At 41.3% G+C, this 125,391-nt stretch overlaps 1 protein-coding gene and 1 long non-coding RNA gene across 2 annotated transcripts; one reads left to right on the top strand and one right to left on the bottom strand.

Annotated features, from left to right (window-relative positions):
- Positions 1-53,565: 53,565 nt before the first annotated feature.
- On the bottom strand, positions 53,566-104,781 carry LOC132709032 (uncharacterized). Its single transcript, XR_009620093.1, has 3 exons — positions 104,620-104,781; positions 94,799-94,890; positions 53,566-53,933 (listed from the first exon to the last, which is right to left on the bottom strand). It is a non-coding gene; the product is annotated as an uncharacterized LOC132709032 (long non-coding RNA).
- A 2,127-nt stretch (positions 104,782-106,908) lies between these two features.
- On the top strand, positions 106,909-109,669 carry TMEM74 (transmembrane protein 74). The gene is made up of 2 exons (XM_034422314.3): positions 106,909-107,091; positions 108,228-109,669. The coding sequence occupies exon 2, from the start codon at positions 108,471-108,473 to the stop codon at positions 109,410-109,412; it is 942 nt and encodes a 313-aa protein (XP_034278205.1). The 5' UTR covers positions 106,909-107,091; positions 108,228-108,470; the 3' UTR covers positions 109,413-109,669.
- Positions 109,670-125,391: the final 15,722 nt, after the last annotated feature.

Here is a 125,391-nt window from a genome sequence, read left to right as displayed (position 1 = left end):
CTCTATCATCAATCATCTATCAATCTCTTCTGTCTGTCAGTCTCTTGGTCTATTTATCTGTCACTGGAATGGGTAAAGACATGGCTTAATTCCATTGATGTTGAAAGCTGAATCTATTATGGTGTGCTGAAAAAGAAGTATATGCAGTTAATATGTCAGAGACTCTCAGATATGTTCCACAGATTACTGCAGCTTCTCCACCCTGCATAGAACAGAGCAGAGACACTATATCAGCCTGATTTCTACATGCACGAACAATATGTTGCTAAACTGGGGGACAGGTAGATGGATTGTTTCTGCAAATGCAGAATACATGTGACACAAATTACCTTATTGACTAACAATTTTTGTGTGTTGGAAACCCATTATGTTTCTTGAGACCTTCTGAGGTTGTCTGAAACCTTTTGATGTACGGTATATGAGTTCCACAATTTCTCACTGAATGTTGCTATTAAAGTTCTATTTTTGTAAAGCATTATGAGGTCTGTTATGGAAGCCCATAACTTGTATAATAAGGAACCTCAAAGGAAAAAAAGACTAATAGGAAATATGAACGTAAACATCTAAAAGGGGGTGTTTGGCTAAAGATCTATTTTCCTTAAAATTTTCTAACTCAAGAGATTTGTATGGAAAAAAATTCTTGCTTAACAAATTCGTTTCAATAGTTCCATTATGACTTGAGAAACATAAAATCAACCAAGTGGTAAATAAATCCTGACTTTTCAATTACTGTTTTTATGAATTTCATTGGAAATTGAATTCACAAAGGTTGGGGTTTTTTTCCTCACATATATCAGTTGCAGTGTGGACCTCATGAAAGTGCATTTCTACAACAATACAGGATAGTAGGTATTTTTATCACATGCTTTTCTGAAGCTCTTTAAATTTGATGAGACTATGTGCCTTCACGGGACTTCATGCAGAAGGATCCCCACTGGGAAATTTCATGGCAGTGTAAACTCCCAGGACTGAGGTTTGTTAGTAATACTGTATGTCCCAGATGAAAATAGCTGAACTTTCTCAGAGAAGTGCAGGTAGGTGTCATAGTTCCTGGCAAAGTGACATGCATCAGTCAAACAAACAGGTTTTGGCAGAAGCAGTTGGATTTTTGCAGGAGAGCCAGTAGAAGGAAGCTGATAGGTGAGGATCAAGTGGTTTTCAGCACTGAGCAACTGTTGAGCAGAGTTGGGAGAAAATAAATAATGCAGGTAGAGCAGGGGTGGGGAACAATGGCTCTTTTATGACTTGTGGACTTCAACTCCCAGAATTCCTGAGTGTCATTTTAATTTCAAATGAACACTATTTTATTTATTTATTTATTTTATTATATTTCTATACCGCCCTTCTCCTGCGGGACTCAGGGCGGTGTACAGCCAGGATAAAACATAGCGTATAAAATTTTAAAACATTTTAAAAAACAATTAAATAATTTTGGCCTGAATTTAAAACAACCCAATTAAAACCGAAATTCGATTAAAAAAACTGAGAGGATGGGATCAAGCCAGCCCAGCTAGATGGAACAAGTGTGTCTTCAGGGCCCGACGAAAAGTCTGGAGGTCTGATATCGTGCGTATCTCAGGGGGCAGGTCATTCCAGAGGGCAGGTGCTGCCACAGAGAAGGCTCTCCCCCTGGGGGTCGCCAGCCGGCACTGCCTGGCCGACGGCACCCTGAGGAGGCCCTCTCTGTGTGAGCGAATCGGTCGGTGGGAGGCTATTGGTGGCAGAAGGCAGTCTCGCAATTACCCCAGCCCTAAGCCATGGAGCGCTTTAAAGGTGGTCACCAACACCTTGAAGCGCACCCAGAAGACCACAGGAAGCCAGTGCAGCTCGCGCAGGAGAGGTGTTATATGTGAGCACCCCGTCGCTCCCATAATCCCCCGCGTAGCCGCGTTCTGGACCAACTGCAGCCTCTAAATGAATGATTGACAATCGAGGTTGATAATGTAAAGATGGCAGCTTTGATTGTGTAGGTACCATTTTGGTTCTCTTTTAACATCCTCTCCCTGGGATTTGCCATAAGTAGTTGAGAAATGGGATGCAAAGGAAGCTGTAGTACCCAGAGTTAGTCATGAGCAGGATGTAGGAAAGATGCTTCAAATGTGAAAGCAGGAGTGAAATAATGTGATTAGATCATAGACTGAGATGAGACACTTCTTAGTAGACAAAGGGGAACACAGAACCGGGGACCTTCCAAAGCGATCTGAGTGAGCACTGAATCTTGCAAAGAGGTGGAGAGAGAATGAAATATCAGACTTTGGAAAAGATACGTAAAAATATGGTGTTGTGGATGTTAAACCTCAAACTAGTGGACAAGGATCAAATTTAAGTAGTCTGCTTGATGCAAAGAGATTGATCGACTCTAAAATTAAAACCTTGAGTAGGAAAAAGAAAATGAGAAGAGTTGGTTAGGAGCTGCAGTGGCACCGTGGTTAGAGTGCAGTACTGCAGGCTACTTCTGCTGCCTGCCGGCTGCCTGCAATTTGGCAGTTCAAATCTCACCAGGCTCAAGGCTGACTCAGCCTTCCATCCTTCTAAGGTGGGTAAAATGAGGACCCAGATTGTTGGGGGCAATATGCTGACTCTGTAAACCACTTGGAGAGGGCTGTAAAGCACTGTAAAGCGGTATATAAGTGTTATTGCTATTAGCTTAGAAATGCAATTTAAGAAAATAAGTTCTAAGTCCCCTTATCCATAAATGATTTGTATTAAAAGGTTTTAGAGAGAAAAACTTGTCAGACAGAAAAAAAATAAATTTTCTTTTAATTGTTCCACGCATTCCTAATCAACCCTATTTGTGAAAGCAGGCAGCCCAAAAGTAGAGAATTAAAACATATGCAGAGCACGTTTCTCCAAGTATTCTTAATGCCGCTGAGGTTAAATCAAAATTCTGCAAAGGAGAATCCCCATACAAAATTGCTGATTGATAATTTGTTAAGAAGTTCAGTTCGATCACCTGGGCCTGAGAGCAAATGACATGTTTTTATTCCATGGCATTTGCTAATTAGATTAGAAATGCCAGGCTTTTGTATTATAATCAATAATGCTTTGTGACTGGTCATTGTAATTTTTTAAAAAGGCTTTAAGCCTGAATGGTATGGTTAGAGATATGCACCGCCTTGGATCTGATTTTCAAAAGGTGCTTTAGAGTAGTGTTGGCCTGCAGTTCTTTAAAACAGATGGATTTTATTTTTATTTTTAATATGACCTACCTTTATTATTTTTTTATGAACAACTCAAGGTGGTGAACATACCTAATTCATCTCCTTCCTCCTATTTTCCCCACAACAAGAATCCTACGAGGCGAGTTGGGCTAAGAGAGAGAGTGACTGACCCATCCAGTTGCTAAGGTGGGACTAGAACTCACAGGCTCCCAGTTTCAAACCTGGTGCCTTAACTTATAGATCAGTGATGGCTAATCGTTTTCTTGTTGTCTGCCGAAAGCGTGCACAACACCATGTGTGCGTGCCAGCATCCATAATGCAATGTGAGTGCCCCTGCGCATGCATGCATGACCCCCATGCTCCTCCTTGCCCCCCGTGCATGTGCACGCGATCTCTCCATGCCCCCCGCCCCCGACGCATGCACGTGTGATCCCCCCATCCCCCATTTTTAGCCTAGCAGGCCTCCCTGCAGCCTCCTGGGCCCAAAAATGGACCATGGGGGGCATGGGATGCACCCCCACACCCCATTTTGGACCTAGCAGCCTCCCTGCAGCCTCCTGGGTCCAAAAATGGGCTGTGGGGGGGCATGCCGCACCCCTCCACACCCCTCCTTGGCCTGTGCATGTGCGTGTGACCCCTTCCCCTGCACATGTGTGCAACTCCCCCTGTGCATGCGTGCATGTCTCCTGCATGTGCCCCACCCCCCACGCATCCCAAAAATCAGCTGGCCGGCAGAAGGCGCGTGCACGCATGCACGGTGGAGCTGAGCTGGGTGACGGCTTGCATGCCCACAGAAAAGGCTCTTCATGCCAGCTGTGGCACATGTGCCATAGGTTTGCCATCATGGTTCTAGACCAAAGGACGTCTTCGGACAGCACTGGCTCTTCGGCTTTGAAACGGAGATGAACACTGCCCCCTAGAGTCAGGAATGACTAGCACATATGTGCGAGGGGAACCTTTACTGTTATCTTTTATGAAACAGCTCCAGAGGCCAGAGTTGGATTCCTTATAAAACACCAAGACTTGGATTCCAAGTCTTGGTGTTTTATAAGGTTTTCAGACAGATGCTACATTAACTTCTGTATACTCTGAAGCAGGGGTTCCCAACCCATGGGCCACAAGCCCACTACTGGGCTGTGGCCCATTCAGAACGGGGCCGTGGAATTGATGGGTGAGTGCTTGTATGAGCATCTCCACTTGTGTGTGCAGCGAATATGCAATGTGCACATGCCCACCACTTGTGCAAATGGAGCTGCATGGGCACACGCACTTGTCCCCCACTCATGTGGAACCATCCCCTCTTTCCCCCACCTCGCTGGTCTGCAAAGCCAAAAAGGTTGGAGACTACTACTCTGAAGCATATTTTCCCGATTATTTTTGGAGTCCTTGTAATCAACATAGTTGGCTTTTATTTGTTTCATTTTAAAGGTTGCATTGGTTTACCCATCTACACTCATATACTGGAAATAGAATAGAATAGAATAGAATAGAATAGAATAGAATAGAATAGAATAGAATAGAATAGAATAGAATAGAATAGAATAGAATAGGAGTTGGAAGGGACCTTGGAGGTCTTCTAGTCCAACCCCCTGCCCAGGCAGGAAACCCAACACCACTTCAGACAAATGGTTATCCAACATCTTCTTAAAAATTTCCAGTGTTGGGGCATTCACAACTTCCACAGGCAAGTTGTTCCACTTATTAATTGTTCTAATTGTCAGGAAATTTCTCCTTAGTTCTAAATTGCTTCTCTCCTTGATTTGTTTCCACCCATTACTTCTTGTTCTACCCTCCGGTGCTTTGAAGAACAGTCTGACTCCTTCCTCTTTGTGGCAACACCTGAGATATTGGAAGACTCCTATCATGTCTCCCCTAGTCCTTCACCTCATCAAACTAGACATACCCAGTTCCTGCAACCGTTCTTCATATGATTTAGCCACCAGTCCCCTCCAGTCTCCATACATGCCAATTTAGGAGAATACCCATTAATCTGATAAATTGGATTCTAGTCCAAAGCAGCTTTTCTCATCATAAAGCCACCATTTTTTAAAAAACATGTTATTAAGTTTTTCTTTTCTTTTTTCTTTTACTCAGGATGATTGGGAAATAAATCCATTATGGAACCTGATTCCCCGAACAGTGACCCTATGTGGAAGGAATTAATGAGTGCATCTAAGTTCTGCATAATAATGGAAGCGATCATTTATCTACAGGTAGTCCTTGGGTTACAACCACAGTTGAGCCCAAAATTTATGTTGCTAAGTGAAACATTTGTTAAGTGAGCTTGTCCCATTTTATGACCTTTTTTGTCACAGTTATTAAGCGAATCGTTGCCTTTCTTAAGCGAATAACATGGTTGTTAAATGAGTCTGCCTTCCCCATTGAGTTTGCTTGCCAGAAGGTCACAAAAGCTGATCACATGACCCCGGGATGCTGCAATTGTCATAAATATGAGTCAGTTGCCAAACATTTGGATTTTGATCATGTGACCATGAAGTTGCTGCAATGGTCATCAGTGTACAAAATGGTCGTAAATCACTTTTTTCAGTGCCATTGTAACTTTGAATGGTCACTAAATGAATTAATGTAAACCGAGGACAATCTGTATTTATTTATTTAATTTCTATGCCAGCCATTTCACTCTAAAAAGCAATTCTGTGGCTCTTTTGATATCTGAGAAACATCCTTCTGGGTCCAGAAGCACAATATTCTGCAGTGTTAGGCTAAGAACAGCAAACTAGGAAAGACACGGCTACAAAGAACCATATCTAAAAGCACTGCACTCTAATTGGTATTACTCTCTGACCTATCCTGATCTCTTCTGTTTAAAAGCTGTTTCTGTTGCTATGGTTATAGTAAACCTGTTTTACTTCTTAACCCAGCACCCTTTTCCAGAAACTGAACTTATTACATTCGGCTATTTATTTAGAAGCTTTGCCAATAGTAGAGATTAGTCACCCCAATTTCTCTTCCGTCTTTTTTGAAATCGTATTTTGTTTTCTTTTTACGACCCTGTGTAATCTCTAAATTCCTAGAGTTGGGAGAGCCGAATGGGGATTGACATGGTCCTCCTAGGGCAAGGGTGTCAAACTCAGGGCCAGGAGTTGGATCCGGCCCATGGGATGTTTAGATCTGACCCGTGGGGTCACCCGGGAAACAGCCTGTAGTGCCTCAGGAGCCCATTTTCGCTGGCAGAGCCCTCAGGCCATCACAGGCGTCCCCAACACAAGTGACGTCGAGTTGGTCATGGCCACCCTGGCCACACCTACCCTGGCACCCAGAGGTCAAACACAACCCTAATGTGACCCTCAGTGAAATCGAGTTTGACACCCCAATCCTAGGGCGACCAAAGAAGAGAAGAAATACAATGGTGGTGATGATACAAAGCAGAACATATGCTTTCAATATGAAAAGCTGAAATTCAATTCACAACATCTGATGTTTGGGATAATAAAGTAGTGTCACGACCTGCTGTTATATAGTTCAGAAGGACAATGTTAGATCAATGACCGGACTTTATATAAAGCAGTTACAGATATATTGATTTTAAAATGCTATGAAAACATACACAAAACCTCTCGTGTTAGGTATCAAAGGGAGAAATTTATTTTCCATTTTGACTCAAGAAGCAATAGAACTGGCTGCTTAATTTTAGTCTTTTACCCAGACTTGAACACTGGGCCCTATCTAACAAAATTCAATGTAGGGAAAAGTAAAAGTCTTACATTTAGGCAAGAAAAACCAAAAGTTCACATATAGACTGGGCGAAACCAGGCTTAATAGCAGTAACTATTGTGAGAGGGATCTTGGAATCTTAGTGGACAACCAGTTGAATATGAGTCAGCAGTGTGCAGCGTCAGCCAAAAAAGCCAATGCAATCCTAAACTGCATTAACAGAGGGATACAATCAAGATCAAGTGAGGTACTAATACCACTCTATAAAGCCCTAGTAAGACCACACCTAGAATACTGAATCCAGTTTTGGTCACCACACTATAAAAAAGACGTTGAGACTCAAGAAAGAGTGGAGAGAAGACAGCCAGGATGATTAGGGGATTGGAGACTAAAACATATGAAGAACGGTTACAGGAACTGGGCATGGCTAGTCTAGTGAAGAGAAGGACCAGGGGAGACATGATAGCAGTGTTCCAATATTTGAGGGGCTGCCACAGAGAGGAGGGGGTCAAGCTGTTTTCCAAAGCACCCAAAGGCCAGACAAGGAATAATAGATGGAAACTGATCAAGGAGAGATTCAACCTAGAAATAAGGAGACATTTTCTGACAGTGAGAATAATCAACCATTGGAACAGTTGCCTTCGGAAGCTGTGGGAACTTCATCACTGGAGGCTTTCAAGAAGAGATTGGACTGCCATTTGTCAGAAATGGTGTAGGGTCTCCTGCTTGGGTGGAGGGTTGGACTAGATGACCTAGAAGGTCCCTTCCAACTCTGTTAATCTGTAATCTGTAAACCCAAACTGGGCAGACACTGCCAGTTCTCAGTTTATAGAACTGAGCACAAGCTAAACTGAAAGTCTCACAGAGAAACTTTGCAAAGGAAAACCAGGTGTAATCAAAAGGACATTTGGGGGGCGGCATTCTACTCTATGGCACTCTAAAATCAGAATGAGCCTTTTTAAGTTGAAATGAGAGTGAAGGTTAGTTGAGCAGATATACGGGTTACAAAAGGTTTCATTTTGTTTCATATATCAAATAATAATATAAGACGTTGCAATTGTTAATTGATGAGAAATTTGTAATCTATTTCCCATGTAAGCTGTATCTGCACATCCAAATCATTTCCCCCTCCCTTTCTCTCTTTCTCAACCCTGATTAAATCCTACATTGTTTACCCACCCTATATATCTGACAGTGAGCTGCGGCTCACAAAAGCTTGTTCTTTTTATTAAAATGTATCAGTAGGAAAACGGGCTACTAGGCTTCGACCAATATTTGGCTGCCTGAAAGAACAAAGTGTACTCTTGTAGAATGAAATTCATTCATGAAGCATCTATTTAAAAAAGAGATCCATGTAGCAGCTTATTAAATATCAGATTAAAACCCTATTTCTGTCTGATGATGTTTCTTTGGAGGACATACAAAATGTTCATTTCCAAAATTCAAGAAACATCAGCTCTATTCTAAACCAAGGGTCAAACTGATTCCACATTGAAAAATGGAAGGAAGGAAGGAAGGAAGGAAGGAAGGAAGGAAGGAAGGAAGGAAGGAAGGAAGGAAGGAAGGGGGGAAGAAGGGAGGAAGGGAGGGAAGGAAAGAAGGAAGGAAGGAAGGAAGGAAATATTGCAAATGATATGTACACCAGGCAAGAATAGACCACAAACAGCATTTTTGGTGGTGAGGGGTGGATCCCTTATTTTTCTTCAAAATGGAGATTGATAAAAATCCAATCCAGACAGATCCCAAATTTCCAAATTTGTGTTCCCCATTTAATTCCTCTGTTCTGAATATCCAAATACAGGAATGGAGTGGTAATCTATTGGATTCATCCATTCCACTTATTGATTTCAGAGTAGAAATCTTTAGTGTCAGTTCATGAAATGGTTTATTGACTAATCCATGTGTCCTTTTCTGTAATAATGCAACACAAGACTTTTTTATGTGGAGTAAAAAAAGTATTTTCTCTTAAAAAAAGAAAAATAACTTGAATTTTATGTTTAGAGATTTGCTTCTTTCTTGCCCTGTTGAGTATACGTAACTCATTTTTAGCACAAAGTAGGTGGTTTCTATCTTATAATTGCTGCAATCAAGCCGCACATATGTCCTATTTCTCAAAAATGGACTATTTTGTATAGAAGCATTAATATATTTTAGATTTTAAATGTATAAATATTAATACTCTATGAATTAAAAACACTGAGAGAGTTACTATAGGACTTAAATCATTCTGCTAGTATCTTTGGAAATCTAATGTTCCACTTTCATACACATCTCAATTTGGGTAGGATCAATATATCAGCTCAGACTCCATTATACATCATACTAATCAGGGGTGGGTTCTACTTACCTTTACTACCAGTTCACAACGGGGCCGCATGCACTCGCTGGCTTCGCTGATGACATCGGGGGCGGTGGGCGGAGCCTCCTGCAAATTTTACTACTGGTTCTATAGAACCGGCCGAACCGAGGGCAACCCACCACTGATACTAATTCTCTGTAACTAGCAATTGAACATAGAATAAAGCATAGAATGCAAGCAATAGCAACAGCAATAGCACTTGGACTTACCGGTATATACTGCTTCATGTTGCTATGCAGCTCTCTCTAAGTGGTTTACAGAGACAGCATATTGCCCCTAACAATCTAGATCAGTGATGGCTAATCTTTTTGCGGTTGTGTGCCAAAAGTGGGGGGAAGTGGGGGGGGTAACGTGTGTGCATGCCCACACCCATAATTCAATGCCTCCCTGCATTCCCCCTGCTTTTGGCACCCGACGCCAAATAGGTTACCAGTGGGCCCGGTAGGCCCATTTTTCGCCCTCCCCAGGCTCCAGAAGCTTTCTTGGAGCCTGGGGAGGGTGAAAACGGCCTTCCCCACCCCCTGGAGGCCCTCCGGAGGCTGGAAACGGCCCATTTCCTGACTTCTGGTGGGCCCAGAAAGTCCAAAAATCAGCTGGAGCTAAGCTAGGGCAACACTCGTGTGCCCACAGATATGGCTCTGCATGCCACCTGTAGCACGCATGCCATAGGTTCGCCATCACGGATCTAGGTTCTCATTTTATCGACCTTGGAAGAATGGAAGGCTGAGTCAACCTTGAGCCAGTCAGGATCGAACTTAATAGGGGGCAGAGTTAGCCTGCAATACTACATTCTAACTACCACAACGGCTCTTCATTTACCCAGTACAAGAATATAAGTGATGACCGGTTCACAAGTAGAAAACATCATTGGCACCTTACAGTTACCCACTTATCATCTTTGGACTATTCTAGGGGACTCTTAACTAAATATGTAAATAAGTCCAAAAAATATTAACTTGAATGCAGAATTTCACGTGGCAATCTTGTGCTGATGCTGGAATAAAGAATTTTAGAGACAAAGATTCTATTCTACTTTCCTATTTTTATCCCTATTCTTCTTTCCCTTTGTAGCCCACACCCAAAGTTTGGTGTGAAAGAATTTTCTAGAAAATCTTGGTTGAGGTGCTGGGCAATTCAATCATCACTTGGGGACAGATTCAGGTTGTCTCCAGAAGCTTTTTTTTTTTTTTTTTTTGCATTTCAGTCAAATCTAATTTATTGGCATTGATTGCACACTATATTATCAAAGGTTAAAAATGCATTTTGCGGTATTATGAGAACCCAATCATTATATTTGTATGCTGCCTGAATCAGACTATTACATTAAAGGATAATGCAGTTTAGTTGTTTTGGGAATTAAAGCATAACCTAGTAAATTTCTTTAAACCTTCTGTGTTGTGTAAATATGGCCACTGTATCTGAGGTAACTTCACTGACATGGTGATTCTATTATGTGCTGCTAGCCTGCTATGATTTAGGGGAATCCAAATTACAAATCCTATTCAGAATGTAATTATGCTAAATATCAAATGATGGGTGTGTTGTGTACAAAGCAATCTTTAGGAACTATCATGGAGCCGTGATGCTGCAGTCTGGAAGCTATATTAGGCCGGAAGCTTCAATGCTGCCACCTTCTCGTGTGTGTGTGGGAAAGTAGGAGGGGGGATTAAGTAGAGGGGTTGATAGTAGACATAATAGCATTCTTCCTGTCGGTCAAGGTCAGGGCAATCCAGCATCTGGAGAAGGAATGGTCAGGGGGCTGAGTCGAGATGGGATGGACGTTGATTGGAGCATGTGATTGACTGGGGAGTGGGGGGGGATTTGGGGGTTTTGACTTACTGAGGGAAAACCCGGGCTTTTCAGATTTGGGTTTTTCCAGATGTGCCAGTTTACCTATTCTAGTAAAGAGAACTTTGGAAAATGCTTGCTTCCGCATCTTTACTTGGAGTTGGGGTTTTCTGGAACGCTGACATAAAAATTAATTAAAATAAATTAAATTAAATTAAATTAAATTAAATTAAATTAAATTAAATTAAATTAAATTAAATTAAATTAAATTCTGCAAAGTAGGAAGACTGGCATTGAGGATGCGAGGAGGTACTATGGCCTATGGCCACTGGTATACTTCCCAATGTTGCAAAACAACAACAACAACAGACAAATGGGTAAACTATGTGGAACATTTGATGAATGTGAGAACATCTTTATTTCTTCTCTTCTATTGCACTTAGAGGGCTGGAAACGTAAACCACAGAAAAACCTACCTGCTTAGCTTTTTCTCTTCTGAACTATCGATGGAAGAATTTTGATGTTTGAGAAATCTTCTTTATATCTTTGGTTGTATGTGACCAGGGTAGCTCTATATGAATTTCAAGTTCAGAATAAGATCAATATATTTGGAAAAAAGCTGAAGATGCTGCCCGAGGCACATCTTTTACTACATCTAAACAGCAGAAAAAATGTAAAACAGTGTGGGTTTTTTTGCTATTACTTGGGCTGTCACACAGAGCCAAAAATATTATATTTTAACACGAATATCGTATTTAACTTTTAACTTGATTAAAGTCACCAGCAGCAGAAATAGTCTTGGTGTTAAAAGAAACTATAGTTTTGCGGGGGGTTATTAATAACCCAAGTGTCAAAACAGGGGAAATTATTATTTTCTGTAATGCTTTCTTTTAAAATACATAAAGCTAATTCTTAAAGTATTCTGCTAAATTTGTAGTTTGGTATTTGTGCAAATATAAGCATACATTAAAAACAATTGTTTGGAACTCTTTTAACATTCATTATCAAATATAGTATTCTTTCTATGAATTCTTAAAGATTTTTTTTTTGCACGTAACTGCACACTTTGTAAGGGGAGGGGAGGGACAAGTCCTGATTTTGTGGCCCACTGTGAAATATCATCATTGCATTAATCGGATTTGTGGTTAAGTTGCTGACCTAGAAACTAGGAGACCATAAGTTCTTGTCCTAGCAAAGGCATGAAAGCAGTGGTGGGATTCAAATTTTTTTACTACCAGTTCTGTGGGCATGGCTTGGTGGGCATGGCTTGGTGGGTATGGCAGGGGAAGGATACTGTAAAATCTCCATTCCCACCCTACTCCAGAGGAAGGATACTGCAAAATCCCCATTTCCTCCTAATCAGCTGGGATTCAGAAGGCAGAGAATAGATGGGGGTGGAGCCAGCCAGAGGTGGTATTTACCAGTTCTCCGAACTGCTCAAAATTTCCATCACCGGTTCTCCAGAACTGGTCAGAACCTGCTGAATACCACCTCTGCAAAGTGATGTGATGGCCAGTCATTCTCTCTCTGCCCAACTCACTTCACAGTGTTGTTGTTGTGAGGAAAACAGGAGGATGGAGTATTATGAATGAAGGAATGAAGGAATGAATGAGTAACAGAAGAAAGGGAAATGCCTAAGGGAGGAAACAGCAGTTTTTGTGAAATTATGAACATCTTTAGAAATTTGAGAACCTGTTATGAGCATTGTCACAGAACAACCAATAGTTACAAAATAGCCAATTTATCAAATGCCAGACTGACGTTATTGGGCCAGACCACTTCCAATAGCAAATAGGCATTTCTTTACCAAACTAGATAACATTACCAGTGCTAGTAGTGAGGAGTATTTGCTCTCATTTTATATACTAATGGCTTGCCCTGCCAGTGTCTCTGATAGTGGTTTTGGTGGTCCTTTGATTAGGCTATTGTTTACTATTAGTTTAGCTTGTTTGTTTGAGTTGGTAGTTCCTGAATTGGAGTATTGTTTGCTTCTTGATCTAATGGTATTCTCTGCTTATTTGGTTGTTGATTGCTGGTGTGGAAGTGTTTTGGTCTTTTTTGTTTCCTTTTTTAGCTTTTTCAGCTACCAACTCAGACAGAGGAGGAGGAGGAGGAGGAGGAGGAGGAGGAGGAGGAGGAGGAGAAAGATACTTAGGACTAGCATTTTGTTTTGCAGCATCATTTCAAAATATTAATTGAAAGAAAAATAAAATTATAAATGCCTAGAATATTGCAACAAGCAATAGGATATTTATTAGGCTCTAAATAAAAGAAGCCCTGCTTTTGGTTAAATTTTATGCCAAATGTCAGACAGGAAAAAGAAAGACTTTGGAAAATAGTTGCTTTAATTGGGACTTAAGTATGTACAGTACCTAAATAGGAACTCATCATTGTATAAGATACATTCTTTTTATTTGTTTCTTTAAAATAGTTGTGTAACCACATTCGCAAACAAATCTGGAGGGCTTACAACCAATACAACAATATAAAACAATATAAAACAATAGCAATAAAAAGCATCATTTAATATTGCAGAATGTAGCAAAGTTTGATAATATTCATTTATGTAATTCTGCTTGTGAACACTTTGTATATTTTAGTCAGCCTGGTATGGGCTACAAACTTACATAAAGGTCTTTAGACTGAGGGGGGTTGTTCTGTTGTGTTGTGTTGTGTTGTGTTGTGTTTTGTTTTGATATGTGAAAAGACAATGTATGCTGTTCTTGTCAAGAATGGGGACTGGTATGTTATTCTGTGGTTTCTTGTGTCCTCTTCAGCACTAATTAAGATTCAGATATTATTTAACAGCTTGGTGCTCACAGAAATAATTTGTTCTTTGTTGTTTATTTTTGGATATTATCTAAATGAAAATGTATATGTATACATAAATACCCATGCATGAATATTCCACACACAGCTCAAAGTACCTATTTTCTTTTAATACAATATGGAAATGCAAAGGCATACATAAGGTAAGCCATAATTGCTTGCAGTTAAAATTTAAAAATTTGGGTGACTATTCACTGATTTTCTTCTCCAGATCTGCTGCATTTCTATTTCTCTAATTGGCACCTATGTATCTTAAAATATTTCAAATTCTGCTATTCTCTAAATTTAAATTATTGGTCTTGGCTAAGAGGAGGGCAGGAAGACACACCCAACAATAGCAGAAAGAAATACAGCAATAACCTCTATTTGACATTGTCTGACATCTTGATGGTAATAAGTGTGATCAGTAGAAATATTGGTTCCCAAAACACAGCAGAACCCATCATACGGTCCAGGAATCAGATGGTGGATTGGCAAGTTCAGTTCAACTGTTGGTGACTTTAATTCAGAATGGAAATTCTTGATTTAGAAGAGAGATTTTATTTTCCAATACTACATAAAACTTCTGTTACAGGAAATCGCTGATGGTTCACTTTGACATACTGTGCATTGCTCCAAGGCACATATTTTATGTTTTTGAAGAGAGGTGACTTTGAAACACTGCTTATTTTTCTTGACTTCTTATTGATGGGTATCCAATACAGACGGGCCATAGCACACAATATATTCCCTGTTATTTACTTTATAGGCTTTCACTGTATTAATATGTAGTGTTTTGCCCCAGCTATGGACCCCAAAGAACACAGCACACACAAAGTCTGTACAAAACTTAAATTTACTAAAATAACTTAGTCTTTTCCAAACAAAGGCTGTTAAGAAACTTTCTTAACAGCCTACAAGAAACCAAAGATAAAATAATCACAATCTTACTAAGGTTGGCAGAAAGCCCAGAAGCAATTTGCAGAGAATCCAGACATGAAGGAGAATGAACTAAAGTTGTTCCCTACAAATTGCTTCAGTCGGCGGTCCTCCTTAAATAGGCTAAGGGAGTGGCCAATTAGCCCCAAGCCTTACTCTCGAGGAGACCTCCTCCTGAGGAGCCACTCCTGCCTTTTGGCCGCTCTGCGCACCCGTGCATCGAGAAGAGACTCCTCTTCTTCGTCCTCTTCACTTAAAGGAGCTTCTGGACGTTCTGAAGGCCCTGGCTGAATCCCTGCCTCTGGCACCACATCTTCTCCAGCCTCCTCTTTGTCTGACTTGAGTGCCAGCAGCACAGGCTGCTGGCGCAGCACCACACCAGCCTCTTCGCTGTCAGAATCAGCTGCAATTCGCACAGGCCACTGATGGGCCACAACATGTAGATGAACATGAAAATCATGAACCTGAGTTGGCAGATAGTCATCATCTCTAATGACTTCTTTTGGAGAAGTTCAAATATGGCAACCCACTTAGGAAAGGCATAGGTATTACTTTAATACAATGCACTCCCTTCAAGTGAGTACTGTATTACACAGACATTATATAGTACAGTACATACAGAGGCCTTTGAACTATAGTGCTGAAGAAGACATCTGCAAGTCCTTTGGACTGCAAGGCGATCAAACCGGTCAGTTCTAGAGGAGATCAACCCTGACTGCTCTTTAGAAGGCCAAATCCTGAAGATGAAACTCAAATACTTTGGCCACCTAACGAGAAGGAAGGACTCACTGGAGAAGAGCCTAATGCTGGGAACAATTGAAGGCAAAAGAAGAACGGGACGACAGAGAATGAGGTGGCTGGATGGAGTCACTGAAGCAGTAGGTGTGAGCTTAAATGGACTCCAGAGGATGGTAGAGGACAGGAAGGCCTGGAGGAATGTTGTCCATGGGCTTGCGATGGGTTGGACATGACTTTGCAACTAACAACAACAACAACAACACAGTATACAGAAGTGATATTTCTTAAATGGATACTCAACCAAATTTTTACCTACTGTTATCAACTCTGGTTTGCAAGCCGGGTATGCTGCTGTTTTACCAAAGGCATTTATTATTTGCATCAACATTGGAATAGCAAGTGAGGTTTTGAAATAAACATAAGAATGTTATCTACAAATAAAACCAGTTTATGATTAACTGAACTATGTACTACTCCATAAATTTTTCTATGTTCTCTCGTTCTCTAATCGCACAAGCCACACAAATGTTCCACACAAATATCAAAAAGCCAAGGGTGAAAATAGCAGTATGCTTGTCTCGTAATGGGAAAGTAGGAGAAAACATACCATTAAACTTTATTGCAGATGTGGACAACTCATATAATATCTTGATCCACTTTATGAATTTCAGAGGAAGGAAATTCAAACCTATTTCATACAGCAAAAATGTACAGTACTGAAAATATATTTTATTAAAGAGTTTTACACACTTAATTTGTAATCTTAATGATAAGATTACAAATTGCTCTTCATTTTTTGTTCAAGTCTATTAAATCTACAACTATCAAGGAATCAGGACTATACATATTGCTCAAGCCCAGAGGTGGGTTCTACTTACCTTTACTACCGGTTCGCAACGGGAGCGTGCACGCTCACTTCTGCGCATGTGCAGATCATCCATTATGATGTCTGGGTGGATGGGTGGAGCCCCTTACCGCTTTTACTACAGGTTCACAAGAACCGGACAGAACCAGGAGTCACCCACCACTGCTCAAGCCTAAATACAAGAATCTAGTCAACTAGAGATCAACATTAAATTGGCACTAAATAAGAGTCAACAGAATTCAAGGGGAGACTGGACTTGGAGTATTTGTGGACATGTAACGATTCTAGGCTGAATCCTTTCTTGATGCTGCCCTCAGGTTCTTTGTCCTCTTCAATTTTTTTCAATTTAATTCAATTTATATGCCGCCCTTCTCCGAAGACTCAGGGCAGCTCTTTACCTACAACAACTAATTTAATGTTGTTTATTGCTTGACTAGTTTTTATAAACCCTGCCTCATCACTTTTAATAACAAATGATGTCACTTACTGTAATCTATCTTGTTACAATCTTTGTATTATTATTAATCAATGAGGTTGGATGATAATTAGTATATTAGGTATGGTCTTTACCTGATTTTGGTAAATACCTCTGATGATATTTCTTTACCAATTATCTCATTATACAATTGACAAAATTTTGGCACCAAAAGATCTACAAATGTTTTATATTACTGTATTAAAAAATCTATCTGATCCTCGTGTTTTACCACTTACCATTTTCAAAAAATTTTGTTTAATCTCTACCTTAGATAGTGCGGCAAACAGAAATTGTTTTTGTGTATAATCTAAGTGTGGTAGGTTTACATAATATAGAAAGGCCTCTGTTGCTCCATTCAATATATTCTCTGTTTTGCTATCTAATTGTAAATAGAATTTTAAAAATGGATACTTTACATCCTTTGAAGTTTTATATATTTGATTGCTTTCCCCTCTGATAATTGATATTAACATTGTACATCATGATGTATGAGGGAAAGATAATTTAATTTTTGCTATGATAAATATCTGGATGGAATATGGTCCAGATTTCCAGGAAGGAGGAGGTATATTTTAGAGGAGCAAGAGACAACTCGGTTCAGGTAGATTATAATCAGAGGTGGGTTTCAGCAGGTTCTGACCAGTTCTGGAGAACCGGTAGAAGAAATTTTGAGTAGTTCTGGAGAACCGGTAGTAAAAATTCTGACTGGCCCCGCTCCCATCTATTTTCTGCCTCCCAAGTCCCAGCTGATTGGGAGGAAATGGAGATTTTGCTGTATTGGATTGGGGAGGGAATGGAGATTTTACAGTATCCTTCCCCTGGACTAGGGAGGGAATGGAGATTTTACAGTATCCTTCCCCTGGACTAGGGTGGGAATGGAGATTTTACAGTACGTTTCTCCTGCCACACCCACCAAACCACGCCCACCAAGCCACACTCACAGAACCGGTATTAAAAAAATTTGAAACCCACCACTGATTATAATACAGAAAAAGGGTGAAGACAGCTCCTCCATATAGTTCCCAGGCGATATACATTATGTTTGCTTTAGTTTTGCAAGATTCTGTCTATGGGGGAAGAACAATTTTTTAAAAAAAACCACTTGGAAGAATCACAATGTGTCTTCCTTGGTCTTAGAGATCCTGGCAATATCAGAACACCCCAAAACCTATTTTTACAATAGAGGACACTTGCAATTTATCACTACTTTCCTCGCTCTGGTATTAGATGGGAGCTAAAATTGAATATGGTTTTCCAGATTGTCAACAACTCATGCAGAAAGCAGACATTTAGAGAGTGGCTGAAATCCGTACCTGCCAGTCAGCCAAGATAATTCCTTAACTTCTAAATAAGTACTAATCATAGCACTACCTCCTGAAAACAACTATTATTTTTTTGTATCGGTTTTGATCAGTTATAATCATTTTAGTGAGAAAAGAGTGTAAAGGATGTGGGAAGATAAGGACTTTAGCATTAGTTAGCAGACTCACAGGCTGCACCCAAGGGAAACTGACAGCGAAGCACATAATTATTGCTTTTCCTATCATGAAATATACAGCCCAATTTTACCTCCGCCCACTTCTCTTTCTTCGAATTAGGAAGGAAAATAGCATTCTGCAATTTGCCCTTTATTAAATTAAAAGCCAACAACACATTATAGAAGTGCCACTTTATGTTGTGGCTTTGCATATTTGCAATCTTATTTACAGACTAGCAAAGGCAAATCACGCAGTCTAAAATCAAATCACATAAGACTGCTAAGTGAGTAATTCAAGTTATTTAATTACTCTCTTCTTTCTAGATCAAAGGATATTTCAACACTATGATGGATTGTCTCACATTGGAATTTGATGTCAAAAGCATTTTTTTAAAAAATATAAAAAACTTTTGAAAATCTTTTCTGTCACATTTAAGTTTTCCAGTTAATTAATGCTAGGTTTATTTGTTTCCTGATGTAAAAAACAATATGGACAGTTTTTCATGATGCTGTAAAGTCCTCTTACAGACAAAACATTCCAACTATTTTTTTGGGAAAAAAAACCATAGCTGTGTATCTGAGCTAAATTTCAGTATGTACCATATTTTCCGCAGTTTCAAATATCAAAGTATTTTTTGAAGGCAGCCTTAGGGGAAAACAACAATAACAAAAGTCAAGTTTTAGCTGTTTTGTAATTTACACAACATATTACACTGTTGTTTTATTTACCAGTATGAAAACTGGATTTTCACAATTAGATAATAAAGAATTGTAATGACCATTGGAGACTATGAAGTTTCTACTTCTATAATCTTGAAACAATTGGGTACTTTTGTAGGAAGAAATATCCTTCTGGGTTCAGCTTCAAGTGGGGAAAAAGACACTGGAAACATAGAGACTGCTTGGAAAGATGGTTTAATGGTGGACAGGATCACATGGTTTGAGTTCCTGAACAGAAAAGGGAGAGATGCAGCGAGTCCCGGGTTTTGAACTTCCTGGGGCCCCAAAAGAATATCCTGATTGGTTGACTCCCGGAGGGGGGCTTTAGCTAGCCTTGCTGGCTGATGTAATCTTCCCAGGTGCCATGTGATGAGTTTCTGTTGCTAGATGGATCCTATTGTGTTAGTTTCTGTTGCTAGATGGGTCCTATTGTGTTGTAGATGATGGTCCATTGACAAAGATGAGAGGGAATTGAGTTTCTGCCTCTGGCCCATTGACAAAGGATGGGGGGGAAGGAAGATGGGAGCTGCTTCATCTTTAAAACATGCTTCTCCATTTCTCATCCAGGGAAACATAATATTCTGCCTTTTTAATATTTCCTAATATATTTCATTCTTATAGGAAAGGGGTGGGTACTAACTTCCTACACTTTTAAGGTCACATACTTGGGAGCAATATTCACTTACTCTAACTTATTTTAAAGAAATACAACTGAAGGTTTTTGAGCAATCCTAAAGACATTTCTCCTTCTCCTCTTCTAGAGTCTTAATAGAAGGTTAATCTTCTATTTTTCAAAATCAATTGTAAATATTTTATTTTTTATTTTATTTTATTTTATTTTTCAATTTATATACCGTCCTTCTCCCTGAGGACTCAGGGCGGTGCACAGCCAGAATTAAAAACATGAAATACAAATATTAAAAACAATTAAAATCTATATAAATTTGGCCCAAAATTTAAAAAACCACAAACCAATTAAATATTTAAATTTTTTTAAAAATTTCTTCCTAAGCCAGCCCGGCTTGCTGGAAAAAGTGGGTTTTAAGGGAACGGCGGAAGGCACTGAGGTCTTGGATTCTCCTTATCTCTGGGGGCAGCTGATTCCAGAGGGTAGGTGCCCCCACAGAGAAGGCTCTCCCCCTGGGGGTCACCAGCCTACATTGTTTGGCTGATGGCACCCTGAGGAGGCCCTCTCTGTGGGAGCGCACGGGTCGCTGGGAGGTCGTCGGTAGCAGCAGGCGGTCTCGAAGATAGCTAGGCCCTATGCCATGGAGCGCTTTAAAGGTGATAACCAACACCTTGAAGTGCACCCGGAAGACCACCGGGAGCCAGTGCAGCTCGCGCAGGAGCGGTGTTACATGGGAGCGCCATGCTGCTCCCATCACTACCCGCGCTGCTGCGTTCTGGACCAGCTGGAGCCTCCGGGTGCCCCTCAAGGGGAGCCCCATGTAGAGAGCATTGCAGTAGTCAAGGTGACGAGGGCGTGAGTGACTGTGCACAGGGAATCCCGATCAAGAAAGGACCGCAACTGGCGAGTCAGGCGAACCTGATAAAAGGTCCCCCTGGTTACAGCCGTCAGATGTTCCTCCAAGGACAGCTGCATATCCAGGAGGACTCCCAGATTGCGAGCCCTTTCTGTGGGAGCCAAGGACTCGCCCCCAATAGTCAGTGATGGAGTCAACTGACTATATCGGGATGCCGGGAGCCACAGCCACTCAGTCTTGGAAGGGTTGAGCTTGAGCCTGTTCCTCCCCATCCAGATCCGCACAGCCTCCAGGCACTGAGACATCACTTCAAGGGCATCGTTGGGGTGGCCTGGGGTGGAGATGTACAGCTGGGTGTCATCAGCGTACTGATGGTATCTCACCCTGAAGCCACGGATGATCTCGCCCAGACATATGACATTTATTTCAGAATTTGTGGTTACAAGTATGGTCTAGCCACACAACAATGATGCACAATTTCTATATATCCCAAATTAATCTTCTCATTGTTCCTATCACCCATCTCCTCCCACTTATGACTGTGTGGCTGTAACCTTGTTGCTGGTATCCTTAAGACTTACTGTATTTTTCGGAGAATAAGACACACCTAAAAGAGGCTGAAAATTTGGGTGCATCTTATACTCTGAATGTAGCTTTTTCAAAGCTTTTTTTCAGCCCTAACGAGGCGCTAATGAGGCATTAGTGAGCGATCTTCCCAGCTTTGCCTGCTCCCTTGACTCTGCTGTGCTTTAACGAGGTGCTAGCAAGTGAAGCAATCTCCATGCTTTGCTCTGACTCTCAGCTGTTCTTTAGAAGCTTTTTTTCAGCCCTAATTAGGTGCTAACTGAGTGAAGTGATCTCCCCCATGCTTTGCCTGCTTTTCTCATTGCTGCTGTGCCTTAGAAGCTGTTTTTTTATCCCCAAGCAGGGGATAAAAAACCAGCAAACTAATGTGCTGAAGCTAACCAGACTAAGGACGCTAGCCAGATGAATACCTGATAGGCAGATTTTTCCCCCCTATTTTCCTCCCCAAAAACTAAACTGCGGTACATCTTATACTCTGGTGCGTTTTATATTCCAAAAAATACGGTATATTGACTGTTTCCCTATGACTATCATTAAGTGTTGTACCTTATGATTCTTGAATGTATCTTTTCTTTTAAGTACTCCGAGAGCGTATGCACCAAGACAAATTCCTTGTGTGTCCAATCAATATAAAGAATTCTATTCTATTCTATTCTATTCTATTCTATTCTATTCTATTCTATTCTATTCTATTCTATTCTATTCTATTCTATTCTATTCTATTCTATTCTATTCTATTCTATTCTATTCTATTCAAAGGGCTACCTAAAAAGATAATGGAAATGACCAAAGCACAAAAATAACATGATTTACGGTAACTCTAAATGATGCTCAGGAATTAAAGCAAGACTGGAGTATTTAGAATGAATGGAATGGAATGGAATGGAATGGAATGGAATGGAATGGAATGGAATGGAATAGAATAGAATAGAATAGAATAGAATAGAATAGAATAGAATAGAATAGAATAGAATAGAATAGAATAGAATAGAATAGAATAGAATTCTTTATTGGCTAAGTGTGATTGGACAAACAAGGAATTTGTGTAATTGTATGATTGGACACACAAGGAAATGCTTGGAAATACGGACCACATTGTTTTTAAATTTTTTATAAGGGAATGGAAAACTGTCAAGAAAGTTCTTCACAGTTACATTTGACTTCTCCAAAGAAAACTTAAAAAAAAAAGAAAGAAAAGAAAGGTGCATTCAAAAGAAAGTTGAAGAAGAAGGAAGAGATGGCTTAATATTCCTGCAGGATAGTTGAGCGTTGGGGAAAGTTACTCTATCAGGAGCTCATCTGATGCAAAAAAAAAATGCACGGAGGTCATCTATTTTTAGTGAATGTTGCATAATGTTCTTTAGAGTTCTTGTCACATATGTATTTTCCCTTTCTTTTAAGATACCATGGTCTGAGTCAGTGACCATGACTCAGCTGTGTCTTTTTGAAGAAGAGCAATGGTGAAATTAAAGGCAAGGAGAAAGGGTACACATCGCATCACTCTCTAGTCTCCAGAATCTTGGATGCCAGATATTTTAATCTAGACTGGGTAATGCCATTTTAATTATTGCATAATACTCAGGAATAAAATGATACATATCATGTTTTGTTTCAATTATGAAAAAAAATCTATTCTTTGTCTTCACATTATTTATTTAGCTATAGCAGCTCTCCAAACATATCCCCCATGACTCCTATTTACTTGGGAGTGAATCTCAATGAATTTCACAGGGCTTTCCTCTGAGTAAAATTGCACTGAAAATGAAATGTGGAAAAGAGCTGATATTTAAATAAAAGAGCAAGAAGCATGTGTTCTTTTCCAGGCTGTCCCTGAAAAGGAGTGGCTGCTATTTTAAGAAATCTATTCACTGAAGTTAATGTGACCCTAAAGTAGAAATAATTTACGAGGTAGCGAGACCCATCCTACTGGGTGATTTGGGGCAAGGCATTCTCTCTTGGGCCCAACCTTCTTGCAATGTTGTTTTTAAGAAAAAAATTTTTGGAGGAACAGTGAACAAGGTATCACCAACAAAGTTCTTAAATTGTATCTTTTCAGTAAAACACTGTCCCCTGGAGTTCCAAAATGATCCCATAAAATCCCCAGCTTTGTCTTCCTGTGGTACCGAAGGCTCAGAATCTTCACAACCACAACACAATCCTGAAAATACAGGTGAGGACAGACATAACTTCCTAATAGCAATAGCACTTAGACTTATATACCACTGTACAGTGCTTTACAACCTTTTCTAAGTGGTTTACAGGGTCAGCATTGTTCTGTCCCCATCTCACACACACGCACAAACAGACAGCCGGGGGTTAAATAAACTGGCAGACAACCAATTCTTTCGATAAGACGCTTGGCAGCAACCCAGTAGCTGCTTGCCAAGAACTTTTACTCAATAAACAAAATACCCACAGTCAAGAATTGTCCAGTTCGTAAAATAAATCCAAGGCCAATAATGTTGTTTCCAAAGATGCAATGTGACTCGATAGTAGTTAGTTTTGTCTGTCACAGAGTCTGAATGGCCACCTCACCCCCTTTTATACCCTGTGGGGTGTGGTCCAGTGACTCAGACTAATCTCTGGCATGCCTTTTCCTCAATTGCGCGCGCTTATCTCTGCGACGCTGCCGAGGATCCAGCCAAGACTCATTACCCTCATCACTGTCCACCTGTGGCTGTGTGGACGTGCTTGGCCCCGGCCCTATCTCTTGCCCTTCGGCGGTCACCGAAGGCATTGCCAGAGAGGAGAGTTCTGGAGAGGGAGGGCTTGCCAACTCCTCTCCTTCACTCTCGGAGTCCTCTCTTGCCGATGACACAGGCTCAGGTAATGGAGCCACAACATTTACAACCTTTTCTAAGTGATTTACAGGGTCAGCATGTCCATTTATGTCCAGGATGCGAGGGGGTCTTTAAATATTTTCACAGCCCTCTTTTTGGCTCGTGTAGTATACAGGTCTTCAGTGGAAGGCAGGTTAGTAGTAACTGTTTTTTTCTGCAGTTCTAATTATCCTCTGAAGTCTGTCTTGCTGGGTTGTAGAACCAAAACAAAAAGACAAATATTGTTGTCCTATGTGCAGGAGTAGACATCAAACCTTAGACATCAAACCAGTATCGGTCCATGGCTGCACAGTTGGAGGTGAGTGGCAGATAAGCAAGTGAAGCATGTACCCTAGTGAAAACTGTGTATGCATAGAACCTAGGTTTAGGTGCGAAATCATTCCTCTCCTCCATCAAACTGGTCCCTGGTTCCCAAAAGATTGAGCATCGCTGTTCTTTTGTGATTTTCTGACTGAAAATATCCAACCACAGTTCGTATCAATTTGCTAACTTTTAAGATGTCAATTTGCAATGGTTTCATTTCATCTTTCACTGTGAGGATCTATCCTGAGTAGCGTGATGAGGTTCATGCTACTCATGTCCCATGTTCTCATGCTTTATTGAACAAAAATAGTGAGTCTTAAACCAAATTTATGATACCTATTTGTTTCTAAACCTTAAAGGCTTACTGTACTTATACCGTAACTAGCCATGTGCCTATTTCTATACAGGTAATTCTCGACTTATAATCATAACTGGACCAGAATTTTCAATGCTAAGCAAAGTGTTATCTGAGTTGCTCCTAATTTTACAACCTTTTTTTGCTATGATTAAATGAATTGCTACAGTTGTTAAATGAATCACACAGCATCCTCCACCCACTTTACTTTACTGACTTTAACAATCATTTGATCCTGGAATCTATATATATAAAAGCGAAAACCACTCACGCATTAATCACGAAATCTCCAGAACCGTAAAGCCTACAAATTTGAAATTTACCATGTATGTTCCTCTTGGCTTCTAGGTGCTCACTAAGAAAGGATTTTTTGAAATGACCATTAGTATTTCCTATATTATTATTAACACGCTCTGATGCTAAGGAGTTGTACTCCCCCTCCCCACCTCAAAAGAAATCTGTTCCAAATGCAAAACACAAGCAGAGGAGTTTCACTTTCAGTTTTACTTTTACAGCAGCAAGCAGCTTTACTACAGAACTCTTGAGCTAAGCCACGCCCAGCCTCCTTCCTGTCTCCTTCTTGCTCACACAGCAAATACTGTGTGAGTTTCCAAACACCCCTCAACTCTCTCACACACTGACAGTATGCTAGCCAGATGAATACTAATGGATGCTGCAGGCTGGGACATTGTACTCCCCCTCTGTTCCAACTGCCAGTTGCATTATATTAACACACTCTGATGCTACGGAGTTACACATTCTACATTAAGTTTCAGGCTGCAAGTGTCAATTTATTAAGCTCGACCACATAGTTTCGTAGCGAAGCACAGGCGTCCAGCTAGTTCTGTCATAAATACATGCTGGTTGCCAAGCAACTGTATTTTGATCATGTGACTGTAGGCATGCTATGACAATTGTAAGCGTGAAGATTGATTGTAAGTCAGTTTCTAATTTTGAACAGTCACTAAATGAATGCTTTTAAGTTACCTCTGTGCTCTGTATCAATTTCTAATGATTTCTTATTAATTATTATGTATTTGCATACATTTTTTTCCTGTTTTCCCCCCTTCCTCCTTTACAGACAGGTTCAAATTCCCTACAATTATCTAGAGTAATAGGCTTAGTTATCCTGCTCTTCGGCTACTCTCTCACCTGGGAATTGTGGGGAAGGGTCTTAGTTGAGTTATAACACCTCTTAGCCAAGCTTTAGTTGCTTTAGGTTTAGCAGGCTTCATTGCTGGCTAGAATTTTAGCATTTTCAGCCAATTATTACAGATGCCATTCTGAACTGCTGGATGGCCTTTAGCATCTTTTCCTCTCTGATTGGGAGGGGAGAGATTTATTCCAGCTAGCAGCTGACCGCTAGTTGCCAGAATTTCTGGAGGAATTAGCATAGCTGCTATCCAATTCCACACTCCTGGGTGGTGTTTGTTTTTTTGTTTTTTACATAGGCATTAATGTGCCTATGTCATATTGTACCAAACCAACTTTGTCACTTCCTTCTCTTTTACTTGCAATCCCATCCTCCTCACCCTCACCCACTCTCAAGCCCTGCTGTGCTGCCTCCTCTGATGGGGAGGTGTTGCTAAGAGGGATGAGCAAAACATTTCGGCAATGTATGCGAGACATCTATACTCCCAGCATCTCAGCTGCCTGGCTAAAGCAAGCAGGCACCTATACTGGGGAACAGCGATATAGAAAGATGCTAGAGGCTGACGATCACTTTAGTGGCAAAGAGATCATTTCACACTGTGCTGGAGAAGGCAACAGGAATCCACTCCTGTAATTTTATCGAAAGAACCACGTACTGTAGATAGAAAATACAAAATGATTGATGATATAGTGCTAAATGATAGGCCTGTCAGGCTGGGTTGCACTCAACATGCTACTGAGGAAGCAGTGAAGCTTCTTTCAGAGTACTAAAAATTGTTCACGATGTGGGTGGATGAAAGCCTTCAGGATGTCTAGTTACTGATGTTGCCATACGGGAAATGAAAACCCTCCCGTAAAGACAGAATTACAGTAGGAACATGGAAGATGGAAGATTTGTTGGCTACGTTCAGTGCCTTAAGTTATTTGTAAAAATAACCAAGGCAGAATAATACACATAAATTAATAAAAATGAAATAAAGAACCCTACACATTTTCTCCGTGGTCTGAACCACACACAGTAATACCTGGATCTTCCTGATTTCCCATCTTAGTCTTACAATGTTGCCTTTATTCTCACCTTTATTCAGCCTTCCATCCTTCCTAAGGTAGTAAATTGAGGACCCAGTTTGTGGGGGCAATAAGATGACTTTGTATAAAATATACAAAAGTATGAAGGCTATTGCTTAACGCACTGTAAGCCGCCCTGAGTCTCCGGAGAAGGGCGGCATATAAATCAAATAAAAAAGAAAAGAAAAGAATGAAATAGTCTTAACCATTATTAGATTTGTCCATAGAAAGGCAGCATTTTCCCTGTTATTCAGATACCGATCTCAAAATATGAAATTACGCTTTGGTATCAATTCATTTAAATAATTTTTGCTACCTACTAACTCAGGTGACTGGCAGGTATGATCCGAGCTAAGTTTCAGAGTTGCTGAAAAGTGGGAAACTGGAGAATGTACAAGGAACTAAGCAGAGGACAGGAGATTTCCTTTTACAGCTTTTAAACTTGGGAGATGGCCAAATGAAGGATGGGGGAGGCAGACCAATCAGGATAGATAAATCACACCTGATGACATTATCTAGTTGGGTAAGGACACACCTGCAAGAAAACAACCCAGCTCAGAGAGCATCAAAGACTCCAAAGTTCTGAAGTCAGTCCCACCTTTTTTCTGATTAATAGATTCAATTTATCTAGCGGTAGATGATGTGCTGAAGAGCAATGATCAACAGCAAAGAAGCAACCAGCTCATAAATCAAGGCAACACCATCCAGCAGTGGCTCAGAAGAGATGCCACAGAGGCAAAATAGGAACTGGCAATGGGTAAAGAAAACAGCATGCCAGTATTTGTGTGTGTGAATGTGTGTGCCAGATAAAGGATAAGTAGCAGGGGTTGGCTGCTATGGGTTCGCCCAGGTTCGGGAGAACCTGTAGCTAATGTTATGGCAGGTTCAGAAAACCTCCAAATCCCACCCCTGGATGGCCCTGCCCACCACACCCCTCCCACCCGACCCGACCCTCCCCTCCTCTCCCAGGAGGCTCCACGTGGCCCGTTTTGGAAGCAAGGTAAGTGCAGGGCTCACATGGAGGCTCAGAGAGGGGGAAAAACGGGCATCCCGGAAGCTCCGGGGGGCCTCTGGAGCCCAGGGGAGGCAGTTTTCTCCCTCCCAGAGGCTTGAGGAAAGCCTTCGGAGTCTGGGGAAGGCGAAAAGCCCTCCCACACACCCACCATGATACAGGAAGCCAACTAGGCCACGCCCACCATGGCCACACCCACCCAGAAACCAGGCAGAAAACCCATTGCTGAAATTTTTGAAGCCGTCCCCTGATGAGTAGATATTATGTTACATCGGTAGTAGAGAAAACCCAGAGCTTTCTTGATCAGAGAAGAACAGAGAAACATTGTAAACATTGCCCGGAATCAGGTATTTCACGTCACTACTAAAATTACGCCTGTTTTCAAATTGGTAAGGCAAGAGATGAAATGTGATGTACACTCTTGCATCACAAATTAGGATGTACGTATGTATGGCTGGAGTTTGTATCATGACATTGCACATCATTTTGACATCATTTCAGTTTAGCTGTGGGTTGCCTAGGTCCCAAAAAAATCTAAAATATATCTGAGCATCATTTCATAAAAACTATTATTGACTTTGCTTTGTTTTGTTTGGCGTTATATTTCTCAAAAGATTTCAGCTTGCCTTGCCAGACGTTTTCCCTACAGCAAAGCAATGGAAGAGAATGACTGTGGCTCAGCTGAACTATTAAACCGGAGGTACTTTAAAAATGCCCTTGAGGTCAAATTCTCAATATATACACGTCAGTCAATGTTTTTTTTTCAATTCCACCAGGAAAGGGAACATTTCACTTTAAAAAGTTACAATGGTGGAATGAAGGGAGAACATTACTTTCCTGTTCTTTTCCTCTTAAAAACAGAAAACCTTCACCTCAAAGAAGTTTATTTATTTATTTTCTTAAATAGAATTATTACAGCCATCATGAAAATTCTAGAAATAAACATAAAATTAAAAGTGTAGTTTAACAGGCAAGGGGGAGAAATGCACTTGTGATTTAAATGAAATTTTCTCCATCCTTTTCCTTTCTACAAGGAGAAAGTATAGTTAGTTAGGGGATCTTGATATTACCTGAACTTGCTTACACTGATAATGTTACCTAACCTGGTAATGAAATGTCTGCAGGAAAACAAGCAAGTTCAGAGAATTCCAACAACCCAACAGTTCACCCCTGAATTACATATATTTTCAATTAATGAAAATATTATTAATATTTTAATTTAATGAAAATAAAAGTACCATTTCTAGGATATGTAATAATTGGGGTTACTGTCCTCTGCATGTGTATCTCAAAGTACCATAAGCTCCGTGGCATATTATAAATTTAAGCAAAGAGGTTGTCTTGCTTGGTTGATTTTGCTGTCTGTTGGATTATTTTAAGACAGCCAATTTGGTGTACAAGTTAAAGCAACAGGCTTGAAACTGGAAGACTGAGTTTTGGTCCTGCCTTAGGCACAAGGACATGATGGCTTAGTGGCTAAGACGCTGAGCTTGTCGATTGAAAGATGGGCAGTTCAGTGGTTCGAATCCCTAGTGCCGCGTAACAGTTACAGCTCATTACTTGTCCCAGCTTCTGCCAACCTAGCAGTTCGAAAGCACGTAAAAATGCAAGTAGAAAAATAGGAACCCACCTTTGGTGGGAAGGTAACAGCGTTCCATGCATCCATGCGCCTTTGGCGTTTAGTCATGCCAACCACATGACCATGGAGACGTCTTTGGACAGCTCTGGCTCCTCGGCTTTGAAACGGAGATGAGCACCCCCCCCCCTACAGTCAGGAACAACTAGTATATATGTGCAAGGGGAACCTTTACCTTTACCTTATCTTAGGCACAAAGCCAGCTGGATGCATTGGGCCAGTCACTTTCTCTCAGCCCTAGGAATGAGGCAATGATAAACCACTTCTGAAAAAAATGCCCAAGAAAACAGGCAGTATCTGAGAACTGAACACAACTGAATGAAAAAAGAGAGAGAGGGAGATTGTTTTAGTCTGGGCTGTTTGTTGATTTAATGCTTTTAGCTATTTTTTTAATGTTTTATTTCATTTTGTATGCCATTCAAGAGTCCACTGGGATTGTGTGGACAATAAATTAAAATTCATAGTAATAGCAATAGCACTTAGATTTATATACTACTTTAGTAGTATATAGTGCTTTAAAGTCCTCTCTAAGTGGTTGAAGAATAGACTGATCCCCTTTTCTTTGTGACAATCCTTAGCAATAGCAATAGCACTTAGACTTACCATGTTTCCCCAAAAATAAGACCCTGTCTTATATTTTTTTGAACCCTGAAATAAGCGCTTGGCCTCATTTTCAGGGAGGTTTATTATTTTGGGGCGCATGGCACAAGATGGGGTTCCTCTTGCCATCTTACCTGATTTCCAGCTCTGCACTTAAATATTTTCGGGGAGGGCTTATTTTCAGGGGGAGGCTTATTTTAGCGCATGCACTCAAAAGCCCGATTGGGCTTATTCTCAGGAGATGTCTTATTTTCAGGGAAACAAGGTATATACTGCTTTACAGTGCTTTACAGCCCTCTCTAAGCAGTTTACAAAGTCAACATATTGCCCCTAACAATTTGGGTCCTCATTTTAACCACCTCAGAAGGATGGAAGGCTGAGTCAACCTTGATCCTGGTGAGATTGGAACTGCCAAATTGCAGGCAGCCGGCAGTCAGCAGAATATCTCAGCGCCAAACATAAAGAGAAAATTCTGTTCTGCCTAAGATCCAGGAGACTCAGTGAGTCAAGCAGATATTACTTAATTAGATGCACTGATGACCTAACACAGTATAAGGCAGCTTCTAATGATTTTCACCATATGGGAGGCTGACAGATTGTTATGAGTTGTTCCAACATAAGTAGCCACATTCTCTTCTGTGCAGCTCTATAATTAGGTGGCCGGATAATATGACAATGTAATTGCTTTGCTTGATGTCTGTATTCCAAAGGCTCATCTAATTTCAGTATTCCAGGTCACCCAGTGGCCAGTTAAGACATTTTATAGGATCATGAGAGTCAGGGGTGGGTTCTAAATTTTTTTACTACCGGTTCTGTGGGAGTGGCTTATTTTGTCAGCGTGGTTTGATGGTCATGTGACAATTCTTTAGGATTTAGCAGAGGTACTGGTCTACCAGGCTTTTAACTGCTTGCAGAGCTGTACCGGTCTACCCATTTGTTCTTGGAGCATTCCGGTCTACCCATTTGTTTTTGGAGGCACCGGTCTACCCATTTGTTTTTGGAGGCACCGGTCTACCCATTTGTTTTTCAAGCGCACTGGTCTACCACCACACTGCCTTTTAACACTGATCAGCTTTAGGGCGACCCTTTGAAGCCCCATAGCAAGAGTTTAAACAGTTTTTTTCCTTCTAGCCGATCAGCTGGGACTCGGGAGGCAGTGAATAGATTGGGGGCGGGGCAAAATAAAAGGTAAGAATAATGCGGGGGGCGGGCGGGAGGGCCCAGCTCCTGAGCAAAGAGAACCCGTTCGGTGATGTCATATCGTCACCGCTAACGGCTCGGCCAAACCAGGCTGAACCGGGAGGAACCCATCACTGATGAGAGTGAACCAGGGATAAGTATTAGCCCAATTCCCCCATTACTACACAATAACTGCGAATTCAAATTATGCTCCTTGTGATTCTGTACGTACCTATCAGATTAGTAGCCATTAACAACCTAAGCCTCCATAAGCATATTTAACCTCTTTTTCAAACCAGCAAAATTGGGGGCCAGCTTTACTTCTGATGATATTGATGTCTGTCATTCAAAAATATACTGTATAAAGAATGGGCACCATTGTTGCAGCAGATGTGCAATAGATCTGCCCGACATGTGGGAGAACATTTTGTACCCATTTAGACCTTACCAGCCTTACCTGCGGACACATCGTGGACAGCCCACAACCTGTTAAATATCAAGGTCCACTTCGAACATGATGGACAAACATCAGCAGCAGCAGTGGTGGGTTGCTCCCGGTATGGCCCGGTTCGGATGAGCCGGTAGCGGTGACGATGTGACGTAACCGAACCAGTTCTTTTTGACTGGGAACTGAGCCCTCCTGCCTGCCCCCGCTTTATTCCTACCTTTATTTCTTGTTTTTTAGCCAAGCTGATAGGTGCGGCAGAGTGGATTGCTGCACCTCAGCTGGGCAGAAACTTAAGACGCTTGCACGGAGCGCAAGTTCGGCATGTGTGCGAAAAGAACCTGAGGTAACACTGGTTGGAACCCACCACTGATCATCAGGTATAGAGAATATTTGCTGTATTTCACCATTGCATATTCTGTAGCAGGGGTGTCAAACTCAAGGCACAAGAGCTGGATCCGGCACATGGGGTGCTTAGATCTGGCCCGCAGGGCTGCCCTGGAAATAGCCCACAGTGCCAGTAAAAACAGAGCTCGGAAGGGCCGCCCAGGCTCTGTTTTCACAGGCAGAAGGTTGCAGGAGGTGATTGCAGCCTCCCCGAGGTCAAACACAACTCTGATGCGGCCCTCAATGAAATCAAGTTTGTCACCCCTGTTCTACAATATATATCAACTATCACCCTGAAGAACTATTGCAATGACTTTAGACTGTGGCAGTGGTGAAATCCAATTTTTTTTACTACCGGTTCTGTGGGCATGGCTTGGTGGGCATGGTGTGGCTTGGTAGGCATGGCTTGGTGGGCATGGCATGGGAAGGATACTGCAAAATCCCCATTGCCACTCCACTCTGGGGCCAGCCAGAGGTGGTATTTGTGGGTTCTCTGAACTACTCGAAGTTTTCACTACTCGTTCTCCAGAACCTGTCAGAACCTGCTGGATTTCACCCCTGGACTGTGGCCCAGTTCATGCTAAAAAGAAACCGATCCATCATAAACAAAGTGATGATAAACTTGTAGTCGTTCATCTTCCGTCTCAGAATATTAATTAACAAGGTGTGTGAAAAAACCCCTTGACAAAGACCTTGGATTGCAGGGAAGATACAAAATAGATATAATTATAAAAGGCATTTAACATCAAACCATTATCGGGCATTTAAAGATATTAAAATGCATTGGCAGACTGGTAATATAGGGAACAATAAGACACATAGTGCGGGTAAAAGCAATCAGGCATTATAGAAACCAAAGAGAGTGAAAGCATGATGCACAGTACAGCAATCAGAGCAGATGACTAAGTAATTGCTAGTCAGGACACTTGAGTAGGTTGCTTATTGCCTTGAAAGTCAGAAGGGACAAGCTCATTTGTAACAGCTTTGCATTCTGAATATACAAATGAGCATTAATGAAGTCACTATTGAATATGATAATCACACACAATCACAGAATCAACGACGATGAGATTTTAGGAGCCACCAGTCCAAATCTCACCCTTGATGGAGGAAATCTAGAGGGGCGGCATCCTCAATAGATGGATGCCCAATCTTTGCTTAAAGGCATCTAGTGTGAGACAGGGAGAAAGTTCACCATCTAAGCTAATTATGTGATTTCTTTTCTTTTTCTTTTTTAAAGAATCATTCTTATAATCAGAAAGTTATTCAGCCCAAAGGGATCGTCCTGTAATTTAGTGCCATTAAAAACAGTTCCTTGTTTTCAGGCTGCAGAGTATATTTTCTATCTTTTATGAGACTTCAGGTGGAAATTATGGATCTTGAGACTGCAAAAGAATGATATACAGGTACTCCTTAACTTGAGCTTGTCGATCAGAAAGGTCGGCAGTTCAGCAGTTTGAACCCCTAGTACAGGTTTCCTGCGTGAGCAGGGGGTTGGACTATATAACCTCCAAGGTCCCTTCCAACTGTTTTACTGTTACTTACAACAGTTGATTTACTGATCATTCAAAGTTACCACAGCACTGAAAAAAGTGAGTTATGGCCATTTTTCACAGTTATGACTTTTGCCGCAACCCCATGGTGATGTGATCAGAATTGTGATGCTTGGCAACTGACCCATATTTATGACAGTGGCAGTGTCCCAGGGTCATCTGATCCCCTTTTGACCTTCTGACAAGCAAAGTCAATGGGGAAGCCAGATTCACTTAACAACTCGCTAATTAACTTATCAACTGCAGTAATTCACTTTTCAATGGTGGCAAGAAATGTCGTAACATGGGGCAGAACTCACTTAACAACTGCCTCCCTTAGCAACATAAATTTTGGGTTCAGTTGTGGTCGTAAGTCGAGGACTACCTGTAAGCATTGGGACTGTGGCTCGAGCAACTGCAAAAGGTGATTTGAGAAATGCGCACGTCCTTTTGGTGATGGAGCTTTCTATTTATTAGTGCATGCTTTGAAAATGATTTCAAGGGCTCCAAACTTTTGTAAGGGTCAACACAGCACTTTCCTGCAATTCTTTGCAGCGTGCCATTTTTCTTTCCAATGTCCAAATGAAAAAAATGATGTGGCTCTTTGAATGAGTTGACTCTTTGAATGAATGTAACTCTTAAAGCAGAGGTCTTCAAACTTGGCAGCTTTAAGACTTGTGGACTTCAACTCCTAGAATTCTCCAGTGAGCTATGCTGGCTGGAGAATTCTGGGAGTTGAAGTCCACAAGTCTTAAAGCTGCCAAGTTTGAAGACCTCTGCTTAAAGCAACCACATCTCTCTTTTTTAGGATTGCATGAATGAATTTTAGAAAGAGGTTTTACTTGTGTTCCTTCAAGGCCAAAAGATTTCTTTGAAATAAATATTGAAGCACGCACAGTAGGGTTGTGAAGTGTTCTGGGTTCAAAGGTCAAAAGAGGCTTAAAGCTTGTAGGCTTATAAATATAGTATTACCTGCGACTCCTTAAATCAAATCCATCTTTTCCTAGGTCCCAAAGGTGCTTTTTCAGGAAGCAATTGGACTTTCTTGTTTTTTCTTTTGAAGGCATTTCGCTTCTCATCCAAGAAAGCTCTTCAGCTCTAACAGGATAGTGGGAAATAAAAGGATTTATATTCCTTGCAGACAGCTGGTCATTTGCATCCTTTTAGAGGGTCCTTGAAGCACTTTATCTGTGTCCTCAGGGTCACCTGAGTAATGCTCCTGGTTCCTGTAGTCTGCAATTTTTCCTCTGGAAATACATTCCTACTCCCACCCCATTAAAGGCTGTTCATCCCAAATTGTATAGCTAAAAGTTTGAGGAGATTATCAGTCATCCAGGTCATGGTTGCCCCAAAGGTGCTATCCTGTCAGAGCTGAAGAATCTTCGTGGATGAGAAGCGAAACATCTTCAAAAGAAAAAGAGAAGAAAGTCCAGTTGCCTCCTGAAAAAGCACATTTGAAACAACCATGATGTCAGGTTTCGATGTCATCTCAAATAAATTGCACTCCCAAACAATTAATCTTTGCTGAAATATTGCATTTATTGAGTATGACAGATCTGGCCCTGACTTCGTCGTAGCCAATACTAACCCTCTGACCCCCAAACCCTTCCCTTTCCGTTCCCCAATTCTCATCTTCTCATTGGCCATCTTCCAAGTCAGTCTCCCCAGCTTCTGACCTCACCCCACAGGAATGTTCCCCCCACCATCCCATCTCCTAGGGGATATTATCTAGAGAGAAATAAGTAGGTGAAAAGTCAAGCCTCGTCTTTTTATGGCAGCATCAGAATGCTGACACATGACTTGGATGACTGAGAATCTCTACGGATTTTTTCCTAGGGTTGCCCTAAAAAGATGATCCTATGGTACTGAGAAAAGATTTGGCTGCAGAGCAGGGGTAAAATCCACTTACCTTTGCTACCAGTATACAAATGGGAGCGCGCGCTCAAGCGCGACACCTCTTGCATGTGAGAGCCTTCTGCACATGCGCAGAGCATCAAAAATGGGATGTGATGGCTCAGGGCCAGGCTATCTTCGAGACCGCCTTCTACCACATAGCTCCCAGCGACCAGTAAGATCCCACAGACTCGGTCTCCTCCGGGTCCCGTCAGCTAAACAATGTCGGCTGGTGGGCCTGCGGGGGAGGGCCTTCTCTGTGGCTGCCCTGGCTGCCCTGAGGTCCAGACCGCCCCCATCCTATTGGCCTTCCGCAAAGCGGTGAAGACCTGGCTCTTTCGGTAGGCCTGGGACCGTTGATCTCGTTATAATGATCTTGCGAGACCCGGCCACGAATTGCAGTGCATGTGTTTTAATGTTTTTAAAGTTTTTAATGTTTTAATGTTTTTCTTTTTAACATTTTTTATGGGATTGTTCGCATTGTTTTATTCTTTGCTGTAAGCTGCCCAGAGTCCCTTGGGAGTTGGGTGGCATAGAAATGCGACAAAATAAAATAAATAAATAAATAAATTCAGGCAGGTGGGCAGAGCCTTTCGCCGCCGGCGCTACCGGTTCGCCCGAGCCAGATAGAACTGGCTGCATTTCACCACTGCTGCAGAATGCAGACAGATGTTATGTTCATGTTTGCAGGTATCCTGAGGTGCAACTTTGTTTTCAAATTCAGAGTGCTACATAACCCAATTTCTCAGTGATGCCCTGTGCCTAGGTAAGAAGAAATACTGTCCAGGGATGGAGAGAGGTGTTCGGATGGCCTCATACAGGAAATCCTCCATTTACAACTGCAATTGATCCCAAGATTTCCATCACCAAGCCGGACAGTTGTTAAGTGAGCTTTGCCCCATTTTACAACTTTTCTTGCCTCAATTGTTAAGTTAGTAACATGGTTGTTAAGTGAATCTGGCTCCCCCATTGACTTTGCTTGTCAGAAAGTCACAAAAATAATCACATAATCCAGGGACGTTGCAACCGTCATAAATACAGGCCAATTGCTTAATGTCTGAATGTTGATCACATGACCAAGAAGATGCTACAATGGTTGTAAGTGTGATAAACAGTCATAAGTCATTGTTCTCAGTGCGGCTGTAACTTCAAACAGCCATTAAACGAATGGTTAAAAGGCAAGAACTACCAGTATGTGCACTCATTCTAGAACAGGTGTGTCAAACTCAAGGCCACATCTGGCCCACGGGGTGCTTAAATCTGGCCCGTGGGGCCATCCTGGAAACAGCAAAGGACCGGCCTGCAGTGCCTCTGCCAGCAGAAACAGAGTTTGGGAAGACTGTGTGTGGCCCTCCTGGACTCCGTTTTTGGCCACGATGGCCTCCTGCAAACCTCTGCCAGTGAAAATGGAGCTCAGGAGGGCCGAGCACAGCCCTGACAAGCTCCATTTTCGCTGGCAGAGGGCTGCAGGAGGATCCCCCCAGCCCCCCCAGGCCACCACAGGTGCCCTCAACACAAGTGACATTGAGCTGGCCACATCCACCCTGGGCCCGCCCCTCCGCCCCCTCAGGTCAAACACAACCCTGATGCAGGCCTCAATGAAATCGAGTTTGACACCCCTGTTCTAGAAGAAGGAAGAAAAGTGCCTTTTTTTGAAAGGATGTAACCTATCGCCATCATGGAAGAAGAAATACCTAGAATAAGTAACCGATAAGAGTAGACATTAGACATCTTCTTTCTTCAGATAAATATGATAACATGGTCTAAGGAAACTTATATTATAAGGAAAGAAATCAAGTAAACTAACACAACACCATTCTTTTCAAATGAAACTGAAATTTCATGGGCTATTTTTGGCTCCAGCATAGACCTGTGTCACATAGCTCGGAAAGTCTAAGCAATTACTTTCAAAACTAAGCAATAACTTTTGGGGAGAAAAAAATTCTCTGACTTGGCTAGACAATTCTTACCACAGAATGCTTGTTCTGGGAAATGTGGTCTGCTGGAAAATTGGAAAGCTGTTCAATTATTTGGCATAGCTCTCAGGAAAAAAGCAAATTTAACCATAGGAACTCCTGTCCATTCCTCTGTAGAATAATTATTGAGTTGCACAGGGAGCAGACATCAAGCACAATTGTCCATTTATTTATTAAAAGTTTTCTTTTTTTTTTTAGTGTTATAAAAATCAGGCATCAAATCATACACTGTACACCTCAATAATACAGTAAAGTTCCTTTATGTGAGTGGGGGTCTCTGTTGGCTTTCATTCAGAATGCTAGTGTCAAGTCACAAGGCATCCCTGGCCTGCTCTCGAGTTGCCATAGGCAAGGGGGATGGGAAACCAATGAAACAGCATGGCAGCCAAAGACAGATGCACATTCCAGACTTATCTCTCTCAAGGCTGTCTCCCAGGGTTACCCACAGCAGGCCGGAGGGGAGTGATCTCTACAACCTGCGAAATTGCTCCATTGGCGAATGTGATTGATGACACACCTGGGGGAGGGAGGGGGGAAACAGGGTCATGATTGGGGCGTAAATTATGTGGGGTCAGAGTTGGCTTCACTTGGGAACGTGCCGACATGAGGCTCCTAATAAATAACTGGATTTCTTTTGAAGCTTGGCTCGAGGCTCATGGTTTAATTAGGGCATCCATCAGAACCCTGACAGCTAGGCCTATAATGTTCACTGTTGGGGTGGTTTAATTTGGAGGAATTAAAAGAGTAGGCAATTGCTGGATGCAGACTGCAAAGAATGATATGAAAGCCCCACCATGCTCTACCTAGCACACACAGTTAAAGAATAAATCATTGGCACGAAAAGAATTTGTATCCATGCAAGTGCTGTGAATATTTTGGAGAAAGGTAAGCTTATCCAGAGCTGGCCAACGTCCACTTACTGTGAAGTAAATTAAGATAGATGTTATCTATACTATTATATTACCTAGCATTACCTAGTCTCTAACAAAGTTTTTCTTTTTTTTTTCATGTAAGAAGGGTTTTTTGGTGGGGGAGGTGAAGTATAACAGAATAACAAAGTTGGAAGGGACCTTGGAGGTCTTCTAGTCCAACCCCCACAACTGTTCCACTGATTAATTGTTCTCACTGTCAGGAAATTTCTCCTTACTTCTAAGTTGCTTCTCTCCTCGATTAGTTGCTATCTAAGTCTATCTATCATATCTAAGTATGGCTGATAGGCTTATAAATCTGAGACAGAAAGAGAAGTGATAGACTGTTACTATTGAAAATATTGCTGCAAAATATTGTCACAATTGATGAAGCTCTTTAGATGAGAAGCTTCCTCCTCCTCCTCTTCCTCCTCCTCCTCCTCCTCCTCTTCCTCTTCCTCTTCCTCTTCCTCTTCGTCTTCGTCTTTTCTTTTGAGATATTGCTGCAAAGGAACATTTTTGGCTAATATGAGACAGCAATCAAGTGCCAAGTTCAGAAGTTACCTGCTAGATGAGGCCAGTGTCAAGGTCCGTTAGCCCCAGCAGGCCCCTTTTTCTTTTTTTTCTTACCATGTCTGGCATTCAAATCCTAAGTGAAGTGCTGCTCAAGGCTGCATGCATCCATTAAAATTACATTTTAATATAATTAGCACATTAAAGATTTTTTGTTGTTTTTGCCCATAAGGAATTTTGTGTGACCATGTTTTTTTGTACAGTATAGTTTTAATTACTTTGGAAGGGAGATGGTGCCATTTGCAAACTCCATGGAATATTTCCAGATTTGCTAACTAAGAGTTTGCATTGCTCTTCCCTTGCAAGACTTACCTCTTTGGATTATTTGGAGGTGGGTTAAAAGTGACAAGAACCATTTTTTCTTCTAGCCACATGACTGGGGGAAAGAATACTAAAACCTTCTCCCTATCACCTGGGCTATTTTTGACTGAGGTTTACCAACCTTCCTGAAGGCTATGTTCAGAAAGGGCCTGAATAACATATTACTGGTGTAGAACATCTCCACCTCAATGTCCCAGCACTTAGGCAGAGGGGGAGCTCATGTCGCTGAAACAATGAGGTGGGCCGGTGAAGGAGTATGTCTGGAAATTCTGCCGAGTGGCTGGTAAGATGAGGTTGTGGCCAGAGCAATTTCTGGTCCACTATTTTAGGGTGGGGCTGGACTGTGATATCCGGCAAGCCTGTGTTTACCGGGGCCTTCCACACCGACTGCAAAACTGGTTCCAAGCAGTTGTTGAATTGGATGCTGGATGACAGGAGTTCTGTCCGAGGGGGGGGGATGTGCACCCGGGTCCCAGAAGTCCATGGAGAGGCCGATAGCGACAGGCAGAGTGAGACCCAGCTCTAAAACATCCCAGGACCAGGAACATGAAAGAGAACTAAAGCCTCCATTCCAGGTACAAAGCCAGCCTTGACATACTTCAGTGAGACCTATTGGGACGGGATAGGTGGGATAGAGAAACATATCAAAGAAATCTATCAATCACTGCCAATTCTCCTCCAGTAAACCTATATGGAATGAGAGCCATTTTGGCATAGTGCAGGCTTGTCCAACCCATGGCCCACAGGCAACTTGTGGCCCTAGACAGCTAGTAATGCATCCCCACACTATGATAAGAAATAAAGGAAGTATATGTGTTATTTATATACATTAACTATATTATATATTTTATACGTGGCCCAAGACAATTCCTCTTTACTCAATACAGCCCAGGCAAGCTTCAAGGTTGGACAACCATGGTGTAGTGCTTATGACACTAAATAGGAAAGCGGCAGACCATGAGTTCTAATCCAGTCTTAGGCATGAAGCCAGCTGGATCCAAAGCCATTCACTCTCTTTCACCCTAGGAAGAAGCCAGTTGCAAACTATTTTCCAAAACTGCAATGAAGAAAGTGGCATGGAGTTGTTGAGGTAGTTGCTAGGATACAAGACTGACCCAAAGGCACCCAAAAAAAAAATAGATGTATGATTTGGGGCATTTACAAGCATATTTTTCTGCTGACTCAAAGATAGGACCAATGCACATTAAGATGGTTATCCACCTTCAAGGTAGTCTTCCTGACACCTGGGCTATCAATCATACCAAATCAAAACTGTGAGTGCTAATACTACCTTTATTGCGTGGTGGTATTAACAGAATGGGGCGTGCTGGCTCAGTGGCTAAGACACTGAGCTTGTCGATTGAAAGGTCAGCAATTCAGCAGTTTGAATCCCTAGTGCTGCATAACAGGGTGAGCTCCCGTTACTTGTCCCAGCTTCTGCCAACCTAGCAGTTCGAAAGCACGTAAAAAATGCGAGTAGAAAAATAGGAACCACCTTTGGTGGGAAGGTAACAGCGTTCCGTGTGGCTTTGCGTTTAGTCATGCCGGCCACATGACCATGGAGACGTCTTTGGACAGCGTTGGCTCTTCGGCTTTGAAACGGGATGAGCACCGCCCCTTAGAATCGGGCACATATGTATGACGGGAACCTTTATCTTTACTTTATTAACAGAATAGTGCAAGTTTGAAAGTACTGCCCTCCTGTCCTGTCTTTACTTTCCAGAGAAATAAGGAGGATCCCTTCTAAGATCCTTTCTTTCTTACCACATCCTTCTTTTGACTCAGATTTCCTTTATCCGACCATTGTGTAGGTTGTGGTTCTTCCTCCTGTCTCCCAAGGTTATTCTCACAACCATTAGATTGGTTGAGAGGAAGAACTTTGTTACAGGTCTTAGGGAATTGGAGGATATTTGATGTTGTCCTTCCAGCTGCTTCAACATGAGCTCCCTGGGCAAGGTGGAACCTGTCCAGCACTAGAATAAAGTAATTATACCTGTTCTTCTGAGTGAATGGCTCTTCTGATGACAAAGATTCTCGGCAGATATCCAGTAATACTTATTCATGAGGCCAGGCAAGTTTTTCCATGCTGAAACTCTTAAGATACGATCTTTATAGCCTCAGTAAGTTGGTGGAAAAGGCAGAAGGAAAGATGGACAACTGAGTCATTCAGAATGGCAACTGGCAACTCCATTTTGCAGCAAAGGCTGAAACTCTGGAACACTAAATCATTCAGAGAGGCCACAGAAAGATTCATTTGTTAGATGTTTGATTTCCTATAATATTCACATATTTAATATATTTTGCAATGCATGGTAGCAGTGCATCAGAATACCTACTCACACATTTTGGCACTGCTGGCTTTAAAACAAATATATGGGTATGTCAGGTTTCTTAACACATTCAGTGGGGGGGGACCTATAGGATGTCCATTGTGAAGATAATTCAATTTGTTTTCTCAGAAGAAATGGTTTAAGGCAGTTTGGGATTCCTAAACACTTCTCATAGAGATAACAAACTATAAAGCAATACCCAATGAATGAGGCCTTTTTAAATTCCCCAAATATTGAACACAGTGAATGTAGCTGCTGACACCTTGTGGCATTTTTGCAAAACATCAACATTTGATTTCAAATCATATTTTAGAGACAGTGAATTTTCTCCTGCCGTGCACACAAAGCATAGCTGGATGACCCTGGGCCAGTCACTTTCTCTTAGGCCAAGGAAGGAGGCAATGGCAAACCATTTCTGAAAAACGTGCCAAGAAAACTGCAAGGACTTGTCCAGGTAATCTCCAAGAATTAATTGAATGAAATTTTAAAAAAGGTTTTAGTATTTCATGTTGAAGGAAGACACTATATTGCTTGAATGCATGGGTGGAATCCAGCAGGTTCAGAATCTGACAGGTTCTGGAGAACCGGTAGCAGAAATTTTGAGTAGTTCGGAGAACTGGCAAATACCACCTCTGTCTGGTCCCAGAGTAGGGTGGGAATGGAGACTTTGCAATATCCTTCCCCCAGGAATGGGGAGGGAATGGGGATTTTGTAGTGTCCTTCCCCTGGAGTGGGGTGGGAATGGAGATTTTGCAGTATCCTTCCCCTGCCATGCCCACCAAGCCACCCCACCAAGCCACGCCATGTCCACCAAGCTTCACCCACAGAACTGGTAGTAAAAAAATTTGGATTTCACCACTGTTTGAATCTATTGAAAATTAGATAAAGCCAAAAACTGTAATTGTTCCCGGATGGGTGACTATATCCCCATTATTCCTTAATAATTAGACCCTTTGTTTATAGTCTATTGGCAAAGAGTTATAAAACTCAGAACTCCATTTAGGAAACTTTTCAGGTGCCTCTAGGTAAACCTCAGGAATCTGTCTGGCAGAGAGAGATGATCCATGAGGAATCCTAAGAGCTGAAGTCCACATATCTTAAAGTTGCCAAGGTTGAGAAATTGTTTCAGTACTATCATACAATTCTGATCTGATAATTCACAGTTGTTTTCTTTTCAAAATTTGTGTTCAGTTTCTTAATCTATCATGCACTTTTTCAACCTATAAATTTGTAGTCCTGGTGATTTAACCAGAAGATTGGTAAGAAGGAATTGGATGGTACTGTCTATCTCTTTCTGTTAGTGCATGTTAAATAGAATTCTGTATTCTCATGTAATACTTGAATATGTAATAGCTCGGGGCAGGCCAGGAGGCTGTGCAGTGTGCAAATGCTGCCACTGTGAGGCATGGGGGGACTGGAGCTTCTTCACACCTGCTTACTTCAGGACCCAGACATCCATGCCCCGACACCTGCCTCACCTTGCAGCTGCAGCACCCGCATGCCACTCAGCCTCCTTCTCCATTGCAGCCGCGAGCAAGCAGAAGAAGTGGGACAGCAGCCACATGGGTGCCTGTGGCACATGGCTGCTGGTGTTGCCACCGTGAGGCAGATGTCGGGATGTGGAACGCCTGGCTGTGGGGGCTCTGAGGTAAGCCACTGCAGGCAGCATAGGGCAGCTCCACACCATCCTGCCTCGCCTCATCCTCATGACACCACGAGAAACCAAGCGGAATGGGCGGGTGGCTGGTTGCACAGTCTCTTACGTAGAGCATTTTTTGGGGGTAGGGGTCATATTAGGCACATACGTGAAAGTATGCTAGGGCTTATTTTCGGGATAGGTCTTATTTCCATGAAAACAGGGATAAAACGTAACTCAAACCTGCTGTGCTGGGACCAAGCAGTACAAAATTTTGAGATAAAAATGCGAAAATACCAAATTCATTTATTTCCATTTATTCCTGTCTATTCTTCTCCAAATGAACCTAATGTGATATACCATATTTTTCGGAGTATAAGACGCACCTTCCCCCCCCCAAAAGGGGGTGAAAATTTAGGTGCGTCTTATACACTGAATGTAGCCCCGCCCACACACTGGCCCCCACCCTTTGGTCTCTGCCTCCCAGCAGTTACCTCCTTGCAAGCAAACAGCAAGAAAAAATAGCTCCTTTCAGCTTCAGCACAGCCTAATTAGCACAGGTTGATTGGATCGGCCTCCCGACTCTCAGCTGTTTTGCTCTCAGCTGTTTTGCGCAGGGCTCTGCTGCTTGCTGCAAAGAGGTAAATTGCTGGAGCAGATTTTTTTTCCCCTTGTGCTAATCAAGCTATGCTGAAAATGAAAATGAAAGTAAAGCAGGCTATTTGCGGTTTGCTGCAACGAGGCAAAATTGCTCAGAGGCAGAGGGAGATTTCTTTTTCTTCTTTTCCTCACCAAAAAAGGTAGGTGCATTTTATACTCCGGTACATCTTATACTCCGAAAAATATGGTATATGACGTAGTGCCCCTTCTCTCTGACAGTAGGAAGAGAAAAAGAATATAATATTATTTTCTTCTACTTTAGCAAATCTGACCTCCTCCCAGGGTGATCTCAAATGGATTGTAATTAAATTATGCTATCCATCATTTAATACAATACGATAAATAAACTTTCACGGTAATTTTCTCATTTCTGGCAGCAAAGAACGATCATATCTGTCTCTGCATAGAATTTTCTCCGTATAAAGACAAGAGGGAATTCATCTATAATTAAAGAAATGGTGATGTAAATGCTTCAGCAGCATGGGAATCCCACTGATGTAGGAGGTGAATAACAGGCACAAATTAAGACATTAGTTGAAAATGTTAGGAACATATTATTAGGGAAAGATACCATTATGAAGGTGGTTGCAAATAAGGAATAAAACAGCCTTGCGGCTGGTGACATATAAAACAAAAACCCCATTTATCAATTATCAGCTATTGTTCAAGTTCCAAACCAAATATCCTTGCAGCTGATATTTAATATGATTTTTTTTTAGAATTTTAGGGCAAGTTTCATGGGAAGACAGGTGGGTTTTAAGTAGGCATGGAATTTTTCCTTGCTTGTATCTAACTATAGCATAAATATTCCCATGCTATCTCTTTTTTTTTCCTGCTGTGTTTTGAAAACAAGACCTACATATGATCTCCCATCCCTGGTTGAAGCTACCATGAATTGTCCTTAGCTGGATTGGCTTAAAATAGATTTTTCCTCCTTTACCCCAACACACATTTTACTATGGATACAATCTAGCATGCTTCACATAGGTTTCCATCAAGAGGATGATCTAAAGCACATCTTTAAAGCCCCATAAGGCATGTCCTCTTCCTTCCTGTCTCTGGAAATTGTCTTCCACAACCATTCCGGTTTAAGCAGCAGGAGAGTCTGTTCTTTCAATTGAGACTCTCCCTCCGTATTGCAATAACAGAATAACAGCGTTGGAAGGGACCTTGGAGGTCATCTAGTCCAACTGCCTGCTCAAGCAGGAGACCCTATGCCAGTTATGGTGAACATTTTTTTTTTTTAAATTTGATTTATATGCCGCCCTTCTCCGGAGACTCAGGGCGGCTTACAATGCATTAAGCAATAGCCTTCATACTTTTGTATATTTATACAAAGTCAGCTTATTGCCTCCACAAACTGGGTCCTCATTTCACCTACCTTAGAAAGGATGGAAGGCTGAGTCAACCTTGAGCCTTGGAGAGATTCGAACCAGCAGTAAATTGCAGGCAGCTGTGTTAATAACAGGGTGCGTAGACCACTGTACTATCAAGGCTCTTTTAGGCACAGAGTGCCCAAACCAAAAGGTGTTCACATCAGGGGTGGGTTCTACTTACCTTTACTACTGGTTCGCACACTTGCAGAGGGCTAGAAACCCAACAACCAGCTGATGGGACATATGCAGACCTCAGAAACCTGACAACCAGCTGGCTGGCACGCATATGCACCTTGGAAACCCGAAGACCAGGTGTCCGGAGCACATGCGTGCCTCAGAAACCCAACAGCCAGCTGGGTTACTTCTCTGCTTGATTAGTTTCCATCCATTGTTTCTCATCTTGCCTTCTGGTGCTTTGGAAAATAGGTTGATTCCCTTTTCTTTATGGCAGCCCCTCAGATATTGGAACACTGCTATCATGTCTATCATATGAAGAAATGGCTGGGAGGAGAGGCATCTGCAAAGGAAGCCCATCAGGGCTAGGATATAGCACATAGAAAAGCAGCCCTGGCCTGAGTAGCCGTGCTGGCCCAGTAGTTGGAATGCAGTACTGCAGGCTACTTCTGTTGACTGCCGGCTGCCAGCAGTTCAATTCTCACCAGGCTCAAGGTTGACTCAGCTTTCCATCCTTCTGAGGTTGATAAAATGAGGAGCGAAATTGTTGGGGGCAATATGCTGACTCTATAAACCGCTTAGAGTGGGCGGTATGTAAGTCTAAGTGCTATTGTTATTGCTATTGCAAACTAAAAAGAGTAGTTCAGGTGTTTCTTAAGGGGTTTTCATGGCAGTTTGGGTTAGAACAGAGGTGTGATTTTTTTTTTCTTTCTTCCCCACTCTACGTAGTGCCAGGTTTTCCTCCCTTGAAATAGAAAGCAAAGACGATTAAAGGAGAGAATTAGCATTCCAAGCCGGCCATGGGAGAAAGGAGGAAAAGATTGGGTGTGCTTACCGCTTAAGAAACTTTCAGAAGCAAGTTTGATAAACACGTGAAGGATATTTTTGTTAAGTATGCTTTGATTTTCTCACATAGAACAGAGACAGGTATTGTCAACTTATAACAGTTTGCTTAGGGACTGTTCAAAGTTACAACGGCACTGAAAAAAAGTGACTTATGACTGTTTTTCACCCTTACGACTGTTGCAGTATCCCCATGGTCACGTGATCAGAATTGACACCTGATTTCTATTTATGGGGGTTGCAGTGTCCCGGGATCATGTGATTTTGCAACCTTCTGACAAGCAAAGTCTTGATAACAGATAACAGTAACAGAGTTGGAAGGCACCTTGGAGATCATTTAGTCCAACCCCCTGCTCACGCAGGAGACCTGTACTAGAGATTCGAACCGCCGAACTGCCAACCTTTCTGATCGACAAGCTCAGTGTCTTAGCCACTGAGCCACCTAGTCAGTCAATGGGGAAGCCAGATTCACTTAACACGGGTCTCAATAACTTAACAATTGCAGTGATTCACTTAACAACTGTGGTAAGAAAAGTTGTAAAATGGGGCAGAAAAACTCACTTAACCAATGTCTCTCTTAGCCACAGAAATTTTGGGCTCAGTTGCAGTCTTAAGTCGAGGACTACCTGTATACACAAATTGGACCAATTTTTATTGTACTGTTGTGCAGCTTCGATGCTGGATATAAAAAATGTTTACAGCAGATGGCAGCCTTCTTTTTCAGAGCCTTCCTACTGCAACAATTTTTCTCTCACTTTAACTTCCTATTCGCTTGCCTGAAGGTTATTTTTCAACAGAAAACTGAATTTTCGAGGTTTGTGGAGGTTGTTTTGTACCCAGATAGTTATCATTTAATGAGCACAATTGGGACCAGCAATTCAGGCATTAAATGAAACTGTTGCTAAGGGAAAATTCACAATTTTTACAATCTTACTTCAGCTTATCTTTGCTTTACAAACCTGCAAATGTAGTAAATATGAAGATTGAGCATAACATTTTTCATCACTGTAACTGTAAGCAGTCATTAAATGAGACAGCTGTACTTTGTGTATATGTATAGATATGCCACTGATGTATCGATGTGCTTGGAGGTATAAATAGGTTAATTTCACACTACTGCAGTATAGTCCACACCTTTATACTTTGGTGACTTCAGTGAAAGAGAACCATTCATTTAATTACAAATTAATGGGTGTTTTGATGGACTCTCCCACATTAATATTTGTGGGTTGTAAACTTTTTTTTTAATTAACATTTTTATTGCGTTTTTACAAGTAAACAAATCTTACTCGTCTTATGCCGAACTGCAACCGTTTACATGCCATAACATTCCAATTCAAATATACTCTATACATTTTTACCATACATTTTAATTCTACTTCTATTTTGTCTATTTCTTTTCCTTTTTTCTGTTCTCAATCCAATTGTACCACTTGCGTAGTATTCCAAATCTATTTGTCCTTTCAGGTCAATTGTTAATTTATCCATTTCAGCACAGTCACTGTACTTTTTTAATTACTAAACCTTCGGAAGGTATGTTTGTATTTCTCCAACATTGTGCGAAAACTAACCTTGCTGTGGTTATTATATGTAAAATGATATATATTATTCTTTTATCGTATTTCCTTTTAGCTATCCCTAGGAGAAATAGTTCGGGGTATATTCTATCTGATGTCGTGTTACTTCCTGTAACCATCTATGTATTTTCTTCCAATACTTCTTCGTTTCAGGGCACAACCACCATGTATGATAAACATGTTTTTGATCACATTTCCAACAGTTTTTGATCACATTTCCAACAGTTCGGGCTTAAATTTGGACATATCTTCGCTAACCTAGAAGGTGCCAAGTGCCAGTGATAGAACATTTTATATTGGTTCTCTTTGTATTTTGCCAATTTAGTTATCTTATAATTTCTATTCCAAATTTTCTCCCAATCCTCCAATTCAATACTATGGCCAACATTTTTGGCCCACGCTATCATAACTCCCTTCACTCTATCTTCAGCTCTATCAAATTCTAATAAGTAGTTATAAATTTTTGTTATCAATTTTTCATCTGGGCCAATCAATAATTTGTCCAATTGTTGCAGCTGTGGGTTGTAAACTTGATTGGCTATGTGTTATCAAGAAAGTAACTCTTAGCAATCACATAGAGCAGGAGTGTCAAACTTAATTTCATTGAGGGCTCCATCAGGGTTGTGTTTGACCTTGGGGGGGGCGGTGTGTGTGTGTGTGGCCGGTACGTAGTCAGGGTGGGCATGGCCAGCTTGACATCACTCATCAAGGTTCCATTTTTGGCCGTGATGGCTTCCTACAGCCTTTTGCCAGTGAAAACAGGGCTCCGTTTTCGCTGGCAGAGGGCTGCAGGAGACTGTCATGGCTGAAAACAGAGCCCAAGCAGGTCATGTGCGGTCTCCCTGAGCTCCATTTTCATTGGCAGAGGGCTTCAGGAGGCCATTGCAGCTGAAAACGGAGCCCAGGCGGGCCACACATGGCCCTCCTGAGCTCAGTTTTCACTGGCAGAAGCACCACGGATCAGTCCTTCGCTGTTTCCAGTGCCAGCCCGCGGGCCAGTTCTAAGCACCCCATGGTCCAGATCCTGCCCCCAGGCCTTGAGTTTGGCACACCTGACATAGAGTTTATCCATGACAATTTGTTTATGGAGATTCTCAGTCATCCAGGTCATGGTTGTCTCAAAGGTGCTTTTTCAAAAGGCAATTGGACTATGTTTTTTTTTTCCTTGAGGAAGAAGACATATCTCTTCTCATCCTAAATGCTTCATCAGTTCTGACCACCCACCCACCCACCCATCATCCAGTCAGAACTAATGAAGCTTCTTGGATGGGAAGCAAAACATCTTCTTCCTCAAGGAAAAAAGAAACATAGTCCAGTTGCCTTTTGAAAAAGTACCTTTGAGACAACCATGATAATTTGTCCTTAGCCTGGTTATTCCAATGGTGCACTCTTCTTGTAATACATATTGTAAATGTACATGGTCTGAATTTGTATAATTGGTCATAATCTGTGTAGGTCTGACATAAATGTACATGCAGTACTTAAAATCCTGTGGGCTATGAATTTGGACCAGAATAAGTCTGCATCTTGGCATCAGATAGGATTTATGACTTATAATTGTTTAGTAACAACAATAAGCTTCCCTTATTTTAAGCCCCATTGTGAACATGAAGGAAGCCTGAATCAATAGAAGTAGCTTTTTTGTTAAAAGGACAAAGATCCTTTTGACGAAAGATCCAGGCATTCAAACAAAAAAGCCGCAGTATAAGAAGAATTTTATTCTAAGACACCCTTTTGGGGGTGTATTTGGAATTTAGAAAACATATTGCAGGTTCTAAAATGGAGACTGTCAAATGGTGATCATGGGAAGAAAAATGCCAAAAACTGCATGTGGTTTCAAGATTGGTATCTTTTATAAAAATAAAAGTTAAAATGAAATGTTTGATTTTATTAATATGATATTGAACACAAATTTTACAATTTCCCACATGTAGGGTAGACCAGGTGTCTCGAGATCAGGTGTCTCGATAGAAAAACACTTTATATATATATAAACATGTGCTTTGCATGGAAAAAGGACACTTAACAAGATAAATAGAACAGCGAGGAGGGTAACAGCTGTACCGCATGATTTAGATTTGCTAGAAAGTAGGATTTCCTGCTTTTTGTGAATATAAATCACGCGGTACAGTTGATCATTGGAAATACCGGTTCAGATGAACCAGTAGATTTTTTTTTACTACCGATTCGCCCAAACTGGTAGCTTTTATCACTACCAGTTTGCCTGAACTGGTGTGAACTGGTAGGATTTCACCACACACACACACACACACACACACACACACACACACACACACTGTTTAAAACAGCGGTTCTCAACCTGGGGGTCGCGACCCCTTTGGGGGTCGAATGGCCATTTCACAGGGATCGCCAAAGCCTTCTCTTGCCCCCCCCACCCCTTCACTCACCCTCACCCTCTGCCTCTGTTGGATCGCCCGGTCGCCGTTCGCTTACCCCACCCACTCACAATCTATTGCTGCCTCCGGAGTCTCAGCTGATGGCTAGAGGGGAAAAAAAACTTTACATTCTTGCCGTGGGGCTTCAAAGAACTAGCTGCAAAGAGGTAAATTCCTGGAGCAATTTTTTTTCCCCCTACTATGCTGAAAAGCGAAAGCGAAAGGAGGGTCTTTGCTGCAATGTGACAAAATGAGGCAGAGAGATTTCTTTTTCTTTTTCCTCACCAAAAAAGGTAGGTACAAAACTGCAAACAATGGGAAATTTAGGGCAAGAGGAGGTTCAAGATTTTAAAACACAAAAGAAAAAAAGCTCTATTTAACTAGGGAATTGTAATAATTGAGATACTATTAATTGTATATTGTGTTGAAAGCAGAAATGGTTAAGTTGTGGTTTGGAGGAATATATGGGGGAAATTATTTGGTTTATTATTATTGGTAAATATAATTAATTGATTTGTAAGAAATTGGATTGCATGGAAATAATTGGAATATTCATGTTCATATTGATTAATATACAAAAAAGATAGTTATATAACTAATTGATTTATATTAAAATATTGAATTTGTATTAAATAACTGTATTACATAATTAACCAATGTGAGGATGGATATAAAAATAGATGACAATGCGAAGGGGTATAATATAGACTAGAAGGGGAAAATTGAATTTGATTAAGATTAGAGATGAGGATGAAGGGTAATATTGGTTTTTTTAAAAAATAGATGAGGAATAAATATGGTAAAAAGGAAATATAGAAATTGTAAATTTAATTGAAATGACTAAATACTGTGTTGGAAGAAATATCCTTCTGGGTTCTGCTCCAAGTGGGGAAAAAGACACTGGAAACATGGAGACTGCTTGGAAAGATGGTTTAATGGTGGACAGGATCACATGGCTTGATGGGGCCCATTGTGTTAGTTTCTGTTGCTATTGTGTTGCAAATGTCCTTTGACAAAGGATTGACTTTCTGCCTCTGGCCCATTAACAAAGGGTGGGGGGCAGGAAGGTGGGAGCTGCTTTGTCTGTAAATATGCTTCTCCATTTCTCATCCAGGGAAATATAATATTCTGCCTTTTTAATATTTCCCAAAATATTTCATTCTTCTAGGAAAGGGGTGGGTGCTAACCTCCTACAACTGTTTAAATTTGTGGACCGGCCAAATACTCTGTTCAAAGAAAATACGTTGTATGTTTGTATGTGTGTTTCTAATTATTGCTATTTATTGCTATTTGTTCTCTTTTATTCTTTAAAGTTTAACAATTCATTCTTTATCTTAATATCTTTATATTTGTTTGGGGTTGGCTTTCTTCCCTTTCATCTTTTTTATTGTACAGCAATCTTTCTCCTCAAACCTACCACTTCTGTCTTTTCTTTCTTACTTACTTTCTCTTCCCCCCTCTTCTTCTTCTCCCTACTTCCTCTTTCTCCTTCTCCTCCTCTCTTCCTCCCTCTCTTACCTTCACTCCTATTCTAATTTCCCTTCCCTTCCTTCATCCTCTCTATTGCTGTATCCTTTTATGCATATGGACTACTCAGAGGGCTGAAAAAGTTATTTTTGACTGGTCCTCACACTTTTGACCAGTCCTCGAATTTACGACTGTCCTCACATTTTACGTTTTTTTGCCCTATCTTATCACCATGTTGAAGAGAAGCAGTTGTGAAATGAGTGACATGGTTGTTAAGAATGCTGCACAGGCATAAAAGTGAGGATGGTCATAAGTGTGAGGACCAATCAAAAGTGCGAGGACCTGTCAGAAATGACTTTTTTCAGCCCTCTGAGTAGTCCCTATACACATAGCCATGGCCACCCGGTCACGTGACCAGCTAGCCAGGCCCACCTAGTCACATGACCTCCAAGCCACGCCCATAAAATAAGCCATGCCCACAGAACCGGTAGTAAAAAAAAAATAGAACCCACCCCTGGTTGGGGGTCACCACAACATGAGGAACTGTATTAAAGGGTCGCGGCATTAGGAAGGTTGAGAACCACTGGTTTAAAATAAATAAAAAGAAAATAGATATGGTTGTTCCTGCACCGTTTTTTCCAATTTTCCCTTTTGTCTTTTTATAAATAAAGATGGACTCTTTTACCTTACCATTTTTATGTTTGCCTAATAGCTATACAATTGGTAGGGAATGTGATCCAGTGATTGTTCCTTTCCTTTTTGTGTTTCCAACGTTGTGTCACTTTTTTTTTTTTTCTTTTGGATCAGCAAACCAAAATCTGTCCATGTAGAGCAGTTTAGTTGGGAAAATGCAGAATACAGAAGAGAAAAAGTCAAGCATTTCACCCAGATTGCATGATGCGAGTAGACAGTCATGAACTAAGCACTGCCCAAAATAGGGTATTGTATGCTCTGGAGGCAGAAGAAAAAAAAAAAGAAAAGAAAAGTATCATTTGGAAAAGAATTGAAGCTCTGAAATCTATGTTTTAAAAAAGACAAGAAAAATATTAATAGAGTTTGCATCTAAATTGTATTTCTGAAATCCTTTGGGGAATAAGTATCCTTCAATACCAGCTTTTCTTGAATTAAGAAATAGAACTTTGCAAATGAAATAAAAATGTATATTTTAAGAAAAAGTGCACACAATAGTGTACTGTGCCAAAAGTGTGTGTAAAGCTATATATAATGGAAATGTACATTTATATATGTATGTGTATATATGGAGAATGAGAGAAAGAGAGAGAGGAGAAGGAGGGAGAGGGAGAGAGAGATAGAAACACTGTAGTATTCATAAACCATTGTGCTAACACCATTGTGCAAACATTCACAGATCCAGGAAGAAACAAGACAAAAGAAGCTTACACTTGGATAAATGAGAAATTGAGCAAAACTGAAATTGACAGATTTGTCCATCCCTAAAAATAGTCTAGCAGATTATATTTCTAACATCATATCACGTTAGCCATTTTAGAAGAACATTCATGGTCACAGAAAAGATGCATTAAAAGCAAAACATTTAAGAATCAATTAACTATTTAGAAGCTGCACGCTTGCTTCTACTTTCCTGCCAGCAAATCCTATCAAATACAATAAATACAAGGACATCTCTTGATGTTTAGAATTATATCTTTATATGACATTTATAGCATCACGTGTGTTTCGTTATTCTTTTACCAGAATTCGATTACTGAACATGTTGTTATTGCTATTAAATTAGGTTGTGTTTCAAAACCTATTATACATATGTGGAAGATTAGCTTCCAACCTTCAAATGCCTTACTTGTGAATCTTTCCTTTTTTTTTTTTTCCTAAATAAGATGGAGAAGGAAGCTGCTGAATCAGGATCATGTTCAATAGTTTGGACAAATCCCAGACTTTGATTAGTCTCTATGTAGTCACTGTCTTTATACTGGAGCTGGGCAACTGGGCCATCTGGTAAAGCATTGTAAGGATCGGCTGCCAGTTATTCTTCAATTCCAGTTCTTTTCATTCTCAAGCAATGTGATTTGACACAAATAGTCCACCCGAATTCTTGAAGTCAGTTTGGTCTAATGGTTAAGACAACAGGCGAGAAAGTGGAAGACTGTGAGTTCAATTCCTGCCTTAATCGTGAAAGCCAGTTAGGAGTCTATGGGCCAGTCGCTTTCTCTCAGCCCAATCCACCTCACAGAGTTGTTGCTGTGGGAAAATTAGATGGAGGAAAGTGTGTATGTGTTGTCGCCTTGTATTACTTATAGAAATAATAAGGGTGGGATACATATAAATCATTTAAAAGACCACAAGCTGTCCACTCTTGAAATGGAGAACTTCAAAAATACCTTCTAGGTTCAAGAAAGAAGAGTGTCTGATGAGACAAACATTCACTTCCTGAGGGGATTGAAACATGATAGATATTTTCACCAAAATGATTTGACAACAATCTGTACAAGTAGTCTTCATTTAGCAATCTGGAACCGGCAATTTGGTTGTTAAACAAAGAGTTTGCTAAAACTATGACTGAGTTTATTGTCTTACTCCATCTTTCTTTGCCTTATAGTTCTGAAAAGGTTGTAAATGTTGGTTATAAAGTTACTTCTTCATCATTACTGTAACTGTAGTGCTAAACAAGTCAGTTGCTAAACAGGTCGGTTGCTATATTTGCATTATATTGTATTGGGATTTTGCAATATGACAAGAGCCACCAGTCATTAGATCAAAAGCACATGGAGTCAAAGTCCAGCCACTTGAATCTCCAAGAAAGACATAACAGAAATAGAACAAGCTAAGAAATACTACGAAAATACTTTCTGGTCCCTAACAATGTGCTAAAGGAAAATAGAGAGGAGGGAGGGAGGGAGGGAGGGAAGGAACGAGGGAGGGAGGAAGAGAGGGAGGGAGGGAGAGAAAGAGAGATAAAACCATTTCCACGATCATGTGGCCAGCATGACATCATGCCACAGTGCAGAGCTTGCAGTGAAACAAGGTTCACTGTTACCTTCAAACTGAAGTAGCACCTATTTATCTATTTGCATTTTCATACTTTCAAACTACTAGGTGGGCAGGAGCTGGGGCGAGAACAGGAGCTCACCTCATCACATGGCACTTGGGTCTCAAACCTGGGCTGTCAGCATTCCAGCTGATAAGCTCAGCTTCTTAACCACTAAGTCATTATGCCCCGTATAAGACTCAATAACAGCATAGGATGTAATAAAAAATGATGTATTATGTAATACAATCATATGATGTAATAAAATATGTAAGCAGCAGTTTACTATCTTGTTATGGTTCCCCCAATGCCCTTTGCTTACAATGCCGAGAAAGCTGCATCACAGATTCTCTACTTCTGAAGCATAGTAGGAATTCTAGCTTTCTTGCCCAGATAAAAACTTTAAAAGGGTTTTTTTTTTTTTAACCTAGAACTATGGCTAATCCTTTTGAACCTCACAGCAGAAAGGAAGGTCCAGGTAAAGGGCACTTTGACCTCCTTGAACCTTGACAGGGGCAAGGCAGCTGTTAACGCTGAGTGACAGCCCACCTGCATGCAGCAACTCTCTATAAATGTATTTGAGAGAAAGAACTGATTGCCTCAGGAAGACAAATGCCCTTTCTATGCTTTTAAATATTTTATAACTTCATGAGGCAGCACATAATGAAGAGCAGCCAATAGGACAACGAGGCAACAAAAGATAAGGTTACTGCTCCCTTTAATAGCTATGCTGAAGAGGATGTTTCAAGCAATGGTGGGCGTTTTTTTCAGCTCTCTATGATGTCCTGCCAGACATTGCCCAAAACCCTGTTTCGTGAAGCAATAGCAAGAGGTCCTGAACCAAAGACTTCAGCTGAAATCTGCAGGCATGGTTGTTTCTGCAAGGTTCAGTGGAGGCTTTGGTCATTGTTTTGCAGCAACCAAATCTTTTTTTGCAGACAAAAACAAATATCCTGGTTAAAGTAAAGATTTATTGATACATTAGCTTTTGTGGATCACCGTTCTTAAGTGAAATGGACTATTATATTCAGGTAGATCTGCTATAATAAATTGGTTAATTTTAAAATGGTTATAAGGTTCTATTTATTCCTATCTCCGTGGGCCTTTTCTCACTTTTGAATGATAAGTTCTAGCTACTTTGCCTCGAGTTGGCTGGAAACCAGACTAGCATGAAATTTGCTGTCCTGATTATTAAGATGAACATTGCTTCTACTGCCTCTGTTTCAAGCACCTGAGTCATGTTGCTTCCTGCCAAAGGAAAGGCTAATAAACCCTAATGGATTCTTTGCATGTCGAGACTTGGACAGTCTTGAAACAAGAGGAGAGAGTTTATTTTAACACTGGGAGACCTAAGGACAAGAGTATCAGTTTGGTGTAGCAGGCTAGGAACTGGGAGACAAAATCTTAGGTTAAAAACCAGTTCACGCTCTCTCAACCCTAGATGAAGGCTATGGCAAATCACTTCCAAAAATCTTGCCAAGAAAATTGCAAGGCCAGGAGTCAACACTGAATCACACATACATGGAGAGTGGGGGAGAGAAGAGAGAGAGAGAGAAAGAGAAAGAGGAGAGGGGGAGGGGAGGAGAGAGAGAGAGGAAAGAAAGAGGGAGAGAGGAGGGAGAGAGAGTGGGGGTGAGAGAGAGGAGAGAGAGTGGGGGTGAGAGGGAGATGGGGAGAGAGAGGAGAGAGGAGAGAGGGAGGGAGAGGGGGAGGGAGAGAGAGGAAAGAGAGAGGATGGAGGGAAAGAGAGGAGAGACGGAGGAGAGAGAGTGGGGGGTGAGAGAGAGAGGCGAGGGAGAGGTGGAGAGAGGGAGGGAGGGAGAGAGGGAGCAGGAGAGAGAGAGAGAACTAAGCAGAACTTAAACTTAAGTTCTGCTTAGTTCTTAGTTATCTAATATCTTAGTTATTTCCTTGGACTGGAGATAAGATTGGAAGAAAGGAGAAAAAGACCTTAGCACATATTTCTATATTTCTAATTCCCATGACTATTATTTTTGTTTTGTGGAGGGATGTGATCAGTGTTCTGATCTGCAAGTTCTTGCTTACCTTCAAAAAAAACCTACAATGCTTGAGGATCCACATACTAGTCACTTACAACAAAGGAAGTGCTATTAGTTTTTCACTATTGGACCACTGTAGTTGGAAAGGAAGGGTAATGTTGAATAGATATTTATTTTTGTTGGATTAGAGGTTGAACCCAATGGCATGAAGTAGCACAGGCAACTACTGTAAGATCCCTCTAAAAGCTGCCCAACAATAACCTCTCTCTAGTGTCATACCCCTTATGTTTCTTTTTTATCTTCATACCTGAAATAGCATTACCATCTCTTGAACATGTATCCAGCAATCCCCAGTAATAATCATATCCAGAATGAAGATGCAGCACTGCCTGAAATGGCTTACATTGCAATGGGTGTGGTAGTACAGAATTATGCTTTGGAAGATATTGGTCTAAATTCCAGGTTGGGTGGGCCAATTTGAAGTTGCCTTCTTTCCTTTTTCTGGTTTTTCTGGAGAAATGATAGGATACTAAATGAAACCTCAACAACTGCCATCTGTCAGAAATGGTGTAGGGTCTCCTGCTTGGGCGAAGAGTTGGACTAGATGACCTACAAGGAGGGGAGAAATCCAGCAGGTTCTGACAGGTTCTGGAGAACCGGTAGCGAAATTATGAGCAGTTTAGAGAACCGGCAGTAGAAATGTTGAGTAATTCAGAGAAGCAGCAAATACCACCTCTGGCTGGCCCCAGAGTGGGGTGGGAATGGAGATTTTGCAGTATCCTTCTCCCAGGAGTGGGGAGGGAATGGGGATTTTGCAGTATCCTTCTCCTGCCACACCCACCAAGCCACACCCACAGAACCAGTAGTAAAAAAAATTGGATTTCACCACTGCATACAAGGTCCCCTCCAAGTCTGTTAATCTATTAACAACTATTAACCATTTGACAAGTGGAGATGCTGCTTCAGCAAAGACAGGTGCTCTGGCATTAAGGTGGCATCAATGCCACCTCTCCAGATAAAATGAGAGCATGAGATTACCCAGATGTGCTCTGAAAGGCTGATCTTCCCACGGAGACCTGCAAGATCTGAAGAAGTTCTGCTTCTTGTGAGTCTGAGCATCAGGGACCATGGAAGAGGCAGCCATGGCGGTGTCTCCAAAAGGACATTGGGTTTGCAAAAGTCCCCGCTTTCTTAAACACATTTTGAAGGCAATTATTTCAAGTTAAAAGAGATCTTCAATGTAGCAGAGCAATCAACCCAGCTGGTGGGTGATTCTTCATCCCACATTAAGGATTAGTGCACAGGAACAATTTAAAGGATTAAAAAATAATTAAAGACAAAAAGCTTGCCAAGAATTTAAATTAAAGACGTTTAAAATAAACTAGGGAGACAGTTGAATTTGAATTTACTCGTTGTAAAGTGTTTTTAAAACAAGTAAACAATTAATATATATGGTAACTTTGAGGGAAAGAGTTTTATTTGGATTAATTGGTACAATGAATGGACAGCTTTGGAAAATAAAAGTTAAGGGAAAGTTTTGTAAAAACCATCTGACTAGAGAACTATGATGTGCTGAATGGGACTAAATATTTAATTATTTAGAGAAAGCAAAGGGAAGTCCCTATTTTACTTTCATTTCCCTTTTCTGGATTGAAATGACTGCGGTTAGAAAAGTAGTGAAACTTACAGAAGTGACCGAAAAATGGCATTACAGTTGAAGCATTCCAAAGGAGCTTTGAGAAACTGGGAAAGAATGTTATAACCACTGGATCAGTGGTGGGTTTCAAAATTTTTTACTACTGGTTCTGTGGGCGTGGCTTGGTGAGTGTGGTGTGGCTTGTTGGGCGTGGCAGGGGTAGGATACTGTAAAATCTCCATTCCCTCCCCAATCCAGGGGAAGGTTACTGCAAAATCTCCATTTCCTCCTGATCAGCTGGGACTTGGGAGGCAGAGAATAGGTGGGGGTGGGGCCAGTCAGAATTTTTACTACCGGTTCTCCGAACTACTCAAAATTTCCGCTACCGGTTCTCCAGAACTGATCAGAACCTGCTAAAACCCACTTCCGCACTGGACCTTAAAAAAGCAAGACAGGAAGAAATTTGAATTGTATGAGCTGTATTTCTGGAGAAGGCTCCGGCATATTCCTTGGACAGCAAAGGTGACTAATAAGTAAGTACTGGAGCACATAACACAGGACATGTCACTAGAAGGCAAAATCATGAAACTGTGTCTCACTTCCTTTGGCCATGTCATGTGGGGGAATTCAGTGGAGAAAGCAATTATGTTTGGAAGAGTAGGCAGTAAAAGGAAACCAGGCAGGGGTGGGTTCTAAACATTTTTACTACCAGTTCTGTGGCCGTGGCTTATTTTGTGGGCGTGGCTTGGTGGTCATGTGACAATTCTTTAGGATTTAGCAGAGGTACTGGTCTACCAGGCTTTTAACTGCTTGCAGAGCTGTACCGGTCTACTCATTTATTTTTGCAGGCACTGGTCTACCCATTTATTTTTGCAGGCACCAGTCTACTCATGTATTTTTGCAGGTACTGGTCTACCCATTTATTTTTGCAGGCACTGGTCTACTCATTTGTTTTTGGAGGCACCAGTCTACCACCAAACTGCCTTTTACCACTTATCAGCTGTAGAGTGGCCCTTTGAAGCCCCACCAGCAAGAGTTTAAACAGTTTTTTTCCTTATAGCCCATCAGCTGGGACTCAGGAGGCAGCAGTAGATTGGGGGTGGGGCCAAATAAAAGGTAAGAATAACATGGGGGGCGGGGGGCAGAACCAGTTCGGTGACATCATATTGTCACTGCTATCGGCTAGGCAGAACTGGGCTGAACTGGAAGGAACCCACCACTGAAACCAGGCCATCAAAGAACACAGTGGCTGGACATGATCAAAGGTGACACCAGCCAGTACATAGAAAAACTTAATGAAATAGTGCAAGATCAGAAGATGTGGAGAGATCTGGCCCATAGAATCACCAAGAGTCAAATCTGACTGTGTGAATGCAACATTTAAGAAGATCTGAAAGAAGAAATAAAAGAAAACATGAGAAAAATCATGTAGAAGAACCTGAATGACAAATGAGTAGCTTGCAAATATAGATGAACATTTTGGTACATGTGAAAGTTTGGAAGCATGGATTTGATAAGTATACATTGAGACGTTAAGCAAATGTATTTTCCTACAAGCTGCAATTTGAAATAGTTTTTTTTTTAAAAAAAAAACAAGTATTCAAAAAATAAGCCCATTAAGCAAAGCTTATTCCTAAGTAAACAAAAATAAGATTGCAACTTCATATTAGAAAGCAAAGAATTCATTCCACCTCCTTCAAAAACAAACATAAAATAAACCTTCAACTAGAACACTGTATACTGGATCTGTCTTGCATGTGAGTAAGATACAAATGACTCAATATAATATACATAAAGAGGTTTCTTCAGTTATAAGATCTTCATAAAAGGAGGAGGAGGAGGAATGGGGTATTTCGAGCTACAGATATACTAGCTTTCAACCATGTCGATTTAAATGCAAATAGCCAAATAATATGTAAAATTCACTCTGAGAGCCTTTTTAGGCGAGCAACTCATAATTATTATCCAACTCCCCAAACCATCAGCATTAGTGTTATAACTATACTGTGTCTAAGCTAATATCAAAAAGGAGCCAGGGCAGCACATCGGTTAGAATCCAGTGAAAGGTAAAGGTCCCCCTCGCACATATGTGCTAGTCGTTCCTGACTCTAGGGGATAGTGCTCATCTCCCTTTCAAAGCCAAAGAACCAGCACTGTCCGAAGACATCTCCGTGGTCATGTGGCCGGCATGACTAAACGCCAAAGGCGCACAGAACCTTCCCACCAAAGGTGGTCCCTATTTTTCTACTTGCATTTTTTACGCACTTTCGAACTGCTAGGTTGGCAGAATCTGGGAGAAGTAATGGGAGCTCACCCCATTATGTGGCACTAGGGATTCGAACCGCTGAACTGCCAACCTTTCAATCGACAAGCTCAGTGTCTTAGCCACTGAGCCACCGTGTCCCTCTTAGAATGCAGTAGTGCAGGCTAATTCTGCTGACTGCCAGCAGTTTGGCAGTTCAATTCTTACCAATTCAAGGCTGACTCAGCCTTCCATCCTTCCAAGGTTGGTAAAATAAGGACCCAGGTTGTTGGGGGCAATACGCTGACTCTGTAAAAACCGCTTAGAAAGGGCTATAAAGCACTGTGAAGTGCTATATAAGTCTAAATGCTATTGCTATCAAATATGTTCCATCCACTTTAGAATGAAGGGATTTCAGAATACATTCTGACCAATCTTAAAGCATCATTCTGAGCTTTGTTTTTCTCTGCAGATTCTTCCATTGCATCTGAGCAGGTGTGTCCTGCAGCTGTTGAACTCTTTTCCCCAACAGACTTAAACAAAAAACAAAACAAAACAAAATGCTCATGGAGATTGTTAGTCATACAAGTCATGGGTATCCCAAAGATGCTTTTTTCAAAAGGCAACTGGACTTTGTTTTTCCCTGAATAGCAATACAACTTAATTTAATTTAATTTCGAATTTATATACCGCCCTTCTCCCTGAGGACTCAGGGCGGTGTACAGCCAAGATAAAAAACATAGAATACAAATATTAAAACATTTAAAAATATATATAAAATTTGGCCCCAAAAAATTAAAAATCGCAGACTAATTAAAAGGATTTAAAAATTTTAAAATTTCTTCTTAAGCCAACCCGGCTTGCTGAAAAAGATAGGTTTTCAGGGAACGACGGAAGGCATTGAGGTCCTGGATTCTTCTTATCTCCAGGGGCAACTGATTCCAGAGGGTGGGAGCCCCCACAGAGAAAGCCCTCCCCCTGGGGGCCACCAGCCTACATTGTTTGGCTGATGGCACCCTGAGGAGGCCCTCTCTGTGGGAGCGCACGGGTCGATGGGAGGTCATCGGTAGCAGCAGGCGGTCTCGGAGATAGCTAGGCCCTATGCCATGGAGCGCTTTAAAGGTAATAACCAACACCTTGAAGCGCACCCGGAAGACCACCGGGAGCCAGTGCAGCTCGCGCAGGAGTGGTGTTACATGGGAGCGCCATGTTGCTCCCATCACTACCCGCGCTGCTGCATTCTGGACCAGCTGGAGCCTCCGGGTGCTCTTCAAGGGGAGCCCCATGTAGAGAGCGTTACAGTAGTCAAGGCGAGAGGTGACGAGGGCATGAGTGACTGTGCACAGGGAATCCCGATCAAGAAAGGGCCGCAACTGGCGAATCAGGCGAACCTGATAAAAGGTCCCCCTGGTAACAGCCGTCAGATGTTCCTCCAAAGACAGCTGCCTATCCAGGAGGACTCCCAGATTGCGAGCCCTTTCAGTGGGGGCCAAAGACTCGCCCCCAATAGTCAGTGATGGAGTCAACTGACTATATCGGGATGCCGGGAGCCACAGCCACTCAGTCTTGGAAGGGTTGAGCCTGAGCCTGTTCCTCCCCATCCAGATCCGCACAGCCTCCAGGCACTGGGACATCACTTCAAGGGCATCGTTGGGGTGGCCTGGGGTGGAGATGTATAGCTGGGTGTCATCAGCGTACTGGTGGTATCTCACCCCAAAGCCACGGATGATCTCGCCCAGCGGCTTCACATAAATGTTGAACAGAAGGGGCGAGAGGACCGATCCCTGCGGCACTCCACAAATGAGAGGCCTTGAGGTCGACCTCTGCCCCCTGCCAACACAAACTGCGACCGGTCGGAGAGAAAGGAGGAGAACCACCGTAACACGGTGCCTCCCACCCCCAACTCTTCCAGCCGGTGCAGCATGATACCATGGTCGATGGTATCAAAAGCCGCTGAGAGATCTAATAGGACCAGAACAGAGGAATAACCCCTGTCCCGAGCCCTCCAGAGATCATCAACCAGCGCGACCAATGCCGTTTCCGTGCTGTGCCCAGACCTGAAACCTGACTGGAACGGATCCAGATAGGATGTTTCCTCCAGGAATTGTGGAAACTGTTGCGCGACCACACTCTCAACAACCTTCGCAATGAAGCGAAGGTTGGAGACAGGACGATAGTTAGCCAATATTGCTGGGTCCAGGGACGGCTTCTTGAGGAGAGGCCTCACCACCGCCTCTTTCAGGGCAGCGGGGAAGTGACCCTCGCTCAAGGAAGCATTAATAACGCCCTGGAGCCAGCCTCGTGTAACCTCCCGGGAAGCCAGTACCAACCAGGAGGGACACGGGTCCAGTAAACATGTGGCCGCACTAAGTCTCCCCAAAATCCTGTCCACATCATCGGGAGTCACAGCATCAAACTCCTCCCAGATAACATTCTCAAGACTGTTCCTCGTCACCCTGCCCTGATCTACCCAGTCAGAGTCCAAATCCCCCCGGATCTGAGCGATTTTGTCATACAGGTATTGTCCGAAATCCTCCGCCCTGCCTTCTAAGGGATCCTCCCGCACTCCCAGATGGAGCAGGGCGCGGGTCACCCTAAACAGGGCGGCCGGACGATTCCCTGATGACGCAATAGAGGCGGAAAAGTAGTTAGACTTTGCCGTCTTTATCGCCACTAGGTAGGCCTTAATATGCGACCTTACCAGTGTTCGATCAGATTCAGCGAGACTGGCCCTCCAACCGCTCTCCAGGCGTCTTTTCCGGCACTTCATTTCCCTCAGCTCCTCAGTAAACCAAGGAGCCACCCGGGATCGGCATCGGGTCAGAGGCCGCAAAGGCACAACTCGGTCCAAGGCCCCACCAGCCGCCCGATCCCAGGCGGCTACCAGGTCCTCGGCCGAGTCATGTGCTAGATCCTCAGGAAATGGCCCAAGCTCCGTCTGGAACCTATCAGGATCCATCAGGCGCCTGGGGCGGATCCATCTAATTGGGTCCGCCTCCCTGCGGCGAGGGGTCGCGGTTCGAAGATCTAGGCGAAGGAGTGAGTGGTCAGTCCATGACAAGGGTTCCATGTCTATATCCCCTATAACAAGACCACTCAACCACTGGCCAGAGACAAAAATCAGATCCAGAGTGTGACCTCCCCTGTGAGTAGGGCCATGAACTAACTGGGTCAGGTCCATGGCCGTCATGGAAGCCATGAACTCCCGAGCCACCTCAGACGTTTCACCGACAGATGGCAAGTTGAAATCACCCATGACTAAAAGCCTGGGTGTATCTACTGCCACCGTGGCTATCACGTCGAGTAGCTCAGGAAGGGCTGTTGCCACGCGGCAGGGAGCCAGGTACGTAAGCAACAAGCCCATCTGAACCCCACGGCCCCACCTCACAAGGAGGGACTCACATCCGGCTATCTGAGGCACAGTGGTCTCCCTCGGATCCAGATCCTCGTTAATAATAACCGCCACCCCCCCGCCCCTCCCCTGGGCCCTCGGCTGATGGAATGCTCTGAAGCCTGGTGGGCACATTTCAACCAGAGGGACGCCACCCTCCGGGCCCAACCAGGTCTCCGTAATACCCGCCAGGTCCGCTCCTCCCTCTTGTATAAGATCGTGAATGAGGGGGGCCTTATTAACCACGGACCTGGCATTGCATAACATCAGCCGAAGGCCCAGATCCTGAGTATCTAAGCCACCTAGTCTCCAAGAGGAGCCATGGGGACCGGGGCAAGCAATTGCTCTCAAACAGCGAGTGCGAGCCCCCAACACATGATATGGTCCCCTGCTCCCGCCATATCTGCCCCTCCCATCTACCGTGCTGATGGTACAAACCTCATAGGTATCGTCCCCCATCCCTTTCCCAGTCCCTCGACCAACACCTCCCAAATCGTTACCCTGTGCCGGGCTCGGCTCTGACCCTGGTGGATTTCCCCCCCCCATCCCCCAGAGTCTTCTTCCCAATTTCTCTAGAAAGATCATTACAAACCCCCCTCCCAGAACCCCTTAAAATCTTAAAAAATTTCCCTAAAAACCCCCACAAATTCTTCCTTGCTCCATGCCATCTCTCTGGACTCCAAAGTCCGTCATCGAGATAGGCCCTCGATAATGTGGAGGGCCAAACCTGCGAGTGGGGAGAATCTCGCAGGGCGAGGAGTTCCGACACCGAATACATTTGTTACTGGGAGTAGTTATGGCTTATAACCAGGGGATCAACCATGATGATTTAAGAGTCCAACGGAAAAGTATATAAGTCTTAGGTAGTATACATTGGAAAACGCCACTGCCTTCATGGTAGTGGGAGGAGTCCAAGAATAGTCCAGAAACGATGGAAATAATAGCCGAGGCTGACTCCCTCAATACTCATACCTAAGGTAAACTTCTCCTTTCGGTTAGGGAGGACAGATAGAGCAATGCCAATCCATAGGCCCAGAAGTATAAGTCGGTTTACAGAGTTAGTGCAGTGGGCATATCAGGAGATGATCCAATGGAGAGTAGATGGAAAATGATGGTGATATCCAGCTGAGACTGAAATGGCCTGGATAGCGTGGGACCATCATACGGGCGAAACCCGGCAGAAAAGGGGGGGGAGCAATACAAAGCGTTTAGGGGGGAAACACCCCCATAGTCCTCTTCCGGTCCTCCACATCGCCCCCTAGGTCTTTCCCGGTCACAACGCTCACCCGGTTCAGCCTCCATCAGTTCACTGTGGGGCCTCTGGGCGTTAGTGAGCTGGTCACAAACGGCCACACACCTCACAGCCGCCCAGGTCAGTCCAAGATGATCACGCCGGAATTAGTTCCTGCCATCTCCCTCGCAGCCTTCAGGCTGCCGCCGCCGCCTCCACCGCCAGCCCGCAGCCGCCATCACAGCCTCCTCCCTGGCTGACGCCACAACAGCTGCCAGCCTCTCCGCCATCCTCCTCGTCTTCCCCAAGCCCCGCCAACACCTCCTGGGCACCCAGGACTCCGACGAGGCTCCGATAAGGAGTCCGCCGAGAGCGCTGCGCTGCCGCCGTCTCCACCGCTGCTCAGGCGACCGCCAGCTGATCGCAAAGGCCGCCGCCACAGCCATCTGGGCCGACAACGCCCCCAAACGCCTCCTCTGCAACACCCGACTCCCTCTGGCCAGGAAGCGCTCCGGAGAGCTAAAAAGCTCTCAAAAGGTTGGCAATAGCCTCCGCTAGCCTGGTAGGGGCCATAGTTGTTTCGTCTGGCCCCCAAAGACCCCCTGTAGTCCAAATAACACCCCCTCGGTGGTAGCGGACTCAGCAGGAAGCCGCTATAACTTAGACTTATATGCTGCTTCACAGTACCTTACAGCCCTCTCTAAGTGGTTTACACGGTCAGCATATTGCCCCCAACAATCTGGGTCCTCATTTTACCCACCTCGGAAGGATGGAAGGCTGAGTCAACCTTGAGCCAGTGAGACACAAACTGCCAAACTACTGGCAGCCAGTAATCAGCAGAAGTAGCCTGCAGTACTGCATCCTAACCACTGCGCCACCCTGGCTCTTCCTTTAAGACATTTCACTTCTCATCCAAGAATCTTATTCAGTTCTGACTGAAGAAGTTTCTTGGATGAGAAGCGAAACAGCTTCAAGGAAAAATAAAGTCCAGTTGCTTTTTGAAAAAAGGGACAAAAAAACAAAAGAGCTGATTATACTTAAAAAAGGATTTGAACTCATGGGGTATGAATGTCACAAAATGGATGCCCTTTAGGAGGGAGGAAATATGGACTAATACCTACATAAATAAATGTTAACATGTTGCTGATGAAAAGAAAGAAGCTGGACTCCAAAACGCCAAATATACTAGAGTCCTGGTGGATGGAGTTAAGGTTACCAGGGCAACCAATAAATTTTGTATAAATTTGGCTAGCCTTGTGGCAAAGAATAATGTCAAGTGATCGAGGGCCGTCTCATGGATTCTCAACGAAGTTCTTCTAAAATGTGTACTGATTCCACTTTCTAACCCTGCCATGCCCCCGTCGAGCCTAAATCCACAGGGGAGGATGAGCCGGAGGTGTGGCTGACAGAGACTGAGGGGGTGGCTTCGTTGGTTTTGGAGGAATGGGAGGGAGGAGCAGGACGAAGCAGCCCGGGCCCCTCAGGCTTTAGACGGCTTGCCAGCAGGGAGGATCAGGGGCAGGACGACCGAGAAAGGTGTTGTGGCTCCGTTACCTGAGCCTGTGTCATCGGCAGGAGAGGACTCCGAGAGTGAAGGAGAGGAGTTGGCAAGGCCTCCCTCTCCAGGACCCTCCTCTCTGGCAATGCCTTCGGTGCCCGCCAAAGGGCAAGAGATAGGGCCAGGGCCAAGCACGTCCACGCAGCCACAGGTGGACAGTGATGAGGGTAATGAGTCTTGGCTGGATCCTCGGCAGCATCGCAGAGATAAGCGTGCACAATTGAGGAAAAGGCATGCCAGAGATTAGTCTGAGTCACTGGACCACACCCCACAGGGTATAAAAGGGGGTGAGGTGGCCATTCAGACTCTGTGACAGACAAAACTAACTACTATCGAGTCACATTGCATCTTTGGAAACAACATTATCGGCCTTGGATTTATTTTACGAACTGGACAATTCTTGACTGTGGGTATTTTGTTTATTGAGTAAAAGTTCTTGGCAAGCAGCTACTGGGTTGCTGCCAAACATCTTATCGGAAGAATTGGTTGTCTGCCAGTTTATTTAACCCCCGGCTGTCTGTTTGTGTGCATGTGGGAGACGGGGACAGAACAAGAGGGCAGGCAGTGGAGATGAAGAGCGATAGAGCTCAGATGATGAGCAAGGACCGCCCAGTGCTGATCCCCAAGTGCGGAGAATGGAGAGGAGGCAGGAACAGTGCTGGCTGACCCGACGACTTGGGAGGAGAGACCCCTGCCCCTCTTCTTCACAAGGCACACGTGGGAACTCAGACTTAAGGAAACACTGTGGGAAGGGGCGTTTGTCAGGAACAAATGCTGAATTCGTGGAGTTTTGTGTGCCGTGGCTGACATTTGGAGTTTCCTAGACTTCTTGCCAGGGGTGGTACTCACTTACCTTCACTACTGGTTCGCAAATGTGTAGGATCTGCGCAGGGCCTTCCGCGCATGTGCAGAGTGTCAAAAATAGGACATGATGATGTCTGGGTGGGTGGCCGGAGCCTCCTGCAGTTGCCGCTACTGGTTCGCCCAAGCCGGATAGAACTGGCTGAATATCACTACTGCTTCTTGCCTTATTCCTAGCTTCTTGGACTAATTTCATTGTTCCTTTGTTTCCTGAAACCATTGCCTTTTTCCTTTGCTTCCTGGACTCATTGACTTATTCCTCTGCCCCGCTGGATTTCTTGCTTTGAAGCTGTTGTGCCAACTGTATTTTGCTGGACTACTTACAGCCAAAGGCTGCTGGAGGTGTGGTGGTGGGGAGCACTTTGTTCTGGGACTTGCCATAAACATGGGAGGGTTTGGGGGAAAGCTGGAGCAATAAAGGGGCATTTTGAACCATCAGCTGACTGTGTTGCCTCCATGCCTTGCCCCGGATCATCACAAACCCCAAATCCAGTCTGTACATGTAGTTCTCAATTTATGACCACAACTGAGCCCAAAATTCATGTTGCTAAGCGAGACATTTGTTAAGTGAGTTTCGCCCCATTTTACGACCTTTCTTGCCGCCATTGTTAAATGAAACACTGCAATTGTTAAGTTAGTAACACGATTGTTAAGTGAATCTGGTTTCCCCACTGACTTTGCTTGTCGGATGGTCACAAAAGGGGATCACATGATCCCAGGGCACTGCAACCGTCATAAATATGAGTCAATTTACCAAGCATCTGAATTTTGATCATGCAACCATGGGGATGTTGCAACAGTCGTAAGTGTGAGAAATGGTCATAAGTCACTGATGCCAGTGATGTTTTTTTCAGTGATGTTGTGACTTTGAACAGTCACTAAACAAACTGTTGTAAGTCGAGGACTACCTATACAGTGAAAGCAAGAATGAAATACTCATTCCAAGAAGCAGAGAGTACTATCTGGCATTAAATGGGGTGGAAAACCATGTGCCGTTAGCAACCAGGCCTGCTAAATATATTCGTGAGTTGGGTTTGGCACTTCTGTTCCATAGCAACAGTTGTCAACTTGTATCGGTTTAGGATAGGAACAGGCATGCTGCCACCCTAACAGATGGGTAGGAATAAAAGCATGCCAGCATACTAGTCTTAGCACTGACTTGGGATAATGAGTTTAACAATATTTAAAGACATATTGCAATGTCTTTCTAGCTTTAATCTATTCCAGTTGAAAGCACAGGGATGAATGGATGGGTTGAGAATCATGATTTGTGATTTGTTTGCTTAACCAAAATAAAAAGTTTTGCTGGGTTCAAGTGAGATTATTCTTGGGGGAAATCTACTTACCCGTATTTTTCGGAGTATAAGATGCAACTTAGTTTTTGGGGAGGAAAATAGGGGGGAAAAATTCTGTCTACCAGGTATTCATCTGGCTAGCGTCCTTAGTCTGGTCAGCTTCAGCACATCAGTTTGCTGGTTTTTATCCCCTACTTGGGGATAAAAAAACAGCTTCTAAAGCACAACTGATCTTTGGAGAGAGAAGCAATGAGAAAAGCAGGCAAAGCATGGAGATCGCTTCACTCGCTAGCGCCTCATTAGGGCTGAAAAAAAGCTTCTAAAACACAGCTGAGAGTCAGAGGGAACAGGCAAAACCCAAAAGATCGCTTCACTCTGTAGTTAGGGCTGAAAAAAAGTTTTGAAAAACCTACATTCAGAGTATAAATCACACCCAAATTTTCAGCCTCTTTTAGGGGGGGGGGAAGTGTGTCTTATACTCTGAAAAATATGGTAGGCTTGCAACTTTAAAAACATACCAGGTCAAAAGAAAACAACATGGTGCCTGTAATTGCCATAAAAGCTCTAGACAGATTGTAAGGGATCCTAAAAACATAACAGTGGTTGTAATCTCACGACATTGCCAAACCTTATGAAATTTTGTGGGTGGTTTTTTTTAAGCTTTCAGCTTTTTTCTTTTCTAACATCTCCAACAATTGGCATCCCCTGCTAAAACCTATTAAGAAAGTACAAAGTCAAGAGCTGTAAAATTCCTTCTGAGTGCAATTCAGCTAATGTCCTTCTTCCCATGGTGCTTAGTCCTGCCATTGAAACCCAGGGAACTTAAAAGCAGTTGGTTCAGCAGGATTGTGCCCTTAATTAACATTTGCCTGCATGTATGCCCCATTGCTTCCATTTTAGACTTCGTTGGCCTGACTAAATAGATTTCCACAGCACCTTCTCTTGAGGCAGCAGGGAGAATGCCAGCTGAGATACCAATTAATGCTAATTTCTCTGTACTGAAGTTAATCTTATTGACTTCAGTGAGTTACTGAACTTGTGAAAAGTGCTTGCTGAAAATGGTGTCATCCAGTGGTGGGATTCAAATTTTTTTACTACTGGTTCTGTGGGCGTGGCATGGCTTGTGGGCGTGGCTTGGTGGGCATGGCATGGGTAGGATACTGTAAAATCTCCATTCCCACCCCACTCCAGGGGAAGAATAGTGTAAAATCTCCATTCCCTCCCCACTCCAGGGGAAGGTTATTGCAAAATCCCCATTTCCTCCCAATCAGCTAAGACTCGGGAGGCAGAGAATAGATGGGGGCAGGGCCAGTCAGAGGTGGTATTTACCGGTTCCCTGAACTACTCAAAATGTCCGCTACCGGTTCTCCAGAAGTGGTCAGAACCTGCTGAAACCCACCTTTGGTGTCATCTCCCAACAACAATCTTTATTACAGGTTGTTGTTGTTGTTGTTGTTGTTGTTGTTGTTTTGCTTTAATTTATATGCCGCCCTTCTCCGGAGACTCAGGGCGGCTTACAATGCGTTAAGCAATAGCCTTCATACTTTTGTATATATTTATACAAAGTCAGTTTATTGCCCCCGCAATCTGGGTCCTCATTTCACCTACCTTTGAAAGGATGGAAGGCTGAGTCAACCTTGAGCCTGGTGAGATTTGAACTTGCAGTAATTGCAAGCAGCAGATGTTAATAACAGTGCTTTAGTCCACTGTACTACAGGCTCTTAATTACAGTCACAGACCAACACTAAAGTGAAACATTAAAATAAAAATAATTAAAATAAAATATTAAACATGTCATGTCAGAATGTCTACGGAGATTTTAGGTCATCCTGGTTGTCCCAAAGATGCTTTTTTTCAAGAGGCAACTGGACTTTCTGATTTCTCTTTGAAATCATTGAGGCTACCTGGAGGTTTATCTGTGTCGTCAGTGTCATCTGAGTAGTGCAAATGGGTGTGGAGCCTTTTTGGAACTGTTGAACCTCCAGGTGGCCTCAATGACTCGCTAAAAGAATGCAAATGATCAGCTGTCTGCAAGAGGTATAAATCCTTCCATTCCCCACCATCCAGTCAGAGCTGAGGAAGCTTCTTGGATGGGAAGTGAAATGTCTTCAAAGAAAAACCAGAAAATCCAGTTGCCGCTTGAAAAAAGTACTTTGGGTCATCTCAGAATGTTTTAATGTATATAATCATCTGGAATCTCAAATAAAGGGGGAGGGGTATCTGCACCTTATGCATAAGGGGCTTATTTCTAGATAAAGGTAATGCTGAGCCTACAACCATTTGTTTAGTAACTGTTCAAAGTTTATTTAACAACTGTGGTGAAAAAGATTGTAAAAATCAGGCACAATTAATTTAACAACTTCTTTGTTTAACAACAGAAATTCTGGTCCCCAATGTGATCATAAGTTGAAGACTACCTCCAAATGTGTATCTTATTTGGGCTGTTTTAAGAAACAACCCAGTGTTAAACTGCCATTAAGACTGTATCTTCCTGTTCTGGGAGTGACTTTTGAGTAGAATTAGCTTGAATTAAAAAAAAAAAAAGGTTGATTAAAAAAAAATAGAAAAATACACAGTATATTTCCAAATATAGCCACGGTAATATGATTACTATTTAATGATCAAAGGTTACTTTTAATTTAACATAGCATAATTAGATTTTCTCTAACATGGCTCAAAGATTTGATACAATTAAAACATAAATGAATATTAATGATAGAAGGCCATGACCTCCAACTTGGTTGACATGGTTTCCTTTGGGAAGGGAAAAATATTTTCCCTTCCCAAAGGCACATGTTAAGAGATGCTCTGTTAAAAGTCTGAGAAAAGATTAAAAAGAATCATTTCAAGAAAATCCCAATTTGGTTATTAACAATGGAAGCAATGATACATCCAAATACTACAGATCTAAACAAAATGGTGAGATTTTCAGAACCATTAGATGTAAAAGGAGAATTAAAATCAGTGCAAGATCTGAAAGAACAAGGATTAAATCTGGAATGGTGGCCATACTTACAAATTGAAACTAGATTTTAAAAAGATAAGGAACAATACGGTATAAACAAGGAACAATTGGAATTGGATAAAATATTATTAGGATCGGGGAGAAAAATGATTACAAATATTTATAACTTTTTATTAAGATATAAAATGGAAGAAGAAACAGTGAAGGAAACGATGATAAGTTTGGCTAGGAATTTTGGACACACTATAGAATTGGAAAAATAATTAGATTTTCTCATGTCTCTATAAACTAAGCAAAACTGGGCCTGGATAGGGCTCAGATGCAAACTATCATGGTATTACATGACAGTAAGCTAGACTGAGAAGTCAAAACAAATCCTGGAAGAAGACAACAGCAAACCATTTCTCTTCTGTTACCAAGACAAATATACCGATGTGTTTTTGAAGTTACTATGAGCTTGACTAGAACATCTTACTTTTGTCAAAACGGAAAAAATTAGCATGCTGTTTTGATTGCTAAATCAAATTAAGTGTTGATACAACTTAAAGTTGCATATGTCTTTTTTGTGCTGCTGGCTCATATTCACTTGGTAATCAGTTACAGGTAGTCCTCAAGTTACAACCACAATTGAGCCCAAATGTTAGGTTGCTAAGTGAGACATTTGTTAAGTGAGTTGGCCCCATTTCACAACTTTTCTTGCCACAGTTGTTAAGTGAATCACTGTAAATGTTAAGTTAGTCACATGGTTGTTAAGGGAATCTGGCTTCCCTATTGACTTCGCTTGTCAGAAGGTCGCAAAAGCGAATAACATGACCCCAGGACATTGCAACCGTCATAAATATGAACCAGTTGTCAAGCATCTGAATTTTGATCATGTGACCATGGGGATGCTGCAATGGTTATAAATCACTTTTTTCAACACCACTGTAACTTTGAATGGTCCCTAAATGAACTATTGTAAGTCCAAGGTTTCTTCCACAATTACCATGACCAAACTATTATCATCTGGATGGGGAGTAACAGGCTTCGACTCAACCCTTCCAAGACCGAGTGGCTGTGGCTTCCGGCGTCCCGATATAGGCAGTTGGTGCCATCGCTGGCTATTGGGGGTGAGTTATTGGCCCCCATGGACAGGGCTCGCAACTTGGGCGTCCTCCTGGATGCACGGCTGTCTTTAGAAGAGCATATGACGGCCATGGCCAGGGGGGCTTTTTATCAGGTTCGCCTGATTCGCCAGTTGCGTCCCTTTCTGGATCGGGACTCCTTACGCATGGTCACTCAGGCACTCGTCACTTTCCACCTGGACTACTGCAATGCTCTCTACATGGGGCTCCCCTTGAGGAGCACCCGGAGGCTCCAACTGGTGCAGAATACGGCCACGCGGGGGATTATGGGAGCGAAGGGACGCTCCCATGTGACACCTCTCCTGCGTGAGCTGCATTGGCTTCCAGTGGTCTTCCAGGTGCACTTCAATGTGTTGGCTACCACCTTTAAAGCGCTCCATGGCATAGGACCTGGGTATTTGCGGGACCGCCTTCTGCCGCCGATAGCCTCCCACCGACCAGCACGCTCCCACAGAGAGGGACTCCTCAGGGTGCCATCAGCTAGGCAATGTCGGCTGGCGACCCCCAGGAGGAGGGCCTTCTCTGTGGCAGCTCCTGCCCTCTGGAACGATTTGCCCCCGGAGATACGAAGGATATCGGATCTCCGGGCCTTTCGCCGTGCCCTGAAAACTTTTCTTTTCCATCAAGCAGGTCTGGCGTGAAACCCCCCCCCCCTTAGTCTTTTTTAGTTTTTTAGCTTTTAAATTGTCAATGGTTTTTAATTTGAATTGTTTTAAATTTGGGCCAAAGTTATGTAATTCTTCTAATAATTTTAAATTTTGTATTGGTATGTGTTTTAGTTCTGGCTGTGCACTGCCCTGAGTCCACTAGGAGAAGGACGGTATACAAATTGAATAAAATAAATAAATAATAAAATCTCCCCTACTATACCCATCTATCTGATTTTTGTTCCTTCACTGAAAATATTCTACTTCTCTCTATTAATTTCCTTATATAACTATCAGCCCATTTCTGTTAACTATCAAGATAGTGTAAAAGAAGAAGACAAGGAGGAGATACAATGAAATTAACAATGACTGATGAATTAAACTAGGGGAAAATATATTAAGAGAGTTGAAAAGAGAATTGGAAATACAGGAAGATACTTTTGAAAGGGAGATAGGGCTTGGGCAGAAATTTTGGAAATTTGAGAGTGGAAGAGGGTAGAGATGGGAGAAATACCTAAGATTGAATAGCCAAGAAGCAGATGCAGAGAGAGATAAAGATCTAAGAGAGGAACATGGGAGGCAAGTCAAAAAAAAACCCATAACAATTGAAGTATTGAAGCGGGCAAGAGACGATGGATAGATGATTTCTCTTTTTTGTTGTTCTGATTTGCTTTTCTTTTTCTCTTCTCTTCCCTTCTCTTTTTCCCTTCTTTTTTAGGTAGGTGACATGACTAGAAGTTAGGTAGGATAGAAAGAAAAAGTCTTTTAATAAAGGGTGATATAATTAAAAGCTAGAATAAGAGATAGAAATAAGAGAAAGGGGGAACATTAGTGTATACACTTTTATATAATAAAATAAAAGCAATAACAAGAGAAAATATGGAATAATTGAATAATGACAGACTACAACTTAATATAAATGTGTATTATTATTAGAAATATATAAGTTGATTGAATGTAATAACTATGATTAATTCTACTAGTTGAATTTGTATTAGAATGTATGACGCCCAAGTGCCACACTGTTCATGCATTGATACATACATATATATATATAACAAAATAAAAAACTTGAAACAAAACAAAAAGAGGTTTAAAAGGTATTCCTGTCTTCTAAATTAACAATTATCCATCCCAATCTTATGATATCTGCATGTTTGCTAAGTATTCTCTCCATCTCTTTCTCCAAATACAGTCTTCCATGAGTGAAAAACCCAAGACTGAATTTTGCTGGTCAATTCAACTCTTCAGTTTGAAGAGGAACTATTGATTCACATAAGGCCTCTTAAGGAATGATTTTCTGAACCAGCTATACAGTACCTCCGCTTAATTCTCATGCTATCCAGCCCTTCCTAACTAGGTTAGTAAAGAGGATGTCCTAGAATACTTTGTCAAATGCTTCAGCCAAATCAATATGTATTATGTCTACACCTTCCTATACTCTGAGAGAGTTACTCAATCAAAAAATAAGGGTAAGCAAAATTTGATCTGAATATCCATGCTGCCTTCTGACAAATATGTCATTGTTTTGAATGACCAGTTATAGAATAACAGAATAACAGAGTTGGAAAGGATCTTATAGATCATCTAGTCCAGCCCCCCACCTACACCATTTCTGACAGGTGGCAGTCCAGTTTTTTCTTGAAAGCTTCCAGTGATGAAGCGCCCACAACATCTGAAGGCAAGCTGTTCCATTGGTTGATTGTTCTCACTGTCAGAAAATTTATCCTTATTTCTAGGTTGAATCTCTCCTTGATCAGTTTCCATCCATTATTCCTTGTCTGACCTTCATGTGCTTTGGAAAATAGCTTGAATCCCTCCTCTTTGGGACAGCCTTTCAATTATTGAAACACTGCTATCATGTCTCCCCTGGTCCTTCTCTTCACTAGACTAGCCATGTTTAGTTCCTGTAACCTTTCTTCATATGGTTTAGCCTCCAGTCCCCTAATCATCTTGGTTGCTCTTCTCTGCACTCTTTCTAGAGTTTCAACATCTGGTGTTATGATCAAAATTATTCTAGGTGTGGTCTTACTAAGGCTTTATAAAGTGGCACTAGTACCTCACATCCCTCTGTTAATGCAATTTAGGATAGCATTGGCTTTTTTGGCTGCTGCCACACACTATTAGTTCATATTTAATCAATTGTCCACTAAGACTCCAAGATCCCTGTTCAATACCTGATTTTTTTATGATCTGCTGTAGAATCTTCCAAGATATCAGTCTATAATTTTGTGGATCATCTTTTTTCCCCCTCAGAAGAAAAGAACAGCATTTGCCTTCCTGCAATTAACAGAACACTGGCGAGGCCTTTTGTAATGATAAACTTCATAGGACTTTAATTTGTTTTTGGAGAAATACGATCCATAGTATTTGCAATTAGACTGGAATAGTCAAGCAAGGACCTGGTTTACTGGTTATCCTAAAGTGTGAGCAGGGAAGCATAATGGAAAATGATTCTTTAATAAATCCATTTCCACCCCACCCCCACCCCAAAAATATGATTTAAGATGTAAAGCACTTTAAACTGAGTTCTGCAATGCTTGGCAACTAATGCAGCTGTTCCAAGGAAAATATTGTTGGGGGAGTATCTATATTACTTGCATAAATTTGATCTAGTTTTTTATTCAATGTAAATCAAATTAATTCATAGGTCATGTTCATCCTGGCCCTACCCAATTTATGGAACGCCATGCCAAAACCAAATTTGGCCCCAGGCCTAAAAAAATTTGTACCTCCCTAGCTTATCCATCGCTGTACTTTGGCAACAGCATCCTCCACCAAGTGAAAACTCTGAATAATATTTGAGGTAACATTGGCCTGAAATCTGAAGTTCCAATTCCGTGAAATTGGAAAGCCAACACCTCCTTTTCTACCTCATTCTCAGAATGTTTTAGAATTAATTTCAGATTTGCATTGGTTGTGTATTTGTAGGCGATGATTGCGAGACATATAGGGGGGTGGTGGCACTTTGAGTTGTTTTTCTTCACCCATCTCTATCTCACTCGGCAGCCCCCCTCCTGGTTTGAAAATGACAGATGGAAAAACTCCATCCACAATGTTTTCCTTTGCATTAAATGCTGGAAGGGTGGAAAGCTCAGTAGATTGCGTGGTTTGGCAGCCGAGCGAGAAAAATCTAACAAGTGCCTTTCTCAGAGAGAAAAAAATTAAATAATAAGAAATGGCATTACTGTAGCCTTTCCCCTTAGAATCTGTAAAACTCAGCTGCCTGAATCTGTTGCTACAATCTGGTTAATTAGAGAGCCAAATCGTGCTTGCTTATATTTTCCAAAACCCCTGGGGAAAGTAATAGGGGGCTTATTCATCCTACATTTTGATAAAACCTGGAAGAAGGCAGAAAAATGGAGAGGCCATGATTTTTACTATTAGCTCTATTATAATTGGCTTGAATTCCACAAAAGTGTGGAACAAAGAAAGTAAGGGGATTAAAACTTGGGGCAAACTAATGAGAGATTGTCAGCAGAAGTGAGGAAATTGAGAGCTAGAGGCCTTGTTGCATATATCTGTAATGGAAAGAAGTCACAAGCAGAAGAAATAAGGTCTTTGGGGAGGCTGAGGTAAACTGAGGCAAAGTTTAAAGGAAAGAGAGATGCAATTATGACTGAAAATGAGGAGACCTGTTGCATAATCATTAAACTTGCTTATCTTTCACAAAGATGTTGTAGGGGTCAGGATACATTTATGGCTGTCTTCACATAACTATTTTAACCATGGCAGGTGACAAATTTATCTAGCAAGCTTATTTGTTTTCTTGGTGTTAGGCTTGGTTGGGATCATTGTGGTGCAACATAAAGTAGCCAATTTGGATAATTTGGAGAATGGGTTTGGATTGTGGTGGATAAAAAGGCAATAAATCCGAACTAGACTGTGGTGTTTCTCCGTGTCATATAATATATGTGGGTATATGCATAATTTTGTATTTATTTATTTCTTTTGTCGAAGGTGATCCTTTGAGAGGTGTATGCAATGAAATTTCATTTTAACGTATGCCGATTAGTGTACGTTCAAAGTGACAATAAAGTTATTCTAAGTCTAAGTCTAAATAACCACCAAAAGTTTATTATAAAATTATTTATGTAATTATTACCATCAATAAATGGATATTCTGTGATTCAGTATGCAAAGCTATAAAACTGGTTGTCCTGGCAATCAGTTGGCAGGAAGAATTCCCTGGCTCAGTGACTTGCTAGAATTCAATACTTAAAGGATCACTGGTTCAAGCAATATTTTTAGAATAACTGGAGATTAAAGTACTATTTACTTTTTAAACTTACTTATTTATAAGTCACATTCTTCTTTTGTGCAGCTTTCCTATTCATTACAGGTAGTCCTTGACTTAGGATCAAAACTGAGCCCAAAATTTCAATTGCTAAGCAAGGCAGCCATTAAGTGAGTTTTGCCTCATTTTACGACATTTCTTGCCATAGTTGTTAAGTGAATCATTGCAGTTGTTAAGTTAATAACATGGTGGTTAAATGAATCTGGCTTCCCGATTGACTTTGCTCATCAGAAGTCTGCAAAAAGGGATCACATGACCTCGGGACATTGCAACTGTCATAAATATGTGCCAGTTGCCAAGCCTCTGAATTTTGGTCATATGACCATAGGGATGCTGCAAAAATTGTAAGTGTGAAAATCAAACACGTCACTTTTTTCAGTGAAATTGTAACTTCAAACAGTCACTAAAAAAGTGGTTTTAAGTTGAGGAAAACCTGTAAATGCATATCCTTAAAAAAGGAAGGGAAATATAACTGAAAGAATAGAATAGAATAGAATAGAATAGAATAGAATAGAATAGAATAGAATAGAATAGAATAGAATAGAATAGAATAGAATAGAATAGAATAGAATAATAAATTCTTTATTGGCCAATATGTGATTGGACATACAAGGAATTTGTCTTTGGTGCATATGCTCTCAGTGTACATAAAAGATACATTTGTCAAGAATCATAAGGTACAACACTTAATGATAGTCATAGGGTACAAATTCTTCTTCTTGTTGTGCCATATCCATCATCGGATATTGGTCATCATGTTGGCAATCCTATTTTTGTCAACAGCCGTATGAATAAAAATAGGGAACAAATAAGCAAGTGAATCGTACTAGGAAACAATCAATATAATTCGTAAGGATACAGCAACAAGTTACAGTCATACAGTCATAAGTGGGAGGAGATGGGTGATAGGAAGGATGAGAAGATTAATAGTAATAGTAATGCAGACTTAGTGAATAGTTTGAATTAGAAAAACATGTAAACATAAATACAAAAAAACCAGCAAACCACAAACTATTATCCTACATTTGCAAAAAACCCTCCATTCTTCCCTTTCCTTTGATCTTGTTATGCCTTCAGAAAATAAACATACTTTTGTCTTTTTGTTAGTAAGATTAAAATTATGACAAGTGACACTGAAGGGTTTTTGCCAAATTATATTGCCTGTACAAAGCAAACAAAACACATCTACTTTTCTGTTCTCGTTCTAAATTTCTTTTCTGTCACTTTTCTAGACCTTTGCCCATCCTGAAGCCGATAACTTCATCATGCTCTGACAGCACATAAATTCTATGATTTTCATTCTGATGTTATTTTATAGCATTACCTCACCGTGTGCAGAAACTCTGAGTTAATATACATTATTTTTTCAAAGGGGAGGAGAGATTACAAGGACACTGCAATTTTCACTGCAGTGTCCTTGCTCTCTTTCTCTCTTTCAATCTCTCTCTGTGGATTCTCATTCTTTTTTACAGAAAAGAAAATTAAGCGCACTTCTCCTGCTATTATATTACATACCACCATATTAATAGAAATTAGGGATCTGTTGTCAATGTTCTGACTGACAAGTCTTTAAAACTCTAAACTAGACTCTTCAGCTTAGTTTCTCTTTTCTACCTTGTTTGGGGGTTTTCTCTCTCCACACCCAATGTTGCTTTCTCTTTTCTCTCACCTTTTCTCCTCCTCCTTAATTTCTATATACATACACATACTTTGTTAATTTTTTACAAAACGTAAAAAATAAAAACAAACAAAACCTATTAAAAAGGAAAAAGTTATAGGAAGGAAATGTGCAAAGGAATAAAGAAGAATAGAAAGATACAGAATAGCTTCCAACTTTCTTTGATATGGTTACAAATATACATTAAATTTGGTCTAAATTCAATAACACTTAATTTAAGTAAAACTATTTAATATTTCTATAATCATAAACATTTCTAATCATCGAATCCTAAAATTAATATAGCATTTCTTTCAGTTTCTAGCAAAAACTCTATAAATCTTTTTCACATAGAGCAAAGTCTGACAACGTTTCATCTGTTTTCTGAAGACTGTTGAGTCTGATTTGCCATAGCAGGTAGAAGAATTTAACTGCCCGGTCTGATCTTGAAAAACCCAAGTAAGGTCAGACCTTGTTAATATTTGGAAAAGAGACCACCAGGAAATTTCTGAGATATCGGCTGTGTTGGAAAGCTTAAAAAGCATCTCAGAAAATAAGAATACAGAAAACTGTATGGATATGTCCATTGAGTCACCAGAGGCGGTAGAGTTTGACTTGATGAAATCTTTTTTAAAAACTCTAGAATTTAGAAACCTACTACTGTATAACAATACTTTTCTATTATTTATGCCTCAGAATTGGGAAACTGTGATCTGGGAAATGTAAAATAGTTCTCATGTATTTCAGATTCTAGGGCTGAATAATTTACAAATTCATATATGTTACTAAATATAGCAAAAAGAAACTGGAAAAACACAAATTGAAGAAACTATAGCTGATTTTATGGGATAAAAATCCATGGGTTTGAGAATATAGCATGAGGGGTTTTTTACCTGCAATTTTTTTTTTAAAAAAATGCAATCATCTACCTCATGTTGCAGCCACAAAATTGTGCCAATAGCAAAAAATCCACTTCTTTTTGTCTTTTTTTTTTTGCACCAGTTTGGTGCAGAAGAACTTCAGGTGTCCCAGATTTTGAATCAGTCAAATGTAATTCGTTTAAAATTCTGACATTGTGTAAGAAAGCCAATTTGGTGTTTTAACTACACACAAAGAGATGTAGCACACCTAACAAATGCCAGGAGTTTTCTTTAAGATAAGAAAGGCATCCAAATCAAAATGTAGCTAAAAAGATTCTACTGCAACTAACTGTTGCTTCAGGGAATGAAAATGTGTAACAAAATGGAAATACGGCAGTGGTAGATTCTTACATTACTCAGGTGGGTGGGTCAGGTTTTGGGGGTTTTGGGATCTTAAAGCAGAGCATGATATTTTGTACTATAAAAATACAGTAGGTATGAGTCTGACAGTTATTTCTTTCTTTCCACCCACTGTTTAGGTTAAAAACCATAAAGGCCAAGTTTTAACAGTACCCCTCAGAGGTCATAAAATAATCTGCATATACACAAATAATACTGCTTAAAAGATTCACAGTAATTTTATTTAATAGGTCAAATGTAGATGATTTCTCACAACATTCCTTGTTTTAGATTAAATCCATGGAATTTCCAGATATAATATAAAATCATCCTTTCAGCAACCATGAATCACAGAGGCTTAGATCATGGCCAGGACAGGGGTGGGTTCTACTTACTTTTACTACTGGTTCGCAACGAGATCACGGGTGCGCCTTGCTTCTGCGCATGCGCAGATCGCTTCTGATGACATCAGGGTCAGTGGGAGGAGCCTCCCACCGATTTTACTACCGGTTCTATAGAACCGGTCCGAACCAGGGGCAACCCACCACTGGGCCAGGGGGACAGAGGGAATGCCATGATGTTGGCCACATAGGCAGACAGGACTATTCCATAGGAGAGGGTTAGTATGGTGATCATGACCACATCAAACATGCTCGTTTTTTATCGGCTACCCAGAAGCTAGTGGGATTTTTTAAGCTTTCAGGGGGGAAGTAAGTGTTTCTACTGAGATATGTAAAGCTTTTTTGGTAACAATGCATGCTGGTCTTGTTCTCCACTGCAAATTGAAGATTAATCATATCTCTGGAAAAAAATAAATGAATACCTGAAGAAATAAAAAACATTAAGGATGAGCCACGATGGCTCAGTGGTTAGAATGCAGTAATGCAGGCTAATTCACTGCTCACTCCAAGAGTTCGATTCTGAGTGGCTCGAGGTTGACTCAGCCTTTCATCCTTCCACGTTCGGTAAAATGAGGACCCAGATTGTTGGGGGCAATACGTTGACTGTGAAAACCGCTTAGAGGGAGCTGTAAAGCACTATGAAGCAGTATATAAGTCTAAGCGCTATTGCAATTGCAGAAGAGCAGAGACAAATTATATGGACCTATACAAGTAAGACAAGTTTATGAAGCTAAAAAAAAGTATGGTACTTGGACCAGATGGATTATCAGGTTCTTATTATAAATTTTTTGAAGATGAACTTTTACGACCTTTATGAAAGGTTACGAACTCTATCTTACAGGGAGGAAAGATGCCAGAGGATAAGATAGCACTACTCTTCGATGAGAGATAAGGCTTTAACAATAAATTATAGGCATCATTATTGATTAATGATAAGTTATTTATGATTGTGGCTGATAGACTGAAAATGATTTTGCAAGAATTTATTCATGAGGATCGATGTGGTTTTTTACCCTAATAGACAATTAAAGGGCAATATTAGAAAGATCTTGGACATTTTGGAATATTTGCAGCAACATAATGGAAAACAAGCTGCATTGATTTTCCTGGATGCAGAGAGGCATTGACAATTTGAACTGGACTTTCTTGTTTACACTTTTGGAAGATAAGAACTTTGAGAGAAGTTTATAAAATGGTTAAAATCAATTTATACTTTACAGGAAGTAGATCAATTTATATAATAATTGTTAATGAAGATTTAACCTTGTGATATACAAAAAAGAACAAAACAGGGATGTCTACTATCTCCTCTCTTGTTTATTTTGGTTCTTCAAGTACTGAATAGAAATATAAAACAAGATTAGAAGACTATGGGAGTAAAGATTAAAAAAGAAACTTCTAAATTAAGGGCTTTTGTAGATGACTAGATGTTGGTTTCAAAACATCCTTTAATGGGAATTGAAACATTGATAGGAAAGCTAAAAGCAAATTTGGTGCATGAGCAAGTTTTAAGAACAACAAACAGAAGACAAAGATGTTAAAAAATATGACAATAGAAGATCAAACAGAACTGATACAGCAAATGAGTTTTAAGATTGAGAAGAACATAAAATATCTGAGTATCACTATGACAAATATGAATTATATGTTATTTCAAAATAACTATGTTAAGAAATGGAATAGAAAAATTAAAGACATGTCAAGTTGGGAGAAATTACAATTGTCATTGCTGGGAAGAATTTCTGTGACAAAAATGAATTTCTTGCCTTGAATGACGTTTTTGTTACAGACAATATCTATTTTGACAATTGGTACAGTGGCAAAATGTCATATCTAAATATGCAAAGGAAAGGATTGGATTTACCTGAATGGAAATTGTATTTTGCATCTTGAATAAAAGAGTAGGTGCTGCTGAGTTAAGGGTTTTTGCATTCCAGACTTCTTTTTAACTCAAAGCAAATACAAAATAAAATCAAGAGGAGAACAGGAGGTAGAGGGATATTAGTTGCCATTGGTTATATTATTTACAGGTATTAGAAAGATTTAAAGTAAAGAAAAAAAATTATGGTTTTGAATATTATAAGATGGAGGATCCAATCTGGATCAGTCACCCGAATCAAAGGTTTAGTCTTCAAAGCTTCTAGACTTATGCTGGAAGGGAGAAGGCAACTTCTCTTTCACCAGAAGGTGTGTGAGCTCCAGGATAGGTTCCAGCAAAAGTCTGAAAGCTCAGAAGACTAAACCTCTGATTCCAGTGACCGAACCCAGATTGGATCCTGCAACATTATCCTGGGACACGTATATTGGCCTTCATTCATTGTAAAACTGAGTGTCAACTCTGAAGCGAACCTGGATAAAGCCATCTTTTGCTTCCTCGTAGTTTTAACATTTAACAGATTAACAGATTGGAAGGGACCTTGCAGGTCATCTAGCCGAATCCCCTACCCAAGCAGGAGACCCTACATCTGTCTCTACCTAGGATCGAACTCACAATGTCCTGATTGTGAGGCAAGAGCTTGCCACGAACCCTGAGAGGGGGAAGGGAGGGGGGAAGTAGATAGACCAGCTAACCGTCAAAACAAAAAAAATGTCCTGTGGGAACCAAGGTTATCTTAATAGGTGGCTGTGGAAGGAGGAGTAGAGTGATCAGGCAGCCTGCCAACTACTTTCATTGGACAATGTGACTGATGACATCTGGGAACTTTTGCTCTTTTAATTAGGTGAAAACTGCGGGAACTTTTAGAGTTGGTTTTCACCAGCTGTGCCAATATGATGTATCCAATAAACATGTTCTTTGATGAATCTACCTGCCTCAGAGTTCCGCTTTCAATGGGTGCATTACTCGAAACGCTGACATTGAGCTTAAAATAGAATGGCACACAAATGATGAACCTGTAATTGCTAAAATGTGTAAATCTTATTGAAATTTGAACAGGGAGAAAGATCACAAGAACAATGGCATTTTGTGGCATTTTTGCCAGATTTGAAGTGCAGATTCCTCCTGCACATCAAAGGGTTTCCCCTCCGAAATCGCCTTCAGAGATATAATCTTCTCTGCCAGCTTGCCCATAACTTTCTGAGGAAGGCAGCAGAGAAAATTGCAAATAGCGACCACATGATTGCAGGGCTCTTGCCAACCATTTGTGAATGCAAAATAAGTTGCCAAGCTCCCAAACTGTGGTCATGTGATGGGGAGGGGGACAATGCAACATTTTACAATAGCCAGAAGTGCTTTACAGTTTATAAAGGCAACACAGTTCTAGGCTGCATTAACAGAGGGATAGAATCAAGATCATATAGAGTGTTAATACAACTTTATAATGTCTTGATAAGACCATACTTGGAATCCTGCATCCAGTTTTGGTCACCATGATGTAAAAAAGATGTTGAGACCCTAGAACATGCGTGTCAAACTTGATTGTATCACATGACGTATCGTGACCTATTGTGATGTTTTTTGCCTTTGCGGAGCCGAGGTGGGTGTGGCCTGCACGTGATGCATCCGGACCACGGGCCACTAGTTTGACACCCCTGCCCTAGAAAGAGTGCAGAGAAGAGCAACAAGACTGCATTTATTTACGTCTTTAAGGTTTTCCTGTGTTTACTGTTCACTGTGATAGCGCAAGAGAAGAGATAATGTTCAATTAAACATTATGGTAATGAGAAAGATACATTTTTCTCCCATAGCATGAGAAATTGGTTGTCTACCAGTGTGGTCTAGCAATGAATCTGCAGTGTTATTTTCCTTTCATAAAAATAAATTCAAGAAGGTTACAAGGACATTTTTAATTAAAAATATATATATATCCACAGAATATTCATTTAAAGTTTTCAGCAACCTTGACATGATTTCCAAAAGCCCATTCACTCAAATGACTTTGCTGTCTGCCCTTATAAATATGGATAATATTTCAAGAATGATGATATCAAATCAAGAAGCTTTGCATAGGAAGAAGAGGCAGAAAGAGGCCAACTGCAAGTTCCTTAAAGACAGAGGATAATTTCCAAAGCATTTTTACAGAAGCTGGTGAAAATGGGAGCAAATGGTGTGTAATTGAAACCTGCTTTAAAACTATGCTTGTACTATTGCATTATTACAACATTTTAACTTCAGTGGGTTTGTAAATGGCATTTAAAATTGACTTCTAAGACACTTTCAAGTTAGTGCTTCCTCTCTCTCTCTCTCCCTCTCTCTCTCCTCTCTCTCTCTCTCTCTCTCTCTCTCTCTCTCTCTCTCTCTCTCTCCTCAACTTATTTTAACTATAATCATGTTTGGTGTTGATTTAATTCTTGCAGTTAAATTCTGCTTCTTGTCAAGGAACTCAAGTTGATTTCAATAGGCCATTCTCTCATCAAAGTGGCTACTTTGAGAGAATACAGCTGGTCTAAAGCCTTCTAGAGAGCTCCATGATTGATGGGGGGCTTTTTATTTACTTAGGGTATGGCAAATACATACGCTAAAGCAGAGACATCACCCTGCCAACAAAAGTGCGTATAGTCAAGGCTATGATTTTCCCAGTTGCAATGTACTGTTGTGAAAGTTGGACCATAAGAAAGGCTGAGCACCAAAGAATTGAGGCCTTTGAACTATGGTGCTGGAGAAGACTCCTGCGAGTCCCTTGGACTGCAAGGCAATCAAATTGGTCAGTCCTAGAGGAGATCAACCCTGTCTGCTCTTTAGAAGGTCAGATACTGAAGATGAAACTGAAATACTTTGGCCACTTAATGAGAAGGAAGGACTCACTGGAGAAGAGTCTAATGCTGGGAAAGATTAAGGGAATAAGAAGAATGGGACGAAAGAGAATGAGGTGGCTGGATGGAGTCACTGAAGCAGTCGGCATGAGCTTAAATAGACTCCAGAGGATGGTAGAGGACAGGAAGGCCTAGAGGAACGTTGTCCATGGGGTTGCGATGGGTCGGACACGACTTCACAACTAACAACAACAAATACATGGACTTATTGTACTTCAAATTAATATACAGTCCACCCAGCCATTCAAGAATAGGATGGTCTGTGTTGAAAAAAATCAGACATTGGGCCGGTGTAAGCTCATGATGGACATTCAGACACAATGTGATGGATATTTTGTTGAGGAGCACCACAGTCACACTGAGGGGTAGAGACAAGACCTCACTTTAAACAATGAGTCCTGGCAGACCATGTTGGGTACAGAACCTGTTCAGAGTTGACCCAAGCTGGTGAGGAAGGTCAAAACCTGGCACCTTTTGTGTAGGGTCATCTCCGTAACTGCTTGTATCTGGGTATTCAGCAGCCCATTTGGCTTTCCACAGTGTGTTGGTGTCAAAGTTGTTAGGCAGCTGTTGAGTGAGTGCCAGAGAAAAGGGGGACTTGAATCTGGGTCTTTCCACAGTTAATACCACACCAGCATTCAAAATAGTTACTTGGAAAGTTTTAATGACTCAGTGGGTACTTTAACCCTGGATCCACAATTCCACTTCAATAGTCTATCCTCAATCCACTATATACTGGTACTCCTAAACTTACAATCATTTGTTTAGTGACCATTCAAAGTTACAACACCACTGAAAAAGTGAGTTATGTCCAGTTCGAACACTGATTCGAACTGATTCAGTAATCGTCTGGATTACTGCAATGCTCTCTACATGGGGCTCCCCTTGAGGTGCACTCGGAGGCTCCAACTGGCGCAGAGTGCGGCCGCGCGGGTGGTGATGGGAGCGACATGGAGTTCCCATGTGACACCTCTCCTGCGCGAGCTGCACTGGCTCCCGGTGGTCTTCCGAGTGCGCTTCAAGGTTCTGGTTATCACCTTTAAAGCGCTCCATGGCTCAGGACCTGGTTATTTACGGGACCGCCTGCTACCACCAATAGCCTCCCACCGGCCAGTACGCTCCCATAGAGAGGGGCTCCTCCGGGTGCCGTCGGCCAAACAATGTCGGCTGTCGGCCCCTAGGGGGAGAGCCTTCTCTGTGGGGGCACCTACGATTTGGAACGAGCTCCCCCCGGAGATACGTAGGATCCCGGATCTGCGCACCTTCCACCGCGCACTTAAGACTTTTCTATTTTATCAAGCTGGCCTGGCCTAAATCTTCCCCCTTTTTAAATGTGGAAATTTTAAATTTTTAAATTTTAAACTCGTCTTTTTATAGGGGTATGGGTAAGGCATTTTAAATTGGGGAGCCATTTTAGATTTAATTCTGTTTTAAACGTATTTTAATTGTTTATATTGTATGTTTTTAACTTTGGCTGTGCACCGCCCCGAGTCCTTCGGGAGAGGGGGCGGTATAAAAATCTAATAAATAATAATAATAAATAATAATAATAACTGATGACCATAGCAGCATCCCTATGCTCATGTGATCAAAAGCCAGGCACTTGGCAACTGGTATGTATTTATGACTATTGTACTGTTCCAGGCTCATGTGTTCACCATTTGCAACTATCCCAGCCAACTTCTGACAAGAGAAGTCAACGGGGAAACCATGTGGTCATTGCTTAATGACCACACAGTTCACTTAAAACTGCACTGATTTGCTTAACAACCACTGTAAAAAGATGGCTTACATAACAACTGCCTTGCTTAGCAACATAAATGTTGGGCCTAATTCTGGTTGCATGTTGAGGTCTATCTATATTACAGTTATTTTGTTCTTTACATATAAGGGGAAGGGGGTACTTGCTTAGAGTGTTAGGGAGACAGAATACCGAGTATTTCCTTATATATTTATAAAATGCACTATTAAGAGTTTGGGGCAATAGCATATCTTAATCCGTCTTGCATTTTACTCTACCATATCCTCTATCTGCTTATCTATTCATCCTAAATAGAATAACACTTATTGTTTTAAACAAAATTGATTCTAGTAAAGCCAATTTTCCTATTGAACAATGAGGATGCCAGTTACAAAATATAAATAAAGGAGAATATCTGTAGCTCAGGGTTGACATGAGGGGTCCTTGGTGCTCTCTGAGCTGGTTTGGTTCTGCAACCCAATAAGACAGACACAGACTTCAGAGGATAATTAGAACTGCAGAGAAAACAATTGGTACCAACCTGCCTTCCATTGAGGACCTGTATACTGCATGAGTCAAAAAGAGGGCTGCGAAAATATTTACAGACCCCTCGCATCCTGGACATAAACTGTTTCAACTCCTACCCTCGAAACGACGCTATAGAGGACTGCACACCAGAACAACTAGAGACAAAAACAGTTTTTTCCTGAATGCCATCACTCTGCTAAACAAATAATTCCCTCAACACTGTCAAACTATTTACTAAGTCTGCATTACTATTAATCTTCTCATCGTTCCTATCACCCATCTCCTCCCACTTATGACTGTATGACTCTAACATTGTTGCTTGTATCCTTACGGTTTATATTGACTGTTTCCTAATATGATTTGATTGCTTATTTGTACCCTATGACTATCATTAAGTGTTGTGCCTTATGATTCTTGACGAATGTATCTTTTCTTTTAGGTACACTGAGAGCATATGCACCAAAGACAAATTCCTTGTGTGTCCAATAACACTTGGTCAATAAAGAATTCTATTCTATTCTATTCTATTCTATTCTATTCTATTCTATTCTATTCTATTCTATTCTATTCTATTCTATTCTATTCCTTGTTTTATTGTAGATGTTTCATTACCCAAACTAGGTAACATCATCAGTGCTAGTAAGGAGTGAAGTTTGCTGTCAGTTTATATACTGCTGTCAATTTATAAGCAGAATATAAACTGCCAGCAAACAGCACTCCTTACTAGCACTGATGATATTGCCTCGCTTGGGTAATGAAATATGTCTGCAAGAAAACAGGCAAGCTCAGAGAGCACCAAGGACCTCTCACAAAATATAAAGAAACAAATCCCCTTTAAACAGACATGAATAAATACGATTCTCTCAACATCAAGATTTTCACATCACTTGGTCACTGCTGCAAATGAATGGGTTGTACCCATTGTTTTTCTTTCTTGGCAGAAGTGAAATGAAGTCATTCTTTTATCTAAGACACACTGTTTTCTTTTTGGGCAGAGATAAAAATGCTGTTCCTTTGTATGCATATAGTCACCGCAAGCCTTTATAAAAGCTGATTTGCACATGGTGCTCCCCGGCACAGGATACGACAAATGACATACATAATTAATAATGCACCAAAATAGCCTTTAACATTTTATTGTTTCCGTTGGGCATTGGGTAATCAGCAAAAGTCTGATGCTCTGAAGATAAATATTGCTAATTACGTCAGACCACTCTGGCATGAGCGCTGAGGCTCACTTACATTAAAGTCACAGAGCGATTTTTCATGATCCAATACTGAATATAAGCACCCCTTGTAATGGAGTCCATCCACAAAACAGAGATAACCAGCTCTGGCCTCAAAAGAAAAAGTTATAAATTAAGAGAATGATGAGATCCAATGCTTAACCAGGCCTTTACACTTTTTTTTTTTAATTTGATTTATATGCCGCTCTTCTCCGGAGACTCAGGGCAGCTTACAATGCGTTAAGCAATAGCCTTCATACTTTTGTATATATTTTTTTTATATACAAAGTCAGCTTATTGCCCCCACAAACTGGGTCCTCATTTAACCTACCTTAGAAAGGATGGAAGGCTGAGTCAACCTTGAGCCTGGTAAGATTCGAACCTGCAGTAATTGCAGGCAGCTGTGTTAATAACAGGGTGCTTTAAACCACTGTACTACCAAGGCTTGTTGGTAGCAATTGCATATAGCAGCACCATATTGAAAAATCCTCCTGCATTTTTTTTCTACCAGTTCTGATTCAATTTGATGAGAAAACATATATTTCCAACATTTCTTTTAAAGGAGAAAGGGAAATTGGGTTAGTTCTGATGCAAGGGTAAAATCCAGCAGGTTCTGACAGGTTCTGGAGAACCGGTAGCGGAAATTTTGAGTAGTTCGGAGAACCGGCAAATACCACCTCTGGCTGGCCCCAGAGTGGGGTGGGAAGAGATTTTACAATATCCTTCCCCCAAGAGTGGGGAGGGAATGGGGATTTTGCAGTATCCTTCCCCTGAAATGGGGTAGAATGGAGATTTTGCAGTATCCTTCCTCTGCCACACCCACCCTGCCACGCCCACAGAACTGGTAAAAAAAAATGAATTCCACCACTGTTCTGATGGGTAGAGCATGACAACCTCATTTAGTTGCAAAGGGACTAATGGGGATGTGTCAATGCCCTGTTTTTCATTGATAATGATCATTTTCTCTGGTTTCCTATGTTTGAATTACAATCCAAGGAAAGAAATTGCAAAGGAACTCTTCCAATCGAGGTCTTCCAAATTGGAAAGGATATATAGGATAAGGGCATTATCTTACAGAGGTCATAGTCTCCCAATATATAGATAGATAGATAGATAGATAGATAGATAGATAGATAGATAGATAGATATAGATATAGATATAGATATAGATATAGATATAGATATAGATATAGATATAAATATATAAATTCAGATTGCAAAAAATTGCAGACTGCCAATAGGTGCTTTACAGCAAATCAATAAAGTCAGTAAATTCATCCACCTTCATAAAACCAATGAATCTTTTTGACCTTATTCTATCTCAAACCAGTCAATCTGAAGTTTACAACCCAAAGAACAACAAATCAGAGTGTAGAGAATCCAGGAAATTGAAAAAGGTTTCAGCGGCAATCAAAAGAAAATCAAGAGATGCAAGAAACATATAGTTTCTATATGCAAGAAACATATAGTTCAGTGCCACTGTGTAATTTCACATTGATGACAACTATCTCCAAACTGGCAAATGATTCTTTCCAGCAGCTTCATAACATAAATATTAAATAACATAGCTTCTTCAAAGGTATCTTTGCTCAACCATAAAAAAAATAAAATTACAAGTTCTCAGTGGCAAGATGGAATCCTTAGAAGGAAGAGATCCAACATACAAGTAGTGACACAATTCTGGTTTGGTTCTGCAACCCACCAAGACAGACACAGACTTCAGAGGATAATTAAAACTGCAGAAAAAACAATTGCTACCAACCTGCCTTCCATTGAGGACCTGTATACTGCACAAGTCAAAAAGAGAGCTGGGAAAATATTTACAGACCCCTCACATCCTGGATATAAACTGTTTCAACTCCTACCCTCAAAACAAGGCTATAGGGCACTGCACACCAGAACAACTAGACACAAGAACAGTTTTTTCCCGAACGCCATCACTCTGCTAAACAAATAATTCCCTCAACACTGTCAAACTATCTACTAAATCTGCACTACTATTAATCTTCTCATCGTTCCTATCACCCATCTCCTCCCACTAATGACTGTGTGACTGTAACCTTGTTGCTGGTATCCTTACGATTTATATTGACTGTTTTCTAATATGATTTGATTGCTTATTTGTTCCCTATGACTATCATTAAGTGTTGTACCTTATGATTCTTGATGAACGTATCTTTTATTTTATGTACACTAAGAGTGTATGCACCAAGACAAATTCCTTGTTTCTATTCTATTCTATTCTATTCTATTCTATTCTATTCTATTCTATCCTATCCTATCCTATCCTTAAAATTAGATGCAAGATCTTTATTCACTTCTTCATGGGACAAACAAAAAACTGAGATGACGGCAAACCACTGAATTGTGGAGCTGCTCAAAATGAAATCAAACCTGGCAGGAATCCAAATAATCTTCTATGTATTATCCTTCACAATGGTACTCATATAATATCAGGCAGCAACTAAAATTACTTAAGAACAAAAGATGGATATATATATCGTATTTGTCCCATTTGGTCCCTACCACAAAAAGTCAAGGAAGTAGGTTGGATTGAGAGAGAGGCTAGCATGAAGACAATAAATAAATAAACAATACTCCAATCAAGGAACTATTAATGCAGACAAATAATCAAACAGTAAACACCACCCTAATCAAGGAATCACTAAGAACACTCTCACCAACACTGATGGGACAAGTCACCTATGTATAAACAGAGTGCAGATCCTTCTAGTACTGATAATGTTTCCTAGCTGGGTAATGAAATGTCTGCAAGAAAAAAACCAAGCTCAGAGAGCACCTAGAACCCCAGACTCAATAACAAGTTCTGGTTTGCTGTGATCTTGAATATGAGTCTCTCTGTGTTCTATAATATGATAAGCATTACCTCAAGAGTTTTTCATCTTTTCACAGCAAAAATAATTTAAGAACATTGCCTGACAAAGATGTACCATTAAATTTTATAGTCATCTCCCCCTACCGTCACGCAAATATCTCTCTCCCCTTGGTCTAAGGGAAAGCACTGCAAATCCAGGGACTAGTATAAAGCCCTATCAATAAACCAATGAAATTATCAATCGTATGCCTGGCATTTAAAATCCATGGAGATATAGTAGAAGATCCTCTGTAACAAATTTCCCTGCTTAATGACTGAATATTTAGCAGGCTGAATACCAAGCCTGTTAGGACTTAAGCCAAGGTTCTGGCAAAGCTGGAGAAAATTCATGGAGACCAGAGTAAACACGTGAAGATGCAAATGTTCCAAGGACACATAAAATATAGTTAATGGAACTTGTGGGAAGGAGATCAAGTCCTCCTACTATACAATCTTTCCAATAATCAGTCAGAGGGTTAAAAATTACAATGAGAATGACCTCCAGAGAAAGATTAAAATGCAACAGGAGAAATCTAATCAGGTGAACATTCCTCCCAGTCTTAACTGGAGGCCTCTTCGATCATATTAGGGAAAAAAAATTATTTTCCATATTATATTACAGTTTCAATCAACAAATGCTAAACAAGCAGCATACTGAAACTCAGCAGGGTGTCTGACTGGAAAAAGTGCATTTTCTTGGAATTCCTAAAAAGTACACTTGTGCATGCTTTTGAGGAACAAAGTTAAAGTTTTCCTATATTTTCCCACCTAGGAGCCTGGTGGTGCAGCAGACTAAACTGCTGCTGTTAAAGTAGCACTTAGCTGCCAGCTGCCTGCAATTACTGCGAGTTCAATTCTCACCAGGCTCAAGGTTGACTCAGCCTTCCATCCTTTTGAGGTAGGTAAAATGAGGACATTAAGCTATTGCTTAATGCATTGTAAGATGCCCTGAGTCTCCGGAGAAGGGCGGCATATAAATTGAACTAATAAATAAATAATAAATAAATATAAGGGGTTTTAGGAAAGACTTAACAGTAACAGAGTTGGAAGGGACCTTGGAGGTCATCCAGTCCAACCCCCTGCTCACGCAGGAGACCTGTACTAGGGATTCGAACTGGCAACCTTTCTGATTGACAAACTCAGTGTCTTAGCCACTGAGCCACCTAGTCAGACTTAGTAAGTCCACCTTCAACCGCTGACTCTGCGTTGCACTGGCAGAAATCAACTTCATCTCCAGTTCAAGCAATTGCCTCTGTACCAATAAAGGAGAATATTTGTAGCTCGGGATTGAAATGAGACACTTATTCGGCAGGCTGAGGCAAAGAGGCAGTCCCAGAACCAGCGAAATCTGGGGGCTGGGCAGGGGACAGAATGTATCTGCCCTCAGCGTGGAAGGGATTGCCACTCTCGAATTGGCCCTTTTAGTCACACTAAATGCTGTTTTAGGACCTCTTTCCAGAGCACGATACCATAGTCTCTTGAGACTGAAGGATGCCAATGAATGGATTGAAATTATTATTATTATTATTATTATTTATTCAATTTATATACCGCCCTTCTCCTAGTGGACTCAGGGCGGTGCACAGCCAAAACTAAAATACATAACAATACAAGATTTAAAATTAATTAAAAGAATTATATACTTTGGCCCGAATTAAAACAGTGTGAATTAAAACCCATTAACAAATTAAAACTAAACAATTAATAACCATTAAAAACTAAAAAAGGGGGGCGGGGTTCATGATGGATCCTTGGTGCTCTTTGAGCTTGGTTGCTTTCTTGCAGAAGTTTCATTACCAAACTAGTTAACATCATCAGTGCTAGTCATCATCACCTAACACTGATGATGTTGGATATCGAAACATCTGCAAGAAAACCATCAAGTTAAGAGAGCACTAAGGACCCCTCAAACTGCCTCTGTAATTTTATTTCTGGCTCAGAAACAAACCTGATAAAAATTTCTTTCCAACAAGCCGAATGTGTTAAACAAAACAATAAAATTCCTTGACACATATTAAAGATTCTCTGCAGTGCAGAGTTGCCAGGGATCCAGCTAATGTAGAACTAAATTTAGAACCAGGAGTAGTGAAGATTCGACTTATAAAACTACTTAGCTAATGATTCTCTGAGGTTATCCAGCCATAAAGCACTAAGGCAATATCATAATAAGCTAAACAGAAAGCCCAAGGACTCTGAATCATTTCCAGTGAATAGGCTATGACCTAAAATAAAGATACTTACACGGATACATTACTGGCATTTGTTACTCACAAGCATTGCTTGTTCTATCTCCCTCAACACTGGCTTTATGATATTATATTTTTATTTTGCAATTCCTTCATAATATACAACTGTCGAGAAGTGTATATGCAGTAAGACGTATATTACTCACTTTGTTGGTGATCCATATCATTTGTCAGAAGATTCCTGATACTTTTCAAACATCTTTTGCAATTGTTTGCAAACATTAATGATCCCGTAAGCCTGCAAGACATTAACAGAGTTGAAAACATAATGATGTACTGTGATAAAATTGCATATCCAGAGTAGAAGAAGAAGATTGAAGCAAATGATAAGTGCAATAGGAAATGAGGCAAATGGATTAGAAAACGTGAAGGCTATAACAATCAGTTGCAGATTTTGCTCAGAGTTATTGCCCGCCAGCTCTATATATTTAACTACTCATAAACCAGGTAGGAAAGATTCCATAATGTTTAAAACTATAACTTCCACTTATTTAACAATTTTTTAAATTTTACAATACTGTATTGAAAAACTCTGCCTTGATTGCTATCAGCCAGCAGGATTTTTGCTGGTCCTAAAAAAACAGGGAATTTGTGGGCCAGCCTCCAAATACACTTGAAAGTCTACCAGCCTAGGGAGGATCACCAGCCTGGTTGAGTATAATGGAACATGTAGTCCAACACACAGGAGAGCCACAAATTAGAGGAGGCAAGAGTAGTATGGTCTTGGCTAGCCAGCATTTATTTATTTATTGTTTTATTTATTGGTTCGATTTATATGCCGCCCTTCTCCAGAGACTCAGGGAGGCTTACAATGAGTTAAGCAATAGCCTTCATACTTTTGTATATTTATACAAAGTCAGCTTATTGCCCCCACAATCCAGGTCCTCATTTTACCTACCTCAAAAGGATGGAAGGCTGAGTCAACCTTGAGCCTGGTGAGATTTGAACTTGCAATAATTGCAGGCAGCTGGTGTTACTTTAATAGCACTTAGTGAGCTGCGCCACTAAAGGCATGATCATTTTAAAGGAGACTATGCTCATTAACATTTCAGTTCCCAAATCCACATCTTTCCTTTTAAGTCTTTGAAGTGATACAGTAATCCCTTTTAAAGTAATATTAAAACCCATTGAGATATCTGAGTTAGCCACACCAACACACATACACAAAGACAGACAGAAAGACAGGGACTAATGGCTGTTCCTTGACATGTCCTAAACTTAAAGCTTCATTTTTCTTTCTCTCAGAATCTTTAATTTGCAGAACTTGAGATACTGAACCAACCATAAACAGTTTCTATTTCTTTTTCAGAGACCAGGTGAGAGAACATTAGTAATTTTGAAAAGTATACTTGTGTAACAGAGGAAACACTCTATTTCTGAAATAGTCCTTAATGTTTGTGCTACATGTGGTTTCAAAAAGCCACAGGGTGCTTGAATCAAACAAAATAATTCAGGTTTGGCTACGAACACATATTTTCTTCTTGGCTAGGTGTCTCTGTGTGTGCATGTATATATATGTATGCAGTGGTGGAATTCAATTCTTTTTACTACCAGTTCTGTGGGCGTGGCTTGGTGGGCGTGGCAGGGGAAGGATATTGCAAAATCTCCATTCCCAACCCACTCCAGGGGAAGGATACTGTAAAATCTCCATTCCCTCCCCCATTCCAGGGGAAGGATACAGCAAAATCCCCATTCCCACCCCACTCTGGGGCCATCCAGAGGTGGTATTTGCTGGTTCTCCAAACTACTCAAAATTTCTGCTACTGGTTCTCCAGAACCTGTCAGAACCTGCTGAATAGCACCCCTGTATGTATGTATGAATATACACACACATACATGTACATATACACATCTATTAACAGATAAAATTATGATGCGAAGCTATTTTCTTTTGTTCCCTTTTTTAAACAGTAATCTCCCCTCAACAACATCATAAATATCAATACCCTCTCCTTTCCCCACTCCCTCCTTCCTGGCCTTTATTCCCCATAGTTCTGAAAACGTGCTTTGAAGTCTTCTTTGTAATACTGAGTAAGATCTATAAGAAAATGGATGTGTTCTCCCTTGGGAGGGAACCTTCTAAGGAATGTGATCATTTAAAAAACAGAGAGTCTCATCAGTCAGAAGAGAATTGGTGAAAACTAAGCAACATATTTGTTAAAGATACTTAATGCTCACCACCAAATCCTGCTATGCTGCCTCATTGTAGCTGGGAGTGTGTGTGGGTGTCTCTGTGTTACAAAAATATGCCAGCAGTGCATGCCAAGAGTATAGGCTCCCAGCAAGGTCACCCAAGTCATGAAGATAATCCCAGCTGCCAGCTGAAGCAAGCAGGCACTTATGCTGGACCACAGGGATGCCGGAGGAAGAGTCATCAATTTAGTGACGATGGCAGAGTCCTCATTTCAAACAGTGTGGGAGCAAGCAGTAATAAAAGCAGTGCTGTATTTTATCAAGAAAACTACACGGATATAAAATATAAAATGGTTATTGATGATATATGGGATGATGGGCCCCTCGGGTCAAATGTCCTTTAACATGCTTCTGAGGATGAGCAGAGGATCTTTATTAATAATTAATATTAATGGTATTAATGATGCCGCTAGATTAAAGACTTGTTCTTAGTGAAATGGCTAAGAAAAAGACAATCCGAAGCTGCAAAAGACATGGGAAGGCTCAACACAGTAAAACATGAAGACATAGCAATAGCAATAGCATTTACACTTATATACCGCTTCATAGTGCTTTTACAGCCCTCTCTAAGTGGTTTACAGAGTCAGCATATTGCCCCCAACAATCTGGGTCCTCATTTTACCCACCTTGGAAGGATGGAAGGCTGAGTCAACTTTGAGCCGGTGAGATTTGAACTGCTGAATTGCAGTTAGCAGTCAGGTGAACTGCACTCTAACCACTGCGCCACCTCGGCTCTATGTAGCAACTCCACATATACATGTTATCCAACAGCCAGTTTGAAACAGGCTGGACACTAAGTAGTTCACACTGTTTATACCTCAACAGGTGTAAAACAAAGAAGGAATGGTGTTGCTTTCCTAGTCAGGAAGGAGTATAGTAAGGATAGTATTTGGATACAGTAGATTTTATTTATTTATTTATTTATTTCATCAAGCATGTATTAGATAAAAGTATAAGTATAAACATGATTATGAATACATGAAATGGATACAAATAAAAAGGGACATTAGGACAAGGACCGTAGGCACATTGGTGCACTTATGTACACCCCTTACAGACCTCTTAGGAATGGGGTGAGGTTGACAATAAACAGTCTAAGGTTAAAATTTTGGGGGTTTGGGGAAGAAACCACAGAGTCAGGTAGTACATTCCAGGCATTGACCAATCTGTTGCTGAAGTTGTATTTTCTGCAATCGAGTTTGGTCAATGACCAATGGCCAATAGATTCAGTCAATGACCAAATAGCATCAATAAGATATTGCATAAACTCTTTAAGATGTGTGGACTTAGTTTCCCAGTTTCCTAGTTCCTTGTCTTACCAATGTGTGAAACTTGTTTTACAAACCTTACCAACTGAACTAAACTGACATTGAGATGGTAAGTACCACTAGAGATAAAGAGACATACTTTCCCCAGCCTGAAAACCCTCCAGCTATGCAGACTTCAACTACTCAATGTTTCATCAATGGCTCTGTTAGAAATTCTGAGAAACTAAGCCCACATACCTGGAGAGCACCCAGATTGTGGGAATATATATTGAAGATTGATAGGCAGATCTATTAGCTTTGATCCATTCTTTGTTTGGGACACATGAGATAAGGAACTGATAAGAAAAACATCATGGCATTAATTTTTTTTTGTTTCTCTTTTTTGAGGATCCTGCTGTGGTAGGAAAGAAATTTTAGAATAAAAATGACGGCAGTTTATAAAGAGAGGAATATCTCCTCTATAATAAAAGAACATAACTTTTGGTTATTAGTCAACACCATCTCTATTTCATCTTTCTGAAAAGATGCAGGAGCAGATGCCAAGATAAAACATGGTTGCAAACTGTACCCATATAGTTGCTAGGTAATTGCCGCATATATCCTATTTCTCTTGCTCATGTTTTGCAAAACAACAAACTGAAGTTGCTATGAATATGCAGCAGGGATTCAAGGAAAGACTGTCAGATCGTAGAAATACAAAGCAGAAAGAACAGTCTTGAATCTCTTTGAACTTATAGAACAAAGGTAAGTTTCTTTTGGAAATCATTTAGAGTTAGAGATCAAACATTTATTATTTATTTACTTTTGAGACATACCTTCTGAAACTAATTTTGGAGCCTACATACCGTATTTTTCAGAGTATTAGACGCACCGGAGTATAAGATACACCTTAGTTTTTGGGGAGGAAAATAAGAAAAAAGCTGATTGGCAGGTGGATCAGCCTCCCGGAATACCCCCAATCAGCTGTTCCCAGAGGTGAATTTTAGCAACAGGTTCTTTGGTTGTGAGCTCTGTGCCTTGCTTTTTTTTTGCTTTTTTTTCTGCCTCTAAAACTTCTGAAACTCCATTTCAGAAAAAACTTTGTTTTCTGCCTCTGAAAGCCTCCGAAACAGAACTTCAGAAAAAAAGCCTCTGAAACTGTTTGGGGGCTTCTTTCCTGAAGCTCTTTTTGGGGGCTTCTTTTCTGAAGCTTCGTTTCTGATGCTGTTTTCAGCCACTGAAACCTCTGTTGGAGAAGCTGGGTGGGGCTACATTCAGAGTATAAGATGCCCCCAGGTTTTCACCCTCTTTTTTGGAGAAAAAAGGTGCATCTTATACTCCGAAAAATATGGTAGTTGGATACAGGGATTATCAAGAATGCAATCAGGACCATGGACAGCTCAAATAGAAAGTACATACAAAATCCATATTGATTCATCAATTTGTACTGAGGGATTAAGGTAAATTCTACCTGATGATGTTGAGCTTGATATCTCATGTCTACATGAACCATGCTTTGGAATTTTCTGGAAGAACTACAGGCAATCCTCAACTTACAACCATTCGTTTAGTGACTGATCGAAGTTACAATGAAGTTACAATGAAGAGCATATGACGGCCGTGGCCAGGGGGGCTTTTTATCAGGTTCGCCTGATACGTCAGTTGCATCCTTTTCTGGATCGGGACTCCCTACGCACGGTCACTCAAGCACTCGTCACTTCCCGCCTGGACTACTGCAATGCTCTCTACATGGGGCTCCCCTTGGGGTGCACCCGGAGGCTGCAGTTGGTCCAGAATGCGGCCGCGCAGGGGATTATGGGAGCAATGGGGTGCTCACATATAACACCTCTCCTGCGCGAGCTGCACTGGCTTCCTGTGGTCTTCAAGGTGTTGGTGACCACCTTTAAAGCGCTCCATGGCTTAGGGCCAGGGTATTTGCGAGACCGCCTTCTGCCACCAATAGCCTCCCACCGACTGGTTCGCTCGCACAGAGAGGGCCTCCTCAGGGTGCCGTTGGCCAGACAGTTACTGCTGGCGACCCCCAGGGGGAGAGCCTTCTCTGTGGCAGCACCTGCCCTCTGGAATGACCTGCCCCCTGAGATACGCACGATATCAGAGCTCCGGACTTTTTGTCGGGCCCTGAAAACACACTTATTCCATCTAGCTGGGCTGGCTTGATCCCATCCTCTCAGTTTTTAATTTGAATTCGGTTTTAATTGGGTTGTTTTAAACTTGGGCCAAAATTATTTAATTGTTTTTTAAAATGTTTTTAAATTTTATATGCTATGTTTTATCTTGGCTGTACACCGCCCTGAATCCCGCAGGAGAAGGGTGGTATAGAAATAAAATAAAATAAAATAAATAAATAAATAAATAAATACAATGGCACTGAAAAAGGTGACTTATGACCATTTCCCACACTTTTGACTTTGATCACATGATCAAAATTCATACACTTGGCAACTGGCATGTATTTATGGCTGCTGTGTCCCAGGGTCATGTGATCAGCTTTTGTGACCTTTTGACAAGCAAAGTCAACAGGAAATCCAGATTTACTTAACATTGTGTTGTTAACTTTAAAACTGCAGTGATTCACCTAACAACTGTGGTCAGAAAGATCATAAAATGGGGCAAAACAATTAACAATTGTCTTACTTAGCAATGGAAATTTTGGGCTGGATTGTAGTCATATATTACCTGTATATGCACTGATATTCTTAAAGCAAGAGAAAGGCATTACATATTTCATGACTTTTACTAAGTCCTATATATCACATTTCGTTAACAGAGCACTTAACTTTGCTCATAAACAACATAACTTTAACCACCAATAGGATCAGGTAGAAGAATTATATTTCTGAGACTGTATTAAATTACTAGCCAGTCAGAATAGACAATCATGTAGACATTTCTCTCTTTAACACTCTATTTGTCATTAACAATTGCACCGATTATGCTAGTCAGCAATTTCCTTATTCACTATTTCTTATAAAGGTGAAAGCAATATATGTCTCCCATGACTGGAAGTTCTCCCATGATGCAAGTTTAACAATACCCAAAATATGCAAAATATTCAACTAGTACAGTCAATAAGAGCAATGTACATCAGGAAGCAGTGTAGCTTTTAAACATGATTACTGATCATGATTATGATTACTTACTGGTTAAATAATTTATGGTTCTACACAAATGTATTTCCACTACAGGTGGTCCTCACTTAGCAACCACTCATGTGGTCACTGTTTGAACTGATGACAGTGCATGATGAGTGGTACACAGGACCAGTCCTTGAAGTAGCAGCCATCAAAGCATCCCCATGGCCATGTGATTGTGATCATGGGACTGCAGTGGTTAGAGTGCAGTACTGCAGGCTACTTCTGCTGACTGCCGGTTGCCTGCAATTTGGCAGTACAAATCTCACCAGGCTCAAGGTTGACTCAGCCTTCCATCCTTCTGAGATGGGTAACATGAGGACCCAGATTGTTGGAGGCAATATGCTGACTCTGTAAACCACTTAGAGAGGGCTGTAAAGCACTCTGAAGCAGTATATAAGTCTAAGTGCTATTGCTATCTAGGCACCCTGCTCACAATTATGACATTGCAGTGTCCGTGGTCATGTGAATGCCATTTGCCAGGCAATAAGGCAGTTGATCCTCATTTAATGATCCATGTGACATCCTTATTTAATGATTACAACTGGAAATGCCAGAATTTCCATAACTAAATAGTGCAGTCGTGTAAGATATGCTTTATCTCTTAAGATGTCCCTTAACGATAGAAATTCTAGTCTCATGTACCATTGTTAATCTATACTCATTTCATATGGGAACTGGTATTTGCTTTTTCTGTGACCTGTACTTAGACTTTGGTGAATTAAAAATGACAGGTGAGAGGTAGTGAAACAACAGAACAAGAGGTAGTCTCATTGACAGCAGATTTACAGGATTACTAGTATTAACAGTAAACAGTAAAACAGTAAAAGAGCCGAGGTGGCACAGTGGTTAGAGTGCAGTACTCCAGCTACTTCAGCTGACTGCTAGTTCAGCAGATCAGCGAATCAAATCTCACTGGCTCAAGGTTGACTCAGCCTTCCATCCTTCCGAGGTGGGTAAAATGAGGACCCAGATTGTTGGGGGCAATATGCTGTTTAGTATACTGTCTTTGGTGTAAGATGCCCAGAATCCTCGGAGGGTGGGCGGCATAGAAATATGACTAATAAAATAAATAAATAAATAAATAAAACAGCAAGATCAAATGGGACAATTTTGCCATTGACTCCAGTATTGTTCTACCTCAAAACTGTCCTTTTATTTTCTTCTATGATCTAGAATTTATCAAGTTATTTGTAGGACTGGTAATATCCCTAATATTTTTAGCCATGGAACCACTGCGCACATTTAGAGGTTTCAACACATACTGAGAAAGCTCAAGTGAGATCTCATTGGGCACTTTTAACCAACACACGTCATACTGAAGACGAAGTTTGGTGCCTAGAAACTGGGAAACGGTGAGTTCTAGTCCTGCCTTAGCCATGAAAGCTAGCTGGGTGACCTTGGGCCTATTGCTCACTCTCTCTCAGTCCAACTCACTTCACAGGGTTGTTGTTGTTGTGGGGAAAATAGTAGGAGAAAGGAGAATTGGTATATTCACCGCCTTGTGTTGTATATGAAAAAAAGTGAGATATTTTTTTTTTAAAAAAAATCCTAGCCTGGAAAGAATGTATCCCCAGGTGTTTAGAGACCTATTCTTCTTCCTACCTGCCAACCTTCTTCTCCTTTTTCTAACTGAACCTGGAATTTTCTTAAGACAGAACTCCTGCTCTGTCTCTGTAATTTAGCAACCCTACAAAAAAAAAAAATCTCCACCTTCTCAATTAATGACTGTCAGCTGAACTTGTAACCTGCCTCTTCTGCAGCTATTTTGCATTTGTGATGCTGTGAACTGTCAAAAAAAATCTGTTGCTTTTCGGGTTGATGTACAGGGAGCCATTTCACACCATGAAATGCTGTGAATGGGGAATGTGCCCCTGTGAAGGCCACCCCTCCCCCAACATTGTGAGAAAGCAAATGAGGGAAATTTGGCTCTTTCTCAAACTTTTCTTCCTTCTCCCATTGCCTGATTCATCTTTTAACCAGCTTTATTTGTGGCAACACAAAGCTCTGTGTTGCTATGCTTTTTTTTTTTCTCACCACCTCCACACCTGACATCTTCGGCAGAACAAAAGAATGTTATTATAACAGAGCATAAAATGGGCCCGAGTATTTTACTACTGACATTTCGAAAACAAAGTGAGAAGGGAGAGAAAGACTGGCACATTTTATCAGGTTGTGCAGGTGGCCAAAAGTTCCTAAAGTGATGAATATCTCCAATTCATCTCTCTTTTTCTTTTAATCTCCCCTCTTTCTGTGATATAAGCTCCTGTGCCAATGAGCGAACTATGTAGTTTCTCTTGAAGTTTCCATTTCAGCCTCACGGGAATAGAATAAGCTGAAAGAGGCAATTAGCCCACTTCTGCATCTTAAACATGCTTGGTTCTCTGTGTGTAGCTTTAATTTGTGGTTTCTACCTACCACTCTTTGACTGAACACTGATGCAAAGAAATCTGTATGGAATTGCCATCCTACCTGATGCTCAAGGAATTTTATTCTAAATCTGGTTGTTTTCTACAAGCTCTTGTATCCAGTGGTGGGTTTCAAATTTTTTTACTACCGGTTCTGTGGGCGTGGCTTGGTGGGCGTGGCATGACTTGGTGGGCGTGGCTTGGTGGGCATTGCAGGGGAAGGATACTGTAAAATCTCCATTCCCTCCCCAATCCAGGGGAAGGCTACAGTAAAATCCCTATTCCCTCCCCACTCCAGGGGAAGGATGCTGCAAAATCCCCATTTCCGCCCGATCAGCTAGGATTTGGGAGGCAGAGAATAGATGGGGGCAGAGCCAGTCAGAATTTTTACTACCAGTTCTCCAAACTACTCAAAATTTCCGCTACCAGTTCTCCAGAACTGGTCAAAACCTGCTGAAACCCACCTCTGCTTGTATCTTAATAAAATTCCTCTCAATAAAAATCTTCAGGTTGCTGTTAATTTTCCATAATTTTTCCCATTTGTTTAGTTCTATAGGATATCAGTACGGTACAAAGAAAATATCTACAAGATGTTTTATAGAAGGCATCTCCCACCAGCACGGATCTCCAAAATGTTCCCCAATACATCTTCACTCTGCTGGAAATGCAAAGCACAAAAAGGGACATACTACCACATGTGGTGGTCGTGTCCCAAAGCCAAACAATTCTGGAATAATATCAAAACCATCTTGGAACAAATAACAGCTCAAAAAGTACCACTAAAACCGGAAACATATTTATTAGGCATATTTACATGTAATTATGAAAGAGAAATAACATATTTCATCACACATATTTTGACTGCCTCAAGGATCACTTATGCACAAAATTGGAAGTTGGAAGAAGTCCCAACACAAGATAGAATAATATTTAAAATCATGGAATGTGCTGAGATGGACAGACTCACCAAGGAAATTCAAGGAAAGGAAGAATCTGACTACTACCTGGTTTGGCAAAGGTGGTATCAATGGTTAGAGGGAAAAACCAAAACCAAAAGAGAATCCTAAAAGAGTAAAACAAAATTCTGTACCAAATAAGATATAACAACACATAATTAAATATTAAAAAGTAATATTGTTATATAAGGCGAGAGGAAGGAATGCATATCGAGGAATTTAGGTTATTGATGTCGGAGGAAATCAGACATTACATTTAGATGTTATTTATGTTATTAATGTCGTATTTGTCGCATTTGTATGTTTATGTGTATGTGTATTTTGTGTGTTTATATATGTAATAAAAATTTATAAAAAAAAAATCTTCAGGTTTTTAAACAAAATTAAATGCTCCTCAAATCCAGATTTTTTTTTTCACCATGTAACTCTCCAGAGCAAAATGCTATGGAGTTTTAATGAAAAGCCAATGAAAGGATCTTCCCCCTCCAACCTGGTGCTCTTCACCTCTGTCTAATATTTCAGACCCTGTAATTCCAATGTCAATGCTGCATTGGCATCATGAGAACTGAACTCCAGCAGATCTGGAAACCTTTAAGGTCAAGAAGGTAGCCTTCGTGTCTCATTAAAGAGAGATCCAACTGGAGTTATGGAGAAATTTGCCAACAGTGAGAACAATTAATCAGTGGAACAGCTCATCTCCTGAAGCTGTGGGTGGTTGGTTTTCAATAAGAGTTTGAAAACCCGCAATGGTATAAGGTCTCCTGCTCGAGCAGGGTCCCTGCCAGCCCTATGATTCTACATTAACATTGGTTAAGTGAGTTTTTATGACTTTTCTTGCCATGGTTCCTAAGCGAGTCACTGCAATTGAGAGGTTCATCATATGGTTGTGAAGTGAATCTGGCTTCCCCGTTGACTTTTGTTTGAGAGAAAGTTGCAAAAGGTGATTGCAACTTTCATAAATAGGACTCAATCGCCAAGCCTCTGAATTTTGATCCCATGACGATGGGGGATGCCCCAAAGGTCGCAAATGTGAAAAAACTGACATCACATGTCCCTTTCTTCAGTACCATAGTAACTTTGAACGGTCACTAAATGCACTGTTATAAGTCAAGGACTACTTGTGGAAACGCCATTCTCCTCTGCTTGAAAAATTCCTTGGCAAGATTCCAAATACTCCCTTCCCTGGCTAGGTGGCTCACTGGCTAAGACACTGAGTTTGTCGATCAGAAAGGTTGGCAGTTCAGTGGTTTGAATCCCTAGGACAGATCTCCTGTGTGAGCAGGGGGTTGGACTAGATGACCTCCAAGGTCCTTTCCAACTCTGTTACTGTTACTGGTTCTTCCTTTCCTCCAGATCCAGGGGTGAAATCCAGGAAGTTCTGGAGAACCGGTAGCGGAAATTTTGAGTAGTTCAGAGAACTGGTAGCGGACATTTTGAGTAGTTTGGAGAATTGGCAAATACCTCCTCTGGCTGGTCCCAGAGCGGGGTGGGAATGGAGATTTTGCAATATCCTTCCCCCAGGAGTGAGGAGGGAATGGGGATTTTGCAGTGTCCTTCCCCTGGAGTGGGGTGGGAATGGAGATTTTGCAGTATCCTTCCCCCGCCACGCCCACCAAGCCACACCCACAGAGCCGGTAGTAAAAAAACAATTGAATTTCACCACTGTCCAGATCAAGCAACTTCTCTAAAGATATCTCAAAGGTGCTTTTTTTTTTTTTTTCCTTCAAGAGGCAACTGGACTTTCTGGTGTCCAGTTGCCTCTTGGGGGGGGGCACCTTTGGGACAACCATGACCACCTGGATGACTGAGCATCTCCATAGACTTTCTTTCTTTCTTTCTTTCTTTCTTTCTTTCTTTATTTATTTATTTATTTATTTATTTATTTATTTATTTATTCAATTTATATGCCGCCCCTCTCCGAAGACCCAGGAAGGCCCACAATACACTCAAAAAAATCACTATAAAAACACTTAAAAATTAAAAACATTAAAACCCATTCACACCATTCATGGCCGGATCTCCTCAGATCGCAAAGCGAGACTTCTCTAAAGACATGGGAAACTTGGTGCAGGAGGGAGGGGGGGAAAAAGAGCAGGATACCGAAGCCCTTGAGAGCCGTTCTGGGGCTCAACCCAAAGCAACCTCGTCAGAGTCCGCGCTTGAACCCCAAGGCCCTGACCTCACATTCTTGTTCGCCTTGCCTCCCTCAGCGGGGCGGGACTACATCTCCCAGAATGCCCCAACCAAGCGCTCCGCCCCGCCGGCTCATCCCAGTCCCCCGCTTCTCCACCCGCTTCTCGCCTCGAGGGAGGCAGGAGGACGGAGGCGCGTGGAGAAGGGACCGCGACAACAACAACAACAACAACAACAAGTGCCCGTTCGGGGCGGCCCCGATGGAGCCAGCGGGGGACGGACAGCGGCGCTTTTTTTCTTCTTCTTTTTTCTTTTTGCTCCCGATGGAGTCAAACCTCTGGGAAAAAAAGGTCCGTGAAGAGGGCAGGGAAGGGGGCTGAGCGGGCGCTGCCCGGAGATGAAAAGGGACGGGAGTTTTAGCTCTACTTTCCTAAGGGTCTTTTTTTCCCACCCCTCCACCCCACCCCCTCGATCCGGACGTCTTCATGTCACCCGGTTAATGGGGTTTTAGTCCATTTGCTAGGTGTTGACAGTAAAAAAAAAAAAATGCACTAAAATAGCTAAATAGCTATTTTTGCTAAAAGAGCAAAAAAAAAAAAAGCGGACGGGATTGATATACCCCGCGCTCTAAAACGGGGTTGGGGGAGTCGGACACACCTCGGATGTGTGTGTGTGGGGGGGGGGGACTTGCGAAGCTTTGCAAATCGCCCTCTGGATCGGCTTCCCACGCGTCGCGGGGAATGTGGACAAGGCTCTTGGATGGAGCGGCATAAATCGCAAGGCGATTCCCCTGCCCCCTTTCCCCTTTTCCTTCCCCACCCCCCACCCCACCCCATCCCAACAGGCGCACACTTTCTGTTTCAGGCGAGCCTTGCTTCCTTTCTCTGATCGCGCTTGGAGGAAAGCGGAGAGCTGCCCCCTTTGAACCCTCATCTTCTAGAGATGATTTCATGGGCAGCTTTTGGGATCAGAGAGGATGGGAGATGGGATTCCCCCTCTGACACCCCCCCCCCCCTTCTCCTGGGATGCTCAGATTTCCCCTGGAGAACCACAGATCCTGGGTGACTTGAGCTCAGGGAGGGATTGGCTGGCTCCTTTCTGATTAGATTTTTTTTTTTTTAACATTTGGGTCTGGGTGAATGTGAGATGCCAAGTTTGCCTTTGCCCTTTCGGATGGCATTTTGCAGGGGGTTGATGGGCTTTGCCCTTGAGTGCTGGAAGGGATGAAGGATCTGTGTTGGCTGAGCTTTCTTTTCTTTTCTTTTCTTTTTTTTTTTTTCCAAAATTTGCAAAGAGTTATTTCTAAAAGCCGATTAGAGTTCCTAAATTGGTTTAAGATAAGCAGAGTTTTGCTTTCAGTGACTGGTTAAAGCCTTTGCATTGGCTGTTTCCCCGTCCGCTTGCAGAGACACTGGGATAAAAATCAGGGTAATGACTCTATAATCTCTCTTGCAGTTCTGCTACGTTTCCCTTTGTTTCACAACAGATCTACTGACGAAGCTGCTTCTCCTCTTCCTGTGACAACGGCAGGCTCAAAAAGGAGGCATCGCCAAGTCAATTTATTTAATTGAGTGGTGGTGGTGGCTGAATCGGAAACCAGCAAAATGGGAGCCAAAGGTCAGAAGTTGCGGGCGAAGACGCCTCACAACCACTGAAATGGCAACCGGCTTGCATTTGCCAAAACTGCAGAGATGTAAATGGTCAATTGGACTTGTGCTCTGAAGCACCCATGGCATGTATGGAGATCTTGCAAGTCACCAGAGAGGGAGTTCCATCCGCTGAGTGCCACGGTGTAGGTTGGAGTTTGCATGCTACATCATCATGCCAGGGCCGGCCTGATGAAAATGGGACGAAGAATAGATTCCTAGTTATGACTGCCGAATGCTGCGAGCAGCATTGTAAAGCTGCTGAACAGGAAGCCAAGGAAGAACTTGCTCAGCCTTCTCTCGCCCTCCTTGCGGTATCATCGTTGTCCCCAGAAATTACGGCAGCTGGTCATCTCATCTGCTCCAACTTTTCAAAGGAAGAGAAGGAGACCGCCTGCAAAAATGCCTGTTGCTGTGAATCGGAGACATCCTTCACCTGCGTGGATGAAAACACCAACCACCTCAATCACCCAGGGAGTCTTGCATATGGTAGCTGTTGCCAAGACCAAGAGTTCCTTCCCCATCCTGACCCTGACACAGAAATGCCTTCAGAATGGCCCTACGATCCACCTTCCTTAATGTCCGAGGAAGAGGATGATGCTGGCTCCGAAACTGCTGGTGGAAAATCTATTGATTATAGCTTCATCAGTGCCATCTTGTTCTTGGTCACTGGGATTTTGTTGGTGATCGTTTCCTATGTGGTGCCCAGAGATGTAACTGTGGATCCCAGCACAGTGGCAGCACGGGAGATGGAGCGCCTAGAGAAGAAGAGTGCCCGGATTGGGGCTCACCTAGATCGGTGTGTAATTGCTGGGCTCTGTCTGTTGACCCTGGGAGGTGTTGTGTTGTCCAGTTTACTGATGATGCAAATGTGGAAAGGAGAACTCTACAGGAGGAACCGATTTGCAGCTTCCAAGGAGTCAGCCAAACTGTATGGATCTTTCAATTTCCGAGTGAAATCCTCTACAAGTGATAATATGGAGTTATCACTCGTGGAAGAGGAAGCTCTTGCTGTAACAAGTTAGCCTGGCCTTGATATAATGAAGCAGCAAAAATGGGTGTAGGGGATAACTTGCATTAAATGGAAGCAAAGGATCCTTAAAACAGCTAGCGCTACTGACAAAAGCGCCTTTGCCAACACATCAAAAGGAAATTTTGCATTATAAAGATGTATCATATTAAACAGGGAAAAAGAAAAGAGATCGCGTTCAAAGTAGGTTCTACAGGTAGTCATTGGCTTCCAACCATGCATTTAGTCACCCTTCAAAGTTACCCAAAAAAATTGATTTATGACTAAGTTTTTCACACAACTGTTGCCATATTCCCACGGTCACATGATCAAAATTCAGGCACTTGGCAACTGGCATGTATTTATGACTGTTGCACTGTCCTGTTTTCTTGTGATCATCATTTGTAACCTTCCCAACCAGCTTTTGACAAGCAAAGTCAATACTTAACAACTCTGGCAAAAAAAAAAAGGTTGTAAAACAGGGTGCAACTCACTTAACAATTGCCTTGTTTGCCAACAGAAATATTGGGCTTACTTGTGGTCATAAGGCGAGGACTACCTGTACTGTCTGTAGCAGGGGTCTCCAACCTTGGCAACTTTAAGACTTGTGGACTTTAATTCCCAGAATTTCTCAGCCAGCAAAGCTAGCTGATGAATTCTGGGAGTTTAAGTCCACTGGTCTACAGAAAGTGTATAGCTGTCTTGGTGTTCATAGAAACCAGCTATGGTGAATTTCCAAGCACGTGGACTTTGAAGGAAGCTTTATTCAGAATTTGTGATAGTCAGCAGGGTGGTACCACATTAAACTGTCTACATTATCAGACTGCAACAGCTATTTCATTTATTTAGTTACTTATTCATAAGATTGATATTCCAACTCTTATCCAGGACTCCAGCTTCCAATTGTACCCCACATCATCAGTTCCATGAGGCTTACATCAAATTCAGCTACAGAGTTTTCCATGATTGAGAATGGACTTGAACCTTGGGTCTCCTAACCCTAGTTTAGCCCCTTAGCCATTACACCATGATGGCTACTCTTGTAACCATCAAACAAGGCCATGTGGGAATTGCATTTATTATGAGCTGCAAATTCAGTTTTGTGGAACTATTTTGGGGCATTAGGGAAACAAAAATGCTGCTCTTGAATCTCTATCTAGACCTACTATTTCAGTTTTCCACACAATGATGCTATGCTGAAGATATTGGAGGAAACGGAAGTGGCAACGTGAAGAGTTAGGCAAGATATTGTGAGTCTTGTTGGGTTGTTAGGATTCTAGCAATTACTCTTGGGTGCTGGATTCTGTCAGTGGCCCTGATGTGTTATATGGGCCCTCTGTTCACTTGCATACTGTCTTAAATATATGAAGAGGCCATCCCTGATTGACATCATATCATTGCAGAGCAAGCTGGATTGTGTAGAAAGTCAAGAGTGGTTCTCTATTGTTCAGAAGACTGGGCATGAGAAAATTCAAGTTTCAGGAACTCAAATTCTGATTGAATATTAGAAAACTAAACACCTAAGTATTAAAACAGTTGGAAATTAGAATCAGTTAGCCAGAGAAGTTCACTTTATTCCAAATTAATGTTGGAGGGTGGTGGTAATAATTCTATATTACCATATTTTTTGGAGTATAAGATGCATCGGAGTATAAAGCGCACCCTAGTTTTTGGGGAGGAAAATAAGAAAAAAGCTGATTGGTGGGTAGATTGGCTTCCTGGAATACCCCTAATCAGCTGTTCCCAGAAGTGAATTTTAGCAACAGGTTCTTTGGTTGTGAGCTCTGTGCCTTGCTTTTTCTTCTACCTATGAAATTTCTGAAACTGTTTCAGAAAAAACTTTTTTTCTACCCCTGAAAGCCTCCGAAACAGAGCTTCAGAAAAAAAGCCTTTTTTTCTGAAGCTCTGTTTGGAGGCTTTTTTTCTGAAGCTTCTTTCAGAGGCTTTTATTCTGAAGGACTATCTTTTCTTTGATATTGGTATATAGATTAACCTCTTCCAATCTGTTGGTTATTGTGTCATTCTCCAGATTTGTTAGCATAATTTGGTTAGAACGTTTACTGATTCTTCTTTTGTTGCTTGCCATATTATTTTAGATAAAAGCCTTTCAGAGTCTTTTTTTTCCCTGAAGTTCTGTTTGGAGGCTTTTTTTCTGAAGCTTTGTTTCTGAATCTTTTTTTCTGAAGCTTCTTCAGAAAGGTGCATCTTATACTCCAAAAAATATGGTAGGTGCCCAGATTTGACTTAGCATCTTGGGCAAATACAGTTGCTGGTTCTTTAATTGACTTTGATTGGGTTGTCAGCCAAGTCTAGGTAGACAAGATCAGAAAAGGCTACAGGAAGATTAGAACTACACTTTATTAAGAGAAGGTGCAATAACATGATTTTGTAAGCCTGATTGTACTATTCCCTCCCCTTCCTTCCTATATTCCTGTGGATCAGAGAAGTGTTTGCTTGAGGCACTTCCAATCATTATCTTACTTCCCAGGATTTAAAGAAAGTCTCTGCCTCCTCCTAGATAGTAGTTCTCACATATTTCTATCAAGGTGGTTTCCCTTACTACATAGGTGAATGTATCCAATTTATATTGTATGTTCTTTAAAATAAGCATGAAATGGAAAGCATGTTTTGTTTTGAACCTGGAGCAAACAAGATTGTTTCTTGGAAGTTCTGCCAGGTTTCTGGGTGGGATATTGTTTGGCAGAAAACCTGAAACAAATTAGAAATTCCAAATTTCAGCTGAAACAAAATCCAGACAAAACCTATAGGGCAAGTAGAGCAAAGTTAGACCACTTTTCCCCTCTTCTACATTGCCTGTGCATTGATCCACCCACCAATCTCCTTGCTAACTTCCTTTTTCTACCTCTCCTTACGCTGAGCTTTAAGCCAAGGGCATTGGTGATGGCAATAAGGGGAGGTAAGGAAAAGAGGGCAGGCAGACTAATTGAATAGTTGATTTGAAGTCAAAAGACAGCTGTGCAACTATCCATCCACTTTCCCATAATTCTGTCAGTGCCTTCTGTTGTGGCTGCTGCCATCCATTGCTTTGGCTCTATCCCACTCTAACACCCAAATCATTTCAGCCTAGAATACACATGTTTTGTTCTGCATACAAAGGAAACTAGCTGATTGATGCACATAGTAATTTATATACAGAATAAAAAGCCAGTGGTTAGAATGCAGTATTGCTGGCTAACTCTGCCCATAGCCAGGAGTTTGATCCTGACCGACTCAAGGTTGACTCAACCTTCCATCCTTCTGAGCTTGGTAAAATATGGACTCAAATTGTTGGGGATAATATGCTGACTCTGTAAACTGCTTAGAGAGGGCTGTAAAGAACTATGAAGTGGTTAATAGATATAGAATAACAGAGTGGAAGGGACTTTGGAGGTCTTCTAGTCCAACCTCCTGCTTAGGCAGGAAACCCTACACCATTTCAGACAAATGGTTATTCAATCTCTTCTTAAAAACTTCCAGTGTTGGAGCATTAAGTCTAAATAAATCAGTGTTATTGCTATTACTATTTTGAATTGCTAGATTTAAGACATGATGTGTCGAAGGACAGGCTATCTGTTCATATCTAAACCAGACTTGATATATGCTGGCATAATTCAAAATAAACAAGTCTGAACAACTATAATTTCTGTGGGTCCTGAGAAAGTTTTTGATATGTTTTATTGGAAGGTTTTTGAGGTTAGCTTTGTATAATTTTGAATTTTGGAGTGATGTATTTTACTTAATTCTGAAATAATAGATGGTTATTTGTGGTGCCAGAGATAGTCTCACTAAAAAGGAGTAATGAATAATCTGGAGTTTTGAATGTGGGATATCTTATTCCCACATATGTTCCATCATTTGATATTGCAGTCATCATGTGAAGTGCCAAGTTTATTGAATTAGTCCCAGTGGTGGGTTGCCCCCAGTTCGCACTGGTTCTATAGAACTGGTAGTAAAACCGGCGGGAGGCTCCGCCCACCAACCCGACGTCATCAAAATGCTTCTGTGCATACGCAGAAGAGCGTGCGCATGCGTGAGCAAAGCACGCGTGCGGGTGCGGCCCCGCTGCGAACCGGTAGTAAAGGTAAGTTGAACCCACCCCTGATTAGTCCCATGTCATTAAACCTGAGATGCTATCTTGACTTTTGCATTTTAGTAGACCATATGCTCATGATAGGGTAGCACTTCCTATTTTTCTTCTACGTCAGTACTTTTTAAACCTGGCTACAGTTCTGACTGGAGAATACTGACAGATGAAGTCCATCCATCTTAAAATTGCCAAGTTTGAAAAACATTGTCTGGGTTATGTCGGTATTCTTTTCCAAAAAAGTCCTATGATTCTCCATGTCTTAATAGGACAAGAGATTTGGAGGGTAATATTTGGGGAAAATATTATTAATTTTGTCGCTCAGAAAATGGTGCTACTTTCTGTAGATTTTTTTTTTGTCTCAATAACTCCATAGTTCTCTCTCCACCCCACTCACTTCTCTAAAACATGAATAGTTCTCATTCTAAACCAGGGGTCTCCAACCTTGGCAACTTTAAGACTTGTGGACTTCAACTCAGCTTGCTGGCTGAGTGATTCTGGGAGTTGAAGTCCACAAGTCTTAAAATTGCCAAGGTTGGAGACCCCTGTTCTAAACCACCTACATCACAATAGCATCCATGAAATAGTTTTGTAGTACTGCTTCAATTACTGCAAATATAGGAACTTGTCAGAATGAATCCTTTCCAGAATGGTTGCCCATTTACAGCAGATTTGTACAAAAAGCTTTAGGAAGATGGAGATAATTACTTCAGATGTGGATGGAGATGCTTCAAATAACAATAGTCATATTTATCAGGACATTTCTCATAATCAAAATGGGATGGATACTAGTTTCTCATGGTGCTGTTCTCTTCTAAGTGAGATAAGCAATGTTATGCAAAGTACAGAAAAGAGTAAGAAATAACACACTAAGCCAATAGAATTAAGGTGCAAGATGAAAAAAGTATAACTAACCAAGTGAACAGAAGCTTCTACCCGGCCATTTTCAACACAGAGATTTTACATCTGATCACATATTAATCCGAACCTTTCTACCACCATTTGCCCATCTTAATATTTCCATGTTTACATCTTTAATAAACTTTCTACCAATTTTTCAGTTTTATCTATTTGAGATTTTCATCATTTTCTGCATCAATTGCTTCTGTTAAACCAATTACCTTAGACATGGATGTTAAATTTTCAGTTTTACACTCCTTGTAATTTGGATTTACAATCCAACCCATCATTCAGTGCAATTTTTTCTGGGTTCTCAGCCTATGTAGCATCTATTTTACAGAGCATATGCATAATTATATTCCTACCCAGCATATTTCTGTCATCACTTCAAGCATTCCTTATACATTTGTCCATCGATGCTTTTAGTATCCAAGATGGTACCAAATATTTGCAGTGGCTTGAGACAATAAAAAGGGCCCTCAGTGGAAGGGATGTTATAGGCTACAAAATTGTTCTGACCCAGCTCCCCAAACACGACAAATCCTCTGAAGTTAACTCAAAGATTCCTTTATTACGAGCGCCAGCAGCCCCGGCAACAAGTTTCTCTCTCACCACGGACTAACAAGTCCATCTGGCCAGAAAATGAATAGTTGTCTGCCACATCTATTCATCTACACCACCTGCCTTTTATCCCCAGAGCTAGGGTGGGGCTTTGTTAGCAGCAGTGGCTCTTCCTTCCCAAGGATCGGCCCAAGGATTTCCACTGCTCTCCTCTCCTTCTGTGCATCTGCGCATCAGGCACTGGACCCAGCTGTTCCTCCTTATCATCATCAGCCACCTCCAGACCTGGGGGCTGTTAACTCTCCATCTGAGGGCTGACGGACAGCCCAGGCTCCGCTTCTCTCTCTCTCTCTCTCTCTCTCTCTCTCTCTCTCTCTCTCTCTCTCTCTCTCTCTCTCTGTCTCTGTCTCTGTCTCTGTCTCTGTCTCTGTCTCTGATTCAGCTGCTGGAGGGGCCGGCGGCTGACAGGCCTCAACAAAAACCAAGAGTACAAAGGGCTCCAGAGTGCCAGCTAATGTAGATCAGGACCCAGGGCTCAGGGGGACGAAGGAAATCTCTTGAAGCTTTCTAAGTCCAGCTAGTTGACTTAGATCAGGCTATTTAACTGAACCGTGCAAATGTCATGCTATGAAAGTGTGCTGGTATTTAAAACAAAAGGCATAAGCAGGCTGCCCAGATGGTGGTATAATTAGTTTCATAATTCTAAAACACTTCAGACTGGACCATTTTCCAGGTACCCCTGTGAGTTGGCTGGACAGTGATTTGGCAGTCAATGGATATTTGCATATTTCCAAAATTAAGTGTACCAACTCCCTTTAATTTAATAGAGGATACAGACGGAAAAGTGGGCTTTGATCCCTCTGTAACCCTCTGGGGCCTTCTTCTTGATCCTGGCAGCCTCTGAGCTTTTGGCTATGATTCCTTTCCCAAAGCAAAATGGATTCTTGACATGAGATGTCAGGATGATGCAAGTGGAAAAAAACAAGAGGGCTGAATTGGAATGTCTTCTGCTCTATTTATCACAACCACACTTTTATTTCTTTATTTCTGTTGGAGCAGTATAGTAGCGCATCCTTCTCAAAGGATAGCAGTCCTGGTCTGCGAAAGGATAGGTGACTAGAGGGCTGTGAAGAGTTTGGATTTTATGTATCATTTTAAATCAGTGTTTCTCAACTTTTAAGATATTTGGACTTCAACGCCCAGAATTCTCCAAATGGCATTAATATGTCCAGACATGTTAAAGTTGCCAAGGTTGAAAATGCTGCTTTAAAATATTCTTTACTCACTTTACCCACTTAAAAAGTGATTTAAAATACACAGTTTATATATTAGCAATAGCAACAGCACTTAGACTTATATACCGCTTCATAATGTTTTATAGCCCTCTCTAAATGACTCTAAAACAGAGTCAGCATATTGCCCTCTACAATCATTTTACCGACCTTGGAAGGATGGAAGGCTGAGCCAACCTTGAGCCTGGTGAGATTCAAACTGCCAAATTGCAGTCAGCCAGCAGTCAGCAGAAGTAGCCTGCAGTACTGCATTCTAACCACTGCATCACCTCGGCTCTTAATTAATTAATTTCTCAAGCTATGAGGTAAGCAAAACCCTGTAAGGTTCGGTTTTTGTGCTGTACTGTTTCTACTTTCCAGAATCCGTCACCAGTAGACCGAGACTCAGCACTGTTGTAAGAGGGTGCCATAGTGGTTAAAATACCAGAATGATTGTAAGCATATTGGCTTTTAATTCTCTGTTAGTGGGCTATGTTAGCGATGCTTTCTTGCAGGCTTGTTTTAAGGATCTGGAAATGCACTCCACACAACCAAATCAAGTAATATACTCTTCACACAACAAAGTAGACCACAGTTTGGTTCACTGTGTTGGTCAAACTCAGTGAAGATAATTATGTCTCTTCTGCAATTGAAGCTTTTCCATCAGGATAAATCCAAGTTGCGTTACACAAGTCTATTGATAACAACAATTTATTGTGTTACTAAATTGTTACTCTGCATTCATAAATGTCTCTGGCCACATGTTCCCCAATGCTATTGCCTGGTTTTATAACAGTGAGTTTTATTTCAGTCCGTTTATTCTGAAAGAGAATCGTATTTTAGTTTTTCCTTTTTTTCCAAAATTAATTGCAGGCTATGTGATACAGCATGATACAGGGTTGCACAGTCTGGGAGAAGGAAGCTGTAGACAATGTTAGTGCTATCTGGATAGAAGTAAAATTTTAAAGTTTTCTTTCCTGCTATTTAGGGATATGGTAGCCTTAAATACTGCTGCACACGTAGCCATATACCACATTCTTAAACATATTGTTGCTCTTTGATGTGCTTAGTTTAAAACAGAAAGAACAAGGAAATATATATTTATGGGACTGTGGGATTACCTGTATAATGTCAGAACATACCCAGAAGTTCACATAAACTGGATAAATAAAGAGAGGTAGCAGAGTCTTATGTGTTTAGGTCAGGGGTCTACAACCTTAAACACTCAAAAAGCTATTTGAACCCATTTCCCACAGAAAAGAAAAGACCAGGAGCCACAAAACCTTTCCCGTGCCTGACTATTTCTTGAGCGGCCACAAAACTAGCATATGTAGTTGAATTAAATGTTCTGCTTTCTTCTGAAACTTTTCTTTTCTTGGATTTATCCATGGTTGGCCTACCAGGGGTTGAAAAGCTCAATAAATCTTGTGCCAGCGGGTGTTGCACATTGGTGGTTGTGACGCATATTTTGAGTGACAGGGAGCCGCAGCAGAGGGGTGAAAGAGCCACATGCGGCTCCAGAGCCACAGGTTGCTGATCCCTGGTTTAAGTGAATAAGAATTGTGAGCAAATTCAGCTTACATACCTGTTGATCAAGTTGGCCATAACAAAACTAGCTTTGAAAGATGTTTGTTCAATCAAATCATGGTGATTATTAGTGCTTCTTTAATGAGGTCTTCATGTGGGTCAGAAGAAATGGAGAAGAAGACATCTAGTGCTGCTTTTTGTTATGGTCATATAAAAATATTTTCTGATGCAGTCAACTCTTCCCAAGCAAGGCAATAAAAGATGGTCGTGTATTATGGCTGTAAAGCCATCATTGAGTTTCTTGGACAAGATAAATCCCAGGATTACGTAAAATCGAACTGCCTTGTTTCCTTGCCACAAATGCCTGAAGAAACAGAAGTGTCAGAAATGTCATAATTTTTAAACGGCAACATTCAAGAACAATATCTTACTGACTCACTAAGATTACTATACCGGCTGTGTCTGTACATTTCATGGCAAATGACTAAACAGGAGTTTGTTCCTGGAATTTCTAATGGGTCTGCTCTGAAGATAGTTAGCTAGGCTACAAAGATAGAATATTTCTTAAGAGGTCAGAATTAAATTTATTGATTTATTTTAAAGCATCTTTATGCCCTTTCCTCTTAAAAGAGGGTTAATATACTATAAAACATATAAAATGACACTCAGATTATTTGGCAGTTGTAGCCTGGTTTCAAAATGTATTCTATTTTAAAGCTTGAGGAAATTCAAGCTTTTGGGCAAGGTTTATATATTTGGGGCAATTTTTATATATTTCAATGTTTCTATTCCATGGATTCTTGGTGGCTTACAATCACCATACATAATGCATGTGTAGAAATACCATAAAACCAACATCCTGATGGCCAACTCATTAGCCAGCGACAAAACTATCAAGCTTATCTAGAACTCTGTTTTTCAAAGAGTCTTCTACATTACCAGGTTTAAGATTCATGTTTTATCTAGAAGCTGTTCATGAATTCTGAATGTCTTTAACTTTATCTATCCTGTGAGTTACAACCCAGCAGCCAGATATTCAGTGGTTGACACCAGTGGTGGGTTTCAACTGGGTTACTACCAATTCTGTGGGTGTGGCTTGGTGGGCGTGGCATAGCTTGGTGGGCGTGGCAGGGGAGGGATACTGTAAAATCTCCATTCCTCCCCAATCCAGGGGAAGGTTACTGCAAAATCCCCATTTCCTCCCAATCAGCTGGGATTTGGGAGGCAGAGAATAGATGGGGGCGGAACCAGTCAGCATTTTTACTACCGGTTCTCCAAACTACTCAAAATTTCCGCTACAGGTTCTTCAGAACTGGTCAGAACCTGCTGAAACCCACCTCTGGTTGACACGTTTGGAAAGCCCAATAAGATTTTCCATAAACAGCACAATCCAAAAGGAAGAAGAAGTGGATTAAGGGAAGGATTTGAGATTTCATGGGGGGGGGTGGGGTCGTAATCATCTGAAAAAAGTTGCAGTAAGAGAAGAAAATAGTACACAGATATTTAGAGAAAGAACTTCTTGAACACAAAACAGTTGCTGAGCATGTTATTGGGCTACATTGCACACTGTGTGAGCAGTGAAATTTTTTGATATCAAGCTATCTGGGTAATCAAAGTTTTTATTAACTTTGAAATGTGTTTGAGATACTCCCAAAGACTCTTTTTTCAAAAGGCAAGTACACTTTCTTTGTTTTTGCTTGAAGATGTTTTGCTTCTCATCCAAGAATGCTTCTCATTCATTCAGTTCTGAATGAATGGTGGAGAATGGAAGGATTTATATTCCTTGCAGTCATCTGGTTGTTAGCACTCTTTCTGAGAGTCAATGAAAAATATTTTCAGAAAAATAATTGACTCTCAGAAAGATACTGCATAATTTACTGTAATGTTACGGACATTGTGGATGTTCTCTATTATGAAGATACTGGATAATTTACTCTAAATTTGTGGACATTTGTATGCTCTCTATTTCTAATCTCCAGGGTAAATTTATCCATACTAATCTGTTCTCTCAACTTTGCCTCAGGGTAAGATAATAACTTTCAACCCTATTTATTATAATGACCACTAATAATTTCCTAAGCATTTTTCATCTTTCTCTTTTGGGAAGTGTCTGTGGTAACCCATGCAATTTTGTTTAGTAAAGTCTACGTTCTGTTTTAAAAGCAAAAACATGTTTTATTGTTAACTCTTTTGTGATGCCTTATAAAAGGATGAATCGTGATCTGTGGATAGTAAAATAAATGTTTTAAAAATTAGCTTGTTGTCAGCACATCTTCTTTTTTAACTTATAGTAGAACAACATAATTTAAATTATACACACTATTTTTCACTTGTGTGGTAACTTTGAATTATTTATATGCTGGGAATTGAAATCAGTTGGAAAAAGCAGGTACATAAGCTTCTGTTTTACAAACCTTATCTTCCTTTTTTTAATTTTTGTGTGATCATATGATTGGAATTATAAGAACACAGGGGGAAAAAATTCACTCTTACCTCCGAATCTAGCTAAACAAAGTCACAAGTATGCTCACATACTGGACCTAAAACAAATTAACCAGAGTGTGGCTTAATATGATGACCTGGTTAAACCATGCTAAGACTACCTCTGTGTTTCTACAAGATGCGAAAATCCAAACTATCAACTCCATTTTTGCATAGTCTACTGTGCTATGTGCACATAGCTTTTTATTTGATGTATTTGCCATTACAAGTTACAAGTACCGTATTTTTTGGAGTATAAGATGCACCGGAGTAGCTTAGTTTGGGGGGAGGAAAATTGGAGGGAAAAAAATCTGCCTACTGGGTATTCATCTGGCTAGCGTCCTTAGTCTGGTCAGCTTTAGCACATTAGTTTCCTGGTTTTTTATCCCCTGCTTGGGGATAAAAAAAACAGCTTCTAAGGCACAGCTGAGATGAAGCAGCAATGAGAAAAGCAGGCAAAGCACGCGGGGGGGGGAATCGCTTCACTCGGCTAGCGCCTAGTTAGGGCTGAAAAAAAACTTCTAAAGAACAGCTGAGAGTCAGTGCAAAGGATGGAGATCGTTTCACTCACTAGCGCCTCGTTAAAGCACAGCGGCCGAGAGTCGAGGGAACAGGCAAAGCTGGGAAGATTGCTCGCTAGTGCCTCGTTAGCGCCTCGTTAGGCTGAAAAAAGCTTCGAAAAAGCTACATTTGGAGTACAAGACGGATCCAAATTTTCAGCCTCTTTTAGGGAGGAAAAAAGTACATCTTATACTCTGAAAAATACGGTATATAGAATCCATTTGCAGCCTGGAATTAATAGAACAATTATGCTTTATTTTAATTTGCTGCTCTCGTTCTGTTTTCAAGATTTGGTGGTATGATTGTTGTTGTTTTTCCTCTTGCTTTATGGAAAAAATGACATTATTGTAAGCTGCCCCAAAAAGAAGTGGGATCTCAATTTTTATAGCGAACATCTGGTAAGATTCAGTTCCATGTTCTTCAAAATATCTTGTCTCCCAAACCTCAGCCAAAACAAAAAAAAAAATCTTTTCTCAGTGCATGTTTAAGAGCGCCAGGAGAAACTGAGTCAGAGTTGGTGTCTTAAGACAGATTTGTTCAGAAACATTTAAATCTTTTGTTGTTGTTGTTGTTCCTGTTCTGATAGATATAAGTAGAAAGAGACAAACTCAAGAATTTGTGAATAAAGCAGTTCTAGCAGCAGGACAACTTCACAAAGAAGGGTGGAATGGTAGTACATTTATGACATTTGCTGAACGTCACTTTGGGGCAGTGGTAGTATTCAGCCGGTTCTATCTGGTTCGGGCAAACTGGTAGCAGCGGCTACGGGAGGCTCCGCCCACCCGGCCAGGTGTAATCACGTCCCATTTTTGACACTGTGCATGTGTGGAAGGCCCTGCGCGCACGCGCGCTCACATTTGCAAACCAGTAGCGAAGGTAAGTGAATTTTTCAGCGGAAAAAAGCAATTCCCCCCCCCCAAAAGTGGGTGGAAATGTCTGGGCAACTTATACAGCGAATGTTGCTGAAGCCCCGCCCGCTCACCTGCCCCCACCCTTTGGCCATTTTCAGCCTCCGCATGTCACGTTTTTGGCCACCGCACGCTCCATTTTAGACCCATTCCAGGCTGCGGGGTTTGCCACACACATTGCCACTGATCGCCTCCACTACGCATCGTGTTTTCAGCCTCCGCGCATTTTCAGCCGGTTCCAAGCGGCAGCAATCCCCACCACCTGGAACAGGCCGAAAACGTGATGTGCAGATGCAGATGCCAAAAATGGGGTGTGCAGAGGCCAAAAACAATGCACAGGCTATGGCGATCCCTGCAGCCTGGAACAGCTGATTGGCAGTATTCCAGGAGGCTGATCCAACCGCCAATCAACTGCTCATGCTGAATCAGGCTATGATAACGTGCTGAAGCTGACCAGGCTGTTGCTGTTTGCTGCAAGGACGCTAGCCAGATGAATACCGAAGGGTGCTGGTAAGCAGAGGCAGATTTTTTTTTTCTTGCTTTCTTCCCCCAAAACTAATGTGCGTCTTATACTCCGGAGCATCCTATACTCCAAAAAATACGGTAAGTGAATCACTGCAGTTAAGTTAGTAATGCAATTATTAAGTGAATCTGGGTTTTTTATTAACTTTGTTCACAAAGTCGCATGACCCCAGGACCTTGCAGTGGTCATAAATATGAACTAGTTGCCAAGTGTCTGAATTTTGATCAAGTGACCATGGGGATGGTGCTGCAGTTGTGTGAAAGTCATAAGTCACTTTTTTCAGCACCATCGTAACTTTGAATGGTCACAAACCAAATGGTTTTAAGTCAAGGGCTACCTATACTACTTGGAGTTTTCAAAGGGCATCAATGTCCTGCAGAAGATCTCATAGTCTCTTAGGAATCTGGGGATGAACAGCCATCTAGGAGAGAAGAAAATCATCCCGAATCATGTGCAAATCCACCCATTAGTTTTTTCCACTGTTCAAGATGTGAAATGGTTATTTTAGCCTCTGACTGAAGGGAGGGAGGGGGGAGGGAGGGAGGGGGGGAGGGAGGGAGGGAGGGAGGGAGGGAGGAAGGAAGGAAGGAAGGAAGGAAGGAAGGAAGGAAGGAAGGAAGGAAGGAAGGAAGGAAGGAAGGAAATAAATGTCAACATCACCCTGTCTTGAGATATTGTTATCAGCACAACTCCTTTAGTCAGGAGAAATTAAGAACAGGACAAGGAGAAAAAAAAGATCAATCAAATAAAAACAATCAAATTTCATTCAGTTCAAGCTTTACTCCTGATAACTTGATGAGCAAACATATGTTTTTCCTTGACAACAGTATGGAACTGGGATTTCTTTCTTTCTTTCTTTCTTTCTTTCTTTCTTTCTTTCTTTCTTTCTTTCTTTCTTTCTTTCTTTCTTTCTTTTTGCTTTAATTTATATGCCGCCCTTCTCCTGAGACTCAGGGCGGCTTACAATGCGTTAAGCAATAGCCTTCATACTTTTGTATACTTATACAAAGTCAGCTTATTGCCCCCACAATCTGGGTCCTCATTTCACCTACCTTTGAAAGGATGGAAGGCTGAGTCAACCTTGAGCCTGGTGAGATTTGAACTTGCAGCAATTGTTAATAACAGTGCTTTAGTCCACTGTACTACAGGCTCATTTTCATCTTCCTGGGCCAGTGTTTTTCTAAGTTTGCAACTTTTAAGATGCATAGATTTCATGCAACTCCCAGAAGTCCTCAACCAAGTAATGGGGAATGTGGACTGAGGAATTCTGGGAACTGAAATCCACACATCTTAAATTTGTTAAGGATGAGAAATATCATCCTGGGCTTTAGTCCTTTTATTTATTTGTAATGTTCCATCCAATCACTAACAAATCCAACCTTCCTTACTTTGTTGTGATTAATCATGGTCAGTTAAGTGGTATTACCTACATGGGCCTCAATGAGACACTTAAATGAAAAAAAAATAGCCTAAACTCCAGCATGGATAGATTTTCCTGTGATTAACTTCTGTTTTTTGCTTAGGCATGGGCATGCATTCCAAGTTTGCATCTTACTGCCTTTTACAAGGAAAGGCAGAACATTGTTTTCTCAATTTGTTTTCCTCTAAAGACAATAAGAAGTCAATCGTCAGGTAAGAATCGGTATTGCACTGTATAAATAGCTGCCGTGAATAATTTATCAGGTATCAGAAGTAGACATTTTGTGCTGAATTGAATGGAATTCAGTCCATTTGCTTTCAACTGGGACAGCCACTTAAATGCTGGAGCCTTGTGCATCTCAACCAAGAATGAAGAAAATAAAGATTCAGCATCCTACAGTTACTTGATAGGTTTTTCAACTATCTGATTTCTTTCAGAGTCCCAATGAAATGGGAACATCATTTCTTCTTTCTAATCTAAAGGCATCCTTTTTGAGTAGAGCACAATTCTGGCTGGTGTATGAAGTATTGTAAAAGGGATTAGAGATTTGGTTATGGGTTCTCCCTTCCCTAATATTTTTGTTTTTTATTTATTCTTTCTCTAAAGAATTCTAAGAGATTGGAATTAGCTCAAGCATCCTCCGGGGCAAGTTATTCTGAAGGCAAAAATCTGCTTTTTTATTGGAAATAAATTTTTATCACACTTTTTATAATAACGATAATCAGAGTGGGTTGCTCCTGCTGGTGTGAGTTACAAGGTGTACGTTGCTGCAACGTTTGAATCTAAATCAGCAACATCTTTCCACTGAAGGAGATTTTTCAGACAGAACAAAAACACTGAAATACTTGAAAATTCTTAGTTCCCTCCTTCCTGCCTTGGCAATTTACAGTCTGCACAGACGTACATTTTGTAAAGAATGCTAAACACGTTATTACAAGGTTGGAAGAAGAAGTTACATAAAGGATAAGAGGCGTTTTAGGACCTATTGATGGTTAGTTTTAATTAAGTTAACAATTCAAAAAGAGGGAAATGTTCTCATTTAACAGAAGAACAGAGTCGAAAGGGACCTTGGAGGTCTTCTAGTCCCTCCCCAACTCCCTGCTCAAGCAGGAAACACTATACCATTTCAGACAAATGATTGTCCAATCTCTTCTTTAAAATATCCAGTATTGGAGCATCCACTACTTCTGGAGGCAAGTTGTTCCATTGATGAATTGTTCTAACTGTCAAGAAATTTCTCCTTAGTTCTAAATTGGTCCTCTCCTTAATTAGTTTCCATTCATTGCTTCTTGTCCTGCCTTTAGATGATTTGTAGAATAAATTGACCCCCCTCTTCTTTGTAGCAGCCCCTTAGATATCGGAACACTGCTATCATGTCACCCCTAGTGGTTCTTTTCATTAAAGTGGACATACCCAGTTCCTGCACCTGTTCTTGGGAGGTGAACCAATTCTATTCAGGTGAGATTTCTATGTAGATTCTCAGTCATCCAGATCATGGTTGTCCCCAAGGTGCATTTTCAAGAGGCAACTGGGCTTTTTGGTTTTTCTTTGAAGATGTTTCGTTTCTCATCCAAGAAGCTTCTTCAGCTCTGAACAGAGCTGAGGAAGCTTCTTGGATGAGAAGCGAAAGGTCTTCAATGAAAAACCAGAAAGTTGCCTCTTGAAAAAGCACCTTGGGGATTCAGATGAGATGGTGCTTCAGATAGTCTGGACCCATGCTATGGATCTTTTTTGCTCAACTTAAGGTTGCAAACCAGGG

Source organism: Pantherophis guttatus, chromosome 3 (genome assembly GCF_059756535.1).
Source record: "Pantherophis guttatus breed Tessera chromosome 3, ASM5975653v1, whole genome shotgun sequence".
NCBI lineage: Eukaryota > Metazoa > Chordata > Lepidosauria > Squamata > Colubridae > Pantherophis > Pantherophis guttatus.
This window is presented reverse-complemented; position numbering and strand designations above follow the sequence as displayed.

Coding starts and splice junctions, on each gene's coding strand:
- TMEM74 (XM_034422314.3), top strand. CDS start 108,471: ATGGCATGTATGGAGATCTTGCAAGTCACCAGAGAGGGAGTTCCATCC.